The sequence below is a fragment of the Helianthus annuus genome, chromosome 4 (assembly GCF_002127325.2).
Source record: "Helianthus annuus cultivar XRQ/B chromosome 4, HanXRQr2.0-SUNRISE, whole genome shotgun sequence".
NCBI lineage: Eukaryota > Viridiplantae > Streptophyta > Magnoliopsida > Asterales > Asteraceae > Helianthus > Helianthus annuus.
The window spans coordinates 202,042,714-202,164,819 of record NC_035436.2 but is presented as its reverse complement, the minus strand read 5'-3'; the positions used below and the strand labels follow the sequence as shown (position 1 = coordinate 202,164,819).

At 38.3% G+C, this 122,106-nt stretch overlaps 5 protein-coding genes and 3 long non-coding RNA genes across 8 annotated transcripts; 3 read left to right on the top strand and 5 right to left on the bottom strand.

Moving 5' to 3' along the window:
- Nucleotides 1-1,079: 1,079 nt before the first annotated feature.
- Nucleotides 1,080-1,891, bottom strand: LOC110938031 (heterogeneous nuclear ribonucleoprotein A3 homolog 2). Its single transcript, XM_022180505.2, has one exon. The coding sequence runs from the start codon at nt 1,848-1,850 to the stop codon at nt 1,416-1,418; it is 435 nt and encodes a 144-aa protein (XP_022036197.1). The 5' UTR covers nt 1,851-1,891; the 3' UTR covers nt 1,080-1,415.
- Nucleotides 1,892-19,245: 17,354 nt separating this feature from the next.
- Nucleotides 19,246-20,198, bottom strand: LOC110893254. Its single transcript, XM_035989532.1, has 2 exons — nt 20,076-20,198; nt 19,246-19,992 (listed from the first exon to the last, which is right to left on the bottom strand). The coding sequence occupies exons 1-2, from the start codon at nt 20,196-20,198 to the stop codon at nt 19,246-19,248; spliced, it is 870 nt and encodes a 289-aa protein (XP_035845425.1).
- A 1,916-nt stretch (nt 20,199-22,114) lies between these two features.
- Nucleotides 22,115-23,784, bottom strand: LOC110893253 (putative nuclease HARBI1). Its single transcript, XM_022140368.2, has 2 exons — nt 23,365-23,784; nt 22,115-23,297 (listed from the first exon to the last, which is right to left on the bottom strand). The coding sequence occupies exons 1-2, from the start codon at nt 23,543-23,545 to the stop codon at nt 22,165-22,167; spliced, it is 1,314 nt and encodes a 437-aa protein (XP_021996060.1). The 5' UTR covers nt 23,546-23,784; the 3' UTR covers nt 22,115-22,164.
- A 19,867-nt stretch (nt 23,785-43,651) lies between these two features.
- Nucleotides 43,652-45,982, top strand: LOC118491219. Its single transcript, XR_004890851.1, has 3 exons — nt 43,652-43,861; nt 45,317-45,378; nt 45,939-45,982. It is a non-coding gene; the product is annotated as an uncharacterized LOC118491219 (long non-coding RNA).
- Nucleotides 45,983-60,016: 14,034 nt separating this feature from the next.
- On the bottom strand, nt 60,017-61,991 carry LOC110937972 (glutathione S-transferase T3-like). Its single transcript, XM_022180443.2, has 2 exons — nt 61,158-61,991; nt 60,017-60,841 (listed from the first exon to the last, which is right to left on the bottom strand). The coding sequence occupies exons 1-2, from the start codon at nt 61,657-61,659 to the stop codon at nt 60,045-60,047; spliced, it is 1,299 nt and encodes a 432-aa protein (XP_022036135.1). The 5' UTR covers nt 61,660-61,991; the 3' UTR covers nt 60,017-60,044.
- A 10,485-nt stretch (nt 61,992-72,476) lies between these two features.
- Nucleotides 72,477-74,371, top strand: LOC110937973. Its single transcript, XM_022180444.2, has 2 exons — nt 72,477-73,114; nt 73,779-74,371. The coding sequence occupies exons 1-2, from the start codon at nt 72,535-72,537 to the stop codon at nt 74,201-74,203; spliced, it is 1,005 nt and encodes a 334-aa protein (XP_022036136.1). The 5' UTR covers nt 72,477-72,534; the 3' UTR covers nt 74,204-74,371.
- A 32,996-nt stretch (nt 74,372-107,367) lies between these two features.
- On the bottom strand, nt 107,368-109,306 carry LOC110937974. Its single transcript, XR_002591139.2, has 2 exons — nt 109,177-109,306; nt 107,368-107,702 (listed from the first exon to the last, which is right to left on the bottom strand). It is a non-coding gene; the product is annotated as an uncharacterized LOC110937974 (long non-coding RNA).
- Nucleotides 109,307-112,159: 2,853 nt separating this feature from the next.
- Nucleotides 112,160-113,855, top strand: LOC110935293. Its single transcript, XR_002589019.2, has 3 exons — nt 112,160-112,862; nt 112,959-113,248; nt 113,775-113,855. It is a non-coding gene; the product is annotated as an uncharacterized LOC110935293 (long non-coding RNA).
- The last annotated feature ends 8,251 nt before the right edge of the window (nt 113,856-122,106 follow it).

The following is a 122,106-nucleotide window of genomic DNA, read 5'->3' as shown; positions in this document are numbered from 1 at the left end:
ACTTAAACCTTTTACATCTGGGTCCCTGTGGTTTCAGTTTTATTGCCATTTTGGTCCAAAAATGAAATCAGGTCATATTTGTCTTATAAAATCCTGCAATTTTTTCATTTTCCTCAGGGGCAAATCAGGTCATATTTGTCTTATAAAACATGGTATTTATTTATAAAAAAGAAATGATCATTTTGCCCCTGCGGAAAAGGACAAAATAGCAGGATTTTATAAGAAAAACAGGACCTGATTTTATTTTTGGACCAAAATGGCAATAAAACTGAAACCACAGGGACCCAGATGCAAAAAGTTTGAGTTTTGGACTAAAGTGGCAAAAGTGACCAAACCACATGGACCAAAATGGCAGTTTACTCAATAATGTTTGTATATATTTTTTTCTCAAGATACCAAAAAAACATGGAAAAGATATAACTTGTTAGTCTTTGCCACCTAAGTGCCATCCGTGGACCTCAATGTCATGTAAGCCATGGTCGCCGAGCATCCACAATGGAAGTCTACACGAATGTTGGCCACATTGAACATTTTCCTCTGTCCAATGTCAACGACATCCCCTCTCTACGATTCACACACAGTCCCTATTCATGACGATTACAGACACCCCTCTCCACCAAAGCGCCAACTATATACCTCTAAGAGAGTAAGTGTGGTCAAACTTTGATTACCATAGACAAAGATAAATTAAGTTTCTAAGTGGGGTACATCATTTATTCATGAGGTAGAGGTAGACAGTTTTTGGATCAGAATAAATATTTTGTATGTCCTTTCAACAAATTTGTACGAGTGGACGGAGAATGTTATTATGTAGTTAACCACCTTATCTCACATTAAACATATTTTTTCATGAAGAATTCTTCAAAATTTTGGGTTTTTTTTTTTCAAATTTTGGGTATCACTCATTTTGTTATTGCTAAAAGATGCTAAAAAAACACTTTTAACTTTCATCATGATGTGGACTTATGGTCACAATGAAAAGTAACCAATACAATCAATATTTTATTATGATCATCATCCAAAAAACAAAAAGTAAAATAGGTTTGATATATTATCCAAAAGACCAAAGTGATAGTTAATTTATCCAATACAAATATCCAATAACAATATATAACATATGTATTTCATATAATAATACATTACCATTACAAACTTTCTCATCAAAAATACATAAGTGTTATACATACATATCAATAAAAACAGCAGTACATCCGGCCACAGGCTATATCTCAACCGTAAAACGCCACCACCGCCGCCACAACCACCGTACTCCGGCATAATACTTTTTTTTTAAACGGTCAAACTTATATTAGAAAACCGGTCTAGCAAGAAACTAGACAGAACGAGCTACTCCGGCGTAATACTTAAATAATATCTATATATAATATCCATATAGATATATAGATATAAATATATTAACAATAAGCCACACACTTCTTGCAATCCATAGTGCACCCACCTCCGCCACCACCACCACCATACCCCTTGCCGGAGCGGCTGTAGGCGGTGAAACATTTAGCCGGACACGTGAGCTTCTTCTTGTAACAAGGCCCCTTATCCTTACACACCATAGTGGGCCTGATCACCCCACTTTTAGAGTGGCCACCTTTCGGCCCACCATAGCCTCCCCCATACCCACCAGCCGCACCACTTCCGGGCCAATTGTTACCAAACCCGGGTATGTTAAACCCGCCTCCTCCTGAACCGGGTCCGAAGTAGCCGCTGCCGATGTCTCCACCACCTTTCTTGTTGTTGGGTTTGGGCTTGTTGGTCTGTGGGTCGGGTCGGGTTGAAATGGAGAGAGTGAAGAGGAAGAAGATGAAAAGGAAAGGTATGATGAAGGTTTTCATGGTGAGTATCACTTTTGGATGGTGGGTGATGAGGGTGGTATTTATGGTGGGGTGGGTAGATAATATGCATTTAAGAGGGTCAGCAATGTAGGGTTATGTTATAGGGGTATGATAAATACACCCAATACAAAGATAAATCTACCCATTAGTCAAACTTGGTAATGATTAAACATTTTACTACATTATTTTATTATAAAAGTCAAAAGGAATAATTATGTTTTTATGTTATTTACTTTATTACATTATTTTATTATAAAAGTCAAAAGTAATAATTATATTTTTATATTATTCTATTAAATTAATCAAGTATCTATTTTTTTTAATTCTTTAACGATTGATATTTTTTCAATCAATCAATATACTTTTTAATTTTTAAATATAAGTTACGTTATTATAACTTAATGATTTACTTGGAATTTATATAAGAGAAATAATCAAGAGATTATTACAATTTATAATTAAAATTTTATTTACAAATTGCAGCTCGATACCCATTTCCATTTCCATTTTGATTTACTGTTTTTGAAACTCATGATGATGCACTACAGTGCCTAGTAACTAGTAAGTTATATTTTAATGTTAATAAAATAATCATAGTATTAATAATAACTTGGATTAATCTTGAACTAAAAAAAGATCAATTCTTGTTTAAGAAAAAGGTGTAAAATAAGTATACAAAAATAGATAATGATTTAATTTTATAGGAAAAGAAAAAGAAAACTAATATGTTTTTTAAAAGAGTTATTACTAAAAAAAGTATAAAAAGTTGATCAGAGAAATAAAAAAAATATTTTTTTAAGCAATTTCATTCCAATCATCAGGGCAAATTACATAAGGATAGCAGGTAGACGAGCAACAAACTGCGCCGCCATCCCTTTTTGAATAGAAAACCCTAATCTACTAAAAACAAAGCCTCGCCCCTGAGGGGTCGAAAAGTTGCTATGGACCACACGCTGAACTCTAGACAAGAACCGAACTGCCTCCGTGCTTTTCCACCTTCTTTGACTCTGCTTTCAGTACCGCTTGCCCCGCCACAAATCTATTTTCCCGGAACCCGGCTAGTGGGGATACACCTGTTGTTTACAAAGAAAAGACTAGTTTGGAAAAAAAAAAAACTCTAAAAATATTAGATTTGTTAAAAAATATAAATTATTAAAGAATAAAAAAATATACACTTCATAAACTTATTAATAGAAATATTATAAAAGTTTAATATGTTGGTTACAAAGAAAAGACACACAAAATACTCAAGAAACACCATTTTGGTAAATACTTTTCAATAAACACCATTTTAGTAAATATTTTTTCCACTAACACTAGTTTGGAAAAAAAAACTCTAAAAATAATGATTGTAATTAATAATTTAAAAATAAAATAGAAATTCTAGATAATTAATGCTTTAGGTAATTAATGACAACTCTTTTCTCTCTCCTACCCACAATTCTTTCTCCTAAAAGATTGACTTTTGGGTATATTTAACAACACCCTTTTTTTTTGAAAGGCTAACAAACATTATTATTAAAACCTGAGCTAACCAAACAGTTAGCTCTACCAGGTACATGACAGTGGAAAGTAACAGAACATATACACCAAAAACGCATACTAAGCAACCTCAAAATTACACCATTGTTGCCATGACATGGATTGTCCCTTGGTCCGATTGCGTACCCACAAAAATCCCAACTGTCGAATTTCATCCTTTATTCCATCCGCGGTTGTTACCTTTCGATTGAAGACTCGGTCGTTTCTACATCTCCAAATGCACCATACCGCTATTTGAATGATAGAGTACAACATCTTCTTCCACCTCGGGGATCCTCTCACATGCCGATGTATCTCAAACAAGTCCTTTATACCAAACACAAAGACCTGATTGCACCTACTCCATTGGGCGATGAAGTCCCAAACAAGCTGTGCAAAACCACAAGCAACAAATAGATGTTCGACCGACTCGTTTGATTCTCCACACAGTTTGCAAGTTAGAGATTCGAAATGCACGTTTCTCCTAGCCAAATCTACCATTGTCGGTACGCGGTTAAGCGCTAACCTCCACGAAAAGAAGTTAACCTTAATTGGGACCCACGCATTCCATTCAAATGCCAAATTCAAATCTGGGAATCTTTCAGTTTGCAATCTAACTCTCAAACTGCTTACCGAAAAGTTACCGGACGAGTCTAAATCCCAGCTCCACTTATCTTTGCCCTCCCTGACATTAACTGACATCAAAGCATGTTCCAGCTCCGCTAACTGAGTGAGCTCTGCTTCTGAATCTGGAGGCCGCGTCCATCTGAACCTAATTGTCAAAAGACCGCCTGAGTCGAATATCCTATCTGCCACTTTAGCTGTCTTCTGTTGCTCCAACTCGAATAAATTCGGGAACTCGTATTGCAATGGATTCTCGAACAACCATTTATCTTGCCAGAATGTTATTTGATCCCCCTGACCTAGAATGCCTCTGAATAATAGTGCCAAATTCATCCCATATTCTCCCATGTCTTGCGACAAATTCCCCACTTGTTTCCACGAACCCGCAATGGTTACCTTTTTTGGGATAAACTGCCATGATCTTGAGCTATTATGTATACTCCATATAACCTTCCTCCATAAACCGTTGGTATCGACCTTGAATCGCCACCACCATTTTGCTAGCATGGCTAGGTTTGCCTCCCTCAACGAACCTAACCCCAGCCCTCCCTTTTCTCGCGGTGTCATAGCGTGTTGCCATGCGACCCAAGTCATTTTTGAATGGTCTGAATTTGTTCCCCACAAAAATTCCCTCCTCATCCTTTCAAGTTGCTTAATCACCTGACGCGGCGCCTTGTAAATTGAGAAGTAGTAAGTAGGCAAAGCATTAAGGACTGACTTTATTAATGTTATCTTCCCTCCAAACGAAAGTATATTTGATTTCCATGCCGATAGCCTTTTTTTAAAAACCTCCATTACCGGGTCCCAATGTTTCACCATGTTCATGTTTGCCCCGACCTGAAGCCCCAGGTGTTTAAACGGTAGTGACCCAACCCTACACTTGAAGACATCCGCCATGGAACTTGTATTTTCACTACACACCCCGATGCCATATAAACTGCTCTTGGCTGCATTGACGCGTAAACCCGAAGCTAAATAGAAACAACGTAATATCCTGTTCAGGTTTCTAGCATTTTCTGTACACCATTCTCCCACGAAGACCGCATCATCTGCATATAAGAAATGCGATAAAATAGGGCCGTTATTGCCACATCGTAGCCCGTTAAACAACCCAATTTCTCCGGCCTTCTTTAATACCCCAGTCAACGCCTCCATAACAATCAAAAAGAGGAATGGAGACAGTGGGTCGCCCTGCCTCAATCCTCTGAAACACGGGAATTCATGTGTAGGAGAACCATTCACCAATACTGATGCACGAGCAGATGTTACTGTTGCCATAACCCATTTTATCCACACCCCTGAGAACCCCAACTGTGAAAGTATCGATTCTAAAAAAGCCCAACTTACCGAGTCATACGCCTTCTCGATGTCCACTTTAAGTATAAACCCACTCTTTCGATTTTTCTTCATCCATGCTATTAACTCATTAAGCACTAGGGGACCGTCCATAATACTTCTATTCGTCAAAAAGCCGGTTTGTTCCTCCGCAATTAAGTTTTGGATCACCGGCTTTAGTCGATTCGCAAGTACTTTGGAGATCACCTTACTAATGCACCCGACTAAACTAATCGGTCTATAATCCTTCAATCCACCCGGGTCACCACATTTTGGGATTAAGGCCAAAAACGAAGAAGTACAACCCTGTGAAATTGTCGCATTGTTATAGAATTCTTCCAGTAGCTTAACAAAATCATTTTCAAGGAGACCCCAACATCTCTTTAAAAATCTAAAATTAATCCCGTCCGGTCCCGGCGCCTTGTCGCTACCACAATCCCACACGGCCTCTTTTATTTCAGAAACCGAGAAAGGAGCTACTAGCCTCTCGTTTTCTTGCATTGACACACTAGCCAAGTTCGGGCATATGAGACTCGGTCTATTATCCAAAGGTTCCAAAAACTTTTCAGCAAAAAAAGAACATATGGTATCCTTTAAAAGTGTCGGTGTTACGACCCATTCCCCATCAAGCATCAACCCGTTTATCCGATTGTTACTAGTGTTAGCGTTGACTACCCTGTGGAAATATGCCGTGTTTTCATCTCCATCCACCGCCCATTTCACCCTAGATTTCTGTTTTAGATCCATGGTCTTCAACCTGTCGGCGTCCATTAAGTATCGTTTACAATCTGCCCTTAGTTCCAACTCCTGTGGTGATAAGGACCTGTCTTCAGCCAACAGTTCTAAAGCCTCCAACTGAGAGACTTTTGCACCGTACTCAGCCTCCTTTACAGCCTTTAGTTCCTTGACCCAGCCCTTTATTTTATATTTAACCCATTTTAGTTTAGTTGCTAAGCCCAAGTCTGCCGGTCCTTCGAAGCGAAATTCCAAACACAACTGCTCCACATATTCCATAAACCCAGGTAATTCCATCCAGGAGTTGAAAATTCTGCATGGAATTGGACCAAAGTCTACCGAGCTAACCGATAATAGTATTGGGCTATGGTCCGAAACAAAATTGGACAAGGCGACTAGCGAAGCTTGCGGCCATTTATTCATAAAGTCATGACAAACTAGTAGCCTGTCTAACTTACTCATACTAACACCATTGTCTGCGTGGTAAGTGTATTTCCGCCCTCCCATTTGGTATTCACAAAGCTCCGCCAATTGTATGAACCGGTTGAAATAAAATGCATTTAAAGCCACGAATTCTGAGTTGAATCTTTCTTCAGGTATTCGCACATCGTTAAAATCCCCCACAATGACCCAAAGTCCACCTATACTCCTCCTCGTGGCCAACAATTCCGCCCATAACCCCCGACGGTCAATCGGGTCATTATACGCATAAACGTTGATCACATTCACATATTCCCCCGTGTGTTTTAAAGTGCCTGAGGTAAGTAAGAAGCGGTTATGTTTCACCACCTGTGTTACCTCAAAAACCGCCGGATCCCACATGCTCAGTAAACCTCCAGACGTGCAAATGCAGGAGGGAATTGATGTTTGAAGAGGGAATTGAAGTTTAACAACACCCTATGTTATATTATGGGGGCTACTGTTTGATGTTTGAAGAGGGAATTGAAGTTTTGCAAATGCAGTTGCATGTTATGTTATGTTATTTGTGAAGTGGAGTCCAATGCATATCCATGTTCATGTGTAGGTCCAAAATGGGGTAACATATCTTTAGGTGGTAGTTTAATAAATTACAAATCTTGAAAGCAACCCTTACATATCTCAAATGTATCATTTGTGGAGTTTGCCGCTTATAAGGTCAGAGTGGCGGGCGTTACTCACTAGTCTAAGCAGCTTATAAGGTCCGGTCCTTAAACAAAGGTAGAGTGGCGGGCGTTACTCACTAGTCTGAGCAGCTTAACTCTTTCAAAGGGAGCTAGGATCTCCAATAACTAATCTGGCCCATAGCCGAGAAATAAGCTAGATGATCATTTGATACACATCAAAGTTGGAGGTTTCCAAATCTATTGGGATGTGGTTTTAGATGTAAACAATTGATGGAGCTACAAATACGACAACACTTGATCGAAGAGGGGGTTCACATTCTAGTCATCCAAAAAGGCAAATCACATATACATTAAAACCTCTATAAATTAAGAATGTTGGATCAGGATATTTTATTAATTTAGCAAGATATTATTATATCGATAAATTAACAATTTAAAAGTGGTTTTACGTATGACCTTTAAATTTCTAAGTTCAATGTACATTCACAATTTAATCGGATTTGTCAAGTTAATTGTTTTTTAATACAAAAAGTTAATTCATGGTACAAAAAAAAAATATATATACAAAAACAAGTTTCAATGCACATTTCTTCTCCATGTAGAGTGCATTAAACATGGTTAGAATTTGGAATCTTTTACTAATTATTAATTTATAGTTTCGTTGGGACCAGTATCTATGCACTGGGATTTAAAAAAAAATATTATTTTATTATTTTATCGACCGGGGTCCAATTTTGTACTGGTCTCAAGTTGGGACTTGACAAATTATTAATTTTATCAAGTTTATTAATTTATCGAGTATTAATTTATAGAGGTTGTGAAGATGAAGATTGTAGGTGTTAGAATGACTATTTTTCTTTAGATACGAAGATCACTAATAGTTGTTATATTAGAGGAGGGTTCTATACGAGGACATACATTATCGACTGAATTGTTGAAGGTATATCAAACCATTATGTATATTTTTTACAAGGATAAGAGATAGGGTTGGTAAAACAGTTCTTTCCTCTATTTAAGAAATGCACATGTGTTATGTGCAATTGACATTGGACTCAAGTGACCAATAAAATAAATACATATGATGAAAGTATTCCTACTAGATGTGTTCAAAAGTTTTGTATACGTGTTATTGAATTTTTTTCATAACAATATTTTTTGGTATTAAATTACTTTTTATTAAAACATAGACGATTACAGATTAATGACAGGTAGACGGGCAACAAACTGCACCCCGTAACACCCAAAATTTACTCGAAACACATTTAACCACTAGACTTGATTATAATATATCAAATTAAAATTAATTATCAATAAATAAATGATTAATGGAGAGAAAACTTAATGCCTCAAGTCCCAACCATACTTTTATCATTTAGTCAAATATGAAATAAATACACGCACATGCGTCTGATATTTTTCTTCTTCACCGATCTATATACGTGTTCATATAAATTGTCTTTAAATTTAAACGATTTTTTTTTGAAAAGTAAACTTCATTATACTCTTATACAATTAGTAACTTGGGATACCACCTTAGGTTACACTCCTTGCATAAATGAACATACCCTTTCAAAAAAAGAAGTAACTTAAAAAAAAAAAACTGTTATTTGATTGACTTATACATTCAACCGACACAACCAACCATAACAACTCTTAACCACCATCATTTTAATTCATAGAATGATATTGTAATATACAATTATATTTTGAACTGACGCATCACCAAATCACGCCGTTCAAGTAATAGTTTCAATACTTTGTTACGTACATGAACGAAGTAATATTACACATAAAATAATATAAATCCATGTGTTCCATTCTCACATGCACCATTTACCCTTCATGTAACCGTCATCAAGATTCCTCACAGCCGCCATTCTCAAGTAAGAATTCTTCTTCTTCATCCTTTTAATTGTAGAAAAATCCATTTTAAGCAAATTAAACCAACATCATAGTTTGTTCGATTTGTGATATCCTTCAACAAACCTTTTGAAAAATGATTTTTTTTTTCAAAAATAATATATGTGAAACAGGGTTGGAAGGTTTGTTCAAATTTTGTGCCAACAGAGTAGCCCAGTAACAATTTTAATTCTTTTAAGTTAACCCAAATAAACTTGAATTTGATTATATCAGAGGAAATGTGTAAATGATAAAAACTTGAGAAGGCTATATAACTCGAAAATTTCCTCATGCGTGGAAGGAGCCGCACACCAATCCCAATGTAAAACCTTCGTGTTACTTTCCAAAACGACCCGCTGAGAAACCGAAACCCATTTGCATCTTTCTAATCTAAAAAGGTGTGGATAAACCACACGCAAAGGGGCTTCACGCAACCATCTATCGCTCCAAAAGTTTAAAGAGCTCACATCTCCTACATCCCCAATGAAAAAAGAATTCAGAGACATACCATCTTGGTTCTTTGACTCGCCCACTTTGACAATGTACTTCCAACACACGCTAGACGACGCCGAACAAGGAAGCAAAGCCCAAGGTCTACTCGAACCATGGCACCCAAAATAATTTTCTTCCACAAGCAACTACCCTCATTCTTAAATCTCCATGTACATTTTAATAAAAGAGCATCATTCACCTCTTGCAATTTGGACACACCTAACCCCCCCCCCCTATTTTTAGGAGTAGTCACCACATCCCAAGCCACCCACGAAATTTTTTTATCATCACTCGTACCCGCCCAAAGGAATCGCCTCATAATGGCCTCAATAGAATCGGTCACCGCCTTGGGAGCTTTATATAAGAATAAATAATAAACTGGCAAACTTTCAAGAACCGACCTTATTAGAATTAGACGGCCGCCTATAGACAAAATCCTAGCTTTCCAAGACACGAGACGATTTCGAACCACTTCGACCACCGGATCCCAACTCCTAATCTGAGTCATCTTCGCCCCTACTTGGATGCCAAGATAGGTAAAAGGGAAACTCCCTCTCTTACATCCCAAGAGGTCCATCATGCTATCCACTTCGTGGTCATCCACCCCCACACCGAAAATATTTGACTTGTGTAAATTAATACGCAAGCCCGAGCACAGATAAAAAATGCGGAGAATCCTAACAACACTGGTAATATTATCTCTCGACCACTCCCCTAGAATGAGAGCGTCGTCGGCATAAAAAAGGTGGGTTAAATACTCTTCGTCATCTGCAAAACTAATACCCTTAAAAGCTCCAATAGTCTTAGCTTTTTTATAAGCCACGAAAGAGCTTCCATCACAATCAAAAACAAGAAGGGAGACAGTGGGTCTCCTTGACGGAGGCCTTTTTCACAACGAAAGTCAAAAGTCGGGGATCCATTAACCAAAACCGCGGCTCTAGAAGAATAACAAATACCTTTAACCCATTCAGACCACAACGGATGAAATCCCATCTGAGACAAAATAGAAATCAAGAAGTTCCAATTGACATTATCGTAGGCCTTCTCGAAATCTATTTTTAGCAAAAAAAAAACCTTTTTCTTTCTCTTCTTTAACCACTCCAAAATTTCATTAAGCATTAACGGCCCATCAAGAATGAAACGGTTAGACAAGAAAGCCGATTGAGTCTCTGAAATGACTTGACCCATCACCTTTTTGAGACGGTTCGCAAGGATTTTAGAAACTACCTTACTAACCACCCCAACAAGGGTAATCAGCCTATAATCTCTAAGCCCCACGGGAGAACCCACCTTAGGAATCAACGTAATAAAAGAAGACCCGCAACCATAACTGATATTACCCGTAGCGTGAAACTCCATCATAATATTAATAAAATCATCTTCAAAAAGATTCCAGAATCGCTTTATGAACCGAAAATTAAAACCATCCGGACCTGGAGCCTTATTAGAACCACAATCGAACACCGCATCTTTTATCTCTTGTCTAGAAAACAAAGAGATCAAGTCTTGACTCACGTGATCCGTAAGCCTCTTCATACCCGTACACTCTAGAGCCGGCCGATCCTGGACTATCTCTTTGAAATGGTTGCGAAAAAATCGAAGCACTTCTCGTTTTATCAACGTAGGTTTAGTAACCCACTCCCCATTTATCATAATGCCCGGAATAGAGTTTCTCGCCTTTCTGCCATTTACAATGTTATGAAAAAACTTATAATTCTCATCCCCCAAAGATGCCCATTTAACGCGGGATTTTTGTCTAAGATCATGCGCCTTATGGAGCTCAATTTCTTCGATTGCCTTCTTGCATTCGGACCAACTCCACAAATCTGATTCATCAAGATCGTTAAGTTCCATTTGGACCTCTAAATCCTCTTTTTCTTTACGTAGCCGAGACTCTTCCTTTTCCTTATCATTAAACGTGCGAAACCAAGCTCTCAAAGCGGATCTAAGAGCTTTAAATTTGTTGAGCAAATTACTATCAGAAGGCCCATGATTAACCCAACTCCCACAAACCGAATTGATAATTTCCACACAACCTGGGCGGTCTAACCACGAATCGAACATCCGGAACGGTTTAGGACCAAAGTTAACATCAACTACCGAAAAAACTATAGGAGAGTGATCAGACTTATCTCTCTTTAAGCTTGGACACAACCGTTTGGCCACTTATTAAAAACATTTTCACATACCAAAAATCTATCAATCCTACTCCATGTACATACACCTCTTCTATTCGACATATAAGTATATTTCAACCCCTTCAAGTCATATTCTCGTAAACCCGCCTCATCAATGAAATCATTGAAGTCGTTTGTACAAACCTGATCAAATTTGGATTTCTTCCTTTCATCCCGGTTCCTGACCGCATTGAAGTCACCAAAAATAATCCACCACCCACGACTAGAATCAACAATACTATTGAGTTTCGACCACAAGATTCTTTTTTCAATGTTTGTTTGTGGAGCGTAAACATTAACCACATTAAGCCGAACAGAGCCAGCCAAAATCGAACCTGATATATGCAAAAAATTCCTATCTTTATACACCATATCCTTCGCAAACATTTTCGGGTCCCAAATACAAGCTAGACCACCCGAATTTCCATTCGCATTTACAAATTCAAAATCAAAACCCGAGCCTCCCCAATATCTAGACACCAGAGACGACTGAAAATCAAAGACTAAAGTCTCTTGTAAACCAATAAAAGAAATCCCGTTATCATTTTTTAACTTACTAATCCATCCCGGTTTGCCAGAAACCCTAACCCCACGAATATTTATCGAAAGGCAATTCATTTACAACCCCCTTGTACCCCTTCATCAATAATCGACCCCTGAATTAAAACATGAGACTTACTGAGATCAATTCCCAATTTACCACCTAATAAGATGGTTGCGTCGACTTCAGTTAATACAGGAACAACAGGATGCTCCACATTTGTAACGGGTTAAATTTAAACGGATTTAACTAATAACTTTTTGAGCTTTAAATTTAAACGGATTTAACTTTAACCTTTTGAGCATGTTTGAAAAATACACCGTTTTTGAAAGATTTACTATCGAACTTACAAATATACCCAATTAACTTAGGAAACAAAATATAGTCTAAAATCAATCATAATGACATCTAATAACACTTTCAAGTTGTAGGACATGATATTCAATGCAAACAAACCTAACAAAAAATATTTTGTGTTTATTAGGCTAGGCGGTATGGGGGTTTGTCCCCTCACGTCTTTTCATTTTCTGAAGTCTATATCCATAACATCGTCTAGAAAAACTTTCCTAAGCAAGTCTTTCTCAATATAACATATATAACTATCACTTAAATTCCTTTCGCCAATCCAATTACACTAGTCGGTCTTCACGTGCTTCATTGTCGAAAAACATCTTCATCGGTTGCGACGGGTAATACGACAACATGCTTTAATAAACGATATACCAATGTTAATGATAGGTGAATCTTTGTTGAAACCATTAACTTTACAAGACTTGATAAACCATCAAAGTTGGCAAATTGTGTATCCACATTTTCACAAGATCAAAATATAGGTCGCGAGTTGAATCGGAAGCCTTCTTTTATCGGTTTAATCGAAATCATATGGATACATCTCGGCTAGTCTTAGTATTTTTTGGAATGTCAAACCCACCAAAATTATCACATGGACTCCAACAACTCATACAAACAAGTAAGTCCAATGTTTCCTCGTTAAAACGATTCCCAAACTCTTGTATTTGCATATCTAGAACCGCATTGAAGCAATCATACTCATAATAGTGCCGATTTGTGATGTTTGTTTTTCTTCTTGACCACTTTGATTCACCATCCATATTTTTCACTTCAACCTCATACTTGTCTCAAAAAGAGTTAACGTTCTCCAAATATTCATTAAAACCTTTTAATCTAAACTTTTTAACGTTCTCCAAAAACTCATTAAAACCTTCTAATCTAAGCTTTTCCATATGGTTTTTGGTGAAAGAAATCAATTTAACCACATTCAACGAATCTTTCTCTCTTTTTTTTTTGAAGACATTGAGACAATGTGTGTGATGTCTAGAATATGCTCCATCAAGTGTGTGTAACATACAAAGCCGTATTTTTCATATTCCCTTGAAGTCTGTTTGCTTGTTTGGCACAAGAAAGATTCAAACCCGTTTCTTCAACCCAATGAAAAACTTCCACAATGTTTGGATATAAAAAAAGCAAACGAGAAAACGTTTTGTAGTGGGAATTCCAATGTGTATCTCCGGGCCTTGAAAGTGACATTTCTTGATTCAACCCACTTCCGATACAAAGGATTTTTTCCATGTTACTTTTTTTTACTTTCACGAAGCATATCTTGTCATTTGGAAGATGCACATACGATATTTGCTAAACTTGCTACTGTTTCAAAAAGTCTCCAAATAGTTGTATGTTTGTGAGCAACTGCCACAACAACTAGTTGAAGTTGGTCTGAAAGACAATGAATATAGAATGCCGAAACATTTTCCATTAAAATTAGATCCCTTAAGCCATTAAACTCACCCGACAGGTTACTTGCACCGTCATAACCTTGGTCTCTAATCCTAGCCAAACTTAACGCATGTCGTACAAATAAATCATCAATAACCGATTTGAGCATTAACGCGTTCGTCTTCTTGACATAAACAAGCCCAATAAATCGCTCCTTAACAATCCCAAATTTATTCAAAAATCGAATAACAACAGCCATTTTCTCATTTTTTTGATACGTCACATAATGAATCAACCAATAAAGAAAATGCATCACCATCAAGATATTCAAAAACTTGATCAAGTAACTCTTGAGCATAACAATGTTTAATGTTTAGTTGAATTTTAGGCTTGTCATTTGGTTATTTCCGGGTGCAATCTCTAAGATAACCTTACCAAGGTCTTCGTTTATTTGACCCATTAGTTTTAAAAGCACCAAGAAATTTCCTTTATTTAGTGAATCTTTTGATTCATCATGACCACAAAACGACATTCCTTTATTAAACATGATTTTTTTTCAAGCATAGTTGAAGCACCGAATCTAAGTCGATATTCATGTTTTTCCTTATCAGTCCTTTTGTTTAATTTTGCTCCTACCGACTGATTTCCGCTAATCAAATCAACACACTTTTTGAAACATTGGTTGTGAAAACTATCAACTAGGATTAGATGTTTTCTAAGGGTCGCATGTACCTTTTCCCAACCGTTATAAACTTCATAAACAAATGTGTCTCTTTGATCTCCAAAGGTTCCCCTAAACAAGTAGCAACATAAGTAACACACACGTTCCGATTTTACACTATTCTCTAACCATCCCCTATACTCATATCTTTCATGCCAATCTTCCTTAAATCGTTTGAAGTCATTATCATGACACATTGCTAGCGGGAAGTCTATACTTCTCAGTGGACAAGGTCCTTTAAGTATGCATGCCCTTCTAATCTCATCTCGTTGATAAACGTTATATGATGAAATCTGCTTGCGATCATGAGGATCCAAAGAAAGAGTATCGACGCCAACGTATTTGGGAGTTTTGGAGGATGATTCCCCACCTTCCATTTTGAGAAACCATTCCATAATAGAATCACTCATAGCTCTTATTTAGAATCAAAATAAATCATTATAATTTAAGTATAATCAATTCACGTAAACAAACAATGTTTCAATTTCACTTTTCAATCTTGATTCTGATTCACATAATCAATAAATCATTAGAATCTAAATATCTAACAACCTTAAACAAGATTTCACTTTCAATTTTCAAATCCTAGTTTTCAATCTATATTCTCATCACATTAACAAATAAAGTTTCAAACAAAATTTACAAATCTAATTCTAATAACATAAACAAAGAAAGTTTCAAACTATAACATAAACTAGTTCTAATTTCTAATCTCTAAAATATCCCTAATCATCGAATAAAAAAAATCAAGACAACAAACAAAAGAACAAGGGGTGAAACAAAACGTACCTTGGTCGGAAAAAGGTTGATAGCTAGGGGATTCTGGCAGGACGTCGACTGTTGTTGTTGGGCAACAAGGGAACGGCGAGGCGAGTTGGGCAAGATTAGAATTTGGGTGTGATGTTTAAATTAATGAGTAAATGGTAATTTGGTTGGTTAATGAGCTTAGAGTATGGAAATTAGATAATATATCAAATAACTAGTGTTTATATTATTTTTTTAATTTATAGTATAATTTTTCTTAGGGGTCGGTTTGAAAAATGTTAGGGGGTGCGAACGAAACATTTTATGGGTTGCGGTCGGGATTTTCAACGATAAATTAAATAAATTTTGAGTAAATTACAAGTTTTGTCATTTATCTTTATAGAAAATTTCAGGCGTTGTCCTTTATCTTTAAAATTGATGAGTTTTGTACTTAATGTTTAAAAATCTTACACGTTATATCCTTTGAGCCTAACTCAGTTAATATTAAACGTTAAATGAAGGGTAAACTGGTCCTTTACCCATTTATTTTAAAAAAACCATTTTAATAATTAAAACAAAACAATTTTATATATACTAATGACATCTCTCTAAACACACACATACTTCCTCTCTAGAGCCTAACCCACCACCTACCACCACCAGCACCACCACCATACCCCATCACCTGCCAACACCATCCACCCCACATTACTTTAGGGTTCTTGCTAACTAATTTGGGGATTCTGACACAATTCTCAATATAATAACAGACTAAATTTGTGATGAAATAATGAAAACATAACATATATAAACATTCATACCAAATTCCAAAAGGCCAGTTTATCATCAATCACACACAAGACTTTGTTCTTCATAGAAAAGATAAAAACATTTTGATTTTCTTGAACAAAACATTCATTTTCTCGGATCTAGGTTTTGTTTAGTTTTAGATCAAAATCCTAAATTCATACCCAAGACTCTGTTCTTAACTGATGGTCAATTATAGTTTTGGGTTTCAAAATCCTAAATTCACAAATGTCAATAAACAGGTCTTCATCAGCATGATGGTGCTACAGATGCGAAGATTCACCGTAGTTCCAACTCACCGGCAACATTCATCTTTATGTTGCCCCGATTGCAACGGTGAATTCGTAGAACACATTGATAACCCGACCTGTTTACGCGAACCCACCCTCTCAGACTCTTACCGGTCCGTTTTCCGGCTGCTGATTTGTACACTACCGATAACCACCAGATTTCTACCTCGCCGGTGCTTCGCCGGACGAGAAGAACCGCCGACAAAAAAGGATATGGAGGTGGTGTTGGTTTGGTGTGGTGTGTGGGTGGGTGGGTAGTGGTAGATGGTGGTGTTTGTGGCGGTATGTGGTGGTGAGTGTGGGAGTCTAGAGAGAGAGAGAGAGTAAAGAGAAAGAGAGAGTGTGGTTGTATTTTAAAGAGAGAATATCTATTTTAGAGAGAGAGTGTGTTATAAACATATAATATAGAGTAAACTGCAATTTTACCTCCTGGGGTTTAGGGTGATTGGCACCCTTACCCCCCTAACGAAATAATTGCAATTTTACCCCCAAACGTTTGCTGTTATGTCACAACCTTACCCTCGGCTTCAAATTTATTGACTGATATGTTGACTATAACTTGAAATGACTATAATGCCCTTTCATATTACCCCTTGTGTTTTGTTCACTCTGTGATATTACCCCCTGCCACCACTGCCACTGCCATTCACCATGAAACCCCAGGGTAATTTGAAGCCGGGGGGTTGCGACATAACAACAAATGTTAGGGGGTAAAATCGTAATTATTTCGTTAGGGGGGTAAGGGTGCCAATCACCCTAAACCCTAGGGGTAAAATTGCAGTTTACTCTATAATATACTATAATTCATCTTGTTTGAATTATTAAATGGTTTTGTTAAATAAATAGGTAAAAGGACCAATTTGCCCTTCACTTAATGTTTAAAATTAACTGGGTTAAGCTCAAAGGACATACCGTGTAAGATTTTTAAACATTAAGTACAAAACTCATCAATTTTAAAGACAAAGGACACCGCCTGAAATTTGCTATAAAGATAAAGAACAAAACTTGTAATTTACTCATAAATTTTTTTAAGGTGTGTGCCCACCGCCATAGAAAGGGGAGTGGGTCCGTCTCTGAGGTGTTGTATTTGGGTTGTGTGTCATACATAATTTTTTGAGTAAAATGCAATTTGCGTTTTTGAGGTATGAGGGCAACATCAACCCGAGTCTCTATTTTTTAAAAAATAGACACCCGTCTCTCCGTGGTTTTATTTTTGCTACAATTTGAGTCCATCCCGCTTGCTGACATCACATTTCTATTTGAATCATGATGAAAAGACCAAAATGCCCTTTCATTTGCACCCCTTTGTTATGTTTTTGTTGTTTGCTAGCATAAGAGAGAAGGTGGATTTTGTTGTCGTGGATAACATAGGTAGAGAAAAGGTTTTGGAGGTGGTTAGGATTTTTTTAGGTGAAAGGACGATTTTGCCCTTAGTATAGTATATTTCGTCACACATATAACGGGATATATTGATGACAGTTGGCTTGAGGGACTCACAGTGTAGCAAAAATCAAACCCCAGGGACGCCAGTATCCATTTTTTAAAAATATGGACTTAGGTTGATGTCGTCCTCATTCCTCATGGACATAAATTACAATTTACTCTAATTTTTTAGTTCATATCTTCGTGAAATTGTCCACGACAATGAAGTACAGTTTGCTTGACCATTAGATCAAAAGCCATTTTTGAGTGTCTACGAGCACCACATGCACAAGAATTTCTTCTTGCCATACCTATAGATGAGTTAGGGCAGCATATGTCGCCGGTGAAGTACCGTACTATCCTTAAGTATCGCCTCATGATTCCTTTATTTCCAGTTGATGAGAAATGTCCTGTTTGTCATAAGGCGTGTTTGGATTCTTTTGGGGAGTATGCACTTCATTGTAGAGAGCTCCCAGGGTTCAAATACCGACATGATTTGGTTAGGGATGTCTTTTTTGACATACTCAGACGCGTTGGTATTTCTGTTAAGAAAAAGACACGGGCACCCGTTAATTTCTTAACTGACCCATTGGAAGGGAGATCTACCCTTCGACTAGCCGACATTTTGGTCTTTGGATGGGTAGGAGAAAAACATGTATGTGCGGATGTAACAGGGGTTTCCCCGCTTGTGGGCATATGGGGTAGTGTTTTCATGGTGGGTTAGGTTGCTTTAAAGGCTGCTTCGGGCAAAGTGACCAAACACGAGAAAGTGTGCCTTGACAACCAGCACGTGTTTATTGTATTGGGCTTTTTACATATTTCCCCCTCCTAAGCTGCCTTATTACGTATTTACCCAAACCAAAAAATCAATTACATATTTCCCCTTCCTAACTGATATATATTACATATTTCCCCTTTTCATTAAAATGACCCTTATTTATGACTATTTTACCCTTAATGAACTAGTAAATCAATATTTACATATTTCCCCACTCTAATATGTAAAATCAATTACATATTTACCCAATTTATGTATTATCACCCCAATTCTTCTATAGTTCTTCGCCCCTATTTACAATGATAAAAAAATAAAACCAAAAAGTACAAAACATAATTTATGTTCATAATAATTTCCGTTCATAATAATCAAAACATAAATTCCGTTCATAATAATTTCCGGTCAAAAAACATAAATACGATACCAAAAACATAAAATTCGAAATCAACCGCTCATCTTTGACTAATTACTTTCACGTCTTTGCAGCTCGCCATAAATTTCTTGTGAATAAATCACCACGAAAACGCTTCTTGAAATTACTAAATAAGTGCCTAATGCACTCTCTATGCTCAACATTAGGGTAAACTTGTGTAATTGCAATGTCTAGACCCTTTTGCATATCTGATGATATAACTAGTCCATTAGGCGTACCGATTGCTTTCTTAAGTAACTCAAGAAACCATATCCATGAGTTCTTGTTTTCAGATTCAAGTACACCATAAGCCACCGGAAAAATAGAATTGTTACCATCAACACTATTAGCAGCGACTAGTACCCCATTAAACTTGCCTTTTAGATGGCATGCATCTAGAGAAATATAGGGACGACAACCAACAAGAAACCCCTTCCAACAAGCTAGTAGTGAAACAAAAAAGCGTAAAAATAGTTTCTTATTACCTTTAATCTCAATGTCAACTTCGACAACGCTTCCCGGGTTTCGCCTTAATAGTTCCTCTTTAAAAGCATTCGTCTTTATGAATGAGTCTTCCCAATTCCCGTACAAATCACTATAAGCTTGTTCTTTACCTCGAAAGATTTTCATGTAGGGTAGATCAACATTGAAATTTATCTTAACCCACTTGTGGAGTTCTTTAATTGAGACATCCCCATCGCATTTCAACTTATGTCTAAGCACACTTGCAACCCATCCTTGTGTTGCCACCTTATTAGCACCTTTGTTGCTTCTAGTACAAGAATGTGGTTCGACCAATTTCTTAACCTACAGAATTTTAATAAAACATACATTTTATTAAAAATATTATTAGATTCTAATTTTAAAATTAGTTACATCAATACACTTACCTCAAATGAAATTCCGTCTTGCATAACAGAAGCATGTATCCTCCATTTGCATTGCAAGTCACTACACCTTGCTGTGACCCGTGTAGGTTCACTTTTCTCGGTAAAGTATGCAAATTCATTCATGATTGCATAATGGGACAACGCTCGTCTAAACTCTACAACATTTTCATACGTGGAGTTAACTTTGATAGTTCCATTCTTGCTGCTAACAGTTACCGGTTCGGAACTTGCATGCCCAACTTCATCATCTGTACTAAAAGTCACTGATTCATCCTCCTCATCTTCTTCATCATGAGCATCATCCGATTCCCTATAAAAAAACATATTTAAAATGTATCTAAACATATTTAAAATGTATCTAAACCAATATTTACCTTTCTTGCACCGAGCTTGTCTCGACATTATTATTCATTGTCACATAAATGGTTAATTCTTTATCAACTTCGTACATACTAAGCATGAATTTAAAGTTCTCATGAGAATCAACCTTCACAAATTTTTGCTTAGTAGCGTATTTGTCGATATAAAAAACTGAAAAGGATAGCTCCGGATCCGGAGGATAATGAGTGGCAACCTCTTCATTCAAATCATCAAAGTCGTATATGCAAGTGTCAATGTTAAGACATTTTTGAAAGCCAAAACAATAACGTTTTTTGTATGAGTTCTTAGCTAACCGAAAGTAACCTCCATATTTTAATTTTATCTTGTACTTAGTCGATCCTTGGCCAACAACATGCTCAAGCAATATTGGCGATTCTGCGCCATTCTCCCAAGTTGGTGTAAATGAATTATTTTCCATATCATCCATATCATCTTCCATACAAAGCACCTGATTCAGACATAAACACCACCATTAACAGTGAACTATCAAGCATCGAACCAGTAATATCAGACATCATAAACTGAATAAAATCGATGAAGAAAAAACACACTTGTGAAGATGAACAGATGAAGAAGGTAATCGATAAAGAAGATGAACATTAATATCAGACATCATAACCAGTAATATCAGACATCATAAACTGAATATCAGACATGTAACCAGTAATATCAGACAGCATAAACTGAATAATATCAGACATCATAAACAGTTCATCGATGAACAGATGAACCAGTAATATCAGACATCATAACCAGTAATATCAGAAATCGATGAAGATGAACCAGTAATATCAGACATCATAACCAGTAATATCAGAAATCGATGAAGAAGATGAACACAAATAATCGATGAAGATAAACTCTTGAGTAATCGATCAAACCAGTAAACACACATGTAATCGACGAAGAAGATGAAGGATTTTGAACAAACCTGAGGAAGATGAACGTCGACTTGTGGGGGGGAGAAGAAACGTCTCTGGGTGTAGGGTTTGGATGCGTTCAGTATACACGAATGGGATATACACGTTTTTTAATTTGGGGGTAGGAAGGTAATTACTCAAAAAAAGGGGAAATATGTAATTGTTTTTTTGGTTTGGGTAAATACGTAATAAGGCAGCTTAGGAGGGGGAAATACGTAAAAATCCCTATTGTATTTACTTTTGATATTTTTGTTTTTCTGACGCCAGAGGCTGTGGACCTACTTAGTTGAGTTCAAAGGGTCATACATAATAATGTTATTCAGAAAATGGCAGCGACACAGCTTCTTGTCCTTTATGTAAATTTATAAGAGAGGGATAAATATGGTTTTAATTAAAGTTCGTCTAAAATTTTCATATCCGTATTTGCCATTACTCATTTGGTTGGACTTGTAACCTATAAGACTAGTGGGTATGGTTTGGCTCATCCCCACGGGGATGAGCCTCCACGTAGGCGCCACGTATGCGGCTCGTGGGGGATGAGCCAAATGAAGGATGGAGGGGGATGGAGGATGGGGCCCCACCTCATTATTTTATAATTTCTTTTGTTTTAATTTTATAACCCAAGGTAATAAAATCTTTATAAAATTTAAAAAACACAATATAAAACAACATAAAATAATTTCATTTCATAACATAAAAATAAAAAAAATTACATTTCCTAAAAAAAAAAAAAACCGAAACTAAAAAATAAAAAAAGCCTACGAAGTCTAAAATTTAAAACAAACACACTACTCGTCTTCGTCTTCACCTTCGGCTCCGTCATCGTCCACCATGTTAACGTTGTTCCAAATATGTTCTACCAGATCTTGTTGAAGGTTTGCATGCGTGAAGTCGTTTGTTAGCGAGAACGAGTTTAAATCCTGTTGTGGGGGATCAACCGGGACAGTGTTCCCCCAAGGTGCATTCTCATCAAACTCACAAATCGCCCGACCCTCGTCTTCAATAATCATGTTATGGAGCAAAATGCAAGCGTACATACAAAGACGCAGCCTTTTTGGGGTGAACGCACGTGCCGGTTGTGCAAGGATGGCCCATTTTTTTTGTAAGACACCAAAAGCACGTTCGATGTCTTTTCTTGCCGCTTCTTGACGCTTCGCAAATTTTTTCCGTTTTTCGTCCTCGGGATATGGAATAGTCTTCACAATTGTAGACCAAGACGGATATATCCCGTCAGCAAGATAATACCCACGTCTGTACTCTACCCCAGAAACTGTAAAACGTGTGTCCGGTCCCGTTCCATTAACGACATCGGTAAAAATGGCCGATTGGTATAACACGTTGAGGTCGTTGAGTGAACCAGGGAGACCAAAGAAAGAATGCCATATCCACAAATCTTGTGATGCCACAGCTTCAAGTATCACGGTTGGATATCCGTGATCACCTCGCGTATATTGGCCGCGCCACGCAGTCGGGCAACTATGCCACTGCCAATGCATACAATCAATGCTACCAAGCATTCCCGGAAACCCGTGCCTTGCTTCATGAGCTTGGTACAACTGTTGAACATCATACGCGTTTGGTTTCCGCAAATATTTTTTGCTATACAGTTTCACCACATTATGGCAAAACCGATACAAACATTCCCGCGTAGTTCTTGCCGACATCTGTAAATACTCGTCCAAAGCGTCGGCCACTGTCCCGTACGCCAGTTGTCGAATGGCCGCAGTACACTTTTGTAACGTTGTAAACCCTTGATAATTACGAGCATCAGGACGTTGTGTGAAAAACGGGTCTAGCCCCGCCAAATCATTGGCAATCCTTGTGAATAAGCGGCGACTCATTCGGAACCTGCGTCTAAAAATGTCGGCGTTGTAAAGTGGCTCATCCGAAAAATAATCGTTCACCAATTTGTCGTGCGCTCCTGTCGTATAAAATATATAAGTACGAGTTAAAAAAAAATAAGAACAATGAAATTTTGTAATAAAAACCTTGGCGGTCTCTGTTAATGCGTATTCGTGTGGTAATAACATTTTCACCAATTTCTTCCATTTCCTCTTCCTCTTCCTCTTCCTCTTCGATTAAAATCTGTCCCGCCCGTAGTACAGCGTTTGCGAAAAACATCTCCTCTTCGTCATCCGAAGACGAGGGCCACCAAGGATTAGAAGCCATTGTGAGTGAAAAGATATTTTTTTTTATAAAAGTGGGAGAAATTGGTATAAAAGTGAGAGGGTTTTGGGTTGAAAGTGGGGAAATAATAGTGAAAGTGGGTGATTTTATAGAATAAAATGATTTTTTTTTTTTTTTTTAAATATTTCTAGCCGTTCAACGGCTATATTATTTGAATGGAGGAGCGGCGCACCCGGCTATGGGTGGCCGTTTGAGTCGCGAGCCGATCCAGGGGGCCGGTGTGGGGGTCCGGCGCCGGGCCAAGCCGGCCCCCATACCTTCTAGTCTAAACATGACTATATGTACCATACTACCATTTACTACACTGCATAAGAAGTCAGAAGTTGACCCACATCATATTTAATAGGTCCAAGTGTCCAACAGGTACAAAATTAAAGTCAAAATCACATAGTGAATCAAGTTGAGAGCTAGGGTTCATCAATATCTTTGGAAATTAATTTTATCCACGTTTACTAACCAATTTATATTTAAGAGTTAAATGTCATTTTAGTCTATATGGTTTGATTATTTTATCAGTTTAGTTAAAATATTTCATTTTTTACCTGTAGGTCCAAAAAAAAGTTTCACCATTACCATTTTAGTCTACTGGATTAACTTTATCCATTATTTCTGTTAACGAGAAGGCAATTCGGTCATTTATATGGCCGAATTGCCCTTCTAGTTAACAGAATTACATATAAAATGACTGAGTTACCCTTCTAGTTAACAAGAATCGTTTTTGAAAGACAAGTTCAGAAAATAACATTTTCCAGGTGTTAAAACGTCTTTTTGAGATAGGAATCTGAGAAACGAGTTCAGGAAGTTTTATCAATTACATTTCATTACCTATTACCTATATATTAAAATTACAACTTAATGAATAGTAAAATCACCTACGGATGAGCAAATGGTACCGGGTAACGGTACCTAATTTACCAAAACGGGTACATTTTCGGTATCGATTCGGTACTGACTTTTGACATTTTCAGTACCGGTTTGGTACCTGTATTTACCGGTTTTTACCCTCAAATACAGGTACCGTATCGTACCAGGTATATTCGGTACCGGTACCCACTTTTAGTTTCAATAAAAATAAGAAAAGATAAATTGTTTTTTTTTGTTTTTTTTTTTTCTAATTGTAACTAGTAGGTTCATAATTATATCCTAGTGGAGTCTTACCAGGTTATCATAAAAGTCCAACAAAGGTGATTAGTTTATTAAGAAATTTACGAGTGGGTCATTTGATCCCTTTAGGTACAATGTGGCTAGCTAGTCACGTACATTTGTACATACATACACCCATTTGTACATCCATACATGTACATACTGACGGACCAAATGACTTTTCTATTACGGGTAGTTAATATTTAACGTCGGTTGTCCATCATTAAATATTATTTTTTTCAGAGGTGGGTTCACATAATAAGAATATAAAACCAATTTTTTCACCCAAAACTTTTTGGAGCCCAAGCACCGGCAAAGCCAAAAAAAAAAAAAAAAAAAAGAAACGAACCGTTCGTGAAAACCGAAAATCAAAAAAACTGAAACCAAATGGTTTTTAGAAACCCATTTGTTTTGAAGCCCAAAACCGACACATGCATCACTATTCACTAGTAGTATAATCATTATAAAATAAGGACTACCCACCCAACTATGAACTTAACATGATTTAGGCATGTAGTCATGTCCTTAAAAACTTATCAACATCCTAGAGTGTGTACCACATCGACCCCTTAACCAAAGGAATGAATGAAACAGAAATCACAAAATCTAACCACTTAACTTGTCCATGGTCGTGGTGACTTTTGTGAACACAATCATGGTTCCAGAGTTTCTATTCGGTTTCCCTGAGATTGTTAGTGGACCCTTGATTTTTTAAGAGTTAATATTTAAAAATGTGTGATGAATCGGTGTGCCTCGATTGTTGAATATGTAAATAACATGCGAAAATTTTTGTGTATTGGATAGAATATAACCCGCAATCCTTTTGTTAGCGATGTTTACCACTTGGGTCCAGATATGCCACTTTTCAAGTTCAAGGTGGCTCTAAAGTCTAAACCTACACATGGACGATTTGTCACGAAGCCAACCCAATCCAATTCATTTCTAACTTGGTTTTATACTAGAGATGCACAAATCAGATATTGGGCCATACTTGGTTCTAAGTTGAAACTGGGTACGGGTATGGTTGATAGGATCAAAAATTGGGTATGACAATACCCAGGATGGGTATGCGACTAGGATTTGGTGAGAAAGTGATCGTGTATGAAACCTGATAGGGAGTAACCGGGTTATTAATACCTGGTCTCGGTCTTCGGGGCCTTTTTAGGTAATATTTTATACCCGTTTTTTTCACCTATATTTCGTACAATCTAATCTCGAAAATTCACATATCCACATCCTTTAAAGTTGAAACCACTCGCAAGAACAATCTCAAATATTGGGCTAAAGTCTTTTGACCCAACCCAAAAACATTGCAACGGAACTTAAAATCCCACTTGAGAAGTTAAATCTTTTGACCCAACCTAAAACCCATTTCAACTCCCTAACTTAAATGCATTTTTTCCACTTTAGCGCTTGTATAAAAAACCCTCAAAAATTAAACAAACCCTCAAAAAATTAAAGTATTATATTTTGTTTTGTTTTTGTCGATGATTTATTTCGAGTACAATATGATGTTTTTGTTTAATGTTTGTGATTTTCATTTAGATACGTTTTGTCTTTCAAATTTGATGTTTTGAACATGGTAAGTGTCTTCGTATTTTAGTTAGTTTGTCTTCAATTCGTATCGATTAGTTAACTTTTGGAAGTTATTATACATGTTTATGTTCTTGAATAGGTGCATATTGGAAGGATAAAGAAGAGAAAGAAAATGTGGTGTTTGCAATGGCTAATGTTGTACAAGGAGTAGTGCATTAAATCACCACAAACACGTTGGATGCCAAACCTTTTTTATGTGTTTGTACATTTAGAATTTTAGACATTAAAATGTGTCCCTTTGTACTCATAAACCAAGTGGACATTGAATCAAAATACGGGTTAAAGTTCACTATTAGAAAGATAGCAACTATAAAGTTGGGGGTATTTGTATAACCTTTTGTGTAAGTTGTTTAAAAATTATATAGGGGAGCGTTTTCAATACTTAAGAGACTCTGTTAAAACATTTCATGAACTAATAGTGGTAATAAAGGTTTCTTCAGCCTAACAAAAGCGAAAGGTCTACCTTTGAGCATCGATCAAATCATCAAAAAGACTACTTCGTAAAATCATGGTAAAAAAGTCTACTTTCCAAGTTAATGTTTTAAACTCGTTTACTTTACTTGATAGGCATGTTGCCGAGATTGATGAGCCATACACGGATGAGTAGGATGAACCCAATCGTCCGGGTGGTACTCAACTTCATTACGTCTAGTAAGACACCTACTCAAGAGACATATTTGGGGTAGAGTGAGAATCAATAATCATTCTATTGCAATATCATAGCATCATAAGGTTTTCGTATTCATTTAAAATGTTTGGCATCATTTATTTGAATAGTTTCTGTATTTATTTATCACTTGTATCATCAAAATTTGAATTTATTTATCCCCTTGTATCATCAAAATGGAATTGTAACATGTTTTGGTTTTATACGCGTGGCCATTGGTTCGAAATATAGTGATTTGCTTGATTAATTTGTTTAAATTTAAACTTAAATTAAAATTAGAACACAATAGTTTCCTTTGAGTGGGTTATGACCGATTTACTTTGACAATGGATGTTGGTTTGACATCAACAACTTGCATTCATCCGTTGAGTTTGATATGTCGAACGGGAGCTAATAAGCCATCGACACGTTGTATTTTCCATTATCTCCAACAAATAAATACATATCCAAGAAAAATAATTATGATATTAGATGAGATTTAAATTTATCTATACACTCATAAGCCTTTAATCTCATGCATATGGACCTAGTTAGCATCATATAAAAACTGAATTTTGCGAGAAAGTAGATACTAAATGTTATCGAGAAAATCAATAGTTAAAATGTTACATTGATAATTTGATATGTGGTGGAATAACTAAATCACGATCACATTGTGGTCACGTTATTGTCATATAGAAATTTGAGCAATAACTAAATAGTTGATGAAACAATGGTTAACCGGGCAGGGTTAACTCACTGATCTCGTCAAGAAGGGTTAATCCCTTCCTCCCGAGGATCGTTGACTGGATCACCGGTGGGTTGATCTCCTGCGCAAAGAAACAAACCGTGACTCGTAACAAGGAGGATGGGGTGGGGGGGTGCTCCTTGTTACCACTCTCCGGCGTAAGAATCAGTAATCTGCTTGGGAAGCAAAGTATGATAGTAGTAGTAGTGAGAGAGTTGTGAAGAGATCCCTCAAACCTGGTTTGGGGTTGGTATTTATAGCCGAGGAGTGAAGGAGGAGGATGATGGACAGACTGACGACGTGCTGCACCTTTGCAGGTGTGTCAGGCTTGTCGGGTGTGGAGGTTACGCCACGTCAGTCTGTTACTTACGTAGCCCTGACAGATGACTGTCATTGGTGCTACTTGCACTGTGGTGTCAGTCCCACTTGTTGGGCGTATAGGATGCGGTGCGAGCCGCATCGCTGCCTGCGGTAATATCTGATGTTACCGCGTCCCTTGCTTGTGATCAAGAAATACGCGAGACGCGGTGCCAGCCGCATCGTCGCCTGTGGTTACTGTCGCAGCTTCCTTGTATTGATAGAAGTGTTCACTGGACGCGGTGCCAGGCCGCATCGCTGTGAATACTTCCGTTTTCATACACCAGATGTGATGTTATGCCGCATCACCCTACCGTTCTCATATTCCACGTAAGTCCTCCTCCATCACTAGACAAATTGGACTCAACCACTGTGTCGATGCGTTCCCGCACGGACATAAGTAGGTTGTTAGCTAGTGGGGGTTTTGATAAGGGTAATGGTCACTCGCGGTCGATGCTGACGCGAGATCTGGGACCATACCCCTTCAAGTCCCCCCAGTCTAGTGTTGCTGCCATATGCAAGTTGCATGTGGGAGGAGTACTGGACTATGGTGTCTAGAAGGTAGTTTGGAGTCTGGAGAAGATCCTAGACCAAGTGGATGGTCTTTGCTCTTTGTAAATCAAGCTGGAGGTCTGGAAGAGTCATTTGATGCCTCTTCCGTACCGGTGAGAATGATTCGTCTGATACGAAATTCTCAACCTCGGGTTGGGTGCCACCTGTTGGTGTGTCGAACCAACCTGAGACCTTGTTGGGCGTATGCACAAACTTCGAACCAATCTCTGAGATGGTGGTTGAAGGTGTGCACAAACTTCAAACCAACCTTTGAAGTGGTGAATGAAGAAGAGAGTTTTCTGATGTCATGATTGGACATCAAATGATGATCCCTTGTGTGGGGTGTTCATGTTCTTCCAATTAGCTCTCTAGTAACCGCACATCCTTTGCGGTTACCTCGTTGCTTGACATTGTTGGCCACGGTTGTGGGAACAACGTTGAGTACCTGCGTCAATGTTGGCCATGTTTGGTCGAACAATGTGATTCTGGATAATGGTCAAATAAACATGGTCATAGGCCTGGTAATGCCCACCATTGTTTATTCTATCCATTTTACAAGTAGGGTAACAAAGTCATAAGCAGACTTGTTACCGCTTCTTCGATCGCTTGTTATTCGACAAGATCTCGTATGATCATTAGGGATCTCGTCCGCATCTCTTCCTTAGGCACCTTCCTTCACGCTCCAATACCGAGGAGTTTTCCTTGAAGTAGTTTCGTTCCTCGATGTGAAGACTTAGTTGTGGCTCTTCCGTAGCAACCGTTTGCGGAAGCTATGGTTGTGTCCGCAGCGACTCATGAGTGTCTGCGGTTTTGTCACCCCATATTCGCTTGAAACGGTTGTGTTGCTCGGATGTGGCTCTTGAAGGATCAGGAGTCAGGGTTGCTGATGTGCGTACGCGTACATTCCCTTCCTTCTTCTCGTTAAAGAGGTTGTTTATGCACCCTCTGTGGTTGTGAACCGGACAGGAGGGATTTGAAGCTTGAAGAGAATGAAGGAAATGCGGTTTACCTGTTTCTGAGATGCGGTTTAGTCCAAAGAACAACGCTGGTTCTGAGTATCCGACACACCTGAACGGGCTCGTGTGTGTCATTTCCGCATATTCCACGTGTGCTCGTGGGTAGTGCGGATAAGTATTATACCCCCTTATAGTGTGGAGATATATATTTTTGCCTATTTTTAGGGGTATGTAAAAAAACGACATGCGGTATGGGTTATGGTGCGGTATACCAGAGAAACCGCATGCCGCTTATAATTGGATAATGTAGTCGCTTTTTGTTGCATACGTGGCTGATCTCACGTGTGAGTTGGTGGAAGTTGGTGAGATCATTCTGGCATGTGCTGAAATGAAAGGACATTTGCACTGCCCGAGGCATTAAATGCACTGTAGCAAGGAGTGTAAAGGTCTCTCTTGTCAGGCGCGTGGGCGGCAACGCGCGCGTGGTAACCGTCAGCGGAAACAGCGCTTGACACGTGGTGTCGCGTAATTCGCTCTTTTTGAACGCGATGATTCAGTTTGTCCCTCCGCATTAATTGCGATGGGTATATAAGGGGATACCGTTCGTGGTTTCCCCTTACTTGTTCGAAATTTCAAAAATTTGCCGGTGAGAGAAACATTTTCTCTGTCTTCTCCGACGATATTTCTTGAACTTCTGGTGAGGTTGATTTGAGTTTTTCCACTCACGTTCTTTCCGTTGTCCATATTTCTGATGGCTGAACCATCGAATGTACACAATATGGGGGGTGAAAACCCTGAACAGCCGGTAGTGGCGGCTGATGAAGACGAAGATGATGATGTTGATGCTTCCGGTGGTGGGTTACCGGTGTTGAAGTGGTCAAAGGGTGGTTTTAAAAACCTGATGACCACCGGTCATATGGCCGACGAGTGGGAGGCTACTTACCCACAAGAGGGGGATACCGGTGCCGATGCTCCGGCCGGTTATATTACTATGTGGGCAGATTTTTTCACCGAAGGCAACCTTCGGTTGCCGGTGACGGTGTTCGTTGCGGAGGTGTTGGAGTACTATCATCTCCATATCTCCCAACTTAGTCCATTTGGGATGTTCCGAATCAGGAACTTTGAGTATACCTTCCGTGCCCATGGCTTGCCCATTACTGTTGAAAATTTCCGGCGATTTTACCAGTTGACGGTGAACACCGGTTTTTTCTCTTTTACTCAACGTCATGGGAGTTTGAAGTTGATGACACCTCCGAAGGGTGTGACCCATTGGAAGATGAAGTTCTTCTATGTTAAAGCCTGTGCGGTATATGCCAATATGACTTTCCGGGATGTCAATATTGGTGTCACTGATGAGGACATTCCGGTTGCCACCGCGAAGACTGTGAACTGGTTCTCTAGGCTGCGGCCTATTGAACTCAAGAAGTTAGACAACAACCAGCTGTGGGTGTTGCGGATGATGCTTACTAGGCCGGACAGGAAGGCAAGACCCGTTCTGCGGGAAAAGAGTGGTGGTAAGCCTGTTACTCTTTATTGTTTTTCTTGCTTCATTATCCTTGTAGTAATATGCATGCATGTGTTGTATCAGCGGATGCGGTTGGCTTGTGGAGGATGTTTGAGCCCGATTTCAAGGGCCAAGTTGATCTGATTCCGGTTGAGTTACGGGAAGGTTTTAATCTAGAAATTGTTGGTAACTTCCGTGTACCCAAACGTGATGTGTTGAGGGCACCCGTGCCAGAAGGCGAAAAAGGTATTTTCCAAGTTGTACTTGTTTTCCAAGTTTACCCTCGTAATTTGTTTGCTTAATTTCTCCCATGCAGCTATCCTTGCGGATTTGGGGAAGTTTGAAAAGCGCATCCCTAAGAAGCATGTGGAGAAGAAGCAGGTGAAGAAAACCACGCGGGGTCGTGGTAAGGAGAAAGCTGAGGGCTCAGTTGCCCCTCTTCCGGTGTCTCGGGCCGTAGGTACCTATCGATCTTGTTATCGCAGATATACGATTATGTGGTAGTATCTGATACCCTTGAGGGTTTGGGTGTTCTAGGTAGTGGTGCGGCTGCGGGTGGAACCGCTGCGGGTCCCCCCGTTGTTGGTAAGAAGAGAGAACCAGAGCAAAAGGCTGCTGGTGGTGGTGAACCGAAGCGTCGGAAGCTGCAGTCTAAAAGGGCTCCTCCGGTGTGAAAGAAACCTGCGGTTGCTGCTGGTGAGTATAACTTTTTGCATTGTTTTGTATGCACATCGTGTTGGATTAATAGTTGTTGCTCTTTGTATTTGCAGAACCACAAGATGCAGGTTTTTCGTTCTTCGATTTTCCTTTGTCTCCTTCGCATACCGCTGTTGTGGATGCGGGGGTGCCAAAGGAGCCTGAGTTACCAAAGGAGCCTGCGGCACCTTTTGAGGTACCCCTGATCCCACCGTGCAGGTGGAGAAGACGGTGGAGAAGACTGCTTCCCAGATTTTTGATACTGTGGATTCCTCCAACAATCTAATCTCTCCCAATGAGGGTGATGGATTGGACTTTAGGTTTTCAGATACTGGGAAACAGAAGTCGGATGCTGAGCCGCGGCAGACTGATGCTGAGCCGCAGAAATCTTCAGCTGGTGAGAAGGTTTCCGGTTCTTCTTCCGGTGGTGCGGGTTATGATGGGCCTCCTATTCAGCCTGGGGAGTCTGAATTGGAGTACTATTACCGCACCTACACACAGGATCGAAGTACAACTTATCATCGACCCCCCTGGACTGTTATGCAGGGGGATGATATTTCGAACGATCCTTTCGCGTGTAGGGAGATTCTGGGTGGTCTGGGCACCCCATTTGAAACTGAACGTGAGCTGCGCATCAACCAACTGTCTTCTATGCTAGTAGGAAGTTCCATTGTGGCGAATGCCATTTTGGAAGATTACAAGGTGCTAGGCCGCAGGGAAGAAGAAGCTGCTCGTTTGCAGGCCGAAGCAGAAGAGTTGGTGAAGGCTGCTCGTGCGGGTGCGGAGCAGCTTGAAAGAGATAGAGCTGCTTTTGATAAGCAGAAACAGACTGCAGCGTGGGCTGCAACTGCTGAGCTGAAACAGGTTCGTACTCTTGCCAAGTTACTTTCTGATGAACGCAAGAGTTGGAACGAAAAGTTTTCCAATTAGCGCAAGAAGTGGAATGAATCTTGGGATAAGCAGAATGACAATCTGTTTTGTGCTCGTTAGGAGTTGACGAATGCCAAGGCAGCGAACGCTGCTTTGGGCAAAGAGAAGGCGGCAACTGAGGCGGTTGCGGTTAAAGCGCAGCAGGCGGGGGCCCGGGCTGTAATGGCGCTTGAAGAGTCCAAGGAAGCGGGGGCTCATGCTGCAAAAGCCCTTGAGGAGGCCAAAGAGAGTGAGAGTCGCTCTTCTAAGGCTCTTGAGGTGGCGAATGCTGAGCGCACCCGTTTGGATCAAGTTGTTGCCAGCCTTCAGGTATGATTCGTTATTTCTGTTTGTATTTTTCTTTCCGCCTTTTGAGAATGTTTACTGATTTTGATTAAACTGTTTTTTGCTCTTTGAAAGGCTGAAGTTCAGACCCGGGAGGTCGCGGTTACAGACCTCACAGCCCGCGTGACTGTTGCGGAAGAGCGGGCTGATGCTGCTGTTGAAGCCAGAGATGCGCTGACTTCTTCGCTCCAACAACTGGAGGCTGATCGTGAGTGGATGCGGAGTCATGGCATTGCACATGTAAGTATTGTGACTTTGTATCAAAGTGTAACACCTCGAAATTTTGTGTCCAATGATGTGTTAACACGTGTCATTTGTTTACACGTGGCATTAATATTAAATAAAGGACTAATGTTGACATACCTTGAAAGTATATAAATTCGAGGGTTATAAAATGTCAAACAAAGATAAATATACTGTATAGTATCCCTAAACGATGCTCGTACCTTCAAACGAATAAATCACGGATCGTACGGAAGCGGAACGCAGAAGAAAGTGAGAAATTACAAGCTACAGGGGTTAACTGTGCCAACATGTTTAATTATACCTCTGAGTGACCATTTAACGAACCCGAGGCTTGGTAACAATAAAATACGCTCACTAGAATATGATATATAAATCTCGCGAAGTTCCGTTTTAAAACGAGAAAGTTATGATCAAATCCGTGTACGAGGGGTTAAAAGCGTCAATAATAAAAGTTAAGACCTTTCAGATAATATTGAAAATAACCAGAGGACTTAATAATTCACATAAATAACGCGAGGCCCTTAATCGTAAATAACCGAGGGCCAATTCGCAAAGTTACCCCTTCGGTTCCGAAAGGTCAGGTTATTAATTACAAAGATTCGGTAATCATTGCGAAAGATTTGGCAAGATTCTGATCATGATTACAAAGGATTTAAAAATCCTGAAAACATAACCTAACGCGACCCGCGTAAGGTTTCAAGGTAAGTTGAGGCGGGCCGCGAGCCTCCTCTTAAACGCGCCTGGTTAGTAAACTTCAGGCGACCCGCGTACAAAGTGCCTGGTTCCCCCATGCGGGCCGCGTCAGGCGCCCAGATGCAGAAACATGCTTAACTTGGCTGTTCAGCCTTCCAAGAGCCATCATCTGCATTTAAACACCTCCAAATGACCCCTAAACGACCCCTAACACTAAGGACAAGTGTTGATCAGTTGTGGTGTGTGCTAGACTTTGTTGTCAATCAATTGTGGTGCTTGAAACCACTATATAAAGCCTAAGTTGCAACCATAAGTTCACACCCCATCATCTGCATCATTTGGTCATTTCTGGAGCTCCAACTTCCTCTCAAGTGGTCACACTAGGTGCATAGGACCTCAGTAAGTGTTCCACTCCTTTCCCATTTGAGCTTTAACTTAGTTTTAGCTTAAAAGTCGATCCGTCGTAACTAACGGTCGACTTAGCGATAACTCACAAATGATTCAGTGAATTGTCGAATCAAGAATGGTTATTTGTTGGTAATTATGTGGGTAATAAACCTCTAAAAGGGTTCCCACTGATCACCACTCTAACTATGTCAAATGTCGAGTCAAACGTGCACCCAAAAAGTCAACAGAATGTCGTTTTGGCGAATCTTGCATAATCTGTAATGTATATACTATGGAACCTGTTTTGATGATCATAAAACATGATATTAAGTATATAAACTTGTTTGCGCTCGTTTGAATCGACCAATTGCTATATTAACCCGGTTCGGAGCCGAATGTCGCAAAAGTTTGACTTTTGCATTGACTTCAGTTCTGACCCGTTTTAGTGAGGTATAGATATGCCTTAGGACTCTCTTAGGACCAGGTCACGTGATGGTATAACCCTCTGTGACCGGTTCATCGTTTGTCCGAGTCTTTTACGCATTTCCGTTAATCGCCTAAAAGTTGACCGTAACGCCCTTTTTAAAATAAAACTAGTATTTCGGACACGTGAACGGACCATAACCTTGCTCACTAAATTATAAGCATGTCCTTAAAGTCTCACGTCAATCCGAGGTCTAGAATAGGAGTTCTGCTAAATAGCGCAATAAAAATAAACTATTGTGATAAACGGCGCAATTAGCATAACACCTATCTAAACCAAGATTTCGTCACCAAAACTTCTACCCACTGTATTAAAATAATATTTTGGGAATTTTAAAGATTTTTAATAAATTTTACCTCGCTCATAACCTGCGGTTATGGCTACGGTTCGGTAAATACCGAATATGCCCTTTTTGGCCATAAAATGAGTTCTACAAGGTCTTTTGACCCGATTCCAGTTGCTACTAATTTTAAATAATAAATAAAGTATTTTAGACTTTATAAACTGTTCGGGAAACTCAGATTTCCTGTAGAACTCGAAAAGCTCTTTAAAAGTCTTTAAAATGACCGAAAAACCCCTACGGGGCATAATGTTAACTTAAACTCGTTACGGGCATCACGGAAGGTATCCTAATGATACCGCAACCTCTTTAAGGTATATTGACTTAGGAAGCAAGCGTAGGACTCTCACGGTTACCCGTTACACCTATTGCGTGCACGGTTCGGCTTATGTAACTAGTTTACATAAATTAGCCGATACGGGTCAAACCATATCATTTCGACCCCGAAATCCAGAATGTGAATATTAAACCCATATAAAACAAGTCTCCAGACTTGTTGGGTCAGAATCACATTCCATTCACGGTTTTCGCCTTTCCACGCGATTAAACCGTATCTATCTTTTGAAACCAACCGGTCTAGGCTACGGCTAATATAAAGACCCGTTAGGATTCTAATAGGTTATTTTGAAAATCTTCGTTCCAGAATAAGGAGCCCCAGTAAAAGATATCGGTGATTTAATTGATTAAGGAATATACATTGCAAAGGTAAATACTTTTAACTTATTTTCCCTTATACGGGCTTGGGATACGATATTTTAAATATACCGCTTGGTCGGGTGTAGAAACCTTTTAATCGGAGATGATTAAATTGCATAATCCCGTTTTAATCTGTATTGATTGATAACAAATAACGTTGGGGGTTAATGACCGTGTCCTGGATATCCTTGGCTCATTTTAAAAAGTGAATGGCCACGACGTAAGCACAAGGTGTAGGCAAAACACCTCCTGTTGCATATGTATAACGTATACTCACTCGTGAGAGTATTCTTCTTGTGAGATTATATTTGTGGTGCGTCGATTAATCTTGTCCGGCTTGTATTGTATAATCACCGGCCCTAAATGTTGGACAACCATGTAAATCGGATACAAGATTTTTATTAACAAAATTGTCCCAAGTATAAAAGATTAATTTTGCCTTTGGGTATTTTAATCAACGTGTCAAAATATTTTGTGCCTTGTGCATTCAAATCAATTTTCCCAACTCTTTTCAAAGGAGTCGGTTGAATGTATTTACCAGTGTAAACTGACGTATTTTCCCCAAAAAGATTAAGTGCAGGTACCTAAACGTAAATTGGCTGGTATTAGCTCCCTAGCGTCGTGATAAGTCTCGCAAGCTTGATTGCAGTATCTGATGGAACAATATTTTATTATTATTTTGATCCACTGTGGATATATTCGACTTCTGTAATACATTTGATATTACAACCAGAGGTTGAAGTATATATTTATCTTTAAGCTTCCGCTGTGCATTATATAATTGTGTGGTTTGACTATATTGTTGCCAACATCGTCACGGTAATCCCCCACCGGGCCCACTGGTGAGACACGTGGAAATCGGGGTGTGACAGGTTGGTATCAGAGCCAACATTGAGTGAATTAAACACTATCCTAATGTGTTTAATCTCAGTGACACAATTGCACATACTTGAGTCTAGACTTAACATAGGATTACTCCCGACTCTAATCTGAAATTTATTGCTTCCAATTATTTTTATATATATTGGATACGTCGCCAAGAGAAGAAGCCGTAATAGGAGTTCTCCACACTCGGGGTCCTGAGATGCTGAGCTTCGTACCGCGACAAAAATGAAACGAACACCCAAGGAGAATGCAGTCAAAAATAATAATGAAGAAGAAACTCCTCTTACTGAAAATCGTTTTCTTATTAGTCCCTATAAGGACATAATTATCCTTCAGTCCTTACGGGCCATGCAAATTTTCATATAAGACAAAAGGCAGTGGTGGTCTATGACTCCCTGTCAGAAAAAGGTAATGAACTAGGTTCAAACCTCAAATACTTTGATTCTCTGAAATCATAACATATAAATTATATATGTCCGTGTGACTAAGCCTTTTGTGCTATTATTAAATGCCTCGATCCCAGACGATCATGGCTTATAAATTAAACTTGTCCACGAGACTAAGCCTTTTGTGCTATTATTAAATGCCTCGATCCCAGACGATCATGGCTTATAAATTAAACTTGTCCACGAGACTAAGCCTTTTGTGCTATTACTAAATGCCTCGATCCCAGACGATCATGGCTTATAAATTAAACTTGTCCGTGTGACTAAGCCTTTTGTGCTACTACTAAATGCCTCGATCCCAGACAATCATGGCTTATAAAACTTGTCTACGCGACTAGGCCATTTGTGCTAATATTAAATTATAAATTAGGATTTATGATAAAATCCTAAATAAAATAAATATCCTTCCTTCCCTGCCAGTAGGCATTTTTAAAAGGAATCTTAAAGGTGAAATCTAGCCTACGCGGCCAAGAGGGTGAAACCTACCCAAGGGATTCAAATCCTTGTTAACACCTAAAAACGTGTTAGCACTCCTGACAAATGTGATTCGATAAAATCACAGCAGTCATCCTTATATTGAATTCTTCCAATTTTCTTATCTAGTCTAGTGATCTTGAGATCATGGCTTGTGTCATCCTATAAGATGATCACGTTATAAACATCCGATAGTGATGAAGTGCCTACGGGCTAAACTTGTTGTCCGATAAGACAACGACAGTGGTGGTCTGTGACCTCCTGTCTGAAAGTGTTGGACCAGGTCCAAGCATAATGGTCGGTAGGATCCATACGATCTCGACTAATAGCATCTGAGAAGATGATCATATTATAACCATCCCTCAGAAGGGAAATGCCCACGGGCTATACCTATTGTCCTAAAAGACAAAAGACAGTTGAAGTCTACAACTCCCTGTCAAGAGAAGGTAATGAACGTGATTCAAACCTTAAATGCCTCGATTCTCTGAAATCATGGCTTACAAAACTTTAGAATTGTCCTTGTGACTAGGCCTTATGCGCCACTTCAATATCCTTAATGTTTTATAACTAGGATAAATTAAAATGGAAAATACTAATTAAATATAACTAACAAGTTAACCAATATGGTTTATATTACCATGGTTGATAAATCGTCAAAGATGATGATTCCATAATAATCTCTGAATAAATCATTGTTAATATTTATGTAGCAATCAAGCTACATGGCTGGATTAGATGAAGCTAACAGTCACTTGAAGGGCAACAATGATGCTACCAGAATTAATGTAACTGGAGCAGAACTGCAGGCAATAATAGATTATGCTGTTACTCGAGCTCTTGATCGACAGTATGATGAACCAAATGATACCCACTCCAAGACTCTATCTATGGCATGTAATAAGCCCACTCCTAAAACGCATGAGTCAAGGGAGGACGATGTCCATGACTTGTCAAATCAAGGGAGTATTCCGTCTAGACAAGTTGTGTTTCATCAAGAGGCATCAGTTAAGACCTGTTCATATAAATATTTTGTCTCCTGCAAGCCCAGAGACTTTACAGGAGAAAATGGGGCCATCGATTGCATGACATGGCTTGATGAAATGGACGCTGTTGTTGACATCAGCGATTGTGCGGAGCAAGATGTTGTGAAATTTGTTTCACAATCATTTAAAGGAGAAGCGTTGGCATGGTGGAGGTCATTACTCCAAGCCACGGGGAAGATTCTACTCTACAACTTATCTTGGGGCCAATTTGTTGCTTTAATCAAAGAAAACTATTGCCCTCAGCATGAAGTAGAAAAGATAGAATCGGACTTCCTGACGTTGGTCATGGAAAATTTGAACTGTCAGGCATACGTGACAAGTTTCAACACTATGTCCGGCCTAGTCCCTTATTTAGTCACCCCTGAACCTAAACGCATAGCGCGTTTCATTGGAGGCCTAGCACCAGAGATAAAAGGAAATGTTAAAGCATCTAGGCCAACCACATATAGGTCCGCGGTGGACTTATCCCTATCTCTCACCTTAGATGCAATCAGATTTAAGTCTGTTAAGGCTTCTAGCGAGAGAAGAAGAGAAAGAGGGGAGGAGAACTCTCATCAAACTAACAAGAAGAAGAAGGGAAGCTCGGAGCGTGGGAAAGATTCTGAGTTTGGAAAGAACTCGAGTCCGCCTGATAACAAACCCAAATGCAGTAACTGCAAAAAGCAACATTTTGGAAAATGTACAATCAACCCACGTGCTAAATTGTGTGGAATTTGCAAGACCAAGGGTCACAAAACCTTAGATTGCAAGGGGTTAAAGAACGCCACATGTTACAATTGCAACGAGGAAGGGCACATCAAAACCAGCTGCCCAGAGCTTATAAAGAAGCCGGGAGAGGCCAGGAAAATAAACGCATGAATCTTCAGGATGAACGCCCAGGGGAAAATGCAGTATGATATATATATAGCAGGTACCTTCCTTATCAAACAGTATGCAGAAATTAATTACCACTGGCACATATAACTCTATAATGAATAATGATTGTTGAGAATTATTGTCTCCGTCTGATAGGACTCCTATCGTTTAATCCGAGATGAAAAATTTGTCATTAATACTTAAGAAAACACTCCAACGAATCCTAGATTGATGTCTGTATCTATTAGGAATCGCTCTCTTCTAATATCCTTATGGCAAGCTTTCGAGCTATCCAAAAATTCATCAATATAACAAAGACGGATGTGACATTTTGATCCCCTGTCAACAAGATGATGAATTAGGCCCAAACCTTAAATGCCGTTGATGGTCCCACGTGACCTAGGCTAAACATAATGAATATATATTTAATAACATTCATTGAGAATGTTAGTACTATATTAACCAATATGGTCTATAAATGCCATGGTTAGTATATGTTAAGGCCATCAGGATGAAGAATAGCAGTTGTTGGATTGCGACTAAGAAATTGTTTTATTGGTATTCGGAACCCACATCGAGTATGGCAAACTCGGATAAGACAACAGTCAATCGCGCCATTGATGACGCGACGCATGCTAATGATGCTGAAATTGTAAGCCTTAGAATTTCCAAGGATGTTCTTCAGACCATGATAGACGCAGCCGTTAGAAAAGCTGTAAAGAAGGCTGTGAAAAAGTTAAAGGAGCCCCTTGTGGCTCGGTCCAAGTTTTACCTAGGACCACCTTTCCTTACTCCTAAGGAGGATCTTGTTCATGCCTCTGATGCAAAGGATGAACTAAAAAGGAAAAGGGACGTAGACAACTCCCAGAGTTCCAAGAAAAAGAACAAACAAAAGTCCGACCAGAAACCAGAATGTGAGACCTGCAAGAAGCGCCATTATGGGAAATGCAGGTTCGAACCAAAATCTAAATCACAGCCCAGGACTTGTGGAATCTGCAAGTCTAAGGGACATAAAACGTTGGACTGCAAGGACATGAAGAATGCCGTCTGTTTCGGCTGTAACGAGAAAGGTCACATCAAGACTACGTGCCCTAAAAATGTCAAAGGAAATGCGGCGGAGGAATTAAAGCCTAAAATTGAAGACGCCTAAAATGCCTGAGCTAGTCCATAAATAATGGCAACAGGTATATTCCTTGGCATTTTATCAGTAATTTAAATACTAAGAGTTTATTTTGGTTCGGATACCAGTAAATTCTTCATAAACAGTAATCTTAGAGAACTTTTATATTAGCCACAAGGTATAAATCATCGAGAAAACCTTAGTAACCTATTCTTCTAGTATCGACAAGGAATCCTTCCGAAAAATCTAAGAGTCCTCTTTCTTCGCATAAAGTACAACAACATATGTTATTTTTATTTTCTTCCTTCATTTTTCTCTCTTCTATCGCCTGCGAATGCCAAACTATGTTTGATAAAAGTGCCATATGAGGATTGGCGTATTCTAGTGTGTTCCATAGATTACTTCCATGCCTGATCAGTATGGAGGTTTAATACATGGAACCCCTGAGATATCCCAATGGTTATATTGTACTAGAGTCGACTAGTAGTATTCAAGGAAGATATCCATAATATAGTTATCTAAATAAATATTCCCTAGTAACGGAATATGAGGACTCATAACATAAATATGTCACTTAATTGACACGAGCAATGATGGGTGAACTGGAGTCTGAGATATGGAAATCTTTATAACCTCCTCGTATCTTGACTACATCCTCATAAGTTCCCCTGCTTACCTCCTGGGAGGCAGGTAGAGTTAATAAATATTAACATCCCTCTATGGACTGGAGTATTGTGAAAAGCTCCACATTGCTTATAAAACAATCGAAACCCTTGATTAAATAAGTTTTAAGATATAGTCTCATATAGCCTGACTCAGTATTCTGAAGGTTTTATAAGAAAGACGGTTCATATTATCTATATATTAATGACCGCAACCCTAATTAAGCAACAATCAAGAACTGCCATAAGATGCCAAAATCTAAAGGCAAATTACTGGTGGACAGGCTTAATAAAGTCTGTAGCCACTCATGTTACCAAATGCTCGACTTATGCGCAAGTCATAGCTGAGATGGTGACTACGGATTTTATTGCCAAGTCACCCAAAACCAGGAAAGGAAACGACACAATATGGGTTATAGTCGATAGGCTGACTAAATCAGCTCATTCCTTACCCATAAAGGAGACTTACAACTCCGGCACCATAGCCCAATTATATGTTGATAAGATTGTAGCCTTACACGGCATATCTGTGTCTATTATCTCCGATAGGGATACTAGATACACGTCACATTTCTGGAAGAGCTTCCAGCAAATCTTTGGGCACGCGTTTGAACTTCAGTACGGTTTACCATCCACAGACGGACGGTCAGAGTGAGCGTACCATTCAAACGTTAGAAGACATGCTACGCGCGTGTGCTATAGATTTAGGTGGTAGTTGGGATAAGAACCTACCCCTAATCAAATTCTCCCACAACAATGGCTACCATACCAGCATAAAGGCTGCGCCTTTCAAGGCATTATACGGTAGGAAGTGTTGATCGCCTGTTCGTTGGGCGGAAGCGGGAGAGGTCCACTTATCCGGACCAGAGATAGTGTTCGAAACGACGAACAAGATTGTTCAGATTCGTGACCGTCTCAAAGTTTCCCGAAATAGGCAGAAGAATTTCGCGGACCCAAAAGCGTAAAGCTTTTCACTTCAAAGTAAGGTGATAAAGTGCTGCTTAAAGTATCACCCTGGAAGGGGGTGATGCGTTTCGGTAAGAAAGGCAAGCTAAGCCCGAGATACATAGGACCTTTTGAGGATTATCGAACGTATCGGACTGGTTGCCTACAAGCTGAACTTACCAGAAGAGCTCAATGGAATTCACAAGGTGTTCCACATCTGCAATCTAAAGAAGTATTTCGCCGATGAATCATTGGTGATACCTCATACGGATGTGCATATAGATGAGAGCTTGAAATTTTTAGAGAAGCCTTTGTCAATTGAAGATCGACAGGTGAAAAAGCTTCGAAGAAAGCATGTACCGATTGTAAAGGTCAAATGGGATGCCCATAGAGGTCCCGAATATACGTGGAAAGTTGAAGACACAATGAAAGAAAAAAAAAATACCCTTATTTACTTGAGCAAATCTCGGGTCGAGATTTATTTTAAGGGGGTGAGGATGTAACACCTCGAAATTTTGTGTCCAATGATGTGTTAACACGTGTCATTTGTTTACACGTGGCATTAATATTAAATAAAGGACTAATGTTGACAAACCTTGAAAGTATATAAATTCGAGGGTTATAAAATGTCAAACAAAGATAAATATACTGTATAGTATCCCTAAACGATGCTCGTACCTTCAAACGAATAAATCACGGATCGTACGGAAGCGGAACGCAGAAGAAAGTGAGAAATTACAAGCTACAGGGGTTAACTGTGCCAACATGTTTAATTATACCTCTGAGTGACCATTTAACGAACCCGAGGCTTGGTAACAATAAAATACGCTCACTAGAATATGATATATAAATCTCGCGAAGTTCCGTTTTAAAACGAGAAAGTTATGATCAAATCCGTGTACGAGGGGTTAAAAGCGTCAATAATAAAAGTTAAGACCTTTCAGATAATATTGAAAATAACCAGAGGACTTAATAATTCACATAAATAACGCGAGGCCCTTAATCGTAAATAACCGAGGGCCAATTCGCAAAGTTACCCCTTCGGTTCCGAAAGGTCAGGTTATTAATTACAAAGATTCGGTAATCATTGCGAAAGATTTGGCAAGATTCTGATCATGATTACAAAGGATTTAAAAATCCTGAAAACATAACCTAACGCGACCCGCGTAAGGTTTCAAGGTAAGTTGAGGCGGGCCGCGAGCCTCCTCTTAAACGCGCCTGGTTAGTAAACTTCAGGCGACCCGCGTACAAAGTGCCTGGTTCCCCCATGCGGGCCGCGTCAGGCGCCCAGATGCAGAAACATGCTTAACTTGGCTGTTCAGCCTTCCAAGAGCCATCATCTGCATTTAAACACCTCCAAATGACCCCTAAACGACCCCTAACACTAAGGACAAGTGTTGATCAGTTGTGGTGTGTGCTAGACTTTGTTGTCAATCAATTGTGGTGCTTGAAACCACTATATAAAGCCTAAGTTGCAACCATAAGTTCACACCCCATCATCTGCATCATTTGGTCATTTCTGGAGCTCCAACTTCCTCTCAAGTGGTCACACTAGGTGCATAGGACCTCAGTAAGTGTTCCACTCCTTTCCCATTTGAGCTTTAACTTAGTTTTAGCTTAAAAGTCGATCCGTCGTAACTAACGGTCGACTTAGCGATAACTCACAAATGATTCAGTGAATTGTCGAATCAAGAATGGTTATTTGTTGGTAATTATGTGGGTAATAAACCTCTAAAAGGGTTCCCACTGATCACCACTCTAACTATGTCAAATGTCGAGTCAAACGTGCACCCAAAAAGTCAACAGAATGTCGTTTTGGCGAATCTTGCATAATCTGTAATGTATATACTATGGAACCTGTTTTGATGATCATAAAACATGATATTAAGTATATAAACTTGTTTGCGCTCGTTTGAATCGACCAATTGCTATATTAACCCGGTTCGGAGCCGAATGTCGCAAAAGTTTGACTTTTGCATTGACTTCAGTTCTGACCCGTTTTAGTGAGGTATAGATATGCCTTAGGACTCTCTTAGGACCAGGTCACGTGATGGTATAACCCTCTGTGACCGGTTCATCGTTTGTCCGAGTCTTTTACGCATTTCCGTTAATCGCCTAAAAGTTGACCGTAACGCCCTTTTTAAAATAAAACTAGTATTTCGGACACGTGAACGGACCATAACCTTGCTCACTAAATTATAAGCATGTCCTTAAAGTCTCACGTCAATCCGAGGTCTAGAATAGGAGTTCTGCTAAATAGCGCAATAAAAATAAACTATTGTGATAAACGGCGCAATTAGCATAACACCTATCTAAACCAAGATTTCGTCACCAAAACTTCTACCCACTGTATTAAAATAATATTTTGGGAATTTTAAAGATTTTTAATAAATTTTACCTCGCTCATAACCTGCGGTTATGGCTACGGTTCGGTAAATACCGAATATGCCCTTTTTGGCCATAAAATGAGTTCTACAAGGTCTTTTGACCCGATTCCAGTTGCTACTAATTTTAAATAATAAATAAAGTATTTTAGACTTTATAAACTGTTCGGGAAACTCAGATTTCCTGTAGAACTCGAAAAGCTCTTTAAAAGTCTTTAAAATGACCGAAAAACCCCTACGGGGCATAATGTTAACTTAAACTCGTTACGGGCATCACGGAAGGTATCCTAATGATACCGCAACCTCTTTAAGGTATATTGACTTAGGAAGCAAGCGTAGGACTCTCACGGTTACCCGTTACACCTATTGCGTGCACGGTTCGGCTTATGTAACTAGTTTACATAAATTAGCCGATACGGGTCAAACCATATCATTTCGACCCCGAAATCCAGAATGTGAATATTAAACCCATATAAAACAAGTCTCCAGACTTGTTGGGTCAGAATCACATTCCATTCACGGTTTTCGCCTTTCCGCGCGATTAAACCGTATCTATCTTTTGAAACCAACCGGTCTAGGCTACGGCTAATATAAAGACCCGTTAGGATTCTAATAGGTTATTTTGAAAATCTTCGTTCCAGAATAAGGAGCCCCCGTAAAAGATATCGGTGATTTAATTGATTAAGGAATATACATTGCAAAGGTAAATACTTTTAACTTATTTTCCCTTATACGGGCTTGGGATACGATATTTTAAATATACCGCTTGGTCGGGTGTAGAAACCTTTTAATCGGAGATGATTAAATTGCATAATCCCGTTTTAATCTGTATTGATTGATAACAAATAACGTTGGGGGTTAATGACCGTGTCCTGGATATCCTTGGCTCATTTTAAAAAGTGAATGGCCACGACGTAAGCACAAGGTGTAGGCAAAACACCTCCTGTTGCATATGTATAACGTATACTCACTCGTGAGAGTATTCTTCTTGTGAGATTATATTTGTGGTGCGTCGATTAATCTTGTCCGGCTTGTATTGTATAATCACCGGCCCTAAATGTTGGACAACCATGTAAATCGGATACAAGATTTTTATTAACAAAATTGTCCCAAGTATAAAAGATTAATTTTGCCTTTGGGTATTTTAATCAACGTGTCAAAATATTTTGTGCCTTGTGCATTCAAATCAATTTTCCCAACTCTTTTCAAAGGAGTCGGTTGAATGTATTTACCAGTGTAAACTGACGTATTTTCCCCAAAAAGATTAAGTGCAGGTACCTAAACGTAAATTGGCTGGTATTAGCTCCCTAGCGTCGTGATAAGTCTCGCAAGCTTGATTGCAGTATCTGATGGAACAATATTTTATTATTATTTTGATCCACTGTGGATATATTCGACTTCTGTAATACATTTGATATTACAACCAGAGGTTGAAGTATATATTTATCTTTAAGCTTCCGCTGTGCATTATATAATTGTGTGGTTTGACTATATTGTTGCTAACATCGTCACGGTAATCCCCCACCGGGCCCACTGGTGAGACACGTGGAAATCGGGGTGTGACACAAAGGTTGACCGTATAATGACCTTGTTATCCTTTTGTTGCAGATTGTTCAGGCCATCATGGATGCTCTCCTGAAACCGCAACTGGTTTGGACTTGGTCAAGTAACGTGCCCGCGATGCCGGTTTTAAAGCTGGTTACAGCCGCTGTATCGGTCACATAAACGTCATGTCTAAAGGCGGTTATACTGAAGAGTGATCCGGGTTTCGCGACGTGGATACCGAAGGGCGCCTTAACACGGTTGTTGCCTCCTTTTATGATACGTCCCTCTCTTGCGTGGAGAAGTTGGACGAATGTTTGGAGGCTGCGGATTATGTAGACCGGTTGCGGATGCTGTATGCCGAAGCAGAAGAGGAGGATCCTGCTGGTGGTGGCCAAGATGGCGCGGGTACCAGTGGTACAAAATAGGGTTTAGGTTTGGCTAGTGTGCCCCCTTTTTTGTTTTCCTTTTGTAAATGTTGGGAACTCTATGTAAATCCATTAAGCATCGCGTGGGTGCTTGAATTTTTTGAATATAAAGTTTGCTGTTCAATGTGTACAAGTTTTTTAATTTCTTGCATGTTTGAACGTGTATATGCGGGACTCTACCCATTGTGAATGGGGTCAAGTATACTCCATAGCTTTGTCGTATGAGTACGCGTCAATTCCGTCATTTACCCCGTTAGGGTTTCAGAACTGAGTAAGTTTTGTAAAAACTTGTATATCCGGGACTTTACCCATTTGTGAATGGGGTCAAGTATACTCCATACCCTTGTCGTATGAGTACGCGTCAATTCCATTGTTTACCTTTTTAGGGTTTAGGAATTGTGTAAGATTTGTAAAAACTTGTCTATCCGGCCGGATAGATACTTAATATTCTGTCTTTTGCTGGCCTATTACAATATTTGTGTGTGATTGGCACTTTGTGTGGGTATCGCGAATGAAGATTTTGCCAATCTGTTTTTGCGGATACCGCAAAGTGGAACACGCATTTGTAATAGTAGTAACAAACAATATTGCATTGAATTGCTCGTTTATTTAATTGCAAATGGCATGCGGCCCGATAGGTTACATGAAAATGTAAAAACATGGCTTACATGTAACAGCGTCTAAGCTGTTGTGCATTCCTTGTACGTGCGATAGGTTCGCCTTCTAACGTTTGCAATTTGTACGCGCCTTTTCCCAAGACCTCATTGATGAGGTAGGGTCCTTCCCACTTGGGGGCAAGTTTTCCTGGGCGTTCTGCATTAGATGCTTCATTGTCACGGAGGACGTAGTCTCCCGGGTTGAAAGTACAAACGCGGACTCGCGAGTTGTAGTACTTTTCCAGTTTGGATTTGTACTTAGCCTCATTGATGGCAGCGTTTTCATGCCTCTCTTCCAAGAGGTCTAAGTCAATCCTGCGTTCCATACTTTTGTCTATTTTTTCAATAGCCAACATTCTGGGAGAAGGGATGCCTACTTCCGCGGGGATCACCGCTTCTGAACCATAGACTAGGCTGAAGGGTGTTTCCCCATTGCTCGTTTTTGGGCTTGTGCGGTGAGCCCACAGGATACTTGGGAGTTCATCGACCCAGCCACGCCTGGCTGTTCCCAACCTTGCTTTGATGCCTTCGACTAGACTTTTATTGATACTCTCGACTTGGCCATTCCCTTGCGGGTGTGCCACTGATGAGAATATGTGCTCAATATGCAGTTCTTCTAGCCATTTTTGGAATTCGTCGGCAGCAAAGTTGGTGCCGTTATCGATGACGATGCACATTGGTAGACCGAAACGGCAGATGATGTGTTCCCATATGAATTTTCTTGTTATCATAGCAGTGGTCGAGGCGAGCGGTTTTGCCTCTACCCATTTTGTGAAGTAATCAACCGCTACTATGATAAATTTGACCGCACTTGGAGCGTCAGGGAAAGGTCCCACAACGTCGATTGCCCATTTCTGGAAGGGCTATGCGGTGGTGACCGGGACCAGGTTGTTCTTGGGGCGCAAAATTTTTGGAGCATGTCGTTGACAGTTGATACACTTGCGCAACTCTTTGACGGCGTTCAGGTGCATGCCGGGCCAGTAATACCCAGCATTCATGATTTTGGCCACTACCATGCGTGATCCTGCGTGTATGCCGCACATACCCTCGTGTATCTCTCTGATGAGGTATGTGGCATCCTGGGGGTTGACGCATCGTAGGAGTGGCCCTAGGTATGATTTGCGGTATAAGATACCGTCTCCCATTTGGTAGTGGCACGCTTTGTATTGTAACTTGCGTGCCTCTGACTTGCTTTCGGGAGTCACACCTGATTGCAGATATGCAATAATTGGTGTCATCCAAGATGTTGTGCCGTATTGGATGACGTTGACCTGGCGCAGGGGTACTGATGGATTTTGTAGAATTTCGATACGTATCTCCTTTGCCAGGTGTTGGAAGCTGGTGGATGCAAGTTTTGAGAGTGCATCCGCGGATTTGTTTTCACTTCTGTTAATATGTCGGATATTAAATGAAGTGAACTTTGATGTTAGTTGCAGGGCTTGCTCGAGGTAGAGGATCATGATATCCCCTTTTGCGGCATAGTCGTCGCATATCTGTCCTGCAACTCACAAAGAGTCGACGTGTGCTTCCAGATGTTGCACGCCGAGTTTGACTGCTAAACGTAGTCCTGCGAGTAGGGCCTCGTATTCGGCCTCGTTATTTATGCTTTTGAAATCGAGGCGGATTGCATATGTAAGTTCTTAGCCATCAGGGCTGACGAGTCGCAGACCTGCGCCCGCACCTTTTTCGTTGGAGGCACCATCGGTAAATAGTGCCCATGTTTCTGAGGAAGATGGTGCTGGTGCAGGGTTTTGTGCTTCTTCGCATTCTTGGATGCGATTCACCGGTACTTCGGCGGCGAAATCAGCTAAGACTTGGCCTTTAATCGCGGGGCGCGGTTTATAGTTCAGCGTGTGCGCGCCCAGCTCTATTGCCCATTTTGCTAATCTCCCAGAGATGTCAGGTTTGGATAGGATCGGGCCGATCCTGTAATTGGTTAGCACCGTGATGACATGGTTCGCGAAGTAGCGTCGCAACCGTCTTGATGCATGCACTAGTGCTAATACCAGCTTTTCCATTATTGAGTACCTTGTTTCTGGGTCGTTGAGCATCTTGCTGATGTAATAGATGGGTGTTTGAACCCCCTCCCGCTCCACTATCAATACCGCACCTACCGCGTTGTCCGCGGCAGATAGGTATATAATATGAGTGGTTCATTCTTGCGTGGTGCGGTTAGAGTTGGGAGTTGTATCAAACACTCCTTCATTTCCCGGAAGGCATGTTCGGCCTCTGCGGTCCATTGGAATTGTTCTTTCTTTAAACATTCCGCAGGGTCTTGATAAAAGGGTAAGACTTAGCTGCATGGTTGGCTAAGAATCTGTTAAGTGCGGCTAGCCTGCCGGCCAGTCGTTGCATGTCTTTCATCGTTGAAGGCGACTGCATGCGCTTGATCGCCTGAACTTTCTCCGGATTTACCTTAAATCCATCTTTAGTCACGATGAACCCAATGAATTTGCCTTCTTCCATTCCAAACGAGCATTTACCTGGATTGAGCTTTATGTTAACGCTTCGCAGAGTCTGGAATGTTCTTTCGATGTCTGTGAGCATGGTATCTTCCTCCATGCTCATGACGACTAGGTCGTCCATGTAGATTTCGACACTTTTGCTTATTTGCCCGCGGAAAGTGTCGTTCATCAGTTTTTGATAGGTTGCGCCCGCGTTGCGGAACACAAACGGCATTTTTGTATAACAATAATTCCCGGTAGGAGTGCGGAATGTCGTTTTGTCTTCATCCTCGATTGCCATTTGTACCTGATGGTAACCTTTGTAGCAATCGAGGAAACACTTCCATCTGAATGGTGCGAGATTGTCGACCTTTTCGTCAATTTCTGGAAGTGCGTAACAATCCTTGGACAGGCTTTGTTGAGATCTTTGTAATCGACGCACAAGCGCCAGCCCCCGGATGGTTTTTCTACCATGACTGGGTTGGATAACCAAGTCTGGTATTTAACTTCCCGCAGGATGCCTGTGGAGAGCAGTTCTTCCACCTGCTCTTGCATCGCCTGGTTTTTGGCGGATCCAAGGTGGCGTTGGCCTTGGATCACCGGCTTGATACCTGGCAAGGTATTCAAGTGATGTTGCGCAATATCACGCGGGACCCCTGTCATGTCTGCGGGTGTCCACGCGAAAATGTCTTGGTTCCTGAAGAGAAGTTGCTTCAGGTGCGCTTTGGTGGTCGGGGACAAGGCGTGACCCAATGTAACCTTTTGTTCTGGGTATCTCGCGTTGAGAACCCATTTTTCTGGTTGGTTGTTAGGGGTGGGCCTTGCGACCTTAGTCGGACGTATTTCGTCCGACATCATGACGTCTCTTCGTGCGTAGATTATCGCGACCCCCGATTCGGTTGGGAAACCGACAGCAGAATGGGGGACGGACGTAATCATATTGAAATCGCCTTGGGATTCCCTCCCAAGGAGTACGTCATATCTGGAGGTGTGAGGTAAAACCATAAAGTTTACCTCTTCTGTTCTTGTGTGCCTTCCGCTGGTAAGACGCACAGGAAAAGTGATCTGACCTAGTGGAAATACAGTTTCCCCTGCAAACCCGGCCAACGGGTAATCTACTGCTTGCAACCGATCTTTGTCCTCCTGGTCGAACTGGTTGAAGCATTGTTCGTAGATTATATCAGAAGTACTGCCCGGGTCGATGAATAGACGCTCGGTGCAGTAATGTGCCAGTTGGCCTGTAATTACGACGGCGCGCCTGTCGCGCGGTCCGCCTCGGACTTTTGGAAAGACAACTTGCTCGTCTTTCCAGTCATTGTCCGGCCTTCTCGCCGCTTTGTGCGGCCTACCTTTACCTCCGTTGATCATGTGCGTGGAGGCCACGTACATGGTTTTCTTCCCGGAGGAGGTGCTTTCGCCATGAGGGGTGATGCGCTTGGTGGGTTTTTGTCCACCTGGCAAAAGATGCTGCAGTTTCCCCTCTTTTAAGGCTCGCTCAATCTCCAGCCGGAGACTGATGCAGTTGTTTGTGGTTTGGCCCGAGTCCTTGTGGTACTCACAATAGAGTGTGAGATCCTGATTTTTCTTGGACTTCATCGGTTGGGCCGGTCGCAAGAGCTGTGCGTCCGTAAGAAGGACTTCACTTGGCGACACAGTGATCTCGGTCCAGTTGCGGTCCCGAGAGTCTTTCTTTGGGGTTCGGTTGTCCCGTTGGGGATTGTAGTTACTTGGGTCAAACGGGTTGGTCCGCGGGAAGTATGGTTTGGAAATATCGCGATTTCCAACGTCCCGGTTGCGTTTATTGCTACGCTTGGACCCTTGGTGGGAGGTTTCGGCTTGGGGCTGTGCCTTTGCCACATGCGGTTCGAGAGACCGCTGCGTCTGGGCGTATGTCTTGACCGCGGCCATGACAACTTCGCATTTTTTAGGCAAGCCCTCCTTGCCAGAGATGGTCATGACCATCTGCCTGTCCCTAACGGCCTTGATGAAATGGTTCCGTGCCATTTGGTCTTGCACGTCACCTATCTCTAGGCACTCTTTATTATATCGGACGACGAATGCTTCTAGAGATTCGTCGTCCCTACGCCAGATATTCGTGACGTCCAACGAGTCACGTACGTGACGTCGTTGCTGGCTGAAATGAGCGAGGAACTTTGCATGCAAGTCCTCGAATGAGGCCAGTGATGCCACTGGCAAAGAATCGAACCATGCCCTGGCCAGGCCCGTGAGGGTCTGGGGGAAAAAATTGCACCAGGTAGGTTCGTCCCACAGGCTGTTGCACCCCGCACCCATGAAAATGTTCATGTGGTCGCCCGGGTCGGTCGAACCACTGTATTTCCCCACATTGAACGGAAATTTTGTTGTGGTGACATGGGCTTGTGCAATTCGCGGGGCGAATTTGGAGTTTTCGGCCGCAGCTTTCGGCCTGTATGGCTGGTTCTCAGGGCGTTTTGAGGCCCTGAGGTATGTGTTGCGGGGATGAGTGGGAGGGACATAGTTGCATCCTCCCGGTCTGCTGTTGGTGTCATATGAATCCCCGATATATGTATGGTCGTCCGGGTCGGTACGACCATACCCTTCGGTATACGGTTGCGGGCCCAACCGGCTCTGAATTCCAGAGCCATGTCGGGAGGCGGACCGTTGCCTGTCCTCAACGTAAGGACCTAGGCGGGTATGCACTGGTCTCTTGGTGTGGGACCCGTACGAGGAATCGTCCTCGTTGATTGTGCGGACCTCACAGTAAGATGATCCGCGGTCTTCACGTCTGCTTCTCGAAGCTGGACGTGAATGTACCCTGCCTTCGTATTGTAGAATACGGTCGGCAGGGGTGTGCGGTGCTGGGGTAGGCCCAGCTTGTATTTGCTCTTCCGCACAAGCGCGGTTGTATGTCGCAGTCAGGAGGGCTGCCTGCTGGTCATACCAGGTATGAAGGTCCGTGCCTGGTGGGATCACAGCTGCGTACTGTGATAAGTCATGTCCGAATGTAAGGGATGGGCCCCTTTGCGTCGACGTGCCGATGTGTCCGGGATGCGAGGTTGAGGGATTGACCCCTATCGGACTTAGGTTTATGGGATTTTGGTTATCCCCAGTGTTTTTTGGTGATCAGTCATGATCTTGTGAGAGGGGTAAGGATGGTTTAAAAAGTGCTAAGAGTAGCGGTGGGCGCCAATGATGAAACAATGGTTAACCGGGCAGGGTTAACTCACTGATCTCGTCAAGAAGGGTTAATCCCTTCCTCCCGAGGATCGTTGACTTGATCACCGGTGGGTTGATCTCCTGCACAAAGAAACAAACCGTGACTCGTAACAAGGAGGATGGGGTGGGGGGTGCTCCTTGTTACCACTCTCCGGCGTAAGAATCAGTAATCTGCTTGGGAAGCAAAGTATGATAGTAGTAGTAGTGAGAGAGTTGTGAAGAGATCCCTCAAACCTGGTTTGGGGTTGGTATTTATAGCCGAGGAGTGAAGGAGGAGGATGATGGACAGACTGACGACGTGCTGCACCTTTGCAGGTGTGTCAGGCTTGTCGGGTGTGGAGGTTACGCCACGTCAGTCTGTTACTTACGTAGCCCTGACAGATGACTGTCATCGGTGCTACTTGCACTGTGGTGTCAGTCCCACTTGTTGGGCGTATAGGATGCGGTGCGAGCCGCATCGCTGCCTGCGGTAACATCTGATGTTACCACGTCCCTTGCTTGTGATCAAGAAATACGCGAGACGCGGTGCCAGCCGCATCATCGCCTGTGGTGACTGTCGCAGCTTCCTTGTATTGATAGAAGTGTTCACTGGACGCGGTGCCAGGCCGCATCGCTGTGAATACTTCCGTTTTCATACACCAGATGTGATGCTATGCTGCATCACCCTACCGTTCTCATATTCCAGGTAAGTCCTCCTCCATCACTGGACAGATTGGACTCAACCACTGTGTCGATGCGTTCCCGCACGGACATAAGTAGGTTGTTAGCTAGTTGGGGTTTTGATAAGGGTAATGGTCATTTGCGGTCGATGCTGACGCGAGATCTGGGACCATACCCCTTCAATAGTAAAAACCCAATAATTAGGTGTAGAGATGCACTAATCGGGTATTGGGTCGTACCCGAAACCGGTTAAGGCCTAATTAGGTACAACCGGAGCCGGTTTTTTGAAGAAACCGGGTAGGAACCGTACCTGGGTACTAGAGGTGTAGTGGGGTACCCTATAGAACCGATTTAGGTCGGGTCCGGTTCCTACCTGAAAACTGGGTACCACTTGGTATGGTTTTAAAAAGGATTTGAACGTTGGAACCGGTTCCTAACGGTAATATAGCCGTTTGGAACTGGTAATTTACCATTTTAACCCTCTTAATTTAGTATAAATAAGTGTTGAATGTTTATGTTTGAGTACATCACTTCTCTGACTCTAAAACTGTAACACCCTTGAATTTATACTAGAATTAATTACTAATTTATACCAAAAGATGATAGTTTAACATAAGTTTCATAAGGATTATACGCCTTAGTCAATTAATGACTAAGGTAGAAAGTACTAAGTTGTTTATTTATTTGTTACAACCCAAGAAACACTATTTAATAAGTTCAAAACGTAGCGGAAGCTTCAACCAATCGTGTTCGGTTCTTCAGCATCGCTTGACCACCATCCGAACGATCCATCTAAATACCTAAAATCAAAATCGTTACAATATTAGTTTTGACATTTTGGACAACACATAAACATGAGGACCAACATCAAATAATAGAGAAAAAGAAATAAAAGTTTTGTTTTCTGGTTCCACCGTAAATTACGGTGTCACCGTAATTTACGGTGAGTCCTGGAAATTTTTGGGGCCATCGTAACACAGTAGTGAACCACCGTAAATCCCTGACCTCTACCGTAATTTACGGTACCACCGTAAATTACGGTAGCACCTTGAAATTTATGTTTTTGTTTGGTTTGGTTATTACACCAAAACCCAAACTCTCGGATTTTAGTTTTCTAGGATGCCGATACGTTAAATCTCGAAATTTTAATATGTTATACAACATCCAATAGCAACAAATCAACTATCACATTCCGGAGCATTAACCATGCCTTACTTGTTTATCCGACCCGTTTGGCTCGTCTACGGAATTTCTTCCTTTTGACGACTACCAACGAGTTCTAGCCAAGTTTTGACCAATTATTCAATATAACGACATCATCGCCTAAATTCATAGCAACCTTTATTACGAAATTCAACTATGCATATTATTATGATTCAAACTTACTTAATGTAACGGGTCAAGTTACATACCTTAGCGCACGCCCTTCAACCGTGAGTCACCACCGGCTTGTCCACTCGACGTTCCGGTATCTTGTCCTATAGGGTTCAATGCAAGACATGTTTAGAACTCTCTTCAAATCATAATTCGCATAATACACCGAACATCATGATTATGCGTTTAACTCGAAATTTCAGTTTTTAAGCCTTCATAGAGGCATTTCAACAAACACTTCATAGGCAGATTTTTACATGATTAAACTTCACATCTCTAGTTTATCATTTAACCCTATTTTCATATAATTCAACCAATTTATATGTATATTAGCTTCTAATTGCTGAATTCACTTCCAGATTGCTAAATTACACTAGGTTATCAATCTACCTTCTAGTGTTCATCCAATTACACATGACCCACTAATCACCTATCAAGGTGATCATGGATTCACCTAAAATTTCTTATGATTTCAACTTCTGTCGATCTAGGGTTTGTCCTTAGACACTATAGTTGTTCCTCAATCATCATAACATGCACATGCATCCCTAACTTCAGATTTTTCCCAATTCATGAAAATTTCAAGTTGAGAGAAATTCTTAAATTTTACATACCTTGAGATCCTCTTGTGATGAGGGTCACGATTCTATGCTCGGATTTTCGTTTGGACCAGATTTAGACCTTCAATTTGATTGTTTTGTGAAGTTAGGGTTTTTGGAATGGGGATGTCGCCCCCTGCTCCTTCCTGGTCGACCAACACATCAAATTTTGGAGTGTTTGGTTTAATTCTAATTAAGTTTCAGATTTTAACAACTAGGGTCCCTCCATTTTGTTCCACATATAGTTTGGTATCTTATAATCACCTTATAAGCAAATTTTAGACTAGTTAACTAACTAGGTTAGAATTACTAGTTAGTAGACCCCCATTTATTTATGCTTCATAATTATGATATACTGTTTTATATTTTCGGGGTGTTACAAAAACGCAAAACCGATCAAATCTCTCAACTTTTTTTTGATCACCAACGACAGCAAACAATGAAGAAGTTTTTTTGGTATTTGAAACCAAAAGAAATCCCGAGTTTTGCTCTCACTGCGACTTATGTCTTATATCGGACAACACTGAGATGGTTTGTAACAAGTATTATGAGAAGTTCTTGAAAGCCATGGGAAATTCAACCATTCAAGTCTCAAAAAATATACAGTTAAACATTGTCCGGTGAAAAAAAAAAAACTAAAAAGAAGGGGAATCCTCTAGATCCGCAAACCAAAACTAATGTAGTAGTGTTGAATTGTTTGAGTTCCACATAGTGTTCAACTTTTATGTTAAGTTTTAATTTAATTTAATTTTAATGTTAAACTAGTGAAATTTTCTCGCGCTTCGCGGTGAGAATTCAGTCGGTAAATGGTATTTGTTCGGTTTGTTACGGGTTTGACATTCATATAGTAATCGAAAGAGAAAACCTTACATCAACCGAAAACAATAAAAACGAATATCAATAACGGTACCAGTGTTGTTCAGTGTTGTTCAGTTGATATCTGTTCGATTGGTTTGCGTTCTGTGTCTATTTTTTCAACATTACGATATAAACTTTATTGAAACGGATATTGTGCCGCTATCGTACAAATATGTACCGAAACAAACTGAACAACATTTGTATTGGCACCGCTATTTTTTTTTATTATTTTTGTATTTCATAATCTAACACCATATCGCTATGTACCAAATCGAACAACATTGGTACCAGTATGTATTATTTTTATAGTTTATTGTCTACTAACGTATATCATGCCGCAATCGTAATGTACCAAACGAAAACCAAACAGACAAAATCAGTTCCATATCGATATTTTTTTTATTGTTTTTTTCATTCGATAAACTGGCATTGTATCGCTGCCATATCGTACTCAGCACCATTAGTACTCAGTTCCATACATATATTCATCTTTATGGTTTCCGGTTATTTTTTTTTTCATTTATATGAATCTATCTGCAACAATAAATGAATATCGGTACAAGTACCATGACAATACAAACATATCAATACCGTTCGAACAACATTGGTGTCGGTATCGGTGTTCATTTTTACCGTTATCAGTTGATTATATCGAGTGTGTGTATCGTACCAATACAATAACGAACGAATGGATACCGATCCAATGCTTGCAGAAACGTATCGTCACCGACAACAATGTTGTTCGAATGGTATCGATATGTTTGTATTGTCATAGTACTTGTAGCGATATTCATTTATTGTTGCTGCCAGATTTGGATAAATGAAAAAAAATAACCGGATACCAACAAAATGAATACATGTATCGGTACTAATGATGCTCGGTATGATATGATAGCGATACAATATTAGTTTATCAAAAGAAAAAAAACAATAAAAATAAATATCAATATATATTGAACTGGTTTTCTTCGTTTAGTTTTGGTTTGGACATTACGATAGTGGCATACAGATGTAGATTTTATTTTTTAAATTTACAAACGCAACTTATTACCAAAAAATCAAATTAATTGAAAAAATATAATGCTACTAATAAAAAAACAAATATTTAACAATTATCAATTATTATTTATTATTCATTAAAGAAAATCAAATGAATAATATTTAATATATCACTAAAAACAAAAAAACAATTATTTAAAAAAAATAGAAAACACTATTCATCACAACTTTCAAAACGTATATATAAATATTAGGTTTTAATGTCTAATGTTAATGTCAATAAAATAACATTTATATTATACATAGTTAACATTAAACATAAATAAATATTATAACACTAATACAAATTACAAAGTCACGTCCATTATAAGCTTCTAAATTTCTAACTTGTTAAACGATCTTTCATTAACTCGTTCATAATCGGCCATAGATTCTTCAACGGCATGCTCATCGTTAGGTATTCCAACTCGGCCACCTGTCGGCAGTAAATATCTTGAAATCTTCCAATCAGTTAAGGTACTATTGTTATATTTGTTTTGAGACCATCAGTACTTGTACAGTCGGTTTCAATACCCATTTCCTTTTCAAACCACTACTTAAAGCGATCTCAAAAACCAGGACCATGATGAAACCAAGTCGTACTCCTCGTCGTTGCTCCAAACTGAACACATTTTCGTAAGCTTTTGAATTTGCGTTTTTGGTTTGTTTATGCGTTTTCGAGTTGGGCAATCACCATTACTTCCCACAACTATTTATAATGATTTGGGGTGGCCTAGAACCGTTTCCAACGATCACAAAGTAAAAAAAATGGCTGTATAGCCGTTGGTAACGGCTAGAACCAATTACATGGGTTTTTATATTATTTTAAGCGGTTCCTACCCGGGTATAACCGAGTAGGGTCCGAAACAGGGCAGGACCCGGTTTTTGAAAATCGATGGGGAACCGGGCAGGACCTATCGGGTACAATCAGGTCGGAGCCGGGTATGGATCACACCGGTCCCTACTCAGAACCAGTTTCAGGACGGGTCCGGACAGTGGCGGATCTAGGATTCCGACCAAGCGGTAACGTTTTATAAATAGGCGGTAACGAAATCGAAAAAACGTCAAATTTTTCCAAAATTTACACTAAAAACGTCAAAAATTTTCCGACCAAGCAGTAGCGGAGGCTACCCCTTGTTCCTATATACATCCGCCCCTGGGTCCGGAACCTGTTTTTTTATGCACCACTAACTAGATATAGTGGGATAACTAATACAAAAATTAAAAAAAAAAAGCCAATATGATTGGTTAGATTAAGGTGGACGTGGACCTAGTCTCTCAAATGCATTCAAGCTGTTATTGGGTTGGCGGAGACGCCCTCCACGGAGGAGTGGCGTTTGGCGCCCCCTATAGTAAGTTAACATGGGGTAACAACGCATAACACACAACCTTAATTAGAAAGAGAGGAAAAAGGGAAAAAAAAACATCATTGTAAAGTTAATAAAGTTAAATTAACCGGCAAAAAATAATCTACATATTAGAAAACATAAGAATCCCTTGAAAAGGAAAAGGATGTGACCGTTGAACCAAACCAACGTAGACCATTTTATGTTTACTTGAATAGCTTGTAGATAAACAACAAACTAGCAATAAAAAAATAGATCACATTTACTTTATGGCTAACTTTTCTATTTCGGTTGCTACGCTGTTAGCATGCTGAGCCTTTCATTTTATAATATCCCCTCCCCCTTTGGAAAAGATCGAATCTTTTGAAGCAAACAACAAAGTAAGACAAAAACAAATGGACTAATAAATTTGATACACATGGGAAAATCTAAACCTTAACCGGTTTCTCTCAGACACTCGATTTTTCAAATTTCAATACCCGATCATATTCGAAAACGGGTATGAAATAAACCCGATTCGTGCACCTCTCTCCCAAGCGTATACTCTACAATAACATATACAATATACAAGACGAAATATTCATATAAACTTAGTGAAAAAAGTTTTCCTAAAATTTATGTTTTATATGTGATACTTTCTGTCTTAAATTATATATGATTTTCTAGAACTTAATAAACTAGTACCATTTAAGCATGACTAGACTTTTGATTTTAAATTATTCAAAGCTAGGAGTACCATATTAAATAACCGGGCCTTTAGAAGCCTCTCAAATGTGCGAAAACGACAATAATTTATATTTATTCATATTAATATTATTTAATATTAATTATTCTGTGAAGTGTTAAATAACGAGATGCATGGGGATGGTTATGCCAGCATGGCACCCATCTGGACTACCACAATTGGATGATCAATACTGACTTTTTAAATAATCAACTCAGACTACATGGTATGGTGATGGACCATCCTTGGAGGATGGTCCGCCACGTAGGCGATACGTCACAATCCTCACTAAGATGCTCCATCCTCCAAAACTACAAGGCATGGTAGGATGATCCTAGTCATAGTCCTCACCATGTTTTTTTTATTTTTTTTATTATTTTATTTTTTTTTAACATTTGACAAATATACTAATAAAATATTTTCATTAATATTAAACCCACATTACATAAATATTAAAAAAAAACATAAACTTAAAAAAAAAGACTTAATAAAAATAAACATAAAGTTAAATAATTTGATGCTTTTTCATGATGTCGTCTTGTAGTTTTTTCAACATCGAACGTCTCGGCTCGGGTTCGTTCTCGACATTAATCATCATTATTTCCCATTCCTTAAGCCGAATTTTTTCATCGGAGATTCGGATTTTCTCATTCGACAATCGGACCTTTTCTTTTAACTTCTCGTCCGATGCACGGCTTTTTTCTTCGACGGCCCGCTCCTTCGTCTTCGACTTTTGGGCCGATATGTCGTTGTACACTTTTAGGTGTTCCATAAACTCAACCATGTTCGGGTCCACCGTTTCCTTTCCTTTTCCCTTGGCCCGCTCCTTTTTTGTTTTGTCTCGGCCCGGTGGACGGTCGGGTTCACGTACGTTATACTCGTCTTCGTCATAGTCGGCGTCATCATTTAAGTTAATGTGACACCTCGCGTCCGACCCACCGGCGCTTAAACTACCCGTTTCCGATGTTTTTTGGCGTTTCGCCATCGCCACCTCGTTAGGAATGGGCGACCATTTTGGGTCGTCTTTTACAACCATCCACGCGCGAACGTGAGGAAAGTTGGAACCATGATTTTGCTTATACTTTTGCAATGCCATTTTGAACACATCCTCGTCGTTCCACCTGCTACGACGGTCACTTGTATATAATTTGTTATACTCCTCGCAAAACCGATTAATGGCCGAGTTCAATTTTCGCCACTTCGAGGAAACCGAGTCGATATCTCTATACGGGCCTTGGTCCATCATGGCGAGAAACTTGGTCAATACTTTGGACCAAAACCCGTCACCCGGTTGATTGTTACCTATATAAAAACGAACAAATAAAATTAAATAAACAAAACATATAAAATAATAAAAAAATTACTTACTGTTATGAATTAAAAAATTAAAAAACCTAAACTAAAAACTAAACTAAAAATTAAAAAACTGACTGTGAAGAATTAAAAAACTAAAAACTAAACTAAAAACTTAAAAACTAAACTTAAAATAACCTACTGTTATTAAAAAAAATTAAAAACTAAACTTAAAAAATATTAAATTTAAACCAAAAAAAACTATAAAACTTAAAATGTAAACTTTATAAATTTAAAAAGATGTAAACTTTAAAAAAATACGAACCTTTTACCGGGTTGTCGGAAGTGCCAAGGAAAGCCTTGGCTAATGCTTCTTCTTCGATTGGGGTCCATTTAATCGCCTTCGGTTTCGACGCTTGATCACCCGCTACTTGTTTCCCTTTGTTTCGTTTTCCTTTCCCTTTTGGCGGTTGGGTTTCGGGCACAATCTCCACATCATCTTCGGGTTCGGATTGAACGGGGGGTGTGGGGATCGGTTGGGGTTGAACGGGGGGTGTGGGGATCGGTTGAGGTTGAACGGGTGGAAAGTTCCAAGCACCCCGCATCATCATTTGTTGAAGAGCTTGATTTTGGGAGATTTGAGTGAATTGGTTGGGCGATTGTTGGAATGACGCAAAAGCGTTCGATGAAAATTGGGAGAATTGGTTCGGTTCTAGCGTTGGATAATACCCCGGAACCGAAAAAACATTTGGTTGGGTCGGATTGGTGGGAGTATTCGGGTTGTTCGAAGGCGTGTTGGGAGTATCGGGGTTGTTGAACGGATCCATGAAAATTATGTGGAAGAAGGTTGAGAGTGTAGTGGAAGAGAGTGTAAAAATTATAGGAGAAAATGGTGAATTGTGGAAGTTAATTTGGTGTTTGATAGTGAAAATGGGGGTTTAATTTATATATTTTAAAAATCTAGCCGTTTGGCTTTATTCAAAAAATAGAAATTTAATTTTTTTTTTATTATTAACGGTCATATTTTAATAGGGGGGCCCACATCTTTGCGTCGTCGCCAACGTCCCTTTTCGGACGGAGAAGACGGAGACGGTAGGGGGCGGCACGGTGTGTGGACCGTCGCCGACCCGCGACGGGCCGGGGCCGACCCCCATACCGTATAGCCTCAAACTCATGTATCTTCTTGGATTATGGACGGTGCCAATCTTGGACTTTTACTCGCACGTAAAGTCGTTTTCACTCAACCAGTTGACCGTCTGGTCAACATCACATATGAAATAACATATAAATATAACTATTGGCATTTTCTAAATTCTTAATTTATAAGTAAAAGTTCACGTTACTTTTGTCAGATGGAAGCTCCTACACAATTTCATTTTTTTTTAATAAAAGGGGTTTGATATTGATTTTGTTTTTGTTTGTTAAACTAGTTGGTGCGGGAGTCCGCGTTGCGGGGCGATGACCAAATAATGAGCGACTGTTAGTCAGCTTATTGACACAGAAAACAATTAAATTGAGTCAAACAATTAAAATAAACCACTTTTATAGTTTTGATAAAAAAAAATTAAAACAATGGCAATATTTTAATTTTTAACCGAGGGAAAGTTGTATTTTTTGACTGGGGTAAAATCGTAAGTTAACAAAAGCTAAAGTAATGGCAGTACTGTAAATTTGAACCTGGGGCAAAATTGTAAATTTTCACAGGGGCAAATTCGTAATTTTTAACTTGGGGTAACAACGTAATATAAATTTGAATTAAGGGCACAATCATAATTTTAAGCTTGAGGCAAAAGCACAATTTTATTTTGAACCGAGGAAAAAATCGTAATTTTAAGCTGGGTGCAAAAACATAATTTTATTTTGAACTGGGGAAAAACGTAATTTTGAATTGAGGGCGAAATCACAATTTTTAAACGGGGAAAAAAACACATTTTTGAACAGAGGGCAAAATCGTAATTTTTAAGTGGGGGCAAAAAAAATTTTTATTTTGAACTGGGGGCTAAAAGGTAATTCTAAGCTGAGGGCAAAACCACAATTTTATTTTGAATGGAGGGAAAATCGTAATTTTGAGCTGAGGACAAAAGCGTAATTTTATTTTGAGCTGAGGGCAAAACCGTAATTTTAGAGAGGGACAAAAAAGTGATTTTAGAATGGATATAAAATAATAAACTGGTTGGTCTAATGGGAGAGTGCCAGACAAAGTCGTAATTTTGAATTGAGGGCAATATCGTAATTTTGAAATGAGGACAAAAACGTAATTTTATTTTGAGCTGGGGCAAAAACGTAAATTTTAAGCTAGGGACAAAAAGATAATTTTAAAAATGGATATAAAACATTAAATGTGCTGGTCCAATGGGGGAGTACCAGGCAGCTGCCTGACACTATTCCCCCACTTGGTAAATGTAGTATAGGAAATTCAATTTACTAATTACTTCTGTTTAGTCTTCTATTTAGAACTTAGACCTTTTTTATATGTCAAAGTTGGTTGCCTAAATATTGGTTCAAGGAAAGAGAGTACATGTGTACATATTATTGGCAATCATTCAACTTGTGTGATAATAATATATAATTTATATATACATTTAATAATGATACTTTACATTTAATAATGATACTTTTCAGCTAATATTCCATTAGAGGTTATACATACCATTAAATTTATTTTAAGTAATAATAAAATAAACCTTTTAGGCCAACAAACATGTCTTTTTTTTAGAAATGTAATAATGCTTTTGATATTCCAAAATCATATATTTTATTTTGTCATAACAACTTGGTTAAGTGGTAAGAGTCATGTTCTCCCTACTAGAGATGCAGGTTCCATTTCCGTCCAGGCTATTTTTATGGACATCTGGGTGAAGGGTAGGCTTTATTCTCGGGTTCAAACCTGACGTGGGGCGGCGGTTTACGGATTCTATCCGATTCCCGTGCATCAGGGAGTAAGGTCTCACGACGGTCGATGAGTCGACCTTAAACATAGCCATCGACCTTGAACACAGCTCTGGACACAGTGAATTTACACATGAGATTATTTCTCGCTTAAATAAATATACTTTATTCTTATACCAAGGTTGCACACCAAACTCACCAAACCAAACCAAACCGTTAGGATTGGTGAAAAAACATATTTTAAATGGTTGTTGCACCATCTTTAATCATTCAAGTTTGTCTTATAACAAGGTACTTAGACTAGAAGGTATGGAGAGCCTCATCCCCACAGGGATGGGCCGCCAAGTCACCGCCACGTAGAAAAGGCTTCAAGGGGATGGACCTAGGGGGGTGGGGGATGAGCCCCTTTATATATATATATGCATATATGTATAGGTGTGTGTGTGTAAGGAAAAAGAAGGGGAGGACCGGCAACCCCGGCTGTGGGGAGCCGGCCTTGCCGAGCCGGAGCTGTCGGGGGCGGTGTGGGGGACCGGCGCCGGTCCTAGCCGGGCCTCAGCCGGCCCCCATACCCACTAGTCTTACTATTTAATAATAATTAACTTATAACTATTGTACTTGTTAAATGAACACAAACAATCAAAAGAGGATTGGATTGGGTGATCCGACAACCACCACAAAATAGGTTTTCAGTTATATGGATGGATGGAGTATGAGGAGACAAGCCAATGGGCATGGACCAGTTATCACTTTATTCAATGGTCAATTTTGTCCCCCTTTTAGTGGGGTAGCCTTTCATCGTGTGTTTTTAACTTATTTTTACGATTCCATGTCGACAATACATGTATTTTCATGAGATACGTGAGGTAATACGTCAACAATATTTTGTGTCTATAATAATATGATACGTGAAACTATACCGTCGGCTAACACTTGACAATCGTTATGCCGTCACAAAAGCAGAACTTTCTGGCGTAACACACGGTGAGACGAAACCCGGATGGGCTCAGGAATCGAACTTACAACCTTACACATGGCCTATTTCAAATCCTTTATTGTCTATATTCACCTCAAATTAACACAACTAGGATTTTTAGTTGGGTCTCCACTAGAAAACCCAAGCCTCCTATTAATCATATTATTTAATATTTAATAGGATTACCTAAATAAGAAAATAATATTAAATCACAAGCTACTGAATCTCTCTTATTTAGTTATTTAAAAAAAATATATGCAACTCGTGTAAAACAAGGGGTTCTAAATTAGTTGATATATAAAGCTAGTTTTCCTATACATTATTGACTCCATTTAGAATGGATTCTTGTTAAGAACAATTAGTGTAGTAGAGTTTGTAATTTTATATATACATGTTTTATCATTTTAAATATTCCATGTGTTCATATCTTGAAGAAACGGTTAAACACATACATGTGAAAATCGGTATATGAGAATATGGGTGGAGATACAATAGGAAGTTTATTTGGCTAGGAAGGATAGGAAGTGATCTTGACCATCCATTAAGTTAATCAAGGGCTAAGATTAAATCAGGGAAATTGAAAGGAAGAAAAGAGGCGCGTGAGTTTGTTCAAGGGCATTCTATTCAATCCAAGCCAATAGTTTCTCTCTCCTCCAATTCCCCCCCATTTTTTAAACGTTAATAACTCTTTCATACGACATTATTTTTTTATAAAAATTGCACCAAAAAAACGAGCGTTTTTTTATCTTTAAAACGAGTATACTATTGCTATATTTTAAAAAAAAAAATTTAAAACCCAGTTGCGTAAAACGCAATAGAAAACCACCAGTTACGTAAAATGCAATGAAAAAAAAACCCTAAGAAATGACAATTTTTCTAAAACGCAATGCACCAAAAACACAAAGAAATGACTTATTTGTAAAACGCAATGGCCAGAAAACACACAGAGATGTCTTATTTGTAAAACGCAAAACGCAATGGCCAGAAAACACATAAAAATGTGTTTTACCTAAAACGTAATGCACCAAAAACACAAAGAAATGACTTATTTGTAAAACGCAATGGCCAGAATACACACAGAAATGTCTTATTTGTAAAACGCAATGGCCAGAAAACACATAAAAAAGTGTTTTACCTAAAACGCAATGCACAAAAACATAAAGAAATGTCTTATATGTAAAACGCAATGGCCAGAAAACACTTAAAAATGACTCATTCTAAAACGCAATGGACTGAAAACACCTAAAAAATGTGTTTTACCTAAATGAGCCAATTTATGGAAAATTAATTTTTCTGATGCGTTTTTAGCTCAATCACAGTCAGGGGCTCTGCCCCTTGGACCCCGCCAGGGGCTGCCGCCCCTGGGACCCCGCTACCGGGGGCTGCCGCCCCCGGACCCCCGCAAAGATCGTAAAACGCAATGACTAAATCAAAAACCCAGATCATGACAATGAAATTAAAGAATTTCTTACATGGATCGAAACCGATTTCTTCATCAATTGACAAATTTGAATGATAGAAACGCTTATCAACGCTTGAATCGAACAAATCGAGTGATTATCTCCAAAATCATCGGAAAAACGAGATTATTTTATGAAATTAAACTGGGTTTTCTTCAAAAAAAAGCTGAAGAACACGTTGATCGGGTTCTGAATCATTGATTGGTGATGAAAATCGCACTATAATGTAGTGACTATTGAGATAGAAAGTGAAGAAATAGTTGAAGATGGTGGGTTTTGAAAATGGTGGGTTTTTGAATTTACTGGGTTTTGAAAAAGGAAGAAGAAGGAGTTGGATTGACTAAAATACCCTTTCTCTTTATTTTAAAATTTGCCACATGTCATAATCCTATGGCTTTCTATCCTTCCTAGCGAAAATTAACTTCCTATTTGATCTTTTCCCATAAGCTTAAATTTTTTATCTTGTTTCTACAAACTGCAATTTTTATATAATTTTTTATTCGTAAGCTCTCATTTATTAATATAACATTTAGTACGGTACGGTACATAAAACTTGCCTAAATACAGATTTTCTTAGATCATCTAAAAATTATATTTCACTTATTCAACACGTGTAATAAACGCTTTTTAAGATAATATTATAGATAAAAATAATAATAAATGAAAGGGTTGATACTTGGCAACCTGTTAACAATCCGGTTGTGAGTCATCTGGCTTCTTATTAAATTTTCAATTCAACCCGTGTAATAAAACATTTTCCTAACATGGTATTATAGATAAAAAATAATTATAAGAGAAAAATGCCCGGATAGTCCCTGTGGTTTCGCCTTTTTTCATCTATAGTCTCCAATTTTCTAAAATTACCTGAATAGTCCCCATGTTTTCAATTTTTGTTCCGGATAGTCCCTGGGTCTAACTTCAGTTTGTTTTCTCTGTTAAGAGGGTGTGAAATGTCAAAAATACCCTTTCCTTAAAAAGCCAAACCACAGGGACTATCCGGGCATCTTCTTCATTTTTATTTATAAAACCCCACCACCACACTGAAATTACCACTGCAACTTATAAACGCTCGCTGACCACGAAGACCTGAATCAACAACAACAAGACGTTAATCACAACAGATTCAAGTCTCCAAACCACAAAATACCCCAATTAAACCACATCCAAACCCTAGAACCACACAATCCTCAATTAGATCTCAAAATTCACCACCAAATCGACTCAAAATGAGCACATCAGCGTGCATAAAGCAAGTAGATCGATCCGCATTGGTCGCATTTGCTCCCGATGCACCGTTCTTCGCCGCCGGAACCATGGCCGGAGCTGCGGACTTGTCGTTCAGTTCTTCTGCAAATCTCGAAATGTTCAAGCTTGATTTTGGATCTGATGATCGTGATTTGATACTAACCGGTGCTATAGCTAGTTCTGAACCGTTTAATCGGTTGTCGTGGGGGAAATCACCGGCGTCCGGTTCGGAAGAGTTCTTGCTTGGTTTGATTGCTGGAGGAGCTGTGATTGGGGGATTTTTTTATAGTGATTGCAATTAATGAGAGGGTGGTGATTGAATGATGGCCATGGCATCTCACCTACAAAACAGAATTGTAAGTGTGAAGGTCAAAGCAGCAAGAATCAATATAAAACTAAACAATTGAAGTAAAGTCCATTTGCTATACCTTAACTGCTTATACTCATTCGCTAAATCCTCATCCAAAAACGGTTCATCTTCATCGATTTCGCTTTAACAACCCCGATTTCGATAACCGACCTGATCTCTGATCCGCCTCCGGCGGATCTATCAACCTCGACTTCGTTTTCATCCGTAACAAGCTCGATTTCCCGCGAAACGAAGCATTCACAGAGCAAACTGTTACTTCCTCACCACCACCGGGACTGGTCCGGTTACTCCCGTTTGACCGGTTCGACCGGTGCCGTGGCTGTTGCGGCTCAATCACCTCTGTGATGGTGGAGGGTGGAGGAGGGTGACGGTGGGTGGAGGTTGAAGATGAAGTGTCGTGGTGGGGTTTTATAAATAAAAATGAAGAAGATGCCCGGATAGTCCCTGTGGTTTGGCTTTTTAAGGAAAGGGTATTTTTGATATTTCACACCTTCTTAACAGAGAAAACAAATTGAAGTTAGACCCATGGACTATCCGGGAACAAAAATTGAAAACGTAGGGACTATTCAGGTAATTTTAGAAAGTTGGGAACTATAGGTGAAAAAAAGGCAAAACCACAGGGACTATCCGGACATTTTTCTCTAATTATAAATGAAAGGATTGATGCTTGGCAACCCGTTAACAATAAGGTTGTGAGCCATCTGGCTTCTTATTAAATTTTCAATCTTATTTGATAAACAATAATTTTTATGCCTATTTATTAAAAAAAAGGTAAAGAAGATATCACAAAAGCTATTTGGTAAACAATAATTTTTATGTCTATTTATAAGAAAAAAAAGGTAAAGAAGATATCACAAAAGGTCAAAAGCTATATTTGGGACCAAAGATTTCGCTGTTTTTTCAATATGTTATGGTTTACTAAAAACCTATGAATACATATCACTCGATCACCGTCACAATTTATTGAACTTTTTAATTTTGATAAATAATTGAAGAAAAGTTTTTGATAGGTAAGCAAGTCAATGCGAGTGAGAAAAACCCATATGGATACCCCATATGTTATAGGTAAACCCAAAAATTGTTAATACATTGTAGCTAAGGTCAAATAAGAAAAATTAGAATATCATTATCATTAGCAGTGGCGAAGCTTGACCCGAATGATGGGGGAGTCGAAAACGTATATACCCAAAAATTTCTACAGAACCGGGGGGTCGAAAACGTATATATTCAAAAATTTCTATACGAAAACTACACATATAACACTATTGAACAAAAAATCCAACACCCCCCCCCCCGGTTACCCTTCTATACCTCGCCCCTGATCATCAGAATCAATCCGATAAATCAACACATCAAATTTCAAAGTACAACAACCTTTTGTTCGAACGACGAATTTCATTAAAAAAATGACCCAACTAGCAAGTCGCTAGCACAAGGCTATAAACTAAACAAAACGTGAAAAACACATAGTGCTAAACATCAATTGAAATCCATCTATCCCAATCTAACGACAAACGTTTAGATCTATATCAATCTAGAGCAATTGATTTTATGTTATTATAGCAACGGATCCATGTTAGGAGTAGCAGATCCATATTCAGTGGCGGAACTAGCCCAAAAATTTAGGGGTATCCCATTTTTTTTTTATTTTTTAGACCAGGGGTATCCTTTGTATAACGGAGACGAAGTTGAGGGGTATTTTTACACTACGGAAACGGAGTTAAGGTGTATTTTTACACTACGGAGACGATCTTGAGACGTAGCCCGTGCTACCCCTACTAAGCTTCTAAGTCCGCCCCTGTCCATATTGTTGCTCTAAGTGTCCCAAAAATTTAAAACTTAAAAAAAATAACTTATTTGTAATCTTATTATTGCTTTGGACATTTTATTTACAAATTCTCTAATTAATTATATGTTTTAACATTGAGCATTACATGTTTTAACATTGCTTTGGACACTCTTTAATACCATTAAGCTAAAAAGCCCTTTGATTCAAAGCATAACCGGTAATCATTGAGTGTTACATGTTTTAACAAATAATAATCTTATTATTGCTTTGGACATTTTATTTACAAAATCTCTAATTAATTATAGAGTAAACTTCCGTTTTGCTCTCTGTGGTTTGGTCACTTTAACGGTTTTGTTCCAAACCTTTAAAAATAGCCATTTTGCTCCCTGATGTTTCGGTTTTTTTGCCAGTTTGCTCCCCGCCTCTAACTCCATCTAAATTGTTTGTGTTTCCATTTTGCTCCCTGCAGGGAGCAAACTGGCTACAAAACCAAAACATCAGGGAGTAAAATGGCTATTTTTAAAGGTTTGGGGCAAAACCGTTAAAGTGACCAAACCACATAGAGTAAAATGGAAGTTTACTCTTAATTATATGTTTGGATAAGAAACCTTGATAAAATCTTTGTTGCATTTAAAACTTATTGTTTTTATGTGTGATATGTAAAACAAAATCGGTGAACCACCTCGTGAATTTATGAATAGTAACGCTACAAAAACGAGTGATGGACCGTCCGCGGGCGGCGCCCATCACGTGGGACCATGAAACCCATATGATATGATATTGGCAACCCATGTATGGCAATTAAGCAAGCACAAGCTTTACCTGCTTCAAAGTCATCACTCGCTTGCATTCAACACCCATCCTTTCATATCCATCTTCTACCCTTATATTTTACTCCAAGTTTCCCTTTCACCCTCATGTTTTGGGTATAGGTTATAACAATCTTTTATAAGTTATAGTATACTCTGTTTATCCAAATATGTGAGCATTTCCTTTATGATAACCTTGCTACTTAACACGCAACCGATTTAAGGACCGTATGATAACTTCTAAATGGGTAAAAGCTGAACCAACAAGATGTATAAACCATTAAGTGTTAAACCAGTAATAGGTCTGAACCATTAAGAGCCGGTATAATGCTTAACTATTCAGAGGCAATTGTCTGAACAATTCAGATAAGAGGTCTTAACCATTCTGATATCTGTTCGCGAAACAAATAGTTTGAACCATTAAGTGTGAACCAGTAAAAGCTCATTAAAAGCTGAAACAAACAACCCCTAAGTGAATATTTAAAAATTATAAATGCAACCGCATAAATATATGTAAACATGGAAAAGTAAATATGTTGTTGTCTCACACATAAGGATGAATGCAAAACTCAAAGGTGTTTTAATTATGTATCATTAAGAATAAGGACTATTTGTTTGACTCAAACCTTCTTTCTTTTGTTCGTTTATGTCCTCCTAAAACTCCCATATTAATTATTTGAGTAACTTGGTAGGCTAGAGAACAAAAGTTGAACTCCAATACTTCTTATTGGAAATAAAAAATTAAATAAATAATAAAAAATAAATAAGTTAAGATGGAGATGATGAAACTCGTGTGTGGAGACAAAGAGCAAAAAGTAACCGATGATGAATAAGTGCCTTAAAATATGAGAAAGGTGCTTGTTAAAGTCGGGAAAAACAAAGAAGCATGAATCTTTAAAGAAATAATGGAAGTAAATTGTCGGTTTTAATGTTAAAGCTTTTTAGTTAATTTAACCTAATTATATAGAGGACATATCTAAGTGTAGATACATGAAAACACTATATTCACTTTTCTTTTATATTTACATGTATACGTGTGTCTAAATGTATAGAGAACATAATTTTTCTGTTGAGTAAATTGTTGTTTTGGTCTATGTGGTTTTACAAATACGAAAAGTCTTACGAAGTACAAATCAACGTTTTGATTTATTACGATTTCAGTTCACATGCATAACTCCATCCACATTGTTGTTAATTCAATCCCATATGTAAAGCATGTGATAGGAATTTTTATATACCTTCGTCTTTTTTTCTCCCCCACGTTGAAATCAGGTTTAGTAATAAATATACTTGAAAAATATAGCAATTTGCTATAAACCACATGACCAAAACAACAATTTACTCTTTTCTCTTTCTTTTCCATATAATCATATTAAAAGTTAAATGAAAATAATTGACTACAACCCCAAAGCACATAAGATTAAACTACATCTGTTAAGCTAATGAGGGACACATGTTATTTATTGTAGACATCTATTTTTTAGTTTTTCCGTCTTTCTATCCTGTTTAATATAAATAATTATATTTTAGTAACAAATCTAAAACTTCATAAATCATTTATTTATATCTATATACTTATATTTATCTAATATATATAATTTTTACCTTTATTTTATCTTATTCTTTCTTATTTATTTAATATTTTTTTTCTTAACTATTTCTATTATTTTTTTCGCTTATTAGTAATAGCTATTTAATAATAATATTTTATTGATCCGACCACGTGTAACACACATGTTTCTAACCTTTTAGTACATTAAAGTTTATTTTTTTCCAAAAACGTATCTTGACGACTGTGTGCATTAATTGATTACATTATATTTATTCAAGTCATGTAATACACGTGTTTATTCAACTCGTGCAATATTCGAGTTTTTAAAGATGTAACTTTTTATTATTTAGTATATAAAATATATTTAATAAACTCGTGTAATACTTAAATTTCTATCATAGTATTTAATATAGTTTAGTTCAAATACTTGCAACTTACAAGTGCCAAGACAACCACATAAGAATAGTTTAAGCATAGATATTGTCCCTTCCACTAAAACGAAGGACCAAAATGTGACATTAGCCCTTTTTATACCTCCTATATCAATTACGATTGACCCCTTCAAAATTCAAAAAACACACACACAAGCTTTTGAACGTAAAGGAAACGAAAATGGGTTCTTCAACTTCAACCTCACCACTTTCTTTGAAGATTGTATTAATCTCCACCGGCGTTTTATCCGCAGCGACGGCGATGAAGCTCTACTTCCCGTTGGTGTTAAACTTTGCAGTTTACGACGTACCGGTTATCTGGTCCGTTATACTCTCCTGGCTCACACCACCTTATCTATACGTCGTCGTTAACGGCATCATCATCACCATCGTTGCTTCTTCACGTTTCCAGCTCCACTACAACCATCACCGTCATGATGATCACATCGAAACGACCGATGATCTGCCGTCAGAATCACCGCCGTTGTTGATTCAACCGGTGGCGTATGAGATTGAAACTCCGGCGGTGGTTTACGAGACGGAAGATAGGGAAACTGAGGGGAGTCTCGTGGTTTATGAGGTTGAACCGCCGGCTATTGATATTGAAACAGTTCCGGTGAACGATTTAGATGAAGCTGAAGATAAATTTGTGATATCAAAAGCGAAGCTTCAATCAGATCTCAGTTTTCCGGTGAGAGAGATGCCGTTAGTTAGTTCCAGATTTGCTCACCAGCGGAGACTCTCGAAAGCTAACCCCGAAGGTAACTTTTATTCCATAAAATCAATAATAATAATAAAGTTTTTAAAAAAACTAACAGGTATACACGGTATTACGTGATACCGGCAGGTATATTCGATACTCGACAGATAATTACCCAAAGAGTATGTAACACGGTTTAGAAGTTATGACGGTAATCTTAGACCTAGTTTTTCTAAACCGTGTTACATACCCTGTATAATACTAGTCGGGTAATTATCTGTCAAGTATCGAATATACCTGCCAGTATCATATATTAGTATTATCGTGTATACCTGTTAGTTTTGTAAAAACTTTATTATTATTTATATTATTATTATTATTATTATTATTATTATTATTGTTGTTATTATTATTATTATGAAATACATTTTTGTCAAACCATTCTATTTTTGTATAATTTTATGGACAATAATAATAAATTAAAATTGAAATAGTTACATGCATATCATTATTGTCATAAAAAGAATTGAAGTAGTAAAATATCAGTCTATTATCATTATAAATCATTAAATCTCAAAATAAATAAGTTAATACGGAACATAATGAAAAATGTAATTAATATTATCATGTACATGTGTCATATAAAATTATTTTTTCACATAATAAAACTATTAGAAAGAACTGTTACATTTTTTAATTTTGAATTCATGGTATTTTATTTACAGGTGTGAAATCGCTAAGAGTATCGAAGCCGCGTAAACACGAAACATTAGAGAGCACGTGGAAGATGATAACCGACGGTCGTCACATTCCCTTGAACAGACATCTCCGGAAGTCCGATGCTTTCGAGAATCACCACCACAACCACCACGCGCCACCGTCGGATGCGTACGACGGCGAGCAAGTGGCAGATTACACTGTCATGGACAAATTGGAAACATCCCATGACCGCCAGAACCACCGTGTTGTGTCATCGAGAAATCAGTTGCCGCCATCTGGCGGGAAGCTGAGGAAAGAGGGGTCGCTGAGTCATGATGAGTTGAATCGGCGAGTTGAAGCGTTCATAAAGAAGTTTAACGATGAGATGAGGTTACAAAGACAAGAGTCGTTACAACGATACATGGACATGATTAACCGAGGGGCTGAATAGGAACAAAAACACAAAAATGTAAAAAAGATTTTTCTAGAAAAGTTTGTTGTTTATATTTTAGTTGAAAAAAAAAACAAAATATATTTTTTATTTCGATTGACTTGTCATTTTCTGTATAAAGTGTTGATAAAGGTTATATATTATTTTAAATTAAAGTGTATTATTATATTCGATGATCCAAAAGTTTTTTAACTTCTCATGTGATACTTCAGACTACTAGACTAGGGGTGTAAACCGCAAGCTACTCGAGATCGGCCTGAGAAAAAGATCGAAACGAGTCGAGCCTTATTGAGCTCGAGCCCGAGCTCGAGCCTGCTATGTGAAGCTCGTTAGCCTCGTAAAGCCTTAGTATAATATTAGGTTTTATTAATAGTTAATAATATTTACCCCTTTTAAGTTTGTTTAGTAAATAAGCTCGAGCCCGAGTTTCACTTATCGAGATCGTGAGCCTATTATTTATATTTAATATATTAACTAATAGATAATAAATGAGCCGAACTCGAGCTTGAAAAACTACTAACGAGCCGAGCTCAAGCTCGGGCTCGGGTCAACTCGTTTGCCCCTAGGGTTGTAAACGAGTCGAGCCGTGCTAGACCCAGCTCAAGCTCGGCTCGAACTCGATTCGAGCTGCCTCAGCTCGAGCTCGAATTTCAAATCGAGCTGAGATTTGAGGCTCGAGCTCGACTCGATTAGAATTCGAGCTAGCTCGGCTTGGCTCGATCTAGCTCGAACTAACAAAGAACCGCAAAATTTACTACTTAAAATGCCCTTAAAAATGAATTTGTTCAGAGACTAAGGGTCTTAATTGCCATTTAATTTAACCATATGGCTAAATATGCAAATATAACTAGTTAATTCGCTTTGTACATTGTCTTTACCTTCTTTTATAGGGGAGATACTCCCTTAGTTTTTGTTTTCTAAGCGATGTGGGACAAAAAAATGAAGGATGTAAACCTTATCGAGCCAGCTCACGAGCCGAGCCAGGCCAAGCTCGAGCTCGGCTCGTTTACAAACCGAGCCGAGCCGAGCTGGCTCGTTTACAACCGAGGCAATTTCGAGCCAAGCTTTCTTCGAGCTTTTTTCAAACGAGTTTCGAGCGAGCTGCGAGTCACGAGTTTTTTGAACACCCCTATTTGCCCCCCTAGTCTGACATTGAAGAGGACGTATGGCGGTATGGAACAGGCCGGTCTTATGCATGCACTAGCAGGCAGCAGCTTGCTCGATGGCTCAAAGCCCATAGTTATTACAGCCCAAAATGTGTATATTCAACACAACCCAACAACTCTTAACCATCAAAATATAAAATCTCAAGGAAGCCATCTATAATTCTCGTATTTCTGTTATTTTTTATATATTTATTTAAAAAATAATGAGCTTTTATGTATGCGTTTGTTTTTATTGGATTGGCATGTCTAACCCGTTTAAAAAACGGGTGATGTTCTAGTTGTACTGAAATCCAACATTTTGATTGGTCTACCAAAATATTAATGTAGGGACTTAATATTCACACACCCGCTAGCATCACTTTGTAGGACACTGGTGGCGGCGATGAAGTTTAGGGCTAGGCCTCTCTGGAGGTCTCCAGTTCGAAACCGAGCCGAATCGGGTTTTACCGCAATGGGTCTTCGGGCGGTTTTTCCCCAGAACTGGTGGCTTGATGGCTCGGGTATGCATCCAACTCTGACCGTTATGGATGAGGGGATGCGTTTGCTCAATTAAGGGCATCTCATGATGCTTATCCGGTGACTTAGTTGGCCGTTCAAAAAAATATATATTCACACACCCGCCCCCTATATATAAGCTTAATACTCAATGATCACCTAATTTGGTTATTAACATTTCTACCATGCACCATATATGATAATTTGATAAAACGTTCAAAAACAACACATTCTTGGTAGCATCTTATGTTCAATTGTGTAATTATTAAATGGATAAACGGAATGTTTTGGGTATGATTCTATCTATGATTCTCCTTATTTCATCATGTGACCATCTTAATTAATCTTCAAGAAGTGACATTAATTCCTCATAGTCTACTAGATCCCATATATCATCATCAGTAGCATTCTCCTCCATGGGTCCATTATAACCACTTTGCATGTTGACTAGTGTTTGTTCACACGTTGAGCTCCCGTTGTAAGATTGAACTTGTTCTTGATTAGGGTCTTGAAATGCAACGGGTGGTTGCACGGTGGGTTTGGTGTTCGATCCCAGACGATGGTTATAACCAACACCAAATGCTTGAGTAGGAAACATGGGCTGACCCGACCCCATCGCAATGGATAACCGGCTTCTTGTTCCAGTAGATTGATGGTTCGTTTGGAACATAGACCCCAAATGATGATCAGTTTCATTATGTTGAACTTGTTCACTTGGATGATTTACTCTTGGTCTTTTGGTAGGTGACGGTTCATCATCGAGTTGGTTTTGTTGTTGGATTGCATCCCCTTGATTACTTGTGTTCTCAACTTGTTGATCCGTCGGCTGATTGTTATGATTAACATTTCGGGTTGACGCTTTCTTGTATATCTTACACAATACCCAATCGGTCGTCTACAAGAATGTAACAAAAGTTGCTCAAAAACCAAATGATAGATAAAAGGATAATACAAATAAATGATTAGTAAACACGTCGTTCTTTTTTGTTTGTAAACGTTCGTTTATGTTTATTAATTTATGTTCGTTCATTGCATTCGTTAATATTTGTTCATTTAATTACATTCATTTATGTCCGTTTAATTTACGTATTCTTTTAAACTTATTTAGTTATTAGTAATACTAATGAGCCCATTACGTTTAAACCCATCAACCTAACCAATTTTTTTAGAACCAAGGTTTGGGTAAACGAACTATGAGAAAATGAATGAACTCAAACAAGTTCATTTTCTTCGTTTACATTCTTCCATTTATTTTCTTTATTTACGTTCATTTAGAATATTAATGAGCGAAAATAAACGAACCTGAATACGTTCACTTTCTTAGCAAACGAACGTGAACAAGAAAATATGTCTGTTTAAGTATTCATGTCCATTCGTTAAGTTAAAAGGACGAACATGAACAAGCCCTGTTCATGTTCGTTTGGTTCATTTATAGGCTTAAATACCTTTGCTAACCAATGAAATTTGTTAACTTGATATACCTCTAAGAGCTATTAAGTAAATATACCTCGTTGGAATGGCTTCCATTTGGGAGATTTGGATCATTGCAAGTATACTCATACATTAGCCATTCGGTCTTACGATCCTTCTCGTCATGATAAGCTAAACTTCTTTTCTTTCCAACCACACGTCTCGCCACAAAATCATACACCTCACCTTTCTGGGTCGACTTCCAATACCCAAAGTCCTTCGTTCTTCTATTCACTCGTGTCCCCTTCGGGTGTTTTCGCTCTCTCATTGTAAAAAAGTACCATATGCCTTCACACGACCGGTAGCGCTCTATTATCAACAAACCATCAAAAAAGATTAATTAATTAGTGTAAAATATTACACTACTAAACAAATCTTACACTACTAAACAAAGGAGTATCGGTCCTCGTTAAAGCAGTCCATCAATATTTTGTCACAAATCAAATTACCACGACCATATTTTTTTACAGCCGTTTACCAATGGTATTTAACTATTTATTGGTAACCATCTTTACCAACATAATGCTAGTAAATATGGCGGTCGATGATACTTCTTTGTATTTTTGCTTTGTTTTATATATTTTTATGAACGATGGTGGATCGGATTATGCTTCACTAACCTGTAAGTTCGTTAGGGTGGTGGTTGTAAACATGAACATCGTATATCCGGCATCTGGGTTGTTCGCCTAATTCAATCTTCCGTTTAAGGTAGTAGACGAGGAGCTCTGCGTCAGTCGGACGGAAGCGATAACCGGGTTCTAATGCATCATCATAATCACACAATTCTTGTTGAATGTATGGAACAATTTGTTGGTCTCTGTCCATCTACGTAGGGTTTTAGAAAATTTGGAGATTTTAATGCATGAAATTAAACAATACGTACGTACTGCTTTATTATATAATTATATATATCCGTGAAAAGAAAGCAATAAAATATGATTTTTTTTATCCATTTCTTGCGGAAGTCTCATATTTTTTCTACCAACATTTATCTATAACACTACTAGAAAAGTGCTACTATTCCTACCAAAATTTCCTACACATTTCTTACGAACGAAAATGCCGACACTTTTCCCACGAAATTCCGACGAACAAGAAAGGGTCTTAGCTTTGTAACAAAAAAAGCGACAAAAAAGCCACAAATTGTTATGCGTAGGAAAAGTGTCAAAAATTTCCCACGGAATTCCGACTGAATTCGTTTTCATTTTAACTTTTAGTCGGAATTTCGTAGGAATCGGTATGCGTAAGAAATGTGTCGGAAATTTTCGACGGAATTCCAACGGAATTCGTTTTTATTTTAACGATTAGTAGGAAATGCGTAGGAATCCAATTTATCGCAAAAAAAAAAAAATATTGATAATAAACAAAATTAACGATATTAAAATATAAATTTTATTATTTAATAAAAATATGTGTTGTTTCTAAATTGATTCCGAAGGATGTGTGTTGAAAATTCCGACAGATTACTCACGGAATGGATAATTTTTTTTTTTTTTTGTAAAATACATATACGTTATTTTAAAAACACATTTATATATATTTGTAGGAAATGTGTAGGAAAACACTGACGCAATTCCTACGAAATTCATTTTCTTTTAATCATTAGTAGGACATGCGTAGGAATCCAATTTATCATAAAAAATATTTATAATAAATAAAATTAACGATATTAAATTATAAAGTTTTATTTTCATTAAAACTTATTTTATATTTATAAGTCTGATAAATCGTAAATCTATTTATTATTCATTCAGATTAAATCAAATCATTTAGATTGTTTTCTTTTCATTAAAACTTATTTTATATTATTTGTATGATGATTATTTTATATTATTTGTATGATGATTTAAATTTTGAGTTATATGACTCAATTATTTCTTGTAACAAACTGATATTTTGAATAACTTATTTATTTATTCTGAGGACGGTTACGTACAAAAGTGCTTCTCGTGCGAAGTGTGCGCGAGCATTTTAATCACACATCTGACCTGTCCTAGGCCTTTAATTGAACGTGGTGGTACAATAATAATTAACTTGACATAATTACGCTCGTTATTGCATAATTACGCATGCATTGAGTCTAATCACCCACGGATTGAGTCTAATCGCACGCGTTATTTGTATAATTATGCATGTTATTATACTATATATTAAAAGTTAAAACACATCATTAACTACAAAAAAACTTTTTATATTTTGTTTTTAGCCACACTTTTTTGTACTTTTTTTGTTTTACCACTAACCTGACATGTTTTCTTTTGTTTCCTGCTTTTAATTACAATAATACCATCTACACTCATAAATTTAACCTTTTATCTTATGACATTTATGTAATTTACTCAATTTTTTGTGTCATTTGTAACCATCCTACAAGACACTTTATTCTTTTTTTTTTTTTTTTATGTTCTGGCCACAAAGGTTTTGGTTCTTACACTTTGACCCCTTCAAATTATGTTAAAGCTTTTTAAACCAATTTACATTCTTACCCCCTGAGTTTTAATAAATTTATCACACGTCCCATGAACTTTAATAAAATTATTTTTACTATTTTAAACTCGTTTACACTACAACCCCCGAATTTAAAAAAAAAAATTATCACTTTAAAATTTAAACGAATTTTCGTTGAGACGCTATGATTTTTACTTTCCAAAAAATGGTTGGTTCCCCGCCGCAACGCGTCGGTGGGAACAACAAAGTTTGCATAATTGTGCACGTTATAATGCATAATTACGCACTTTATAAAAAAAATCAAAACCCGCATGCCAACAATCATGAAAATTGCCCAAGTTAAACTCAAAATTACCCATGGATTGTTACAAACCCTAATTACGCATGTTATATACATAATCACGCACGTTATAAAAAAAAATACGAAATGACACGCGTATCAATCTCCTGATCGCGTACATAACATACGATAAGCAATATCGTATTTTATAGTTTCTCTGTTTGTTTTTAATGAATGAAATCTTTTTGTTTATAAATATGTGTGGCTCAACGTATAATATGTAAAAGCTATATTTTTAACATCCCTCCTACCCTTTCAAATTCCACATATATATAAACTAGACGTATTGGGGAGCTGTTTGGTATCAACTTAGACTAAAGGGTATGGGGGCCGGCTGAGGCCCGGCTAGGACCGGCGCCGGTCCCCCACACCGCCCCCTGGGGCTCGGCTCGGTACAATCGGCACCCCACAGCCGGGGTAGCCGGTCCTCCCTCCTCCTTCCTTCTCTTACATATACCTATACATACATACATATATATACACAAAGGGGTTCATCCCCCACCCCCTAGGTCCATCCTCTCCAAGCCACTCCTACGTGGCGCCGACGTGGCGGCCCATCCCCTTGGGGATGAGGCTCTCCATACCCCTTAGTCTTAGGGTCTCGTGGCCTGAAAATTTGTACAAACCTTTGATATAACGGGTGTTCGTCATAGTGTGTTGAGTCAAAGCTACTATACCTTTGATACGTCGGGTTGAATGGGTCTTGAGAAGTTTTTTTCTACATGTTTATTGTTTGTTCATCATTAAATAGTTAGAAGTTGGTACTCTCTCCTATAGTAGCTTTGACTCTGTGAGATTAAATATATTATTAATATTTAATCTTGTAGCTTTTATAATCATTTATATTATATTAGATCAAAATATATTAATAACCTATTAATAATTAGTTGGTAATTGTTGATGGACCATATTACCCTTATTAACTAATTGGGTTTCCTCTTGGGTGTATAAATAAGGGACTTATTAGAGAGTTAAAGGGTTACACACATTACACAATCACAAACCCTCATAACATCAATATTTCGTCTCTCTCCTCATAACCGAAACTACCCTACTTTCGGTTTCATCACCATCATTAACTTACACCCTAAGGAGGAACCAGATCATCCTGACAATCATGTCTAACTCGATGGCTGCATCTCTGACTGGATTCTCTGATGGCCTGTCTGCTGTAACAGGTATGTTATTCATGTTTTCCATTACATTTAAACAGAACTGATCCAACATCTGGTATCAGAGCATATGTTGATTAATCAGTTCTGTTTTCGTATCCATCATTCTGGGATCATAATTTGGAAAACGGAAGTTTTTTTAAGATTTAAAATCAAAACTGTTTTCGAGTTCTAATGAGCCGAAATCCCTGTTTTCGGAAAATAATTGATTGATAAATTGACTCGAAATCTTAATGGGTAACCTAGTATCCGAAATCTGTTAACAAAATCTTAAAATCTAGATTTCGGAACCCAGAATTATGATTTTATTTTTTTAGGGTTCATCATATTGTTCTAAGAAAACTCGAAAATTCCCTAAGATTTGGAATATAATTTAGATTAGTGGGTGTTTTTACTGTTTTGATCTTAATTTTATCTAATAAAGTTTTCGGAAACTGTCAAAAGATAATCAGTTATTATTTTCGAAATCTTTTGATAAGTTTAGATCAGCATTAAAACAGGAAACATTATCCCACAATCCCTAAAATTTCGAGTTTTCAGTTATCATCACAAAACAGCTGTTAACAGGGATTCGAGATCATCAGACTGCGAATCGAGACCATCAGATCTCGACTCGAGACCACAAGGTCTCGACTCGAGACCACAAGGTCTCGACTCAAAGTCATAAACGCTCTCAAATCTGCATAACTCGAGACCATAAGGTTGCTACTCGAGACTAAGGTTGCTACTCGAGACCATAAGGTCATAACTCGAGACCAAGGTTGCTACTCGAGACTATAAGGTCATAACTCGAGACCAAGGTTGCTACTCGAGACCAAGGTTGCGACTCGAGACCATAAAGCTACAACTCGAAACCTAACTCGAGACCATGACTCGAGACCTCACTCGAGATCTCAAAACTTAGGCTGTTTAAATGTGAACTAAAAATCAGATAATTTTCGCGCTAACAGGTGGTTTGCTATTAAATACTTGGTTTTGTTAACACTTAATTAATTTATCAGAATCAGATAATTTTTGCAAAACCAAAATAGCTTTACTTGAATGAGCTTCTGATGTATTAATTCTGGCCAAAGCTGATTTAATACATCTATTTATTGTTCAAGTATTATGAAAGCTATGTTGAGTATGCATTACAAACGTGAAATGATTACACTTCTGGCCAAAGCTGATTTAATTCATTTATGTTTAGCATGCTTGACAAGTGCATAACTAAAGTGATTGTCTCATTTCTGGCCAAAGCTGATTTGTCACGATTACTTTGCACACATGCTTAAATGATTACACTTCTGGCCAAAGCTGATTTGTCTTCGTTTAAGTAGAATTTTTTAACTAAGTCTATTATTTTAATGTTAGTAATAGACATTATCACAACTTCATAATTAAAATGGTCATTATTTATGCCTGCCTTAGTGTAACAAGCCCATTAGATCACATTAGGACTTCTTCTTCTGTATCATAACTTGCTCATCTTATTTCCACTATCAGCACCCAATTGCGGGATTCCACATTTGACTGGTGATAACTTTGCTGAATGGAAGGATGCCCTCATGCTTACTCTAGGATTGCTAGACTTTGATTATGCTTTAAGAGAGAATAAGCCAGCGGACCTTACCGCTACAAGTACTGCTGCTGAGCAGATAGTCCATGATAAATGGACTAGGTGTAACCGCATGTCTCTCATGTTCATGAAGCAGTCCATTCATAACTTAATCAGAGGGGCCATTCCTGATTCTGAAGATGCTAAAACCTACTTGGCTTCTGTGGAGAATCAATTCAAGGGAACATCAAAAGCACACGCCGGTACTCTTATCCTCAAGCTGGTGACAACTAAGTATGATGGGAGGAGCGGCATTCGCGAACACATCATGATGATGCATGACATGGCCAATAAGCTGAAGGGCCTTGAGATGGAAATCAGTGATGGTTTTCTTGTTCACTTCATCATCACTTCGCTTCCTTCGTCTTATGAAGCATTCAAGATCAATTACAACACTCAGAAGGACAAGTGGACGATGAGTGAGCTGATCGCTATGTGCGTGCAGGAGGAAGAGCGTATGAAGATGGATCGCACTACTGATGTTGCTAACTTCACCACCTCCAGCTCAAAGAAGAGGAAGAACTCTTATCAAAGAAAGGATGCTTCTAAGGTTCAAAAGCCAAATCCAAATCCTAATACAAGTACACCTTCCAGCTCTAAGAACTCCTTAGGCAAACCCTATTGCAAGTTCTGTAAAAAGACAGGACATAAGCAAAAGGAATGCCCTGACTTCAAGGAGTGGCTGGCTAAGAAAGGTAACGATTTTTTCATGATACTTGAGTCCTTTAATTTAAATGTTCCTGCTAATTCTTGGTGGTTTGATTCTGGTTCTATGGTTCATGTTACCAATTCACTTCAGGGATTCCTTACAATCCGGAAGCTGGGAAGAAACCAAAGAACACTTAAAGTTGGGGATGATCGGGAATTAGAAGTGAAGGCCATAGGAACATTACAATTATTTTTGAAAACTGGTTTATGTATTAAACTTTATGATACCTTATATGTTCCTGAGGTAACTCAGAACCTTGTATCAGGACCAAGTTAGACATGGACGGTTTTGTCGTTTCTCATGGTCATCGCAAACTCTCTATTCTCTATGATTCCGTTGTTTATGGAACTGGCATTCTGGATGGTGGTCTGTATAGATTAGAACTAGATGATAATTTTTCCAAATCTTTGTTGTCATATAATATAAATGAATCACTCACAAAGATGGAAAAGAAACAAATTCGAGACTTAGAGACTTCATCTATGTTGTGGCATCAACGTTTAGGCCACATCTCAAGAGAACGATTAAATCGTCTCGTAAAGGATGAAGTCTTACCTCCTCTCGATTTCACTGATTTTGGAACATGTGTCAAATGTCTTAAAGGCAAAATGACATCAGCGAATAAGAAAGGTGCCACTAGGAGCTCTAATTTATTAGAACTCATTCACATTGACATTAGTGGTCCCTATCAAATCGCTGGCATCACAAGACATACTTCATTTATCACTTTCATTGATGATTATTCTCGTTACATGTACTTGTATCTTATAAAGGAAAAGTCTGAATCTCTTACAACTTTTAAAGATTATAAAGCTGAAGTTGAAAAGCAATTAGATCGTCAAATTAAAGTTGTGAGATCAGACAGAGGCGGTGAATATTATGGAAGACATACTGATGTGGGTCAAGCTCCTGGTCCATTTTATGAGTTTTGTAAGGGCCAGGGGATTGTGAACCAATACACCATGCCTGGTACACCTCAGCAGAATGGTGTCGCTGAACGAAGAAATCGTACCCTTATGAACATGGTGCGCAGTATGTTAGCCAACACTAATTTACCATTATTCCTCTGGACTGAAGCGTTAAAAGCAGCTGTTCATATACTCAATAGAGTTCCTTCTAAGTCTGTCCCTAAAACTCCTTATGAACTTTGGACAGGAAGGAAACCGAGTCTTAAATATATGAAAGTATGGGGCTGCATTGCTGAAGCAAAACTCTATAATCCTTTCCTAAGGAAACTTGACCCTAAAACAGTTACCTGCTTCTTTATCGGGTATCCTGATCATTCAAAGGGTTATCGTTTCTATTGTCCTTCCCATGTCACCCGTATTGTTGAAACCAAGCGTGTTGCGTTCCTGGAGGATTTCAAGGTCCGTGGGAGCAGTACCAACCCTTACGAAGAATTGCAAGAAGTACAAGACGCGGGGGGGAGAGACTCGTCGCTTACCATTACTCCGTTTACTCCTCTTGTACCCCATGCAACTGCACCTGAAGCCACTGCACAAACTCCATCTCCACAACCAGAACCCATTATACCTCATAACGAAGACACATCAAACGCTCAAAACCAAGACAACGCTGAACCCGAAAATCAGCTCAGGAGGTCATCTAGGCAGAAACGGCCTACTAATTGGGATGATTACGTTACCTACCTGACTGAAATGGATGCTGGAAAGCTCAATGATCCTATCTCTTATAATGAAGCCATTAGCAGTGATCAGTCTTCTGAATGGAACAAAGCAATGATTGATGAGCTTGAATCCATGAAGAAAAATGACATTTGGGATTTGGTAGAATTACCCAACGGTGTCAAACCTGTAGGTTGTAAATGGGTGTTCAAAACAAAACTGGATCTGAATGGGAACGTTGAACGCTACAAAGCGAGATTGGTTGCAAAGGGCTACACTCAGAAAGAGGGAATTGATTATCAAGAGACGTTTTCACCTGTCTCTCGTAAAGATTCATTAAGGATCGTTATGGCCCTAGTAGCTCATTTTGATTTAGAGCTACATCAGATGGACGTCAAAACTGCTTTCCTTAACGGAGACTTAGACGAAGATGTTTACATGAAACAACCTGAAGGCTTTAAACCTGAAGGTCAGGAGCATCTAGTCTGTAAGTTGAAGAAATCCATTTATGGGTTAAAACAAGCATCACGTCAATGGTACCTCAAGTTTGATGGAGTCATGAAGAGGCAAGGTTTTATGAAGAATCAAGTGGATCAATGCACCTACCTCAAGATGAGTGGGAGTAACTTTACTATACTTGTCCTTTATGTAGATGATATTTTATTGGCAAGTAATAGTTTAGACATGTTGCATGAGTCGAAGCGGTTACTCTCGCATAACTTCGACATGAAGGATCTCGGAGATGCTTCTTACGTCATTGGCATCGAAATTCACCGAGATAGACACAAAGGGATCTTAGGATTGTCTCAAAAGACTTACATAGATCGTGTCCTTACACGTTACAACATGCAACAGTGCAAACCCTCCGTCGCTCCAGTAGTTAAGGGAGATGTTTTCGGTTCATTCCAGTGTCCGACAACAGAGGTTGAAAAGGAGCAAATGAGCCAGATACCTTACGCGTCAGTAGTCGGGAGCCTGATGTATGCTCAAGTCTGTACTCCCCCAGATATCGCTTATATTCCTGGAATGCTAGGCCGTTATCAGACTAATCCTGGCCTAGATCACTGGAAAGCAGCTAAGAAGGTCCTCAGATATCTGCAAGGGACGAAAGACTATAAACTGACTTATAGAAGAAGTGATCACTTAGAAGTGGTAGGTTATTCTGATTCTGACTTTGCCAAATGCAAAGATGACAAGAAATCCACTTCGGGCTACATCTTTATGTTAGCAGGCGGACCTATCTCATGGAAGAGTCATAAACAACAGTTAACTACAACTTCCACAATGATTGCAGAATACATTGCTGTTTACAACGCAACCTGTCATGGAATGTTGCTTAGAAATCTGATCACTGGACTCAAAATCGTTAATTCCATTTCTAGACCATTGAAGCTTTACTGTGATAACTCAGCTGCCGTTAGTTTCTGGAACAGTAACAGTTCGACTGGAGCTGGTTTATATCTCGATACAAAATATTTGTTCGTACATGAACGAGTTGAGGAAAATAATCTTTGTATTGAGTATATTAGTACTAAAGGTATGCTAGCGGATCCGATGACTAAAGGTCTCCCACCTAAAGTTTTCGAAGAACATGTAACGAATATGGGACTTACTAAAGACCTTGTTTAATGGCATATTGTACTAGCTTATGTTTTTTAATTAATAAAATTTCCTCAGTTTGATTTTGTATGTCTCTAACATATGTTCTGCCGGTGTAATGACATATAGACAAATATAAATACAAATCAAACACTAAAGGGCTTATACATATTTTGATCGTAACTATTAGGTTTTAAATTGAGGCTATAGTATGATTAATGGGGGTCCTGAGTCGAATGATGATTCAACGACTGTATTTCTCTGCTATAGTTCTTGGTTTAAAGCTAAAATGAGTGTTAACTCCTGGCCAGGCTTACCTAATACTCATGATAAATGATTACTCGGCTAAGTGGGAGAATGTGAGATTAAATATATTATTAATATTTAATCTTGTAGCCTTTATAATCATTTATATTATATTAGATCAAAATATATTAATAACCTATTAATAATTAGTTGGTAATTGTTGATGGACCATATTACCCTTATTAACTAATTGTGTTTCCTCTTGGGTGTATAAATAAGGGACTTATTAGAGAGTTAAAGGGTTACACACATTACATAATCACAAACCCTCATAACATCAATATTTCGTCTCTCTCCCCATAACCGAAACTACCCTACTTTCAGTTTCATCACCATCATTAACTTACACCCTAAGGAGGAACCAGATCATCCTGACAATCATGTCTAACACGATGGCTGCATCTCTGACTGGATTCTCTGCTGGCCTGTCTGCTGTAACAGGTATGTTATTCATGTTTTCCATTACATTTAAACAGAACTGATCCAAAAGACTCAACACATTATGGTTGAATAAACGGACCAATAACCATGGTTACAGATAAGATAATGGTTTGACTCTTTGAGTTGTTTGTATTGAACACTTTGAATGTTATTGGATGACATGTCAATTGTTCATAATTATTCTTTTGTTCATGTTTAGTTGGTTAATTGTAAGTTGTTCAAAAAAATTGTAAGATGGATTATCGTTTGTTATGCAATAGTACGTGTTGATTCCACCATTAGATTATAATTAGCGTAGTTGAGGATAAAATGGTTGGTGGATAGTGCATGAAATGCTCTTAAGGTTATGTCAATTAATCGCTATGGTTTATGTTCATGTCCTAGAATAACATGGTTATAAAATGTAACCGGGAGTGATTCCTTGATTTATATCCTTACAAACCAGTTTACGCCATCTTGTGTTAGATCTCATGTTTCAAGCTTTCAAACTTGTGTTTGGTTTAGCATTATTGATGTTCATATTCAATGAAACCCTTTGTATTTTCTTAATAGTAGAATAAGAACTATTATACCATATACTTAGTTAATGTGGAGACGATATCCGACTTTCCTTCCTTTGGCTATACAAGGTATGGTGATTATACCATATACTTGGTCAATGTTGCTCATTTATGCCTTAGTTAGAGAGTCATTTGAGTTTAAAAAAAAATTGGCGTTTAAATGTTGGTTTATGAAGTTCGAGCACATGATCAACATTTAGTTACACAAATTTTTTAAGTGTTAGTTTTATATTCTTAACTTATACTTCACATGTCATTTTAGCTTATGACGTTTACATTTTATAGTTCAGATCACTTGAAAGCGTTTGCACTATGGCTAAATCAGTATGGTGGCAAGTGTGTGCTTGGCTCAAGTTGCCAGTACATTCTCAGACTCTCTGTAGATCAGATTTTGATGTCTTGCTGTGAATTGGAGATATCCCTAAAAAAGAAAAAGGTAATTTATGTAGTTTTAATTATGGCGATGTGGAGGTTGCAGTCAAGGAGGAATGACAAGGTTTTTAAAGGGTGGAATACGGCTGATATGAAGATTGTTCAAGATATCATGGCTCAACGCTCTAGTGGGTTATTAGGAGATCGAGAATTTCGGTTGTTAACGTAGTGAACTGATCCCCCTTCAATAAAGATGAGGTTGGTTAGGGTGTTTGGCTAGATTCAGTGGGGTGTTGGCTTGTGTTCTTATCGGTGTGATTAATTTACGTTTTGTGCTCTTGCTATATTGAGTTGGCTAGCAACTTGGTAGGCCATGTCTGATTGTTTTTGGGTGATTAATAAAGAAGCGTTGGTTATTAAAAGGTTCGTCTAATTAGCAATTTACTTTTTTTTTCTTATTTTTAACCTTTTTTTAATCTTTTTTATTTTTCTCATTTTTCTTTCTTTTCTAATAGCATGTGATTGTTATAATAACCCGAACCAAAATGGTAATTTATAGAATAACCTATCCTGACTTGAACCCGTTCTATAAAAATTTATTACAAATCCATTTTACTTCACAAGAAGCTTTGGTTCGTCCTCCAGAACAATGTGTTGCATATGTTAAACAAAAAGTTGGGACTCCAGTAATTTAAGATTAATTTAATAATCATGTAAACGAATATGATCAATTTTGTTTTCTTAGTCTTATATTTGATAAGTATTTTTAACTAGAATACAGCCCGCCGCGCGTTGCGCCGGCGAGACAAGCATTCGCTAACTTCGTATAACTACATCTATAACAGACTTCCAAAGAGGTAAACAACCATGATGTGCTCCAAGTACCTAAACTCTTAAACTATTAACTCAAGTCCCCAACTTTAGGCTAAAAAATCGAGAAACACCACATTTTTTTAAAAACTTCCACGCTGGAGCCTTTCCCTCCTGCTTACGCCTATAAGAAAAGCCAAAATCAATTATTAAGTAGTCAACAAAAGTAGGAATCATAGAAAGCATGCATACACTAAATTTACAACTTCCACAAAGGCCCAGGAAAAAATATTGATTTTATTTGGTATTAATGTGCTAACCTAAGCAGATGATGGATAAATGTAAACTTCTTGAGAACTCCTGACAGTCTTGTGCATCCCCTTATGAATGTATAGCTTACAAATGAATAATAATTGATATAAAGTGAGTGATATGTAAATTAATAAAAAAGATCAACAGCATATTAAAGATTCATGTTTAAAGGACCATCCATCACATCCATACCATTAATAAGTCAAAGTATGGTGTGGGTGATCATGATATATCAACGCTACCGAAATAACCATCATCTCTATCATCTACAATCACCACGCTATGTTATCAAAAATACCACCACATCTTGAAATCATATTTTCAGTTCTCTTTCATGTACCCGCTCACCGATTGAGTTTGCTCTTGTTAATTTATTAGTATTTCACACATTTTCAATTAGTTGTGTTAGTTCTTCACAAAATTGTTGCTACAAATTCATAATAATCTTTTTTATGTACATAAAGTAAACAAAATTAAAGGTGAAAAACATAAAACAAAACAAAATACACAGTTTTAAACCAAAAAATTGCCCTTTAAAATGCAAATTTGTTCAGCAATATTAGAGAATTATCAAATTTTTAGACAATTTTTTTTGCTACAGATTCATTTAATCTATATTATATGTACATGTAAACATAAAAATAAACATTAATAAAACCTTTTTAACATTCAGTTTCTAACAAATTAGAAAACATTACAATGACCTCAACACCTTACTTTATCGCAACACCAGCAAGCATATCAAATTTCGTAAGCGTATGCTCAATAAACCCCAAACACCACCACGAGACGGAACATCAGCAAGATCAAGACAGCTCAAATTCTTTAATTTGATATGTATTGGACCAATGTGAGGAATCTGGATACTTGAAGAACATGATAAACAACACCTTAACTGACAAACAATCATCCCTTTTAAGATTAATTGCTAACAACACAAAAATACAATATGCTAACAATAAATATTTTTTGGGGAAGAACACATTCATAAGTCCATATTTTTAGGTTTTCTACAATTAATCAATTTAACTGCAAAACTTTACCCAAAACATTGAAAATTGAACTACATTGAACAAATTATGACAATCTAAACTGAGATAATTTGTATGCAACTTGTATCATGAGTACCTTATCAAACATGAACAACATCTTTGTTAGAGGAGGTGAGTGTGGAGGCGGAGGTTGACAGTGTTGGTGTAGGTCGCCTGTGTTGGTGGAAGATGCCGACACGTCTTCGATTGAAGGTGATTCCGAAACTCTAGTGTTCGATTGGGGCTTAGATTGAAATAGATGGGGTTCAAGGGTAGTGCTCGGAGTGTCGCGCTCCGGTCAAAGATAATATTTATAAGCCCAAATTACCCTTAACAATGTGTTAGTGGTAGTAAGGGGTCGATCCACGAAGAGTATGTGGTTTGTGTATGGATTCGAATGAATTATAAACAATTGTCACAATTATGAAGCTTGCTAAAGTGTTTTTGTATTTTTGTTTAATGGAGAGATATGATTTTTAACTAATTGAATTGATGCAAATGATTAACAACTACTAATTAACGATTGCAAGAAAAATGATTACTAGAACGATAATAATAAAAGGAATCACACCCGGTTTCGGTAATTATTAACCTAGGATTTCTACAAGTTCTAGTTTCAACTCAATTGCATTTGATTAACGGATTTAGTGTACCGTGACTTAGGTGCTACTAACTATCAACGCCCCGAAGAACGGACAAAAAGACACTTTGTAATCAACACAAGTAAATCCTAACAATGACAATGTACAATTACATATCACCGTTTCGCGAAGTCATAACTTTTAACATCGCTCGACAATTCACGAATTTGTAACAAATGTAATACTATTGTCAAGAGTTTCAAAAACCAAATACAAATTGTCACTAAGTTAAAACAAGAACAATTCAAAACCCTAGAATTAACAACTACCTACACCGGGGTGAAACCGAGATGATTAGCCGCTCATGGTTGAAGAAGCTTGATCACCGGATGTTTGGAATGCGGAAGAATTCATCTTGGAAGCTTGCTTGGATGAAGAATTGATGGATGATTGGGGTTTGTGGGTGAAAGTGGTGAGTGTGAATGAAAGATGGAGAACTAGGGTTTAGGATGGTGAATTGGTGGTTGTATTGTGATAATCGTGATGATCCTTGGTTGTAGAGATGATGATGGATAGATTGAAGATGAAGTGGTAGGTGATAATGGCTCCAAGTTGATGTTTTCCAACTCAATTCTTCTGTAACTTCCGAGTTGAATGAATGAGAGCCAATAGAAATCGAACTAGACTTCAATTTGACCAAAAATCCCGTTTTGCGAATCCAATACCCATCGCCGACGGTGGTGAACCCGTCGCCGACGGGTCACCAAAATGAATTCTGTGGCCGACGGCCTAATTGACTGGTTACGGGAAATTTTGCCTACGGGGTTTTCTGGGGCCCGTCCGGGACGGGTATACCCCCGTCGCCGACGGCCTCTAGAAACTCCATTCTCCATTTTTTTGCTCCTTGCACTCTCGATTGATCCGTAACGCATCCCGGTGCTCCGGTTTTTGACCCGGTGACCCGTAAAGCTCCCGAAAAGATCCTTAAACTTCATCAAACCTGCAAAACACATTCTTGATTAAAAGTAGGCTATTCGAAACTAAAACTTACGTAAAAACGTTAAGTTAAACAATATCAAGCACCGGTTTACAACCACGCATCACATCCCCACACTTGTCTTTTGCTTGCCCTCAAGCAAATCTGTTTTTTTTTTTTACTTTCACGTGGGTCGAACAACAAATGCACATCCCATTCCCGAGACAGAAGTTAAGGTCTATTGTCATACAAAAGTTCAAACTCTTTACAAATTTCACGTATTTACCGGTTAAGTGAATAATCACATATACTAATGGTTATCCAAGATTAACTCGCCCGTAAAACTAATAACTCATGCATATCCCTCACAATGTGCTCTCCACTCGGCTTAAAACTGGCTAACGTGTATAATGTATTAGCACTTCAACAATTAATCGCTCAAAACCAATTAGAACACGTACCCGCATAGGCTTGCAACTCAATCATTCTCCACTATCGAACACAAATACTAAGCACAAGTCAAAAGGTCTTTGACGGGTTGTAACGGGGCTAGGCGAAGGGTAGGAAAGAGGATATTTTTAAAGTGGCTAAAGTGATGAAAATTCGACTTTTTATTACAAAAGACTATCTAAGACGAAAGAAAACAATAAACATCAACTATGGGCAATGATCTTTCACCCTTTTATTCGACAACTACGAGCACTTCTTTTTGTGTTTTTCTTCAACAATTTTCAATTCTTTTTCACACATTTTTTTTAACGAATCATAACAACTATACAAACTTAAGCTCCTACAATCGAATTTTCATCACACGGGTTTAAACGAAAAGGTTTAAGGTTTATGGGCTATAGGGTGGTCAAACGAAAGGTTTAGGCTCAAAATGGGCGACTAAGGAATTTGTTCGGGTAAGGATAGAAAAATGGTTTTAAGAGAAAAAGGTTTACCTAATGCCTTAATCATTCTCGTGCTTGTATTTGGTCTATAGTCTCAAACGTATCAAAAGTTGCAAGTTCTACAATACGCGACTAATGGTCCACTCAAACAAAGAAACATGTAAATGTAAATCTATGATATATAAGTGGCTCAAAACTCACGTATAAGGGTATGATATGTGATATGCATAAATTGCTAGTTCCTTAGGCGAATTATTCCCAAATAACCACCCAATAAATACCCGCTATGCTTATTAATTTGAACTTGACCATGACAAAAGACCAAATGGGTTGTGACATCCCTCGTTGACTTTGTTACTTGTGCTTTTAAGATCGCTTTGAAAACAAGACATTTTTGAAAAATTTTTGAAATTTTCCCCCATCCCCACACTTGAGGTAAACATTGTCCTCAATGTGTAGTGTTTAAATGAACGGGTCAACATCGAAAAACTTTTACTACTCCCCCATCCCCACACTTGAAGTAAACATTGTCCTCAATGTGTAAGAACTAGAGTTTTAGAATTGCACAAGGGATGTGACACGACTAACCTTCCCAACTTTTCACCCTGGAAATTAAAATACAAATTACAATCCACTTATTTGCTAACTAAAAATCAAATATAAAAAGAAACGTATGCACCTGGTTTTTTCGCTAGTTCCTCGTGTGCTCTTCATCTTTTCAACAAAGCGGTCGTCTCACGAACATAATGTACCTACAAATCTTAACCCTTGTGTAGAAGCATGCTTCTCACAACCATCAAAATTTGTTAGTTACCTAGTTCTACCACTTTTATGAAATTATTACCAAACCATGCATTATTTTACTTTGATTTTATTGTGGAAAATATTTTACAACAACAACAAACCTAACTCACTTTCGTAGGAATCACGACGGCATTTAGCATATGCACGCAAGCCCTTTAAACCTCCCGATAGCTCGGGAGGACGAGTCGGTCTCGTGAGGGTTATATAGGGAACACACCCACAAAGTTCATTTAACTAGACATAAATTAAATAAAAACGAAAAGAAATAACGGAATAAAAATATACAACAACAACAACATAAAACATACCATACCTCTACCGCTGATATCGCTCGTTTGGATCCATTGGCGGGTTGGGTTGGTATGGATAACCAGTGAGGGCCTCGAACATCTCCCTATAGTTATCTAAGGGGCTTTGCTCCCCTTGGGGCGGTGGTTGGTACGGGATCGGGATGAAGCTAGACCCTACCGCTTCGGGCCAATGTGGAGTCGGGTCGGATGGGCCTTGTGGATGGGGAAGATCGGAGTAATTTGTCCACCCCGAGTGCTCGGCGTAGGGGAGGCCGGCTTGGTAGTCTCTATGGTGCCGCTCCTGATCATGCAGCACTTTAGCGTTATTCATCGCCATTTGTTGAGAGACGTACAGGGCACTCCACCGGCGTCGGTTCAATTGTTCTTCTTCCTGTCGACGCGCTGCCTCTGCTTCTTCCCATGCCCGTCTTCGGGCTGCCTCATCCTCCTGCATCTTTGTCAACTGTTCCATGTGTGATCTTTGCATGGCTTGGAACAGTTCTTGTTCTTCTATAAACTTGTTCATTCTTTCACGTTGGGCTTCTTGAGCCGCCCAATATTCTTGCATTGCGGATTCATGCGACCCTTCCCAAGCTTCTCTTCTTTGACTGTATTCCCGTCCTTCACCGATACACGCGGAGACATTGTCATATATCTCCTGTTGCCCCCGATCAAAATTTTTAAAGGAGGGCACCCGCCTCCTGGTCACAAAACCTGCCACCTCTGCGTTAATTTCCCTATGTGGCCGCATATATCGTTGCCTCGGCCTTTGTGCACCGGAGGGTTCAGCTTCCTCCTCTTCTTCACCCATTTCCACGTCTTCTTCCACGATGGGTGGTGCTCCAGCAGCACGGATCTCATACTTGTTCCCCAAATCATCGGTCACAACGTACTTGTTTCCCGAGAACTTGACTTCTATCTTCCAATTCTTCCGCATGTAAGCCACATTAAATTCCTCCACCGGCTTAGAAACCCATAGTGATTCCGGGGGTAAACAATTTTGTTGCACAATCATGGCGCTAATGAGTCGTGCATACGGAATAAACCGCCTCTGGGACGACTCCCTGGTAGCCCATGTGTTCATCATCACTATGTGTCTCCACGATAGTGTCGGGGTCCCATACAGTAAGGCATGCACCACCCTACAATCACTCACTCTTACTCCTCCACGGTCACCAAACCTTGCCAAGATGTTCTCAACCGAGATCCCTTGAAGAATCTTTCCCTCAAGCGACATTTGCTTCCGTTTCATTTCTCCCCCTTGGTGGGTCGGTAAAATAACATCTATCAACTGCTCACCATCATTGATGTTCAAATGATTATCCAAAAACTGCTCGATGGTTGGGTAGTCATATGCTTGTGCTCCCAAAGAGTCAAAACGAGCAATACAATTCATGGTCTCGAAAGACATCGTCATGCTCCCTCGAGTAGTCTTCCCCACTAACTTCCACTGTGAAGGGGATTCATTCTTGTTTACGAGCCTCAATGTGGACAACCATTCACATACCTCCGATAAGTAAATCCTGGAGGTATTATCTTCGCACCAATCAAGCACGCTTTCCCATCCTAAACGCTCAAACATTTGCACAATCCCGATGTTCCGGAATTCTTCTACATTCACGACCCGTTCACATATCACTCTTGTTGGAACCGACGTGTTCACCCCATTCACCATCTTCCACTTCCACAACTTAGCTTCTAACTTCCTGTCTTGATACTGGGATAACTGCTTGTTCTTTTCGGTATCCCAAACTCTAGCACTTTGGCTATCCCTGAACTTCACCCACTCCCAATCTTGCCTGTACAACCTCGGATCATTCTCCTCCACGGGGCTTAATTGCTCCCACTTCTTCGGTATTAAACCGGAAGAAGACCCAATCCCGGATGATGAAGCTTGACCTGTAGTCTTTTGTCTCTTGCTTCCCGCCATGACTACAATCACAAACAAGCAAACATCAATATATATTCAACCTTCATTAACTCCCAAACTTTGAACATGAGGTGTGATGTTGACATTTTAATTAACAAGTGAATGCAAAATCGCCTCTTTAAACTTCCAAAGTCGCTCACTTTATCATAAACTTATTAATCTCTTGTTAATCTTACAATTCTCTTATAATTTCAACAAAAGTCAACATCATCTTCATGTTCAATCATGTTCATAACAGTGTAATCACTTCACTATGGTTATGACATACTCAAATTCCATCCAAAACAACTAATCTTACTCAAAATCATGCTAGCACAACATACATTGTCTAAACAACCTACTCTTAAACCAAAAAGTTTAAAATTTCGGAAGAAAAACACTAATATATGATAATCAAGCATAAATTTAAGAAGAATCCATACCTTTGTTGGTGTTAAACAAGAAGAACTAAGAAAAGATGGCAAATAAGCAACTTGATGAACACCCTTTCAAAAACCCTAAAGAACACGCCCAGAAATCTCGCACAATAGCAATAATTGATAAAAATCGTGTTAGGGGTTTTGTTCCTCTTGAAAAATTACCCAAGATGGGCCCGAAAATCAGTGGATTTGGTGGAAAATTGAGAGAGTTATGAGGAGTTGAAGGTTTAGGGTTCTTGAGGGTTTGAGGAGGAAGATGAAGAAGAAGAGAGTTAGGTGAGAGAAGGTGCAGGGAATTTTGTGGTAAAAACTGGGGTGGGATGATGTGAGACCGAACTTGTGGTTAATAGTGAGTTTAGATGATGTTTGGTTAGGTGAAGAAGGGTTTGAACTCGTTTTTACACGTTTAGAACGAACCTGCGTCGGAGACCAAATGGGGACCCGTCGCCGACGGGGTGTGGATTTTTCTTCTTTGGCCGACGGGTTAACCGTCTGGATACGGGACAAAGTGTGGCGACGGGCTATATTCTGAAGCCGTCGCTGACGGTCATCACCCCGTCGCCGACGGGTCTTGTTTTTTTTTTTTTTTTTAGAAAAGAGAATTTTTACTAACTTTTATTAAGGGGCTATGTACACTAAAAAAAATCCTAAAAATTATTAAAAATCTTTTTGTGAATTTTTATAAGTTAAAATTTTTCAAGACGGACATCGTTAATGTCCCTACCACCCCTCAAAAGTTCGTGTATTGTCCTCAATACACATAAACAAGTCTAAAAACATACCTTGTATCTTCATGACTCGTTCGTAGTGTCTGAACTTCACACAATCAAAAAGGATTAGTAGGAATTGAAAACGATAATCCTCGAAACACCCAAACAATTAAACAAATATACATAACTTTACACAAAGTGTTACCAGTCCTTTTTATTCGACCTCGTAAACCGGGAAACTTACCACGAAGCTTACCGATTCCTTGTTCGCATCCACCTTCTCGTTACCCTCGAGAAACGGTTTTAGCCGAGGATCATTTACCGTTTGCCGTACCCCGTCCTTCGGGTCCTCGATAGTAACATCACCCAATTGTCCAACCCGAGTGACAACATAGGGTCCCATCCATTTGCTTCGGAGCTTTCCGGGAAAGAATTTGAGCTTGGAATTGTAAAGCCATACCTTTTGACCCACTTCAAATTCTTTCTTCCTCAACTTGGCATCATGCGCTCTCTTCATTCCATCCTTGTATTGAGATGCGTATTTATATGCCGTCTCCCGTAGCTCCTCCAGTTCACACAACTTGAGCTTCCGTTCCTTACCTGCATCATCATATTGCACGTTAACCTCTTTAATGGCCCATAACGATTTGTGCACAAGTTCAACCGGCAAGTGACAATTTTTACCGTAGACCAACCGGTAAGGTGTAGTGCGTATGGGTGTCTTATGTGCCGTTCGGTAGGCCCATAAGGCATCGTTCAATTTAATTGACCAATCCTTACGGTCCGCCCGCACGGTCTTTTGCAAAATCTGTTTGATTTGCCTATTTGACACCTCAACTTGCCCGCTTGTTTGCGGGTGATAGGGGGTAGCAATCCTATGATCAACACCAAACCGCTTTAAGAGTTTGCCAAACCGAAAATTTTTAAAATGAGATCCTCCATCACTTATGATGACACGAGGAATCCCAAACCTTGAGAAAATGTTGGTTTGGACAAAGTTACATACTACAGAATGGTCATTTGTCTTGGTGGCTATTGCTTCAACCCATTTTGACACATAGTCAACGGCCACCAAGATATACAAATTGCCATAGGAATTGGGGAATGGGCCCATGAAATCAATACCCCATACATCGAAAACATCGACTACAAGGATTGGTTGCATGGGCATCTCATCCCTTTTTGAAATACCCCCTAACTTCTGACACTCAATGCAATTTCTAGCAAACTCATTTGCATCTTTGAAAATAGTAGGCCAATAAAGGCCACTATTCAACACTTTATGACCCGTTTTGTGACCACTAAAGTGACCACCACATGCAAACGAGTGTAGATGTTGCAGCACACTCGGAATCTCTTCGTCATTGATGCATCTCCTTATAACTTGATCCGCACACTCCTTCCACAAATGCGGTTCTTCCAACCGATAGTACTTGATTTGGGACATGAAGTGTTGCCTTTTCCGTCTATCCCAATGCGCAGGCATATCACCTGTAACAAGATAATTGACAATGTTAGCATACCATGGCAATTTATCTAGTTTCATTATGTGCTCATCCGGGAAAGACTCATTGATCTCGAAGGCTTTCGGATCATCTTCTACCATCAATCGGGACAAGTGGTCCGCTACCACATTCTCAATACCCTTCTTGTCCCGTATCTCCAAATCAAACTCTTGGAGCAACAACACCCATCGGATCAATCTCGGCTTCGCATCTTTCTTCTCCATGAGGTACCTAACTGCAGTGTGATCAGAGTAAATAATCACTTTACTACCCCATATATAAGACTGAAATTTATCCAATGCATATACCACCGCAAGTAGCTCTTTTTCGGTGGTTGTGTAGTTCAATTGTGCATCCGAAAGAGTCTTACTTGCGTAGTATATGGCAACGGGTTTCTTGTCAACCCGTTGTCCCAACACGGCCCCCACCGCATAATCACTTGCATCGCACATAATCTCAAAAGGTAAAGACCAATTTGGCGATTGCAAGATTGGGGCCTCCACTAACTTCTCTTTTAAATTGTTAAAAGCATTTTGGCAATTTTCATTAAACTCAAACGGTTGGTCTTTTAGCAACAAATTACATAAAGGCTTCGTTATATCACTAAAACCCTTAATAAACCGCCGATAAAAACCCGCATGACCTAAAAACGACCTAACACCTTTAACGGTCGTGGGATAAGGTAAAGTAGATATGACTTGTACCTTAGCACGATCAACCTCTATCCCACGACTTGACACCACATGCCCCAACACGATTCCCTCTTGAACCATAAAATGGCTCTTTTCCCAACTTAGGACCAAACTAGTTTCAACACATCTTTTTAATACTTTATCTAGTTGGTCCAAACAAGTCTCAAACGATGATCCAAAAATTGAGAAATCATCCATGAAGATTTCCAAAGACTTTCCCACCATATCGGAGAAGATACTCATCATGCACCTTTGAAAGGTGGCGGGAGCATTACATAATCCAAACGGCATCCGCCTAAATGCGAAGGTACCGTAAGGACATGTAAATGTAGTCTTTGCTTGATCTTCCGGATGGATGGCAATTTGGTTATAACCGGAATAACCATCTAGGAAGCAATAAAATTTTTGCCCCGATAACTTCTCAACTATTTGATCAATGAAAGGTAAAGGAAAATGATCTTTGGAAGTTGCGATATTCAACTTCCTATAATCAATACAAATTCGCCACCCGGTTACCGGCCGGGTAGCTACCTCTTCACCTGCGTCATTTTTGACGACTTGTATACCGGCTTTCTTGGGAACCGTCTGTGTTGGGCTCACCCACTGGCTATCCGAGATCGGATAAATGATACCCGCATCAAGCCACTTCAACACCTCTTTCTTCACGACCTCCCGCATGTTCGGATTTAACCACCTTTGTGCATCTCGAACGGGAGTCACATTCTCTTCCGTGATGATTTTGTGCATTACCACCGAGGGACTAATACCCTTCAAATCCGCAATGGTCCACCCAATCGCCGCCCGATTGGTGACCAACACCTCCATCAACTTTTTCTCTTGCTCTCCAGTTAAATTTGATGCAATGATAACCGGGAGAGTATTGCCTTCTCCAACATAAGCATACTTGAGATGCTTTGGCAATGCTTTCAACTCAACTTCCGGAGGCTCCACTAAAGACGGCTTCAATTTAGTATCAATGCTCTCCGGTAAGCTCTCAACTTGGTGCGTCCATGTCGGTTTTCCTTCCCTAACCCCAAGCACCTCTAAACTCCTCACTTCCTCGTCCATGCTTTGCTCCACCTCCACCTGTGACCTGTCAAACATATAACAATCCTCCATTGTGTTTTCCCCATAAACGACTGTGTCGCAAAGAGGTATACACGTGTCAATAATGTCTGCCATAAAGCATTCATCATCAACTGGAGGGCTCATAAGTCCGGAAAAAACATGCAACCTCAACCTCCGGTTTCCAAATGTCATGTCAACCGTTCCTGTTCTGCAATCAATTTGAGCATTTGCAGTTGCTAAGAACGGTCGACCCAAAATCACCGTAGGTTGTTTGGTTGGGTCCTTGGCCACGTAATCAAGTACAAGAAAGTCCACCGGATAGTAAAAATCCTCGATTTTCACTATCACATCCGAAACAATTCCACGGGGTAGTTTGGGTGTCAAATCGGCTAACACCACGGTGGTGTTTGACGATTGAAGTGGACCAAACTCGTATTGGTCATACAAACTACCCGGTAGAATGCTTACACTAGCACCAAGATCTAGAAGTGCCCGGTTGATTTTAAAATCGCCCACTTGAATTGAAATGATAGGCGCACCCGGATCTTGAAGCTTAGGTGGAAGTGCACCCGAAAGAATCGAACTCACGTTTTCGGTTAAATCTAACTTTTTTGGAAATTTGTGAGTGCGTTTTTGGGTACACAAATCTTTCAAGTACTTAGCATAAGACGGTACTTGTTTAATTGCATCCAAAAGAGGTAAATTGATTTTTACTTGTTTGAAAATTTCCAACAACTCTTCTTGTTGTGGACCTCTTTTGTTTACAACCTTTTTCGTTGGTCCCTTCAATGCTTCGGGATAAGGGGCGGTATTAACCTCCACACCCTTTTCCTTAGCCTTGGGGACAGGAATGGCCACAACGGGAGTAACATTATTCTTTTTCAAATCATTTTTATTTTGACCCGTTTGGCCATCCTCAAGCTCATCATCACTAGCATCTTCCACCACCCCTTCAACAAATTGGGGTGGTGGTGTTTTAACACCATTATCAACAACTCGACCACTACGTAAAGTAACTTTATTAATTGGTACCTCATGTGTGTTCCTCGAGCTCGACCCTTGATGCTTAGGGTTTATGGTGGTGTCACTTGGAAGCTTCCCCGTGCCTCCCTTTATTTGGGCCACTTCTTCCGCTAGTTAGCCTACTTGTTTTGCTAATGCCTCATGTGCTTTGTCTCGAATCTCATTCTCCTTTTTGGATTCTTGCATCATCGAAAGCATCGCATCCATCTTTGCATTCAAATCATTACCACCGGTTTGGTTGTTTGACCCACTTCCATTACCGCCTTGGTTGTTGTAATTCTTTTGGTACCCACCTTGGTACCCTTAGTTGTAATTCCGTTGGTAGCCTCCTTGGTTACCACCTTGGCGGTTTTGGTATGATGACCCGCTTCCTCCTTGATTACCCGATTGGAAATTCGGGTTCATTTGATTTGAAGCATTGCCATACCGAAATTTGGGGTGATTTCTCAAACCCGGATGGTAAGTGTTGGAGTTCATGTCATATTGTTTTCTATCTCCATACACTTGATTGACTTCTTCGGTGTAACCACTCGAACCCATTGAACATTGCTCGGTTGCATGCCCAATATCCCCACATTCTTCACAAACCGCAAATTGAACCGCATTCACCTCTTTCTTCTTTTTCAATTGAGCTATTTCCCGTTCTAAGGTGGAAATCCGGTCCTTGGAATCAAGATCGGGAAGTGATCGGGAAACTGGATGTCTTTTTGCTCTATCGGCCGATTCTTTTTCTTTGGATCGTTTGCTCATCCTTTCCAAGAATTCCCAATCATCATCCTCATGATTGCTCAAGAGGGTGCCATTGCTTGTCGTCTCAAGCCGATTCCAAGTTGCATCATCCAAACCCCGTACAAAGCATTTCACCAACTCCCATTTTTCTATTTGGTGATGTGGGCATCTCCTCATTAGTTCTTTGAATCGGGTAAATGCTTCATGTAACGGCTCACTTGAAAGTTGACGAAATGACCGAATTTCATCTCTCGCGTCGTCGGTCTTTGCCATGGAATAGTATTCGTCCAAAAATGCTTGTTGCATTTGTTCCCAAGTTCGAATACTATTGGCCGGAAGTGTAAGGAACCACTGTTTTGCTTTATCTTTCAACGAAAATTGAAATAACCGAAGCTTCACTTCCTTTAGTGCGAAATTATGCCCCCCAATAGTATCACAAATGGAAGAAAACTCCGTTAAATGCGTGTACGGCTCATCATTGGACCTCCCGTTGAAATGAGGAAGTATGTTGATGTAATGCGGCTTACAATCAAACATCCTCCTTTCGCACACTATCGGAGAATTATTCTCGGTCACTATCGGTCGGAAACGGTCATTTACTCCCCATGGAGGTTGTTGACGACGTTGTGGCCCATTAACTTCTTGGTCGACCGGTCTTCGATTATCCCGTCTCTCACCTCTTTGATCCCCCATTCGATTATCCCTTGGGTTACCACCTCCCACGAAACGAGGAATCCGGTTAGGGTTTACATTGTTGTTGTTGTTATTGTTATTGTAAAACCCATCATTCCGGTTCCTTTGGTTATTGTTTTGTGGTTGACGGTTGTTCCCATAACCATCGTTTCTTCCACCTCCGTACCCGTATTCATCTTCCCCAACATAATTGGCGTTTTGATAACCAAACTCCTCATCGTCGTACCTTCGAGCATTGTAGACGTTTCCCCTATTCACGTAGCCCCAATCTTCATCATCATTAGCTCGATCATCGTAATACCCCCATCGTCCGAATTTTCCGTATGAATGCTTACGTGTTCCGGCGATTGATAACCGGGAACACTATACGGTTCGTCATCGGGGATTGCATTCCTTAAATCGTCGATGTTGAAAAACGGGTCTTCATTTGCGGGATTGCCGCGATCACGGTTACCTCTTCGATCGGAGTTGACATTCCGATCATCAAGGTTAATAGGTAACGACGCTTGTCGGTGAAGAGGTTGTTGTTGAGGTGTTCGTTGGGTGTTGTTGGTATTTTGGTTTCGGAAAGGTGGAGTGGGTGGTCTTGCGTTGGTGTTACCACCCGGTTGCTCTTGAGCGGGATAAAAGGTTCCTCGAGATTGGAATTGATTTGGGTTGAGGTTTTGGTTGGGGTTAAAGTCTTGGTTGGAATTGTGGTTTGCCATTGAATCGGTTTCAATGGTCGGTGTGAGTGGTGGTGTTTGGTTGGTTTGATTAGAAGCAAGAGTTGCTTCTAACCGGCTTGCTAGGTTTCTTCTTGCGAGTCTTTCAATTTCCGGTTCGTAGACTAGAGGTGAAGTCCTCCCGGAATTTCGTGTACGCATGCACTACCTGTAACCTGCACAAGTAACACACCCCGCGTAACAAAGAAAAAGACAATACAAAAAGAAAGCTAAACAATTTAAACAGTTAATCACGCAAATTCAAACAATATCCAAACACAAAGCACACGCACTCCCCGGCAGCGGCGCCAAAATTTGATCGGAGTGTCGCGCTCCGGTCAAAGATAATATTTATAAGCCCAAATTACCCTTAACAATGTGTTAGTGGTAGTAAGGGGTCGATCCACGAAGATACGGATTCGAATGAATTATAAACAATTGTCACAATTATGAAGCTTGCTAAAGTGTTTTTGTATTTTCGTTTAATGGAGAGATATGATTTTTAACTAATTGAATTGATGCAAATGATTAACAACTACTAATTAACGATTGCAAGAAAAATGATTACTAGAACGATAATAATAAAAGGAATCACACCCGGTTTCGGTAATTATTAACCTAGGATTTCTACAAGTTCTAGTTTCAACTCAATTGCATTTGATTAACGGATTTAGTGTACCGTGACTTAGGTGCTACTAACTATCAATGCCCCGAAGAACGGACAAAAAGAGACTTTGTAATCAACACAAGTAAATCCTAACAATGACAATGTACAATTACATATCACCGTTTCGCGAAGTCATAACTTTTAACATCGCTCGACAATTCACGAATTTGTAACAAATGTAATACTATTGTCAAGAGTTTCAAAAACCAAATACAAATTGTCACTAAGTTAAAACAAGAACAATTCAAAACCCTAGAATTAACAACTACCTACACCGGGGTGAAACCGAGATGATTAGCCGCTCATGGTTGAAGAAGCTTGATCACCGGATGTTTGGAATGCGGAAGAATTCATCTTGGAAGCTTGCTTGGATGAAGAATTGATGGATGATTGGGGTTTGTGGGTGAAAGTGGTGAGTGTGAACGAAAGATGGAGAACTAGGGTTTAGGATGGTGAATTGGTGGTTGTATTGTGATAATCGTGATGATCCTTGGTTGTAGAGATGATGATGGATAGATTGAAGATGAAGTGGTAGGTGATAATGGCTCCAAGTTGATGTTTTCCAACTCAATTCTTCTGTAACTTCCGAGTTGAATGAATGAGAGCCAATAGAAATCGAACTAGACTTCAATTTGACCAAAAATCCCGTTTTGCGAATCCAACACCCGTCGCCGACGGTGGTGAACCCGTCGCCGACGGGTCACCAAAATGAATTCTGTGGCCGACGGCCTAATTGACTGGTTACGGGAAATTTTGCCTACGGGGTTTTCTGGGGCCCGTCCGGGACGGGTATACCCCCGTCGTCGACGGCCTCTAGAAACTCCATTCTCCATTTTTTGCTCCTTGCACTCTCGATTGATCCGTAACGCATCCCGGTGCTCCGGTTTTCGACCCGGTGACCCGTAAAGCTCCCGAAAAGCTCCTTAAACTTCATCAAACCTGCAAAACACATTCTTGATTAAAAGTAGGCTATTCGAAACTAAAACTTACGTAAAAACGTTAAGTTAAACAATATCAAGCACCGGTTTACAACCACGCATCAGGTAGGGTGCAGCATCGTGATGACATCCGTGGTGCAGCAAGCGATGGTGATTGTGGTGACGACGGTGGTTTGACGATGTGGAGAACGAATTCGGTGCCGCTTGCAATTTAGGGAAGAAAGAAACCATCTCCGTTAACTCGTGTGTGAAGTAGGAGGTGAGTGAGGGTTTTGGGGTAACAAACAGTAGAAAGTGAAGGAAGCACATGGTTTACTATAAACAACCTTACAATGTAAGAAGCAAAAAGTACAACCTTCATTGCATAGAATTGTTGTAAATTAGAGTTATATATAATTTGAAGACGTTATCAATGTTTAATTAATATAACTTATTTGCCATATATTATTCATTTTTTTAATTATAATATATATATATATATATATAGATATGTGTATATATATATTTGTAAAATTAGTTGTAATAGTTTCAACTCATATATACATTAAGTAGTTTTATTCTCTCTCTCTATCTCATATAAGAATACTTAATTTGGGTTTGTTTTATCTCCAAAAGACAACATATGAAAAATCATTATCTAGAATTTGGATAATACTATAGATAGGATTTTGTCAATTTGCCATCAGTATTGGCTATTGATATTTATTAATAAAGCTCTTTATTTTATTATTACAATTATTATTTGGTAATGAAAATATCGGATAAACAACCCATGACCTAGTGGTAAGGTGTATTTCCTTACAAATATGAGGTCATGGATTTAAATCATTGCAAGTTAAAGGTAAAGGTGAAATTTAGGTGAAATTTATTATTAAAAAAACGAGATAAACAATTTAAACGCAACTAATAATTAAATATCATTATTTAAAGAGATGGAGTACTAGTGAAGCAATTATGGATGACATTCCCTTTTTCATCCCAACAATTATGTTGTATGTCTACACAAGAATGAGCTTTCACATGTCAACATTCAACATTGACACTTCCATCTTTCTTCTATTGGCACCTTTGATTCTTTGAATAACGACCATAACCAATATATGGACCCACTCAAGCTTAACCATTATAACAATAATATTTTACTTCTATGGTTAGTAATTCTTAAAAACTTGTGACTTTCCTAGCATGAATCAATGTTAAAATTTGTTATGACAAAGAGTACCAACTCGATATGTCATTAGTTTCGGATATAGTTTAGAAAACAAAAGCTACTTTTTATCAAACGTTTTCATGTTATACATAGAGGTCGACTTCTTTTAGTTATACACAGTTATTTTTAAATTATACATAGATTGTTGTATGTATACTTCTTGTTATTTTATTTTTAACATCGCCTAGTGCACATGAAGTTGGCGTCTAGTGTCTTCGTCTTGTGCTTCAACATTTAAGAAGTGTCTTGTCCTTTTAAAAAACAATGGTGTAATGACACCAAATACATTTTTTGTGAGCTCAATGGTCCTAGTCATTTATGATGTTTTGTAGCGACAAATCCAATTCAGTATACAATTATTATTTCATAAGATACAAATAACATCATTTTAATGATGTTTTGGTCATTTCACCATATAAAAACATTAATTGCATAGAAAAATATTACTACCAAACACGATGGTTCCACCATGTCTACAACATAATTTATGTGATTTTGATTTAAAATACGTGTTTTAGCCTTTAACACATAATTTGAATTTGAATATTTAAAAACTGGATATTTATTAGCAAACTTTTTAATAATACATGTGAAAAAAGATGCAATAAAATGATATAAAAGAAAAGGTAGCACCACTTTTAGGAAAAAGTGAATACATGATGAAGAACTACTTTTGAATATGATGCATTTTATAATATCTATAAAAGCCATAAACAAAAGCCACCTTATTTTGCCCAAACTCAAACTTTATCCTATATCCAATATAATGTGTTACATACACTTTTTTGACATCTTTTTAAGTATTACTACACCTAATAAATAAAATTACCAAACAGGACATATGAATTATAAAAAAAAACATCAAATAACCAACCAAAATACACAAGAAAACAAAAGCATATATGCCAATATATATTATATTAACACTTTATCATATAAAAGAAGTTATATTATATAAAAGAAGTCAATCAATCATTGGTAACAATCAACTTTGCTCTCTCCCTCAGTTTCATGAGCTGTTTTCTGGGTTACCGAGGACAAAAGGGTCATTTTCCTATATGAAGATATCTTGAAACCATTGGGTCGGATCATCCACTAGTACATAAAAATAAAAGTTTGATAATTTCATTTTTTGTTCTCCTCACATCTTTCCTCTTGATCAATGGAGAAGATTATTGGGACACGTGCAAAGATCTCAGCCCTCCCTTCTTCCTCTGTTGTTGATCCACATAAATTAATGTCATGTTTAGTACCCAATCAAGATTTGACAACTCATGTAGTCATGTTCTTGGTTTACAAACTCATTGCATAGATGTTTACTTCATTTAATGCACTAGGCTTTTCAATATAATAAATTTAATATTTTTTAACACATTCAATTCATCATACAATCGTAACTATCCGATAACAAAAGGAATGATCTTATGAGAAAGAAGGGAAGAAAACAAAAAAAATGGGATTAAAATACAGAATGAATGATATATAATGTCAAATGTGTATGGGGTACGTTCTAAGCCATGCGTACTCGTAAGGTGAAGGGGTTTGATGGGGCGCTAAAAACCCTGTAGGGCTATTCATTTTTATCTAAAACCCCAAACCTGACCCGAATAAAGTCATCCGAACCCAAATTAGCGAATAACCGAGAAACCTGAACCCGACCAACCCGAACTTTAAATGGTTCGATTATCGGGTCACTTGTTCGTGGCCAAAAACCCGAAACATGAAACCCAAAAAAAACCCGAGCATTTATTGTTTTTTTTCTTATAGAAGCGTTTAGATTTGGAATCTTTAATACATGAAACACTAAGTTTCGAGACTTTTAAATATTATACTAGCATATTGTCAACTAATCTTTGAACTTTGATGATATTTTTAAAGTAGCAATATAAATTTTGATGCTATCTTGTAAAAAAAAATTATTTTCATTTAGATCTAAACCCAAAAACCGAATAACCCGACCCGAACTAACCCGAATAACCCAAACCCGACTAACCCGAACTTTAAAATGGGTTGGTTATCGGGTCAATTTTTCCCAGAGAAAAACCCAAATAACCCGACCCGAAAAACCCGAAACCCAATGAACACCCCTACCCGTAGGGCCCAAAGCACCGCCCCATTGGGGTTATGAGGGGTATGTTTGAATAACCGTGATGGTGTTCGCGGGGTAATTGTTTTGGTTTCTCTCACACACGTATATACATACATATTATATATATACATATTATATATATATATATATATATATATATATATATATATATATATATATATATATATATATATATATATAACTGAAAGGGGCACAGATATGTTATGGTAAAGGGGATTATGGGTAGTGACCACTATACATGGGCTTATAAAAAACTTCTAAAACTTTATGAGAATGAATAACTAAGATAAAAAGCAACTACAAATATTAAGTTTTTTTCAAGACACCCATGTATAATAACAAGAATAAAAACATATTTATACATGAATAATGATCAAGAATGACAAAAAGAAAGATTCAACAAGCTATATAAATGTCCATGCTTCTAATCCAGAATCATAATTAGCAGAAAATGTCCACATGCATAAATTTAAACACTAAAAGCAAAAGATATACATGCATATATACATATATGCATCATGTATGCGTATATAAACATATAGATACAAGATGATTGTAAATGAACGAGAGAGACTTACAAATGTTTGTTGAGGAAGAAGAGATTCAAGAAGGTATGTGAGTAAAATGAAGGTTAAAGAAGAGGGGGGAGGGGGGGGGGGGTAGGGGTAGGGGGTGGAGAAGGCGTGTAGTTTGTTAGGTAGCTGGGCTGGATGACAGAGGTTGCGTGTGGGTTTATATAATGGCTGGTCATTTGTACAGAATGATAATTACTAACTTCAAATATATGTACAAAGATCTACTTCATAAAGTACAAGTCTTTGTATAGTTATAGGTTTGGATTTAGAAAATAATACTCTGGTAAAAGAGATTTGTAAATATATGTTATCTCTATTATTATATATTTTGCTTAGGTCACTCCTCCCATCCCCTTTTCAGTTTTTTATGATTTTTTTATTGTTTATTCGTTTAGTCAATTCGTTTGATTTTTAATCCTATTTTGTACACGTTATATACACCTTAATAACAACGCATGAAAACATTATTGTTTTGGAAATAAGTTAGAAAATAATGTGACAAGTAAATAAAGTTACCTGAAGTGGTTGACTTTTTAGGATTACAGTGTGATAAATTATTGAAATGAATGGGATAAATTATTGAAATGAAATCTATTATCTATATTAAAACAAAACACTTTGGTGCCACTTGGCCTTATTTTAATCCTCTAATTGCCACCTGGCATTTGCTTAAACCATCTTTTTTTGGTTTAGGAGGGAAAAACTTTTCTCTTATCTCACACAACAACGCCTCCTTCTTCCTTCCATGGTACGATTCATAATTTTTATTCATCTTTCCTATGCCCATCATCTTCTACATCCATCGCTGTATCTATCTCTTCCATCACAACCTAGATCTCAGTCTAAAGTAGGGGTGTTCAAAAAACTCGTGGCTCGCAGCTCGCTCGAAACTCGCTCGAAAAAAGTTCGAAAAGAGCTCGGCTCGAAATTGGCTCGGTTGTAAACGAGCCAGCTCGGCTCGGCTCGATTTGTAAGCGAGTCGAGCTCGAGCTTGGCCTGGCTCGGCTCGCGAGCTCGTGAGCCAGCTCGATAAGGTTTACATCCTTCATATTTTTGTCCCACATCGCTTAGAAGACAAAAACTAAGGGAGTATTTCCCCTATAAAAGAAGGTAAGGAAAATGTACAAATAGATTTAAGTATTTATACTTGCATATTTAGCCATTTGGTTAAATATAATTACAATTATGGCCCTTAGTCTATGAAAATATTCATTTTTAGGGTTTTTAAGTAGTAAATTTTGCGGTTTTTTGTTAATTCGAGCTACATCGAGCCGAGCCGAGCTAGCTCGAATTTTAATCGAGTCGAGCTCGAGCCTCAAATCTCAGCTCGATTTGAAATTCGAGCCCGAGCCGAGCCAGCTCGAATTGAGTTCGAGCCGAGCTCGAGCCAGGTCGAGCTCGGTTCGACTCGGCTCGTTTACAGCCCTAGTCTAAAGCAACAAGCAAAAGGTATTTTTTTTTTCTTCTAATCTTTAAGCTTTCCATATTTTCTCTCAATCAATCTCACACAAAACCCTAAATCTTAGCCATATGGACATCAGCGATTCATCTCATATCGATGATGAATACTTTTCAATAGAGGATAGTAAATCACGTGCTCATCTGATTTTGAGGATGGCAATGTGATGAGGATGATGGCGACAAATTAGTTTCTAATTTCTCTCTTCAAACCCTAAATGGTTGAGCCGTTTTCCTCTGCAATATTCAAATCGACGATTTAGAGATCTATCTTTGATGACAATCAACAATCTCTTCATCTACTTTTTTCCTTTTGTCAGTTTCAATTCCACCGCAGACTCTTCTTATCATTCAAGAAAAAGGTACGCTCATAAATTTTCATGTTCGTTATTCGTTTTTCAAATCATAGGTACGATTTGTATTGACTGTGGTTTTTTTTTATTTCAATTTTAATATCCTTTCAGATATAGGGTTTCAGTTAAATGAATACGTTTTCTTATTTCGATTGAAATTCCATATTTTCATGTTTCCACCGCAATTGTAGATTACTGGTGTTGTGATTCGATTTAGATATTTTCGTTTATGATGAGATTGTTGTTGTTTTGTTTTTAATCTGATTATTCGGGGTTTTTTTTCATCTATGTTTACTGGTGTGTTTATATTTGTTCTTATTAGGTTTATGTTGCTTATTGTTGCCAATGTACAAGTCAAGGTTAAACTATTTATATGAATAAGGTGTGTTTCTTTATGATTTGCGGTCTCTACTCCAATATTTGATTGAGAACTAGCAAAATGTAAAATTGATATGATGTTTATTTGTTTCAAAAATATATATACTTTGTGTGAGGTCTTCTAGGTTTTTGATGAAATGGTAAATGTGTTAGGACTTAGGAGCGAAGCCAATGTTAAATTTGTTTTTGTTTTCTGATGGCTATGTTAACCTCTGATTTGGGGTTCTTTTTATGTTATTTCCAAAAGTGTTGCAGGGTGTTTGGATGTGTATTATGTGACCTACATTTTGTATGAAAATCTTAATTCTTAAATATAATTACTCTTACTCCACATCATTCAGAAGTGATATTTAGGAATCAGTTTAATCAAAAAATATATAAAAAAAGCTATAAGAGTTCCTTCAAATTGATACATTTAATATGAATTTTATCTTATCTTTTTTAGTAAAAAAAAGAACTCGAATCACAATCATAGTTGCTAGAATGAAAGCGGTTCAATGCATGAATCCTGTCATTTATCTTATATCTTTGAATCTATATTCGTGAATTTGGAGTGACTACATCTTTACACGCCTTAAGTTTTGTGTTATGTAGGGATGAGCAAATGGTATCGGATATCTATTCGGAACCGGTACCGACTTGATTTTCGGTACCGGTTTGGCACCGACATTTTGCTTTTTTGGTACCAGTTTTACCTTCAAATACCAGTACCATACTTGGTATTTTCGGTAGCGATTGGCATCGAAAAACACTGAGACCTGCACAATAGCCACTTCTACTATTTGTACAAACAAGGTTTGATCATAGTTTTTGAGCCCACTGTCACATGGGGTGTTGAACCTAACATATAGTAATATTACCTTTTTAATATTACATATTCTACAAATAAAGGTGGTATAGAGAGCTTTTGTATGAAAACCCTTTGCTGCTAATTCAATCTTTAACTGATTAAAAGACGTTCTTTGAATATAATGTTTGTATGGGCTTAAATAGAAATATAGAATACTAAGTTTACCTCAACTATGATTCACCTTTTCCAATAAAGAAGTGTATAAAAGAAAGTAACAAATTGTACACAATCTAAAAGAAGATGCACTTACTGACTTATTTATGCCCACATATACTGCATTAACGCAATGATCACCGATGACACTTCATTTGCGAATGTTGTGTTTTGGTATAGGGTGCAAAGTGTGCGAGCTGGGTTGCAAAGTGTGCGAGCTGGGGGAAAGTTGGGTAATGGGTCAAAACTGGTCGGGTCAGGTTTGGTTGACCCATAACTTTTATATATAACATGTAGTTTCTACTTTAATTACAAAATCGTGTTATTTCATGATATTTGCTTTTATCCAGGTTTTTGTTTTGATAATTATCCGAACATGACAATGATGCATATCTTGAAGCCTATGAAGGTCTTTGCCGGAACTATCCTTACATTGTTGAATAAGAAGAGGGAGTAAGGCACCTAATGAAAATCCTTGCAGCCACTAGAAAGTATTGGTATGAACTTTGTTATTAATTGAGTCTCATATTACAAATTCAAGATCACTGGTTGCCTCTGGATCCCATGGTGTAAGGATCCGTTAAATTTTGCAGACCCGCCTTATTATTTTCGGATATATGTGCCTTTGTCATAAAGAGACGACCAACAGACAACGACAACAACGATGCAGTGATAAACAAGACAATTGATGCCGTATTTTTTATAGCGCTGTGGTGCTTGAATCGGGTTGTGATTGGTAACGATTTGCAATGGTCGTGCCTACGCAACTTATATCGGAGGTTAGTATGGTGAAATTTGCAGTTTTTAAATTTGAAGTCGCATCTTTTTCATTTACGCAACTAATGGAGTTGATCAACGTCTGCTATCTAATCTTCTCATACAGGTATGTTTGATTCTTTTGCGTATTTTTAACTGAAATTAGTGTCCATTTTGAATCTGTAATCCACTTAAAAAGTTGCCTCTTACGACCTCGATCCCGACCGTTTTACGAAATTTAATTGTATAAACTCTACTAATCTGAAAGTCAGCTTGCCACTATTTTTGCTTTTGTAATTTTAATTTTGAACCTTTCATATTTGCTATTAGTTTAACAGATGTGATAAAATTTGTTCTATTTTTCAGTTAGCAATTCTAACGCAGAAAACTACATGAACCTGATTCTTGCAACACTATACATTAGTCCATCACTCCATCTTATGCTTATCTAGCAGGAACAACGTTGTTAACACTATAGTATTGACTAATAAAAAAGTTAAAATAATCCTATAAAATATCAACAAAATTAAAAGCCATATGGAATTATTCAATCTTGCGTGTTTTTTGCATGTTTATTGTTCAAGGTAGATGATGAGTAGACATATCTTTAAGTATTCTGGATCCCTTTACATGTTTATATTTAAAACTAACAGTGATGAGATAACCGGAGCGACGTGTTGAAGCTGGTTAGTTTCGTGTTGGTCATATTCATTTAAGTGTGGTCATTTCCTGCCAAGTATGAATTTTTTCACATTTGATTTTAGTTATTTATGACCACTTTTAAAACTTATCATAGAAACATCAAGAACAAAAACCACTTTCTTGTGCTAAATTTCTTTTTATAGTTTTTTTGCCATTCAAATCTATGAGAAATGGATTTTCAAAGCAAACAAAGTTTGATCAATAGGTCATCAGTCAATAAATTTTTCTAATACACCCAGTAAAAAAATCAATAAAAAAATTTTTGTTGTTAAAAATCCTTTTTTATTTAATAACCTTGAGAGATAAAGGTCATGTTTTGGGATGGCATTAATGAAGCAAGCTTATTTTCATCAGGTTTGCTCGCAACATGTTATGTTCAGCAATCATGTTCTACCTATTGTGTTATAATATGTGACTTGTGCATTACCTCGAAGTAGCAATTGCGATTATTAGCATGAGAAAATTTGACTTTTAGTTGAATATGCAGTAAAGTATGTAGAGAAGAAGAGTTCGATGAAGACGTAGAAGGGAGGAACGAGAGTCGAGATAAGGAAGAGAATGTTGTGGTAGTAGAGTGGTCGGTTGGTGACGATGACGGTGAGTGGTAGCGGAGGAATTGAACCAGACGAGTTTGGGCGATGGTGAGTGGCAACCGATAACGATGGCAGTTTTGGAGTCTTGAATTGAAACGTTGAGCAGCGATTTAGGGATCGGTGTCGGCTACGTGCTCTGTTGTTTCTGCAGTTAGATTGTTTTGTTCTTTTTCCTAATCTTTAATGGTAGATTGGACCATGCTTAGTGAATGAAGATGACACAATACTTGGTAAGAGGTTTTGGAGTAATGCTATATTCTAAGTATTACAATTATATGCATTTCATGTATTTTCATTACATTAAGTGTTTCCGACTTCAAATGAACGGGCAAACACGCAAGAGACTTCAGACCATCTTTTGGCTGAATGCGAATTTGCGAAGGAAGTTTAGAGGCGAGTTTGCAGTTGGATAGAAGTTCCAGCCCCTGTCTCTTTTTATTCTGCAAAAAACGTGTTGCAACATGCTTGCGGGGTTGACGGGTCGAAAAGATTAAAGTAGGTTATAAAAAGCGATCTTTATGAAGGCGATGTGTCGGATATGGCTCTGTCGGATTGAGAGGATATTATAGTTCATACATGGACTTCAATGCCGGTAGATATTATATGTTTGTGTTAAGCCACCCGCGAAACTCGCGGGATCTTAAACTAGTAAAGTTATAAAATAATGGGGTAAAAGTTATTGTAGTGACTTGTCATTTGAAATCAAATTAGAATTAGAATTAGAATTTATATACTTATGCATGATGTATCCTTCTTTTCTAAAATGAGGAAACTATGTGCTTATACTAATGATTTCTTCGGTATATAAACAACAAGGAGCCAAACAAAATTTGTTTTTTAAACGAACATTAAATTCATTCATGTAATTATTCATGTTAAAGTGTCAAACGTCATTACAAACATATTTAAACTTGGGTTCTACGGGTTTTCATTATTTGAAATCTATTCAAAACATCATTTAAAGATAACTTTCTAAGCATGTATTTCTTTATAGAAATCGCTCTATAAATCCATAAAATAATAGTTAACACTTAAACAAATAAACAATCATCAACCATAGTCCATAATTTTCAAATTTTAAGTTTCAGATATTCAAGCAATACTTTTAAATGTTGATTACTTGTAACTAATCAGTAAATCAAACAAAACTTTAAACAAAACAACAAAATCATTAATTAGAAATATAGAACAAAAAAAAACTTATATAAAATATTGTGTTAACATAACCATTAATTATCTTTGGGTTGGGTTTAGGCTTGGGTTAATAAAAATGAATTGTAGATTGGGCTGTGATAGTTTAATTGGGTTAAGTGAGAGTTATATAAAATATTGTGTTATATACTTATATATATTAAATAAAAATCAGTGTTTACAATTTACTATATTTTTTTTTGTAAATTCATAATATTTTTTATTCTAAGAGGAGCGGTTAAAAATTTTCAACGGTGCGACCGGGATTTTCGATGAAAAATAACATTATTTTTTTTTCCAAAGGTGCGTCGGTCCACACACAGTTTGGGGTGGGTCCGCCCCTGCCTATACTAATGATTTTTTTAGGTATGCTACAACAAGGAGCCAAACAAAATTTAGTTTTTAAACGAACAACTATGAACGTTAAATTCATTCATGCAAGTATTTATGTATGTTTATTCAATCAAACTTAGTGAGTAAACAAGAAAAAGTTTTGTTCGGATTCGTTTACATGATTACATCCATACCAAATATATGTTTTAAAAAGGGGGCCGAGTAATCACGAGATGGGTAGCAATTAGTTTCCTGTTTTTTTTTTTTTTTTTTGTATATACTTTTATCATTTATGTCATTGTTAACAAGTATTTTCATGTAGTGTCGTGGATGCTTCTCCAAACACAAGAATTGGGTACACCTGAGGGACTTTGGGTATATTGATACTTTTGACATTAGTTTGACTCTTATCTATTAGTAGCATTAAGAACTCTGTCTTATAGCGGAGGTAGGCTTGTAAACGAACCGAACGTTCAGTGAACTGTTCATCAATCGTTCGGCAGGAAATTCGTTCATGTTCGTTTATTTAATAAATGAACGAACATGAACAATTTTTTTGTTAATTTAAATAAACGAACGAATATGAATAATGCCCCGTTTGTTCAATTACGTTCATGAACAATCGTTTATGTTTGTTCATTTACGTTCGTTTATGTTCGTTCATTTAAATTTGTTCGTTCGTGTTCGTTTATATCCGTTTGTTTATGTTCATCTTTTGAATTTAGTTATTACTAATTAAATTTAAAAATCTATTTAATTTTCTTTATCATCCCATAACTAGCTTTGACTTTCCGATTTCAAAACTTTCTTTTATATGGTACTAGTTGTAACACCCGTGTGAACACACGGGTATGTTTAATAACAATCGAAATCAAATACTAAAAAACAGATTACAATGTATCATTTAAATTATTTGCATTTAGTTACATCTTTTTATAAAACAATGTTAAAGACAGTTTGTTTTAGTGTACATGTTTGATATAGAAATAAGCTAAGTAATTGATAATATGTTGTCTAAAATGAAAGCATGACCTAATTTTATGTTGTCTAATAACTTCTTATATATAACCTTAATTTTTTTTGACACATTGTTAGTGTACAATTCAGTAAAGGTCCATTGTTATTAAACAATTTGAGCAAAAGTTTGAATCATAAATTTACGGTAAAAACCCAAATGAAAGCTTACATCATCTACTGATGTTGATAACATCATCCACTGATATTGACAATATACGCAACTTTATATAATACAAAGTCACATCCTCCCGTAAGCTTACATCATCCACTGATGTTGATAACATATGTAACTTTATATAATAAAAACGAAACCCGAACAACCGGTGATAATGGTTGTGAAAGAATACAATCATATCACCATCAGCAATATCATCGTACTTAGTAAATCTCACCAATGGTAAAACTAAGGTAGGGTCTGAGAGTAAGATGTAGACAACCTTACCTATATCCCGTAGGAATAGAGAGGCTGCTTCCAGTGAAATCCCCGGCTCAATGGTAGTTTTGCATCAAATATTTGACATAAGGCACATAACACTCAGCAATTGAGACAAATGCAGATTAATGCATTTATCCTTGTCTTGTGAAATAAAACTGATGATGTTGAAAATATAAGGACTTTTGTCGAATCAAAACATTGCTTCTGAAAGTTTGCGAAAGCTATTAATGTATCATGTGAATTAACATGTTTTTAAAGATTTTGAAGTTTTCTCGTTAAATATATTCTAAACCTTGACATATTACCTCACGATGTAATCGGTAAAAGGATATTTAAAAAAAAAAATTGTAAAGATTGTCCTTTTATCTTTATACCATTTTTCAGACGGTATTTTGTGTTTGAAATTGATGAGTTTGTACCTAATGTTTCAAAATATTGCATGTTGTGTCCTTTAGCCCTAACCTAGTTATTTCCCTATTAAATATAGTCATGTGTTTTGCACTTGAGGGCAATTTTATAATTTCCCTTTTTTCAGATTATACCCCCTCTATCTCCAACCCTATCTTTCCCCATCTGTTTTCTATCACCACCACCCTCCCAGCCATCTCCAACAAAAACCACCACCATAATCTCGCCTGAAACCAACCACCATCACCATCTCGCTTGAACCCACCACCGCCACCCACATCACCTGCCACCGTTACCGGCCTTCATCATCTATAACCACCATCACCATTTGTGTCGTTTCCACCACCATCATCTCCAAATCAATACACAAAATCCCCAACTCAACAACCACAAAATTCCCAAACCCCCAAATCAAGTAAACAACCAAAAATCCCTAAATCAACGCAAAAACCAAATCTTTAGCAAGACTCACATTATAGAGCTTTCTATTTCTTGGTTTAATTTCATATCCGACTTCCTTTCATTTCGTTCGTAAATCTCGATAGCTTTTATTTTTTGGGTGTTTCTTTCTTATTGGATGTTATTGAACGTAGCCATTTGATCTATGATGCCGGCCAAAGCGAGGTTTCTTTCATCACTCCTAATCTATGATTTTTGCGCCCTCTTTTTTGATTTATCTCTTCCAAGTGGGCGTTTGGCTTCAAGATCATCGCCGCTTAAGTTGATCTCAAACTTGGCATGAGCATCCGGGCGATTAGTAGATGAACAACTTTTGGACCTTTTGGAAGACGATTGTCCCGCTAAAGGTACTTGTGCCCATTTTGGATAGTTTTTTGCAATATCCCAACAATGAATAAATTTAGAGGTGACCCCTTTCTTTCCGTCCGAATTCAAGGCCATCGCATGCTCTACCAGTCGATGTCCATTTCGCCACTCTTTGGGTTGTTCCTTAAGTTGTTGTAGTGGCCGTTGAAGGTGATCATGGCGATATTTATTTCACGTCACTTTGACAAGAGACTATCATTTTTCCGATAGTAATCTTGATCTAAGGTTTTGTGATAAAGCTAGTTTATTCGGTTCCAAAAATCGTCATTATGTTGGTTGGTACCTATTAAAAATTATATATTATAATTATAAGATGTATTTTTAAAATAAATATAAAATAAAGTATACCTAGAACCGAATTCTCAGAAATTGAAAGCCAAACTTTCGTCAACACCAACTCTTCCTCGTTTGTTTACGGAGTCATGCGACGATCCTCTTTTGCTTTTTCCTTCTCGGCCTCGGTTTTCTTTTTACGGTTTCATTTTTTTCGCGTAGATGATTCAAGTGGTGTAAGTTGTGTAGGATCGAATTCTAACCCAAATGAGTCGTTCAGAGGAGTTTTACTTTGTTTCAGGTGCGGAAAACAAGAAACAAAGCTAGAAACAGCTTATTCTTCACTTTAACTACTGATTGTATTGATCGAAAAGCAATTACAATTCAGTCTTCACACCGGCAGCACTTCGGTATGGAATTGCACAACTATATTATGATTTCGCTTATGAGCACCTATTTATAGGGCTCCTGATTTCGCTCCAATGACCACATGTCCACATGAGCGAAATCACCAATGGCCACATAAGCGAAACCCCTACCTAATGCCCTATGAGCGAAATCATCATTCTAATTACATACATTCTCCAATTTTCTCGTAAGACATGCCCTAATCTATACAATTCAATGTAAGACTCGATACAAGACGAAGTCGACAGATGCATGCACCAACAGACTCCCCCTCAGATGTTAACGAGTCGACTATCGAGTCATGACAATGTTGTGTCTTCACTTCTTCAGTCTTGATCGGTCTCTGGGCTTCTCTCTCTCTATATTCATCTCCTTCTCTTTTATCACCAACAAACTACTTCTCTTAGATGTTGACATCTTTAAATTCATCATCATCAACATGCACTCCCCCTCAAATGTTAACTCATCCTGCATAAAACTCTACCACAAACATAAGTTTTATGATAAACATTTAAGCATATAGACACCATTTGAAGATCCTATCACATACTAATCAAACAATTAGATACTGATGAACCACTTGAAACTATATCGTTTTTCTTATCAAAACAACACACTCTCCCAAACCATCTGTTCATCATGTTTAGCACTTGGAATTTTGAAAATCAGCTTTTCAATATCAGTCGTCGAAAATCTTTTTTGAATTTTTCAAAATTTATGCTAAAACACACCGAAAATCTTTTTGGATTTTTGTGAAATAACCAAAAATAAAATGCAGTAAAGAAATTTACAGGCAATATTTTTGTGAGTTTGTGTAAGAGGATCATATCAGTTTATGAGACAAATCACCAACACCGTTAAACTTCATTTCATTTTAAGTTCTAAACAATTCACCTAGATTGTCAGTATACTGATCCACTTAAATTTTTACACAAAGTTCAATTGTTCCGAGATACGATGTTAATGTTTTAAGCTCTTGAACTTATCTGTGTGTCCCACTACTTGAATATACTCTCGTATCCAGATCCCAATATTTAGTCTTACAGGTGAGTATACCACAGATGATATCTGTTCAGGGGTTAGGTGCGAGGGCCGTGAGAGCTCAGGTCGATACTTCCGTATACGCAAAGAGATGACAGCTTCGACTTTTCGGTGTGTCCCCTTTAGGGGATCTTTTGATTACAATAGCAGCGACTATCAATTTTATTGTTTCATCAGCTTGCTAAGGGTGATGCTATGTTTCAAGCATTTGCGGAAAGCATTATCCGGGGACTAGGTCAGTACTTCCATACAGCAGAAGTCCCGGGATAATACCCCAGATATCACTGAGCATAAAGACCTAGTATCTCAGAATAAGGGACCTTTCAAACAAGATTTCAGGGGTTACCTATATATCCAAGACGTTGTTACCCACAGAATAAGCTACATTCAAACTTTCTTAGATTTATATCTCGTCACAATCTACTAAATGTGTAAAAACCTACCGACACATCCGCAGTAAGATTGTTTATCACATTTTATCTTTACATTTCTTTAGCATGTTGTGACAGTCCACTGATGTACTATCATTTCCTCTTTTTTACAACAAAACTCTTTTTTGATTTTATCATGTTTTTGGCTTTTTCAAATTTTCTAATGTTTTTGGATTTTCTGAAAATTTCTACTCCCCCTAAAATGCAAACACATTAAAGAAAATATGAAAACAAACTATACAGAAACATGACAACCGATATCAAATCACATCAAATCGCCATTCACTTGGCATAAACAATCAGAACTCCCCCTATCAACAAACTATTTTCCCATTTAGATTTCAAAACACTTTAGTTTGTTTTAATCAAAATGGTTTTTCCGGAAAATAAGTTTGATTGATTTTACCACTTATAGGTTTATCAATAATAAGTTTGGGGATGTGATTCATCATATTGTCTTTCAACCACTTGTAGGAAAATGCAAGTATAAATTAATGTCCTTGATTTACCATATGCACAAGTTATGCACAATCAAATCTTCTAACCACTTGTAAACAAACACAAACAAACCTTTTACCATTTGCATGATTGACATTACTGTAGTAAATACTTCAAGAAAAATGCTGATTCATGCTCCACGCTTACCAACCTGGGAGCTCCGGTAAGTCAGGTTTTGAGTCGAAGAAAATATCCACCCAAGCCTGACCAGCCTTGGGTGTTACCGAGTCACCATCACCCGGTTTCTTACCTCCTCTCTTCTTCTCATAAAATTCTTTAACCCCTTGACTTTTCGGTCAATCATCTTTCCAAAGATATGTTTTACCTTGGGGTTAAAGACCTTCGCAACATCAAAATCCTGTTTATCATTATAAAATTGGTTAGAAATTTCAACTTTACCAATTTTCTTCTTATAATTTTTAGCCCGAAGTGATGGAAAATCCTCATCATTCATAATCGGAACTGATTTTTCATCTTTTAAAATATCTTCACTTTTTGAAACAACTTGTGGCTCATCTGACTTTGTGGAGTCAGATTCATCGCCGGAAGATAGCTCCTCTGATTTTGACCTATCAGAATCATCACTAGAGCTTTCAACAGCTTTCTTAACAATCCATTTCTGGTTGTCAGATTTAGCTTTCTTCTGGTAAAACTTGTTTGAACATTCACCAATTTCAAAAGTAGAATTTTTAAACAGTTTAGTTCTATCAACTGGTGGTTCAAACTCAACCACTTTCTCTTTGAGTTTACGGGATACTCCCTGTTTTGATTGTATGAACAATCTCTGGCAATATGTCCAACAGTGTTGCATTGGAAACAGGTTCTCGTA

Coding starts and splice junctions, on each gene's coding strand:
- LOC110938031 (XM_022180505.2), bottom strand. CDS start 1,850: ATGAAAACCTTCATCATACCTTTCCTTTTCATCTTCTTCCTCTTCACT.
- LOC110893254 (XM_035989532.1), bottom strand. CDS start 20,198: ATGAATGAATTTGCATACTTTACCGAGAAAAGTGAACCTACACGGGTC. Junction 19,993..20,075: donor AAGACGGAATTTCATTTGAG/GTAAGTGTATTG, acceptor AAAATTCTGTAG/GTTAAGAAATTGGTCGAACC.
- LOC110893253 (XM_022140368.2), bottom strand. CDS start 23,545: ATGGCTTCTAATCCTTGGTGGCCCTCGTCTTCGGATGACGAAGAGGAG. Junction 23,298..23,364: donor CATTAACAGAGACCGCCAAG/GTTTTTATTACA, acceptor TTTATACGACAG/GAGCGCACGACAAATTGGTG.
- LOC110937972 (XM_022180443.2), bottom strand. CDS start 61,659: ATGGATCCGTTCAACAACCCCGATACTCCCAACACGCCTTCGAACAAC. Junction 60,842..61,157: donor TTCCGACAACCCGGTAAAAG/GTTCGTATTTTT, acceptor GTTTTTATATAG/GTAACAATCAACCGGGTGAC.
- LOC110937973 (XM_022180444.2), top strand. CDS start 72,535: ATGGGTTCTTCAACTTCAACCTCACCACTTTCTTTGAAGATTGTATTA. Junction 73,115..73,778: donor CTCGAAAGCTAACCCCGAAG/GTAACTTTTATT, acceptor TTTTATTTACAG/GTGTGAAATCGCTAAGAGTA.